Source organism: Trachurus japonicus, chromosome 14 (assembly GCF_045865225.1).
Source record: "Trachurus japonicus isolate A0001 chromosome 14, Traja_1.0".
Classification (NCBI taxonomy): Eukaryota; Metazoa; Chordata; class Actinopteri; order Carangiformes; family Carangidae; genus Trachurus; species Trachurus japonicus.
In genome coordinates, this window is record NC_140920.1 from 15,625,072 (window position 1) to 15,760,865 (window position 135,794).

The following is a 135,794-nucleotide window of genomic DNA, read 5'->3' on the forward strand; positions in this document are numbered from 1 at the left end:
GGGGGAATAACCAGAAGATGAGAATTTACAGAATTTGGCGCAGTGTCACCTCACAGCGAGGGTTCAAACCCTGAGCCTGCATGAGGTCTCTCCATGTGGAGTTTGCATGATCTCCCTACAGTATGCCTCTGTGGTTTCCTCCCACAGTCCAAAGACATGCACACCAGGGGAGTGGTGACTGCCCCACCTTCACCGGTTACTGTTTCTGCTGGGATTGGCTCCAGACCTGAGATGCAACACAAAAAAGTGGTATAAGCCACTGGATGGATGGATGGATGGATGGATGGATGGATGGATGGATGGATGGATGGATGGATGGATGGATGGATGGATGGATGGATGGATCTTAACAAGATACTCGAGAGAAATGGGAGGAACATGAGCTAAATTTCATATTGTATCATATATATAGCAGAGGGTGGGAATGTTTCTGTCATCCTCCATTTAAATTAATGAACACTCATATAAAATACTGTTTAACTTTGTCATTATGGGGCACTGGGTGTCGGCTGATGAGTGGATAGGCTTTATATAACACATAAGAGACAGATTTACAATGATAAATGATAACTGATACTGGCGTCATGGTGGTTAAGTGGTTAGCACTCTTGCAAATAAGTTCTGGGTTCGATTCCTGGGGACTTTCTGGGTGGAGTTTGCATGTTCTCCCCTGGGTACTCTGACTCTGACTTCCTTCCACAGTCAAAACACATGCACATCAGGTTGAATTTGAATTTGAGTGTGTGCACGTCGTTCGTCTCTATACGTGTCGGCCCTCTCACAGACCGGTCCGAGGTGTTCCCACCCTCGTCTTGTGTCAGCTGACTGGCTCCAGCCCCACAGCGACCCTGCATGGATGTATAGATACTGGATGGATAACAAACCCAAACCTGTGGATGTTTCCACTACTCACGACCTCTCTTTATTTATCCCAGGCTGGAAAATGATTGTGTCACAGCAGCAAGCATTAACAAGTAAGATAAGAGGAAAATAGAATATAAACAATGAGTAAATATACAACTTAAGAAAGCTACAAATGAGAAGAAACATGTAGGCCTACAAATGAATAAAAGGTAGTACGTATAATGTACAACATACTTCATGTAATATACAACACACATACAGTGTTTTAGTTTGAAATGTGATAAAACACTGAAACATTCAGACATGTTGCATTAACTCCAAATGAACATACAATACACCAAGTTTTTTTTTGTAGTTTGACTAAACGGTTAACTCTCTAGGCTGAGAGATACCTGAGCCATCAAGGAACAGGGGGATGAAGACGGAGTTTAGTGCTAAGAAAAGGTCACAAGGTCAAACTCTATGATATGATTTTGGCTGTTAACCTCGGCCTGGCAGTCAGCAGCACTTGCATAACACGGGTGGTATTTGGTTTGTGGCAGCAGAAAAATAGTGTTGTTGCTCTGGGAGATCAACACATTGAACCTTTGATGTTTCATCGGAGCAGTTGGGACTTGAGGCGATGTGATTAGGCGTTTGACAGATGAGTAAAATAATAAAACAATTCTCTGTTGGCTCCTGCAGAGCCCGAAAAAAGCCGATAAAGCAGCGATGAAACAAACTTGCGTCAAGCTCCATTTAGCAGCTCGGCTGTTCTTGTGCTTTCAGTCATATTTATCAGCACATGATGTAAAATAATACTCAAGTTTTACCTCCATTATTTCAGCTGTCATAACCTACTACCCCAGTTTATCTCAATCTGCTGATGAAGATCATGTGATGTTATGAAAAGCTCAAGAGCAGTGACTGTAGATGAGACTGTGATGTTGTTTGTTTGTCCTTTTATTAACTGGAGGTTTACACCAAGTTTTAATCGACTGTAAACCCATAAAAGAGACGCTGCAGTTTCCCAGGAGAGCGTTTCACTTCACCACATGGTGTTGCATGATTAGGAATCCAATCTGCAAGGGCATTTGTGTTGTCACTTGTTTTACTATCGCAACTGCTGACGGTTGAATTTGATTCTGTAGTCTGTGCCACAGAAAGCACTGGAGGGCAGCCACAGCTTTGTTTACCACTTTGGGTTCCTGCTCTTTTATTTTTTAAAGCACACGCTCACATGTGTGAAGCTGCATAATGAAACAGCGTTATCAAAAAATCTGAGCTGTCCAACCCCGACGATGTGACAGGCGTCGTTTCTCCTCTGTGCACTGTTATGTTGAGGTTATGTCATTTCTTGGCATGTTGCTCCTGCCCATCCACTCACATGCATTCCCCTTTCATACGGTTGATTGACTGCTACCCTGGCAGGACTAAAAGCTTACCTTGTGGCTGCGGGACTGTGTCTGTTTGTCTGAAGCTTCACGTGTTTGAACCCATCCCAGCTCCAGGGTGCGTGTGTGTGTGTGTGTGTGTGTGTATTGGCTAGTGGGAGGGAAAAGGTAACGTCGTGCTCCCCTATATAAAGGCTTGTTCGACAACAGACCTCCAGATCTTCATCCACGCTCGTCTCCCTCATCCTGACTCTGCTCCTCAGTGACTATGACTCTGCTGCTGACAGTGCTGGGAGCTCTGCTCTGCTCCCTCACTGTCTCTTCTGAAATCATGCCGCAGGCAGACTTCAACTTACAGGCGGTAAGACACACTACCATGTAATTTTATATTAGTTAGAATATAGCTTTCATTTTTATTTTTTAAACCTCACATTTGGGTCAGCTGCAGCCAGATGTGGCAGAAGAGAAGAGATTTTGTTGTTTGCTGTTTCAGGATCTGAAGTAGCATGTAACATATCCAAAATTCTTAATTAATTAATTAATTACGGTCGATGCTCATTTTTAATGATGTCAAGAGCACAAAGAAAAATTAAAAGATATGAAACACTTGAAGGCAAACGTAGAATTTGCTAAAAATAGGTAGATGTAAGATTATTTGACGTTGATTGATATATTTGTTTGGAATTCCATAATATTCTGTCACTTTAAGCAGTTGTCTACTTAAATTTGTTGTATATTTGCATCATTTTTGCATAAAGAAACATGGGATTAATGGTAAAAAAAAAAAAGAAAAAAAGAGTTAAATATCATTTCTTCTCAGGAAATGTTTGTAAAAATCTAAATGTGTTAATAGGATGGATGGCCACACTGGATTAAATAGATAAGAGAGCTTCAGTAGATCTGTCTCCTTTTTTATAACAGAGTGAGAAGCAGCAGGAACAGATTGGTGCAAACACACCACACACTGAGATTGAAGACATAAATTGATTAGATCCTCAGGTCTTCATCCTCTGTTACCTGAAACACCTGTGTGAGAGGAGGTCATAGTGTAACTTATACATGGCTTTATTCTGCCTTGTGTACCCGCAGGTGGCAGGAAAGTGGTACCTGATTGGATTTGCCACTAACGCCCAGTGGTTCACCCAGCGCAGAGCCAGCATGAAGATGGGCACCACCATGTTGAACCCGACTGCTGATGGGGACCTGGACATGTCATACGCCAGCCTCTCGTGAGTGCAAAATGACACACAAGGAGAAAGGAGAGTTTAAAAAAAAATAAAATAAAAAAAGTGATGAAAGATGGAAAAATAATATTTAACTGATGTCTTTGCAGAAATGACGGCTCTTGCTGGAGGATGAACAACCTGGCCAAGAAGAGCGATGTGCCCGGGAAGTTCACATACGCAAGTGAGCGTGAGTCCACCTTTAAAGCGCAGACACCGTGCAACACACTCACAATTAAACCATGTGTGTGTGTTTCTGCTTTGACATGCATCTCTCCTCCTCCTCCTCCTCCCTGTGGACAGGCTGGGGCAACATGAACGACATGCGCATGGTCGACGTGAAGTACGACGAGTACGCTCTGATTCACACCATCAAGACCAAGGGCAGCGACGTCACCGTGGTCAACAAACTTTACGGTAAAGTCGAGACTTGTTGTGATGCGACACAATCTGTTCAGTCCATGTTGAACTTGTGCAGCAGATTAACACAATGTGGTGTGTGTGTGTGTGTGTGTGTGTGTGTGTGACAACAGGTCGTGGAGAGGATCTCAGCGCTGATCTGATGGAGAAGTTCAGGCAGTTCTCCCTGGAGACAGGGATCCTGCCTGAAAATATCGCTGTCCTTCCAAAAAATGGTATTTTTTTCTGATTTAATTTTCTTTTAAATAATTTAAAGGAGAAAAAAAGTGTTATTACGAATATCATCTCTCACTTTAACCCCTCTCTTCTGTCCCATCTCTAGCCGAGTGTCCACCTGCCTAAGTCTCTTTCCTGGTCATCATGTCAGTGATGGCGTCTGAAGAGCTTCAGCATTATTGTGAACCCCCTACATCTATCAACAACTGAGAAAATACCTTATGTTCACTTCTCTCTTTCAACTGTTGCATTAAGAAAATATCTGATGCCATTAAACATGATGTAATAGATGCAATACTTTGCTTTTGTACCTCAGCACCATCTTTAAAGATCCTCTGCAGACGTCTCCTGTTCATATAAAACACTCTGCCTGGAAACACTGTGCCGATGATGATTTTTCTGCAAAACAAAAAAAATCAACTACCTGCTTTTCTTTTCTTGAAAAATCCAGCATCTATGAATATACAATGTTGTTTATTTCATAAAAAGTTAAAGTGTGCGCGCACTGGAGGCATCAAGTATCCACATCACACTGGGGTTACATGTTGAATACTGAACCACAACTGATATCACAAAACCATGCTTGTACATACTCGTCTCCGAGGTTCCCTGTGGCGTTTCTGTCCTGCAGTGTAGAAGCGATGTGGAGTTGTTGTTTTTCTTTTCTCTCCATGTATGGGCTGCCGTTTCATCATCAGGCTCGTGTATGGAGACAAGGACACAAGACGGGTGTGACGTTCAAAGACATTCAGCTACACAGGCAGGAAAAAAGAAGCTCCAACACATGGATGTAAACAGTTCAGGTTTTGAGAATTTATGACTGGAGGAAAAAACCCTGAATATAAAACATTTGTCAGAACTTAAGGACATGAAATGTTGTTATTGTGTATCAAAACTCCACAGGGCACCTTTAAAACTCAGACTGAAGCTGTTCTGAGCTGAATGTGATCAACTAAAAGACAAAGAGCTAAAATACTTTGCTTTTATTACCTTTTTTAACAAATACGTTGAAGTACATCCATAACAACACAGTTCAGATTTCCTTTTTATCAAGTGTTTACATCTACACGCTTTGTACAGATTTGTATACAAAACAATAATTTACGTCCCATAGAAGTCTAGTTACACTTAACTATACAACAACTTGTAAATGAAATAAATATAAAAACAGAAATGATCACCGGTGATAACAAAAATGTAAAAAGCCATAGTACAAGTACACCACCAGCACCTGTCTTCTGAAGTTGCATCTAAAAAGATATACATTTTCCCTTCCTACTGGCAAAAGTACATCTGTGTTGGCCAAAGTAAAGAGTTCAGTCCATAGGTTGGTAACAGGAGCACCAGATATACTGTATGAGTCCTAATCAGGCCAGAGGGTTATAATGAGACACAGATTTTTTTTCTTTTAAAACCGGTCAGTATTGTTTCATACTGATGCTTATGGATTATTCTCAATTCATATGAAATACAGGTTTGTTCATAGATAAAGAAACCATCTGTACGAACAGCTTGTCATCAGTAATAAGGTCGAAAACTAAACATTTTTCTCCTCATCATCGCATAAATCACCGTTTCAAATTCATGGGATTTCACTCTGCAGGTAGCATTAGTAGATTTAAAAAAAATACTGTGAGCCAGTGTTTCACCTCTGCTGCTTCGGGCGGGGGTTAGGTTGGGGGTGGGGTGGGGGAGTATGTTCTGAGCAACTTACAGCAAAAAACACTGAGCAACTCAAAACGGAAACATCAGACACGACGTGTGTGTGTGTGATAATCCAGTGACGGTGTGTGATGACCGCAGTGTGACACAGGTGCATATGTGAACTTTTATTCACTACCATGACACAACCACTACTTTTACTGTGTGTTCTGTGTTAATTCGACGTATGGCAGCCCCCTGCTGACAAAACTAAGAATGACTGTTTTGTTTTTTTGTTTTTTCCCCTCTCCTCTCGGTGCTGTACGCCACCGTCCGTGTGTTTCTGTGTTTTTGTTAACACAACAAAAAGCATTATGTTACAGAGTGGTGGGGTTCAGAGCACCAGGAAGCACAACAGATGCTTTTTTTTGTCACTCTCTCTTTGTCACCATCTCTCTCTCTCTTTCTCTTTCTCTCACACTCACGGTTACCATACATGAATTGAGTACTGCATTTATCATGATTTTTTTTTTTAAACCAAGATGGCAAGTGCTACTGGGAAACAGGTTGCTAATCCTTAACTGCTGCATTTAGTACATTTCAACAAAATGATGCAAACGTTTTGCAAACTACACTTCAGTTTTTGAGACAAATAATTAGGACCATTGTGACTGAGAACTGATTGCTGCCTGCAAAAATCAAAAGAAATGTGTATCTACAAAGAGACATCCGCACAATCTGCCATGCACACTGTCACCAGCAAAGGGACATGCAGTTAAAAGTGCAAGTCTACAGAGGGGGTTCTGTTGCTAACTCTTGACGGAGCATTAATGTTATGTACATGTGTATACATTTCCGAACAAACATTAGGCTATCAAAAAAAAAGAAAAGAAAAAAAAAAGAGCAAAACAACAGAACGGACTAAGTGCAGCACGAACACGCACCACGTTATTTCAGTGTGAGAGGTGCTGTGCTGAGGGGTGCAGTGATTGGGGGGTGTGATGGTTTGCTTCGACATTGTTCTTTGCTGTGGCACAGTATTTGGCTCGGTCAGAGTCACTCCGCCTGCACCACGTCCTTGTGGTGACGCATGATATGCTGGTTCTTCTCCGATGGTCGCCGGAAGCCTTTCGAACAGATCTCGCAGCGGTGCGGATAGTCTTTCGTGTGGATGGAGATCACGTGCCGCTTGAACCCCGAAGCGTCCCCGGTGCTGTAGTCACAGTACTGGCACTGGTAGATTCTCCGTTCTTTCTGTCCTTTGCCGATAACGACAGTCACGCTGCTGGCTAGGCTGGCTGCACTGACTCTAGCGGGGGGACCGGCGGCGGCCGACCCGCTGGGTGCAGACTTTTTAGGCGTCACTACGGGAGTGTGCGTCTCTGTCCTCTTACCCTCGCTCTTTTCGGGAGAAGAAGCCTGTTGCTCCTTTGTGTGGACAGACAAGATATGGCGACTGAGAACAAAAGGGTCTGCAATTTTAAAGTTGCAGTGCCGGCACTGGTGGAGTTTCTTGGTGCGGTGGGAGACCGAGTGCTTCTTGAGTTCAGACGGCCGGTGGAAGCCTTTCCCACAGACAGCACATTTGTGTGGGTAGTCCTTGGTGTGAACAGATATGATATGGCGTTTCAGGTCACTGGAGTTGGAACTTTTGTGATCACAGTGGGCACAATGGTGGGTCTTATTCTCCTCGTGAGTTAGTCCGTGCTGCATCAGCTCCTCCTCCTCCGCGAAGGTCTGGAAGCAGCGCTCGCATTTGTATGGCATCTCTTTGCTATGCTTGGTCTTGATGTGCGTCTTGAGATTGGAGGAATCGGCCGACTTGTAGTCGCAGTACAGGCAGGAGTACGGCTTCTCGCCCGTGTGCGTGCGCATGTGTTTCTTCAGCTCCGAAGGATGCCTGAAGCCTTTCCCGCATTCCACGCAGATGTGGGGGAAGCTTTTACTGTGGACAGCCAACAAGTGCCGATTGAGCAGCCCTTGCTCAGCAGTTTCATAATCGCAGAACTTGCATTTATGCATCTTGGTGGGCGGCGGGGGCGGCTGGTTCTTGGGCTCCCGGTGGTGGTGCTGCAGTCTGTGGGAGAACAGCGCCGACTGCTGGTGGAACTCCTTCCCGCACATTTCGCACTCGAAGGGAGCCTTGCTGCTCAGAGCGTGCATCTCCATGTGGTTGTGGAGGCTGGCTTTCTTGTTGGTGGTGAAGTCACAGTCTGTACATTGGTACTTTTTCCTGGTCAGAACGTCCTGGTGGTGGTTCTTGGTGTGGCGTTTCAGGAAGCCCCGTGACTTGAACTTCTTACCGCAGAGCATGCAGGGGTAAACTGTCAGCGGCTGACCGTACGGACCGATGATGATGGCTGGAGAGGGAGGAGGAGATGACAGCTTCAATCACAGTGTTTAAATCCATCAGGTACCACATATTCAACAACCAAAACAATCCTAATAAAATCAACTGATATTAATGGTGGATTTTATCTAGATATGAATAATTATCACTCCTCACGTAATCAATTCTTGATCCTTGTAGGGAAACAAGGAAACAGTGAGGTTATCATTGTTCTGTAACTGCCATGGCTTCACATGTGGGAATAAAAATATCTTGAATGATATATAGATACCCTGTAGGTTTAGGGAATCTAAAAAAAACTAAAAACAGAAATATTTTAAATGGGCAGTGTGGCACAAAAACAAGTCCTCAATATTAGAAGCTTATGTTGATGTATAACAAACATTAAAGTGGTAATTTATAAACAACTTGCCCACAAGATGCAACTGTCAGGGAGGTACAGACAATAAAGTGCTGATAAGCCTGTGCCAAGGGCGTTACATAAGTTTAACTGAGAGCGTCTGGAGAGGAACATCTGAACATGTTGTGCTGGTACGCAGCCTTGCTGACACACCACTACATGGTCACACTGTGTCAATACAGCCTCCTGTGTAATCAGCACTGCTCGACAAAAGGGGCAAATAACCAACAAATGGCAGCTGTTAATCTTTGACCACTCAGAAGAAAAAACAAGTGAACAAAATTTTCTGTTTTTCTTTCAAATCATTTTGCACTGTGATCACACCTAGTGTTTATTTCCTCTTGATCTTAATGTTTCCTTTCCTCTTGTTCCCCATCCTCTGTGTTGCTCTTACCTGTCTGCACCTGCCGAGGCTCCGACCGTCTCTTGCTCTTGTTGCGTTGTCTGTTGATTTCGTCGACCCCGTCCGACTCGTCGATGTGCAGCAGTGCGCTGGCTGCACCGTTGCGATTTTCACAACTCTCGCTGTCCTCCGCACCTGTGAGAGGAACAACGATGTGTCTTTACCGCAAAAAACACAAAACAAAAACAAACAAACCAAAAGCAGCATCTTGCAAAGCTTAAAGCTGAGACACTCAGAGGCCTGGTTGCTGCACAGGCTTCAAGTGTTGTTTTTAAAAGCAATTTAATAGACAGGGGTGCTGACCATAAGCAGCTGCCCAGGCCACAGGCATGAAGTCCTTGCTTAGAGACACACTGTCATACGAGCGGTCGTGAGTTACTGGCTCTTCGCCTCCTACCACCACCTCCATATAAACCTCATCAGTCACCTTCGACCCACCTGTAGATGAGCCCAACATGTACAAAACCAAAACACTTCTGACGTTTAGTTTCATGACAGTGACCCCCGCTCGTCAGGCGTCGGCGACTCACCGTGGTTTCCTTGATTGTGATGAGAATCCCCGACGGACATGTAGACCATCTTCTCTCTGAGCGTTTGGCCTGAAGACTCCGTTAACGCCACGCTCTCCGTGTCTCCATCGCTGATGTCAACCGATTCTCCTGCAGAATTAAAGAAGAAAAAAAATTCAATCCTAAAACCTTTGATGCAAATGTTAGCCCTCAAACTGCAAACAATGAACTACCACAACTTGTCAACGACCTTTAAAAAGAGACTGTTTTTCTAATCAGAAATTACAATTTACAAAAAAATGTTTTGCAAGATAAAAGAAATGATTATATGCACTTTGTGGTTGATGTAACAGACACGTCTAATAGTGGCAATCGTTCCTACTTGTAATTCAGGGCTGAAGGTTCACTGTGACTCACCCATATCATCTTCTCCTGAATCAGCCTTGAAGATGTACACCTTGATCACCTCCTGCCCATCCTCATCCTTCTCCACTTCCTGGTCCTCCACAGCTCCCTCCACTGTTACCTCCGTTCCGTCCTCAGACACCATTTTACCGGCTTCGTCCACTAGTGAGACACACAAACACCATATTTGATTCAAGGTGTTCGAGCTTGTGACAGTGTCAGTTCTGACATCAGGATGTACAACAGCAGCCTCAAAAAAGTGAGGCCTTGGCTTCAAACAATATATCAATCTGCTTTTTTTAAATATTTGTATATAACTATTTATAACTTCAATTATTCTTTTGATTATATGCTTTTCTTTCTTTTATTATCTGCTTTTGACCATTATCTGTTGTAACACCTGAATGTCCGATTAATAAAGTATTGTTATAACATGCCAACATGAGTGCTTCATGTATATTTATATTCAGTCTGGAATTAATTGTATAATTTCCCATACTACCGGTATATCTACACATATTGAGACCAATCTCAGTTAATACATTTGTCTAAATACTCAGTAAATGTCAAATCAAAAGCCTGTGCACACCGACTCCAGATAATATTACCATGTTATTATATCACTAAATGGTAATGACAGTCGATTTCATTACAGTGAACCGAGTAGCACTAGTGGAGCAGTCGGCACTGCTGCAGTTATTCCAAAAAGAAAGAGACTGACTTATTGTGCTAATTCTGTGTCCACTCATCAGAGATGTTTCACATTAATTTGCTGAAGTAGCTTCACACACAGCAGCGAGGGGACTTGACAGTGTTACAGTGTTACCAATGTGTCAACAACACTTCTTCACTGAAAAATACTGTAACCTCTCAACCTTCCCAGAAACTGAAGATGAGGTTCTGGCTAAATCTGACACCTTGACTTAACATTAATTAAAGATCGCAGCCCTCGATGTAAAAATAAAATACATTCATTAACTACATTAACAAAACTTTAAGTGGAAAGACAAAATTCATCCTCTCTGACACAGTAACCTTATACCTTTATAAATCCAATACAAGCACTTTTTAAAATTGTGCCATGTAAACACAGTTCACACTCAAATCTGTCTATCCGTTCACATGTATTATTTTGAATCCATTTCAAGTTTAAGACACAACATGATCTCAGGTGATAATGCACCTGCGACCACTGCCAAGAACACCAGAGGAGGAACTAACTGCATTTCAGCAGCTTATTTACAACACTAACGGTCAGTGCCAGCTAGTGTGAGTGGGTAGCAATACACAACAAAACACAAACACACGAATGAAGCAGGTCATTTCACAATAATTGCACATTTAACATTAAAATCCAATCCCAGCGCTGCAGAGAAGTAAACTTACAGGATATCATCAGATAATCTCCACAGCCGTCCTGGTCATCCTCCTGCTGCTCTGGGTCCAGCCCATCTTCAGGGATGTCTCCCATGGCAACACCTTCCTCCTCGCCCTCCAGAGCCATCACGCAGGTCTCTACGGCGACATCTTCGTCCTCATCGCAGTGCACGTACTCAGACACCACATCCTCAACAGCATCCTGGATGACGAGCTCGTCCGGGGCAAATCTGTGAACCGCCATGCCTTCCCCCTCGCCTTCTGACACCAACACAGTCTCTTGAAGCTCCACAACAAACTCCTGCCCGCCGGCACCACCCTCATCTGGAAGAAGCAGGACAACCCGGTTAACCTCGAGAGCATCTGTATCTGCACTGTGGCCTGATGTTGTTGCTCACATCTCAAAACCACGCTTATCACATCTCACCTACACCCACAATCATTCTTGATGTAATTAAAAAAAAAAGAAAAAAGAAGCATGATATAAGGATGGCTAATTACCCGATCCGTGTAAGATTATTTTAGGCTCCTCAGAATGTATTGCAAGCCTGGTGACATCCTCATCCATTGTCCTTGCACTGCATTTGTTACTGGACAGCTGAAAGCAGAGGATGAAAGTCTGTGGTGAGCAAAGTTGTTAAATAAAAAAAGAACCATAAAACCCCAGCAATGTCAGACACTCATTGATTAGTTATTGACCATGTTACTGTTACAAATATATCACATCCTCTCACATTATGTCATGTAAATGAAGTGGTTCTTTTCTTTTGTGCTTACACAGTTGACTGGACAAATGCACTGCAGACCGTTTCCTCACACACACGATGTATTAGCAGTGTAGTATATGTGTTGACAATATGTGTCTTGTGATGTGTGCACTAGAGCAATGAACCTCAAGTGAATTAATCCACCCCCACACAAGGAAATAAAAAAAATAAATAAAAAAAATCATGTGTTCAAGGTTATTATTGTGATTTAAAACCATATAATCTTTATGTGAATCACATCACACAAATCAACCTCTACTCAGTCAACCCACAGATAGTTAGGTACATTTATTTGTCAGATGCACCAAAGAAAAGCTACAATGAGCTTGTTTACTTCTGCTTATTAAAGAAACGCATGCAGTGTGTCTCAGTGTGGTCAATTTCATATCATGTGAATTGCATGATGGAGAGAAAACTGGGATGATGTTGCACAACTACTGCTGCCTGAACAATTACTTTCTCCTATATCCTTAATTTCTGTGCGGGAAGAAACACAATGCTGCTTGAATGGACAGACTGCAAACCTCTGGCAACAGCAGGGCTATTAAGACATGTCCGGAATAATTGTCATACAGATCCAAGTGTATGATCAAGATATTCTGTAAAATTTGGCCCCTATTCCTCCTGGATTATAGTGGTACTACACAAACAACCATTGTTGTATTTTGATTACATTTTGATTCACATTATTTGTTACTGGGATGCACTATTTATGATGGATAAGTGCTGAGGTGTAAATAATGTTGTGCAGTACAGACATACAACTTCTGGGAATGTCCTTTTGTTGTTGTTGTGTATATTCTGTTTTCTGTGACATGGCCTCCCGCCTTTTTTTTCTAGATGAAATTGTTGGTTTGTTTGCGTTGAGTCATATATTTGTGCATTTTGGCATGTGTGATGTTGTGCTGCATATGTGTGAAGAAGCAGAACTGTGAATTTGTCTTCCTTAGATGATGTGACAGACCGCTCTGCTTCTGTTGTGCATGGCACAGACTTCCCATCTGATGCCGCCTGGACTATGGTTGTTATATTGTTTGTGTGAAAACTTATAAAAGACACTGATCAATAAATAACACCTAACCATTATAACGTGCTATTCCTGAAGTCCAACGAGCTGCTCCGTCTTACATGAAGCTGCAGAACCAGTTTCTCTGTGGTGGTTTTCACATTACAAACTAAGACAAGTTCACTTGACTGCACTCACTGTGAAGAAGTGACCAAAATGTTGGCGGGTGGGGGTAGATAAAGATCAATAACCAAATTAAATCACTTATTACAGAATCAATTTATGCATTGTTGCCTTGTGTCTGCGGCAAAGGAGGTAAACTGATTAAATGACCAGTGGCACAACTGCCAAGACTGCATCATCACTACTTCAGCTACCTGTATCAAGTAACACATTTCCCCCCCAGACAACACAACACAGCACATCTATCACATGGATGCAGGGGAGACAATGTGCGACAGGAGCCTCGCTGTCATACAACCAGGTGGAGGGGGAGTGGGGGGCACAGAGATGTAAACAGTGGTGTGGACGATGCAGCCGGGGTGCCATTTAATTTCCACTGGGTGTACCATCCCCCACCTCTAGGTGAAAAAAAGAAGAAGCATAAGATGACAACGGTGTGTCTGTGTGTGTGTGTGTGTGTGGGGGGGGGGGGATACGGGGATCATTCACTACACAGTAACACAAGCAGGCTGGAAACACACGTTTAAAAACCTCCGCGACCGAGCATCTCATTCATGCAACAACACTATACACAGCGTCAAAGCCGTGGGGATGATTAACGGCAATGTCTTCAACTGACCACTGAAGAACCGTTAGCGCCGAATAAACCGCAAAGCAAAGCCCGACTGCCCACACATGTAAATACCCAACAGATAAATGCACCGAGAGACGAGCAAGAGAGAGATTAAACGTTGTAAAGGGGGGAAAAAAAGAGGGGGAAGGTTGCGTTAGGTCTGCACTAATGTGGCTAAACCGGAGGAGGGCTACAAGCACACTCCTTCTCTCTACAACCGATTTTCATCACACCAGCATCCGCCATTTTGTTAGCATAGGTTCTGAACGGATGCTAATTCCAACACCAACTCAAAAACACCCCCCGTTGCTGAGAGACGTTACCTGCGCTGCCGCTGGAGCTACACCGAGCTCCCGGCGTTCTAATCCGTTAGAAGCGGCGGCCATCGGCGACGAGCAGCGGACACACAAAGCCCCTTTACCGGGCAGAGCTGGTTAGCTAACCGGATAGGCCCTGAATTGCCAATCACGGCCTCTATCAATAGAGGGCCTGGGCCTGAGAAGAAAAGGCCCAGCCCTTTGCGGCCTCTCTCGGTGAGAATAAAGAAATAAATTCAAACGCTACATTGCATGCAACAACAAAGGGCGGTGGACGAGCACAGATGCAAACATGGCTCTGCAAACGGGCGGAGCAAAAACTAAAAAAAAAAAAAAAAAGTCCCGCGTACCAGATTCGTGCTGCAGGGATGGCCTCCGTCCGCTCCTCGGCTTCCCAGGCCGCCTGTTCCCCCAGACTCGGGCAGGATTCAGTCGGGAATTTTGTGTTATTTGGGCGGGCCGGAGAGGAGCAGAGAAGGAGGGGTTAGGGGTTGTTTCTGGAGCTCCGCTGAAAGCAAAGCAGGACGTCTGGAGCCAGATCTTGTCATGCTACAGCCCCCCGCTCCTCCAGCTCCGAGGCCGCCGTCAGCACGACACGTCACAGCCCGAGAGCGGCAGGAAAATGCGGAAGAGTTGCGGTGGAAATCACACCGGCAGGAACCAACAGGCCATGATCTGAAGACTACTACTGTTCAACAGGGCTTTGTCAAACCGTGCCGCCGCCGCCGCTGCTGCAGTGTTAATTATAATTAGTTCATGCTCCGAGGATGGTGTGACTATAGTAAGAGGCAGAGGACTGCTTCAGTTCCCCCGCACACTGCAGACTCTCACAGGCAGCGGTGACTGAGGTGGTCAATGAAAGGTGATTAAACTATGACCTCCACTCGTAGCATCCAACATTTAAACAAACCGCCCACTAGTTATTAATGGAAGACACCATTACTGTATCACTGTCATTCAACCTCTGGATGCACAGACAGTTGAGCTGCTTTGATTTATATAACTTTATCACAACTTTAACAAGCAAAAATAATTATAAAGTTCTGAGGAAGATTATGAAAACTTTTGATGGGGACAAGGGTAAAAATAAAAAAATAATAAATCCACAGTTTTTTTTTTTACAAGAATATATTTACTCAAGCACATTTGATTTTTCCACATCTCAGAGGAACATATCAATGTTATTTTGTGACTATATTAACTTCACTAATTCATATGTAAGCTATACAAAGTAATAGCTTTGTGATAACACACAATAGTACATATGTTTGATACTTTGATTAAATCAACTACATGTAAACAAGTTTGTTCCTGTTAAAATGTAACTTCAACATTAATGCATCAGCAGTAGCCTAATAATCCAGAATTTTATTACACACAACATTATAACAATTACAGGGACTGTTTTGCTGACAAACTTTAAAAATTAATTGAGGATCATTTTCAACACATGTGTTTTACTTGCGATACAGAGTAGGCTACCTTTACATATGGTCTTGCTACTTAATCAAAACATCTGAAAACTTTAGGGTAATGACTTTCTCTATACTACAATATGATATTTGCAATACTACAATCCAAGAGTCACTCTTTATTTCAGAAGTTATTTAATAATGCATTTGTTGTGATGACAATGCAAAACAAAAACACACCCTCTGCAAACTTTAGTTACAAGATAAAAGTGAGAAAATCATGAAATAATATTTTTTCATTTTTGTAACTTTTCTCAAATCTATGTATAATTTTACATTTACAGGAGTGTAAAAAATCATTCAGATTAAACAATGTTTGCAGTAGTAAAAGCATAGCTATTCTCAAAGTTCAATTTTCATTCACTAATTAGTATACATTTTAATTTTAGATTAACTGAAATTGGCAAACGCAGTTTATTATCAAAGGTAACAGCTGATTGATAAATCTGGTCAAATCACTGGCCAAACAAAACAGGATTCTTTTCCATCACCAGCAGTCAGTACACGTCAATTAGCTGTAAACTCTACTTGGCAGACATTTTCAGCAGATCGTCCTTTTCAATCTCAAAGAGACGCCAGCCCTCTTCAGAGGAGAGGTCAGCTGCTCCTCTTCGCTTGTAGAACTCAATGGACTTTGTGTTGTTTTCTGCTACGATGAAGTGCATGCTGCTGCACCGAGTCTTCACGGCCGTCTAGGGAGAGGAAAAAACAAAATGAATTTTAATTACAGGACGATAACTGAACACAGCTGAAATCTCTCTGCAAAGAAGCTTTAACCGTACCTCACTCAAAACCTTCAGGATTTCTGATCCGATGCCAAGACCTGGTGCAAGATTAAATGTACAGGGTGCAATTAGTTTATATGAAATGACCCTCATTACGAAACCTTAAGCAACTTATTAACCTTTACCACCATCACATAACAGCACATGGCAACAGCCTTACCTCTGAAGTCCTGCATGACATAGAAGTCTTCCAAGTACAGCAGCTTTCCAATCCATGGGTCGTATGTGAAGTAGTACATGGCAAAGCCAATCACAGTGTAGCCTGTTTGGAAACACAAAGAGTTGAGCTTTAAGGAAATTGGGGGGAAAATGTGACTCTCGGATTGTGAAGCGCTTTGTATCAGAGATTCGCTCTTACCATCTGAACTCTGCTCTTTTGGGACTTCCGCGACCAAGCAGTGGTAAAACGGATGATCTCCAAAACCATCTTCAAGTAGTTCTGTAAGTGGGATGTGACTTTTTAAGAATACATTAAAACCAAGATCATTTGTTATAAAGATCCAACCAAATACAAATGTAAAATAAGTGTAGACTAAACTGAACTATGTACCTTTCTCCGTCAGCCTAACCTTCTCCTCCATTTCCTCAAATTTCGCAAGTTCCTTAAACGCAAAAACAAAAGAAAACCAACACATTTTGCTTTAAACTAGAACTACAATTACAGATAGTAGAACAGCAACAATATATTTGCTCAAATACCAGACTTGAACATTTCACCTACCTTTATGAGTCGCAAGATATCGGGCACATCTCTGGGTTCAGCTGTCCGTAATATAAAATTGGCCATTTTCTCTTTTTACCCCTTTTTCCTTTGCTTACAAGTCCTCTGAATGTGAACAAAAGCAAAATTTGTTTCTTCATCCGCTCCTCAGGAGTTCACCCCCCATAAATGAATTGGGAAAACCAGCAGAAAAACATTGGCTGTGTCGCACAGAGTGAAACAACAGCTTCAGTAACTTCTCTTTTATGTATCTCAAGGGGAGGCAAGCTTGCTCATTAATCCATATATGGTCAAAGAGCAACTTTACATCCTCTTTCTTTTCTTCTCAGTTGACTCCTTATCTCCCTGTCATGACTGTACTTCATTTGTATGTTGTTAAAAAGGTAAATATTAACCAGACCTGGAAAAAAACATGACCAGAGCACTTAACTCTCTGTGGACCGGAGTAAAGAAGAGCCCATACGTGAAAGAGGATATTTAACATTTAAATCTTAACAATTTGCTCCTCAGTGATGCCACACAGATATATATACATATGCTTTTGCTCTGTAAACACAGGAGCAACGGTCTGCACTGCTGAGATTTAACAGAAAACCCTTTATTGCTCATTCGACATGGTGCTCATGCTGGATTGTACCTCAAGGAACAGAAAACAAGGAAAGTGAAGTTGGTATTGAGGTTATCAACTGTGCCAGGAACGAGACGGTGATAGATTAACTCCTGAATCGGCAGCTCAGAGTCTCGGCTGTGACTGGAGGACGTTTTAGTGTGACGGACCTTTCGGTTAAATGACATCAAGCTTTGTCTGTGATTAACCTCAATAGTCTGCGATGAGTCACTGACCCTTGACTGTTTGGTGTGCAGCTGCGATGTCAACATATCTTTTAGTGACACAGATCAGAGTTGGTGTTTTCATGATGTTCTCTAAAGAGACTCTGTAACTGCATCTGATTGACCTGTTCAACAACATTTTTCAAGGACAAACCTCACTTGCAAACACTAGCTGCAGCTCTAGTGCAACTCTAGATAGTCTGCCTGCATTTGCAAGGCCCTGTTACATAATATAGTCAATAAATATGTATCATATTATAAAAAGCAGATTGTTGATAACGTCAGTCATGCATTCTTTGCTAACAGTTCAGTGCTCATAATCAGTGTACCTGTGCTCAACCTGCAGAATTGTTTGATGCATTTCCCAGTGTTTATTTTACTGCACAGTCATTTCTCTCTGTCTTTGTCATTTAGGACCAAGTAGGGATGTGATGTTAACTAACTTTTGTGAAGTGATGTTGCAGCATTTTCTCAGAATTTGCAGCTGCTTCTCACACAAACTCCAGTGCAAACTTATTTGATCCTTTCAGTAAATGCTTAAGGAGAGTCATGCGTGACGGGCAGAGCCTGGGGCGAGTTTCCAAGGTAAGACCGGTGAGACGTGTACTCACTCATTTTACCTTCTAGCAAAACTTAAAACAAACACTGTGACCAGTACAACAAATACTGTGACATCGATGATGATACTTATATTTCTTTCCCTCTTTATAATCAGCTGCTGTTCTAACCGTCTGGCAGCTGCTGGGTGAATTCACATCAATGACAGCTGTTCATTCCCAGTGTGATGCCATGTTTGAAACTTGCAGCGCTATAACTGAACCAAAACTGTCAAGGGAGTCAACCAAACAAGCATTTTATGAAAACACATTTTATTTGGGCTTTCAGTAAGTGGTGGACTTCACAGACTGGGTAAACAGAGACGCAGATCAGTTCGATTTATCAAAATACTTCAGCTTGCCTGAAGGATCGGGAATGATCTGTGGGAAAGAGAGAATTGAATTAGTGCACTGGGAGTATTTGATGATAAGTATTTTGATGATAAGAATCACATTAGACAGCAGAAAATATACAACACACCAAAAAACACAATTTGATTAATGTAGAACCCTGACAACAAACGAGACAGATTGTGTGTATCCTGGTTATTGTTTAGTTTTCCATTTCACAATGTTTAAGAAGCAGTATTTGCCACTGCTCATGTATTTTGCCATAATGCCAGAAATAGCTCTTTTCTGCAGCTTGTTCTGAGACCTTTCACCCTAATTCAGGCAACACTCACAGCTCACTTAACTTCTGTCTTATATCTGCATCTGAAGTCTTTATTTTTATTTTATTTTTTACAAACCAGACAGCGTGTTGCTTACACAAGGGCAGAATGTGTTATTATGCTATCTGGACAGAGGCAGACTGGTCTACAGATACATGGCACACTGAGATCTTCCATTATGTGCGGGACAGTAACCAAAGATCTATGTGATACTCACTGTGTCACTGCCTGGTTTCCATCCTGCTGGACACACTGTAAAAAATGACATAAAAACAGCTCAGATGAACAAAAAACCAAAACCCTGCTGCTGCATTACAACATTGTAGCCACAAAAATGAATAGATTTCAGATGTTAAACTATAAATTAACCAATGAGCTTCTTGTACCTTCTCCGTGCTTGTCAGTGTACTGGAAGGCCTGGACAAGTCGCAGAGTCTCATCCACAGATCTTCCTACTGGAAGATCGTTCATGGTGATCTGCCTCAGGATGCCTTTGTTATCGATGATGAACAGTCCCCTGAGATGGACACATTTGGACAGGTCAGATTGAAGCAGGATGTAGAGTGTTAGAGTTATACGTCATTGTGTGTTGTGCACCTCATATAACAAGACTGAATGGATGTAGTGAAAGTGTACCTAAGTGTGTGTCCCTGGTCCTCCAGATAGACTCCGTAGTCCTTCGCAATCTGGTGAGTGAGATCTGACAACAGAGGGATTTTCATTTGTCCAAGTCCACCCTGCTTCCTGGGCGTATTGATCCTGTTAAAAAAGAAGATTTAGAGTGAAGCTCTGAAACACAAAATAATTAAAACACTGGCAAAGAAAAATGTAAAAAAAAATTATCATGTAACACCATCTAAACCCTTCTGTAATTATTAGGTTTTGTCTGAAGCCTGACATCCCGTACGTTAATGGGGACAGCGCTCTTACCAGGCCAGGTGGGTGAACTGTGAATCCACTGAGCAGGCGACCACCTCTGTGTTGATGGCCTGAAACTCATGCACGCGATCGCTGAACGCAATGATCTCAGTGGGGCAGACGAACGTGCTGCAAAAGAAACAGAAAATGTACCAGTGCTCTGTATCCTGTGCAGCAAACCAACAATATAAATGATGAGGTGATTCAGCGGCGTGCGCCTCAGCTGTTACTCACAAATCCAGCGGGTAGAAGAAGAAGACGACATATTTGCCTTTGTAGTCCGACAGCTTCAGCTCCTTGAATTCACCGTTGATAACAGCTGTTCCTTCCCAGTGTGGAGCAGGCTTTGAAACTTGAATAGAAAGACACACAAATGTTTCATTGATAAAACTAGGATAAAAAAAAAACTGTAACTATAATATTATTACAGATCCAGTTGGACATACATTTTGAGACTGTTGTTTGTTTTGATTGTGATAATTTTTATGATCAGTCAATTAAGTGTTTGGTCAATAAAATGTCTGACTCTGAGCACAACACAGTAACTCATGCTCATAGAGTGGTTTTGCTAGGCCAACTATACAAAACCCCCCAGATATTCAATTAGAAAATAAATCATATAAAATAAAGAGGGGCAACAATTACACATTTTGAAAGCTGGAACCTGAGAATACATTTTTTTATTCGATTGTTTTTAATTAACTGTTTCAGCTCTATGTACTGTATTTTTAAAAATAATGATTTCCTGTTTTGTTTTTTATTTTATTTTAATTTTTTTATGTCAAACACTTGTTATTTCCAGCTTCTCAAATATAAATATTTAATGCTTCTCTTTCATGTCACACATGATAGTAAACTAAATATCTGAGGGGTTTGTTTGTCTGAAGACTAGTTCCAGACCTCCGGCTGTGGGAATTTATAACAAGTTGTTTTCACCATCTACTGATGTTTTATGGCAAAAGTGACACATTATGAACGTTGATCGATAAAGACAATAATTTAAATTGTGAATTTAAAGTTGTGATAAATAAAAGACATACATAATTAATATTTTACTTAAAAAAAAAACAAACAAAAAAAACTTAACCCTCTTTCCCACATTTGGGATCATTCATTTTATGGCAATTCTTCTCCTGAGGTGGTCGGCTCAGTTTTTATTAGTAGCACAGTGAAACACTCAGGTACTGAAACATGGGCTTAATTCTCACACCTCATGACGGCACGTGACAACAGACAAACTGTGTGTTGACCTGAGCTACTACAAACTGACTCTGACTCAATTAGGTTTGTTTACAACACTTCATATCACATGACCTCACAGATGATGACTGGGTGAGGTTGGTGTGAGCCTGTGATAGTTTCTCACTTCTCAGTGTTTCTGTTATTTTAGTCCAACCCACTTAAATCTGTATGAACCAGTGTTGGAGCTGAGCCATGCGAGGGACAGGGGGGGGGGGGGAATGACGTGTCCTATTAAGTCTGATTCAGAGTAAAAGGCCTGAAGTGTTGAATATGAAGTTATATGGTTATGGATTAAACTACTGCACATGGGACACGGTAGAGAGCAGAAGCTGCACGCAGACACACAGTCCTGCAGAGTTTGTCCTCCAGGCTGAGCTGAGCTGCATGGGGCTGCAGCAGCTGTCACCGAGAGGAGAGGAGCCACAACAGGAAACCAGTGCACATTTAACATTATAAGCAAACATTAAGCAGCTCTGAGTGAAAACAAGAGGAAGAGGGGGAGAAGGAGGACACTCACTCTTGGCTTTGCTGAGGTGCAGGGAATGGTCAGACACAGGAACACGGAAAGCCTCCCCGGGATAGACGTGTCCTCCCGCGTAGTTGTGACACTGGGAGTTTTTCGCACCTTCCTCTGCAGATGTGACAGAGGTGGCGAGGAGGAGGAGGAGGAGGAGCGGGAGGAGGAGAGAGGTGCACAGAAGAAGCTGCTGCTTCAGACTCGTGTGGGAAAGAAACTCCATTGTGTCGTCCCTCTGCGAGCACGTAGCCACTGGCCGCCGCTGCGTTTCAGCCTCTGGTCAGGAGGAGGATGTCGAGGAGGCTGCCTCTTCCTCCGCTGCTTCTTCTTCAGTCAAGTTGTGCAGCAGCTGGCGTCCTCGTGTTGTTGCATTACCGCCACCTCCCGGAGCTAATTAGCTGCTGATGCTCACTGCTTCACCAACTAATCATAAATAGTCAATAAGTAAATGCATGATTGCCACCTGCCATGAATTCCAGATGTTTGCAGGTTCTCCTCAGTCCCTTCATGTACAGCGGGGTGTCAAACATGCGGCCCGTGGGCCAGAACCGGCCCTGCAGAGGGTCCAATCTGGCCCTCAGGATGAATTTGTTGAATTGAATTGCACATATTTTTTTATCAAGAAATTTCAGGTGGTTCATAATCTATCTATTATATTTATTGAGTGTATGTAAAGTGATGAGCCCTGTCAAAGACAAATTTCTGCTACCCTTTGGGGCAGACAATAAATCTATCTATCTATCTATCTATCTATCTATCTATCTATCTATCTATCTATCTATCTATCTATCTATCTATCTATCTATCTATCTATCTATCTATCTATCTAATGTGTTTTGTAAAAGGATAGTTCAGTAACTGTAAACATCTTATTAATGTACTAAAACAGAGGAAAATCTCAATTTAAAAAAATATTTTTAAAGGTTATTATTATGCTATTATTTTACTGGTCTGGCCCACTTGAGATTAAATTGTGCTGTTTGTGGCCCCTGAACTAAATTGAGTTTAACATCCCCGATGTACAGGATCACTGTGGCTTCTTCTTTTTTTGTTGTTGCAATATTACCATCATCATCCTCTTTTATGTTTGAGTCTCCCTTATTATTTTATGTCACAAAAGTTATTGCAGTCAACTCTATAATCATTTCATGAGAATAAAATTAAGAATAAAGTACACAAGAAATCTGAATCTATTCATTCATCATTCAAAACTACAGGGCTGTAATCATACAAACATCCACGTGGAGTTACTTATGCAAAAATGCACATCACATTGTTTATAAATGCTCAGAAATCACAATTATGATGTCAATGTGCACTCATCCCTCTGTATCTCTGTCGTGTTGCCACTTCTAAAGCAGCAACATGTCTCTGTCTTTGTTAATTATACTGCAGCCTGATCTCAGATGTGCACTTAATTTAGACTCAAACAGACTTCCAAAAACAACTTTAGCAGCGTCCTCATGACCGGTGACTTGGATACTTTATTGAAGTCACTTGACTTGAGCCTTCACACCCTTAATGAGCCAGAACATCCTCAGCTCATCCAGGATCAGAAAACACAAATATTTATTATCCAAAAAAGGCCAAATGTGTCACCAAGATAATGAATATGTATGAAAAAATGAAGAAGCTTTGATCACTATTCATTAAAGCACTTTGTGAGTTTACCAACAGCTTTATACAAACAAAGACGAGTGGACAGACACAGATATCTTACAGTCTTTATTTATTACAGCAGCTTACACATAAATCCAATGTTTCCATGGAGCGTTGCGCTGGGTCGTCTGCCCCCTTCAATGTAACAGTTCACAACAAACACTGTCGCCTTTTGTGTTGACATTTTAAGTTTTAGTCTGTTTTATTATTTAACTTACATTCTGATGTCTTTCAAAAGTACCAACAAGGATTGTTACAAAGCTTATGAATAATAACAAGAGAAAACTAACACGGTAGCTTGCTGCTTACAGTACAGACTGACGTACAGGTTGTTTGTATCCTGCTACCTGAGCTGTCACTGCAGTTCTGTCACATGGATGTGTTCAAGAACTTGATAAGAAAAAAACAAAAAAACAGACTGAAATTCAAAATGTCCATGTATCCCTGCACATTTGAGCCAATAATGTTTCTCTGCTGATGTGTTGAAATACCACACAACACGCATATCGGCACAAAACTCTACAGATACGTCCTGAATAATCCTTAATAACCCAAATTCTCTCCTACATTTGGAAAATTGAAACAGTGAAGCGTCGCTGATGAATGCACTCAGACTTACATTCACCACTGGTTTAGACTGTGGTCTCATCTGGAGTGTTCGTATTTAGGATAATACACCTCCCTCCATATATACATCAGATATTGAATAAGAGCTTTTGTTAAGTAAATGAGCTGTTGATGATTGTGTCATGACCCTCAAAAGGTCACCTGAGTGTCTGCAACAGAACCATATGTATGTGATATAAACACACTCTGCATCTGTCTTCACACATCTTGACATGCAGATGTGCAGAGTCGCCTGCTCAGCTCGTAGAGCAGCGACACAAACATGAGACGACACGTTCATCCTCTAAAACAACACGAGATCTGCCAGGCACGTGTTTAGTTTGGCGAGATTAATTTAAATATTTTAACCCTTTCCCCTTGGTATCTGAACCCTTTCTTACAAACAGTATACAGAGAAGAAAAACATACAGAGACATGTGGTTTATGGCGTCGTTGTAACAAGGGATTAAATAAGAGTAAAAAGACAAAGATGTTTCAAATTGAATTATTTATCACGTACACTTTAGTATAAAGAGTACAAATCCAGATGAGATGAACAGTGACTGATGGACGATTAACACCTCAAATACGACCCGAGATAAACATCAAACAAGCACATTAAGAATCTGCGAAAAGTTTCCACACGAGGCCAAACTTACAAAACCTTCTGAGGTTCAAATGTTGAGTGCTTTATCTAGATAGACCCCTGCTTTGCTTTTCTTTAAATACAGTAGCTTAGATATTTTCTGAAGCTTCCCTCTAAAATTCAATTCGAACTTCCTGCATGTACTTCATACACGAGATGAAGACCTGAACTAACCCACCAACGCCTCTGGTGGTGATTTTAATTACTAGAAATAAAAGACCAGCGATCTGGTAAGTTATGGAAAAAATAAATACATGTGGGACCGAATTTCATGAGACTGGAGGAACTCTGTGATAAAGTAAAATGGCACTTGAGGTTCGATTTACTGCTGCGTCTGTGTGATATACAGTACATGTCCCACTGTAAGGCTTTGTGTTTATGGCCGTTCATGTAATAATTAAAGTAGCGATAAAAACCTTCAAGTCAATAGAAGCTTTTCAAACTGTATAAAAACAAAAAAAAACTAATGGCAAACAATGGCTCCTCTACAGGTAAAATAATGACCTCTGATGTCTTTGACTTTGTCTGCAGATATAAACAGGAGCACTGTGAAGAGCAGGGACTGAAGGTTTTAATCATGTAGTGCTCTCAGAACAAATTTGGGAATATGGCCCCTGCTGTTGAAAGACACGGCTTTGAAATGTAATTACTTGATGATGCTTTAAGCTCTGGGTCTGAGGCATAACTTTATGGAGCATTTAATGATGTGTCATGTTGGTGGGGGGGTTGGGGGCGGTCAATATGTTTAATATGATCGAGAAAGGATGAGAAAAAAAAAACCTTTAGCTAACAGACTTGAGCTTGGACCATGGGTTCGTGCCGCGCACCTCCACCGGCGGATTGTTGGAAAAGATGTGGTTGCACAGTTCTTCCAGAGGGGGTTCGGGATCTGTGGTGGCATACTGAGCTGCATCTTCAATTTCCTTCCTCACCTCGATGTCGATCTCCTACAGACACAACAGCAGACAGAGAATTACAGTAATCTGCAGGAAACGTGCACAAAGGAAGAGATCGCTTGAAACTAGAAAAAGAGCAGTAGGGAATAGGGATGTCATGATTATACATTTTCTTGGTGCGATTATTGAAGAAATATTATTGAGAAATAATCATGGTGTTACTATTATCACGATTACGGTATTATGCATTAATTCATTTTACAACACTATGAATGTGTAAAATCAAATATAGTCAAAATATAATTATATTACTCATTGTTTACACAAATATTTCAAGTATCTGTTATTATATGACCAATTATTTATCCCCCAGGGGAAATGTTTGAAATAAATTGTCATCTATACCAAATGTTTACATTTATTTTAATCATTTTTTGTTTGTTTTTTAAAATACAAATGACAGGCTAACATTTAATTTCCTACCAATTCAATGTTACGTTAGTTAAAGCAGAAGTAAGTGGTCCGGTCGTTTTCGCTAATGCTGCGTTCCAGGCAGGCTTTTGAAATCGTAAATTACAGCTTCAAGTCACAACTTACGACTTTGTAGCGTTTCAGGCAACCCACTCGTGTTTTTCCGACCTGTTTTACCGGTGAAAGTCACTATAACGGCCACTCGTAACTTCCGACCGGTGAACTCGTACCAGATCGAACTGGTACCACTTCACGGTCGGAAAAATACGAGTTTCCTTGAACGCACCATAACAGTCCTCGTCGCTACGTCACCACATTCACGGCGTTCCTTGGCTGCACACACAGCCCTGCATGCCGTTCTCTCTCCTCATTGGATAAAAACTGTAGGATACGATAAATGTTTTCTCCTCGGCTCAGAGCAGAGCAGAGGGACTGAGAGACCCGTGTTTCAGTCCAAACACTCTATGTAAGTGATTGCTGTCGGAAGATATAACTATTTAAGACTTATATTAACACAAATATATCACTTACTTCTGCTTTAAATGGACCAGTATCTGAGCATTTACCTTTATTTCGGTGCACATCTGCCGATATGGTTCCGACATAATCTTTTTTTCCGGAAGTAACGGTATTTAGGAAACTTTACAATTAATTAATTGTGGCTTTTAATACCAGGGTTAATTGTGAAAACAAGTAATTGTGACATCCCTAGTAGGGAACATTTTCACACACTGCACCGTGCACAAGTAGATTTTAGATAAATGTGTTCTGCAAAAGATTGATCTAAAAATGAATACCCACTTCTCTGTGTTTGCCTTTGGTCAACTTGCCCTCTACATTATTAGTGCAGTGCTGAGTTCAGCTGAGGCTGAATCCAGTGAGACCGGCTCTCTCCTGTGTTTAAACTATGCACTGCAGGTTTGCAGCTCACTGCAGCAGAAACCACCTCAGCTCCATGTTAACAAGTTTTTTTAAATGCAAAACTGTCACAAACTGGTTATATTTACTAACCAGTAGTAATCCAAATCTCATATAACATTTTAATTGGAAACAAATTGCCATTTCTCCCTATATGTTTTTCTCATTTTATTCGCAATCCTTAAAATTACAATACCTAAATTGTGCATCTCACTTCCTCACATAAAAACTGTTTCAAAATCTGACTATAACACAGAATATACTAGTCATAATTTTCTAGTTGGATATACAAATGTTTTAAACCTACGTGTCACTAATGTGGTTATCTGGATCCATTTACAATCTTTTATTATCTATATGCGTTTCCTACCTTGAGCTCCTCCACGCTGGCCATGTTGTTGCTGAGCATGCGGTCCTTCAGCATGGAGATGGGGTCACTCTTGCTGCGGACCTCCTGGATCTCCTCACGTGTGCGGTAGCTGAGATGGGGAGAGATTGGTGCAGGGACGTTGTAGGGATTTGCACTAATAGTCATTGTTTCTAGAGCTGACACCAAATTCAAGTGTTGCAGTCTAAGTGTTGGAAAAATCTTGATTGTCAGCATTACATCACTTCTACTGGCCCCTGTTAATGTAATGACGATTGATTTGGTTGCGCAGAATTATAATCCCCACTACACTCGATTGACTTTGCTGTGATTCGTGGTGTGTTATAATAAAATATATTTCTTATCACAACATTGAGGAGTTAGTGTCAGTTTGAACTCGTCTGTAGGAGCCAGTACCAGTATTAGTGTCTGTCTTCAGGACATTGCAAGGCCACTACAGCGGGGAGGAGAGTACATGAAGACTACTGTGGGACAGCGGCAGAAGCGAGGAGCAGCAGCACAGTGAGGATATTAACATACGTAGGTCAGACACATGTTGCTCATCTGTAAAGTACAGTACAGCACTATACATCCTTAACTATTTAAAAGAAAAAGTGCCTTTAAAAATGATCCAGAAAGAGTAAAACTGTAACAAATTCAAATGAACAAAAGCTGACAGGAACTGTGATTATTTACCTGACACCGGGGTCACTCATACTGTGTCCATGGTAACGGTACGTCTGAAGCTCCATGAGAATGGGACCCTGGTGAAAAGTGGATGAAGAAAATTTTAGCTTTAGAAAAACGAAGAGCAAATTCTCAGCTGATCATGAGTCAGTGCTTTAAACTTGCCTTTCCGGACCGGCAGTGATCAGCTGCAAACCTGGTCGCTTCCCGAACACACAGCAGATCCATCCCATCCACCTGAACACAAGAACGATGGAAACACATTACAGTCAGTAATGCACTAAACTGACAGGAAAAGAACAGCACTATTCACTATCAACTTGCTCATCACATGTCGATTTAATTAGGTATATGAACGAATAACATGATAAATTGATAAACCCTCAAATTCACTTTAAATGAAATTTTCTTGAGTGAAGTATCCATTAAATTACTTGTGCAGGATGATCTTATCATCATGAATGTCTTGGTTAGACTGACAGATTAAGACTGAGCTGTGCCACCATACTGTGCGTGATTAAAATGAATTATTCTGTGCAGTGAGTTTTATCAGTGGAGAAAAAAGTTCAGAGAACATGAGTAAGAGCCGTACCCTCAGACCAGGAATGAATTCTCCTCTCTTGAAGTAGTCGGTGCTGGCTGCAGCGCGCTCCACTGAGGTGCCCATGCCATACCTGTTGTTCTCACAGATGAAGATGAGGGGCAACTTCCAGAGGGCCGCCATGTTGTATGTTTCAAAGATCTGACCCTGAGAAGCACAAAAAAGATCTTGGTTAAAGATGGTTTTTTAGTCTATTTCAAGTCTATTTATATGGACGGGATTAGAAAGTGTTTAATTCTGTCTGTCTAGTTTAGTTTTCTGCACATTTGAACCATTTTCTCTCCTTAAAACAAACTTTATTTTTCTTTATTTTCTGCATTGAATTTGAAAGGGTGAAATGAGCAGCTGAGGTTGGCTCAGGTACAGGACGTCTATACGATCAGTAACAGCTCTGATTCAGGAGTGAAACAGACTAAACTTAGAATATTAAACATTAAATATAAAATACCACCCCCAAACCAATCTGCTATTGTTTTGTATTCATAATGTTCAATGTATCCATTTGTAAAGTTGCTAATACAATGTCTATTACAGGGACACACAACACTTCCAAAAAACTTTTTAAAACATGTAATTGTTAAATCCACTCTTAGTGTGGTTCAACTACCTGCAACGGTGAAGGAGCCGAGCAGGTTGGAACACGATCATTACATATCAACCACTAACGGTCGTATTAATCCTTCATCTTTATTGAGAGACGATCCCCAACTTTTAAATGAAGCTGGATTTGATCCAAACCAGTAACTGAACAGAGCTGCACCGATTCCTGCACCGTACCTGGTTGGCAGCACCGTCGCCATAGAGACAGACACACAGCTGGTTGTTCTCTTGAAATTTGCAGGCCAGAGCCACACCTGCACCGAGAGGAACCTGAGGAGGATCAACATTATGTCTGGTTATATACACGTTATAATGAGCTTTAACCAGAGGTCCTATACATTTGAAATATCAAAATTCCATACTTTTTCCAGACCCTAATTTCCTTCTTCTCAGTTAAAAAATTCAATTTGTGACATTTTGAGTAATAAATTATGCAATTAATTATTTGTTTTCATTATTCTGAATTTGTATGCCATTATGTCACACAATAATTTCCAGAAGATTGTAGCTAATAGTGCATACAAAATATTTAACCCAAATAAATTCACATAAGGCCAAACCCAGATAAGTATTAAGATAAATATATTTCCATACAATAGTTTCCATTTTCCATACTTTTCCAGACCTGGAAATGTATCAAATCAAATTCCATACTTTTCCATACTTGTTCGCTATAGTTAAACTATAAAATACGAGGAGCAGCTTCATGCAGCACTGTTAAACTTTGTATGATACAAACATGGTGCAACTTCAGTGGGCTCATCGGTCCAAAGGTTTTAACATTACAACATAAACTCACAAAAAAGTGACATTTGCATCACAGCAGAATCATATGAAATCACTTGGCTCACGTGTTTTGTACAAAGTCATTCTTCTATTTTAAGCCACTTGCCTAGTCACTGGAGGGTTGTGCATGAACTTGTTGAATGAGTGCAGTTGATTGAACTTTCTGTTTGCAGCTAATGAATGTGGCATCCATGGGACTAATGAGGCCAGATAAACTTGTTTATGACCAGTGTCTCATTCAGTTACGCTGGATTTCCACAATATCAGTAAAAAAGATATCAAACCCTGTTCTATTCTGGGTCAGATCTGGATAATTTATTGTAAATCAAGATTTTTTTTTGGTCTGTATGTTGGTTGACATTGGCCCCGATAGACATTTGTGTCTTTTTAGTTGTCTTTGTTCACAGTCCCATCAAACTAACAACATACTGGTAGCACATGTCGACCCATATTTACACTAACTTCCCATCTGAGTCAGTAGTTTTCAAACGAATTATCACTCCTTTCTAAAACAGCGCAACACAGTGGAGGAATAATTGGTTTTAGAGACCAAAGGGGACAAGGAACATAATGAAGGAACAGAACAAAAACTGGACTTTGGTGATTTACCTGAGCTCCGACAATCCCATTTCCTCCATAGAAGTTTTTACAGTACATGTGCATGGAGCCTCCTTTTCCCTTTGCAATTCCTCCTCTTCTGCCTGTTTATTGGAAACAAAAACACACAGAGTAGAAGATGGTAAGAAAGCTGAGGTGTAATTAAAAAAATAAAAATAAATAAATGTTCAACTCGACATGACTGGAGCTTAAATGTTGGTCTCACCGGTGAGCTCAGCCATGATCTCCTTCACGGTGCCTCCTCTGGTTAAAGTGTAGCCGTGGGCGCGGTACGCAGTGATCAGGTGGTCTGACAAATTAATTGATGCTTCAATACCAACTGCACAGGCTTCCTATAAAGAGAAAACAAACAGCTTGAAATGTTTTTTATGGACCTATCTATGTATGTGGAGATGTGTGAGATGAGATCTAAGTATTGTTACTACTTGTATGCATCTTTTCAACACAGACTTTGCTTTTAAATAATCTTGCTGTTCACATTATTACTCTGGCAGGGGTAAGAAACACTCCATCTATTTTTATTCGGTAGAGAAAACTTTAGTTCACTCAACCTGGCCGTCGTACAAGTGGCAAAACCCTCTGATGATCTTCTGCTTGTACAGCTGATCTGCCTTCAGCTCCATGCGCCTCATCGTCTGCATGGTGCGGTAATACTGCAGACCCTCGTCACGGGTCATGACCACCTGAGTGGCCGGGGCCTCGTCCAGCTTGAAGACGTCGCATTTCTAGAGGGAAGAGAAAACAAAACCCGAGGGCTCACAACACAAACCACCATGAGGCGACTCATCAGTTTTGTACAAGTTTTGTTTGAAGCTCACCTTTACTTCGAAGGTGGCCTGGGTTGTGAAGTCAGCGTATGAGCGCGCTGACATGACCGCCGCAGCCCCCTGACACGGGAGAGAGGATTATTTTAAAACGACAGATTAAGACAAGATCTCTAAGCAGCTATGTAAGTTAGTACACAAATGGTAAATATCAGTGAAACAAAAGCAGATGTAATCTTATTTTCTTTCCAATAAATTGTCTTAAATTGAAAAAAAAAGTATATACTTTTGGGAACAAATAGGTCAGACAATGTGTACAAAATCATAAAGGTGATCAAAAATGTGTTGGTAGCCAATTTTGTGTTGATATTGAGATTTGATACCCAGAACTAATTATAAGATGATTCTGGCAGAATAAACTCAAATATATATTTTTAGAGTCTCATGACATATAATTTATATGTTTATTCAAGACAGTCCATGTTAATCAATGTACAAGTATCTAAAAAACACAATGTCACTGTAAACTAAACAAATTGCACTCAAGTTTAATTTTTTTTAAGTGCAGCACAACAGAAAAACATCAGACCATTATTCCTGCTCGTGCAAATGATCATTATAAATAAAAACAATAGAGTTAATTCAAGCTTAAATCAGTGCTATTCAGAGTAGAGGACCAGCCATGTAAATTTCCTTAAAAAAATAAACCAAATTTTTATTTCTTTAAATTAATTTTTCCAGCACTTCACAGATTGGTCTGCCTGGTTTCACATACATGACTAAAGCTGCCCGTTTTCTATCCCAACTGCATGAAGAGAAACAAAGGTTTCAACCAGGGGAAATGAAGGGACATGTAAAACTACTGAGGTCTTCACTGACTGGAGCTGTCAGGGTGGTTTTAGTGCAGTTTCCCCTGTGTTTTCTGTGTGTTTTGTGTGTGTTTTCTGTGTGTTAGCCCGCAGAGCTACTCTCGGCCTCACAAGGTCAGAGCCGCTCACTCTGCTGCTCTGCTGGTTTGTTTCAGACGCGGACTCGAACCTGCTCTCTGGGTTTCCACATCCACTCATTAAACTCTGTGTGGGCTACTTACATTTCTCTGGGCGCAGGCTCTGAGCACATTGGAGACGTTGGACAGCATCTTGTGTGAAGCAGCTTGTTAGCGCGGCTCGGCTCGGCTCGGCTCCGTCCTTCTGTCAACTCTGTCCTTCCGGCCGCTGCTCGGCTTCCTCGCTGCTGCTGCAACAACGGCAGAAAAACCCGCTGTTGCCCCCTCTGGTCTAAATGCGGCGTGACCACTGTGTAGGAAAGAAAAACTTTTTTTTACGCTTTTTAGTTATCTTTTTTTAATAATAATATATATATATTTTTATCATTAAAAAAACAATTATTTTTTTTACTTTTTTATTTTATTGTTACGAATTCTTCTCCCCATCTTCATTTTCTCCCAGTGTATCGGACTTTACATGATTAATTGATATGGATGAATATCAATTAATGAAGCCCGAAGAGGTCTTTTTTTTTAAAAGCCTGCTGATATCATCGGCATCTGTGTAAGAATCTACCCATTCAATTTGCATTGTAGTGGAGGAGACCAGAGATGGAATATGGAGTCAGAAATAGATTTGTCAAACATTATTTGTTCCACCATTTCAATCACTTATTTTTAGATGTGAATCTAAATGTAAACATAGGCTACATTTGTTCAATTTTTAATAATTTAGGGTATTTTTATGGAGGGGGGGGGGGTAATTCATGTTTTTCAGAAATTAGGGGGGACATGTCCCCCCGTCCCCCACGGGATCTGCACCCATGACATAGCCAATCCTATTTTTCTACAGCTTTTCAGTGTGTCCTAAACCAAAAATATTTTTGCTATTCTACTTTTTATGACCTGAAAATGTCAAAGTAAGCTACTGAGTGGTTCCACCAATTCTGACTCAGTAGGGTAGGCCTTCACTAGGGATTTGTTTCAATGTTCATCCATTTTAAGATTTATGTTAGGCTACCTGTGCTGCATATAGAACTTTGGTTAGAGAACAACTTTTAAAATCTGGGTTTAAAATCAGGCTGCATGCTTTTTATTTTATTCTTAGTATTAGCTACTATAATTGTTGTTGTAGTAATCAGGCTATGTGGCAACACACAACACAACAATAAATAAAACTGAATTCATTGAAAAAAATGTAGCTAAAAAGTCTGTGTCTTTGTTCTGTCTGCATTCTGCATTGCATTACTGTTGTTGGTCTACTGTTTTGTTCTGCCCCCTCTTCTTCTCCAGTCTTACCACATAGGACCTTTAATGTTTTTATTTATTACTAGCCATGCTATCATTATATCAGTAGTGGTATACTGATAGGCTATAACAACAACAGGCCTACATTTGAAGTGGTCCTTGTGGTGCTATGGCTTATAGTGTAATAAACAAAGAAGGCTAAATTTATTGCACAGATTCATTATGGCAGATAATAATGTAGTTTGAAATTGATCCAAATTGTCATTGCATCCAAGTCGTGGGTTAAATTGCAGAGAGGAAACCTGCATCACCGGTGTGTTAATGGCCTGTGGATCTGGGCGGGCTTACGCTGCGACGCACGGTGTGGTCGATCGGTTGTAAACTCGATTATGTGCGCACCATCATCTCCGCTTCAGTCCCATCAGCAGCAGCATCTTCGTCCTCCTCCATCCTCACACACACACACACACGCACACACACACTCCAACCCTCTGCCGTCCTCTCCTCCATCTCCACTCCTCTTGAACGACCTCGGGACCGGAGCTGAGTGGTTATGTTGTCGTGTCTGTGCTCCGTGGCTGCATGCCGCTCAGACCGCTGCTGAGGAGAGAGGAGAGAGGAGCGGATACCTGCGCTGCAGCAGCATCGGCTTCACTGCAGAGTGTTTTGGGGGGTGACAACAGCCCGTCCGTTCATTGATTTGGGCTCATTCTGCTTGTGACAGACAGACACCATGGCGAAAACAGTCACATCATCCGCCGCAGTAGCAGGTAAGAAGTCTGTCAGTCCGCCCTGGCACCGTCATCATGCTCCCGGGCTCTGTTGTTGTGTTTGCGCCGCGGTTTAAAGCAGACTCATGAATGACGCAACTGACATTTGCAGCGCTTTATGTGCTTGATGCTGGCTGCGCAGTGGAGATCCGGCTTCACTCCTCTGTCTGTCCGCTCATTAACAGTGCAGCTTGTTTTAAATGGACGCTTGTTTGCATGCTACAAGGTGTATAGGTAAATATAGGATTTGTATTTCTTATAAAGTAAAGCCAAACACATGGCCTAATGTTGTTGTTTTTTATTATCACCGAGCAAAACAGATGGTTTCCTCTTTGTGTGGCTCTGCCTCCTGCCATTGTGTGATCTATACGTTTTCTCATATAGATACTGACATTAAAGGTGTAATTTAAGGGTTTCATTTGAAAGCGAAATCAAAGTGTGTGTGTTGCCATTTTCTGCGATGACGCCGCGACTCAATCGGATAAAAGGGTTCAAATGGGTGGAGGGAGGAGGATGGATTGATGCCTGTGCCACAGGACAGACCCATGGATTACACTGTATGGTTTGGGGAAAAAAACATCAGACCATTGTTTGATGACTTTGTTGGGGTGAAGACTGTTGCAGAGCAGGTTGAAGGTGATGATTTCACTTCACTGGTTTGGACCCTCCACGCCCTGAAAGAGGAGAAAGCAAGAGGAGTGACTGTACACTTGACCCTGTCACTAGTTCACTGCTTCATTGATAATATACTGGAAAAGGATGTTAGAAGTACTCACTGATAGAAATCTTAGACCAAATCAAGTCAAGGGGAAATAATGAACTGAAAAATTCTGCATTTTACTTTGAATTTTGTTGCAGAAACGTGTGTTTTTATAGGCCGGACATAGAAATAAGATATGTAGTGTGAGCAGAGTTCCCCTCACAGCTGTGAAAGCTACTGTAAATAGAGACCTGGATCATTAGAGGTGGACACTGTGGCTACTGAAAAATCAATAGGATGTGTTATCATGGAAAATTACAGATGCGACAAGTTGAACATGATGAATGAGTACAGTAATATGGTTAGTGAAGTCAAGTTGAGCATAAAAGTTGAGGTGAACGTGAACAAAGTGAAATACAGCAGCAGCAGCAGCAGCAGCAGCAGCAGTTCTCCTGACTGCCAAACCATATTTAAGTGGGAGTCAGGGTTGTCTGCCAGCCAGGTTTCAGTGCACAATAAAAGCCCTGACTGAAAAGAGAGTGATTCACTTGATCAAGTAAAGCGAGTGACTTTGTGTTGGCAGTCTAGCCTGACAGTGCACATACTGATTCAGTGAATTTTTTTGGAATTAAACTGTGAATTAAACTCTGTAGTTCACAGAGGTAGAAAGAGACAGAGTCAACATAGTTACTGGGCAACAATTGTCATCTCTCAGTATCTTTATTACATAATATTAATAATATAGCACTCACTTATTTAAAATTTAGTCTGCACTTTATTATTTTGTTGTTCTGAGAGTGACAGATGACAGATTTATTACAGTTCATGAGTAAACGTGTGATGTGCCTGTCTCATCTCTGATTTCACACACACATTCTATGGCTGTAACGTCTTATAGTCCATTCACACTGCTCACAACCGTTTTATGATATTAAAGTGATATTAATGTGACAATAGAGGATTACAGCTTCTTCTTTTATTTGTTTTGTGTGCCAGGAGAAAAGATGGCACCCCCATCCATTACTCTACTTCCCGACAAGAGATCTCCGACAAACAGTCACAGCTCTCCGGCCCGAACTGGAAAAACTAGTGAGTATTCCCCCCTCCCACCTCCCACCCTCCTGGGTCTCTGTCACATAATTCACACTTTCCCTCCAGGTCGTTTCGTCTGGTTGAAAATCAGTTATTGCACAATCATTTTGGATTATTTCACAACTGCTAGAGAATCATTACAGTCTGCACAGTGCGAGTCTGTAGGCGTCAACGCTTTGCAACAATAAGCAAAAGCTACATTCAGCATATGTGGAGTGAGTATCACATCAAGGACACTTTCCTCTCCTCTCCTGCATACTGCTGCAGTTTGCCCTTGGCATGAGGGGGGTGGGGGGGTACTTGGCATTTTGCAACACAATGCACTTAACACAGGGCAGAGGAGACGTTTCCCCCTGGTGGTCACAAAGCAGCGCTGCAGCTCAGAGCTGTGGTGCTGATGTCATGCCTCTTTTGGACAAAGCTGAGTGTGCTTCCTTCCTTTCCTTCTGTCGCCGTGTTTCCAGCTCCATCCAACACAGAGAGGAAGCCACAAATAAATGGGCACGCGTCCCCTTCACACTTAACAGCCAACAGCGGTAACAACCACGCAGGTAAACAAAGTAAGTCTCCCTGCTTGTTGGCATCTTTTTTTACACTGTCCCTTAGTTTGGGTTCATCATTGCCACCACAGGCATTGTTTTTCCTCTGTGACATTTTCATTCATCTTCCAGTTGTGGAGGGTTACATGAAGACGGATGACAGGATGCGATTAGCCAAAGAGAGACGTGAGGAGAGGGAGAGAAGTCTGGGTAGGTGATGTCCTGGTTTTATTTGGCACGAGTGCAAGTAAAGACGCTGATCTCATGAAGGGAGAAGCTCTGATATGCCTGTAGGTCTCAGTTTCCCCCTGCAAAGTTTCTTTTTTGCCTCTACAGTTTAATTGGCTGCGGAGAGAGCTTTGCGAACCAATCGAGGATTCATTTTGAGTTCACTGAGCTGCTGATATGATGAGCGTTGTCACATCAGAGAGTGTGGCAGCAACATAGAATAGTCTGCAAAAGTAGGTCTCACACTCAGAGTTAATCCTCTGGCTGCTGCGTTTGACTCATGGTGACAAGGATTTCTCTCTTCATGATCTGGTCTTGAGGTTTCGACTGAGATGAACTCAAATTCACTGCAGAAAAAAACTGGGAAATACATGCACCGTTTTTAAAAAAGTAAAATATTGATCAGATTAATGTTGCAAAATTAAAAAACAACAACTTTTATGTCTACTTTTTTTATATATCCTGAGAACCCGTGTCAGAAATATGTGTGTGTGATCTGTGTCAGCGGCCAGGGAGCAGCTGATCAGGGAGAAGGAGCGCAGAGCTCGGCTTCAGTACGAACGCACGGTGGAGGAGCGCTGGAGGCGGCTGGAGGAGCAGAGGCAGAAAGAGGAGCTCCGCAGGGCTGCAGTGGAGGAGAAGAGGAGGCAGCAGCTGGAGGAGGAGAGGGTCAGTTCATTCAAAATGGTCGGTTTCAGGGTTGTGACCATTCATGGAAGACATTTTATGAAATGTATCTGTTGCTATATAAAAACGATCAGAGTCAGACTCTTCTATTGAAGCCTCCGAATATAAAAAAGTACCTGTGGCATCAGTGTCGTACAGAGACACAACAAAGCCAGTGGTGAAGGGACAGCATGTAAATCAAAGTGGTTTCTGCTGTGTTGCCTTCAGGAGCGGTTGGAGGCCCTGATGAAACGATCTCTTGAGCGAAGCCTTCAGCTGGAGCAGAGGAACAAACGCTGGAGCCGGGGCTGCCCAACAGGAGCAGGTAAGGACCAAGCTTTGTGTTGGATCACATGGAAGGCAGAGGAGTTATACGTACATGTGAATGACCTCAAACACCATCTGTTTTTTTTTTTCTCCAGAGGGACTGCATTGTGCTGTATTTTTGTGTGAGTGAGTGAATGCGTATGTGCATGTGTCCTGCAGGTATGGTGACCTAAATCTGTCCACAAAGTCACATTATCGGGACTTGAATTCCTCGTGGGGACACAAAGTCCCCGTAATGTACGGAACCAAATTTTAAGGTGGGAGAAGATGTTTTTCGGGCCATGGTGAGGTTAGACTGTGAGGAGACGGTAATGTTAGGTTGGGGTTAAGGTTAGACAATGCAATGTCATGGAGAGACAACTATGACTCTGTGTGTGTGTGTGTGTGAAGGAGAGCCTCTCTTCTGGCCTGATTACTGCTGACAGCCTGGCTGCTGAAGTACGCATGAGCAGAGACGAGTTCCTGGTTTCCCACAGAGTCAGGATGGAGTTACATACAGCGTCTGTGCCGGTGTCTCGACCACACAAACTAAACTACATGTTATTAACTATTGTGGATCTGTCACTCTGTCTTTCTTGACGCCACCACACCTTGAAGTTGTCTGAACCTTTAGCTCTGACAACAAGTCTAAATCTCAGTGCATCCTGACACGGCTGCTGTTACTGTATGTGAACTCCCATCCAGGTCTCTACAGCCGGACGAGGAACTGCTCAGATCAACTGTTCATAATGCTCTGTCTGCTCTGCTCTGCTCTGCTCCGCTTGCTGCCTATAGGTGACAGTGAGAATGCCCCACTCCCTTTCTCTGCTGCCTCCGCCTTTTCCCATGGCATTGCCTCCCCCCTTCCTGCTGTCAGCGAATCTGGTAAAGTTAAGCCCCTGGTCCCCCCTTGCCCTTCCCAACTGTATCTCCCTTCCTTGTTCATCCAACAGTTTGACCGTGTTTGTGTTGGTTTGCCTTCGGGCAGGCTGAGACGTCAATTTAAGACCACAGGCAACATGTGTTGTCTCTCTGTGATGCATGTGTGTTGGACTTTAAATGCTTCTCTTTTTTTTAATATTCTATGCTTGTGAGAAATCTTTATGTACTTAAGGCTTTTTCATGTTTGCTGTGTTTGTGCTCTACTGCATTGTTGTTGTTTTTGAAAAAAAAAACTGTGTCCATAATAATTGTAGCCTACTAACATTTGTCCTGAATGATCTTAACCTATTTTTAACGCAAAACCAAGCCAAAACATCCCGATGTTGTTGCAGGACTTTTCATTACCTCCTCTCTTGTGGGGACGAACTCTGCAGTACGACTTCATTTGCAGCACCATGCAGAAAAGGACAGTTAAAACGCAGCAGCACGAGCTGTTTCATAGACCTCAGAGTCTTGCAGGCAGATTAAATCCTCGATGAAACACATCAACACATCAAGCCTCTGGATTAGTTGCCCCAGTAATTACAAAGAGGCCAAAGGGCACTGGATAAAATGACTTGAGAAACATAATGATCTCCGACACAGGGAGGTATTATAGTCACGCAGTGTGTCGACGTGCGGAGGAGTATCGGTGAGAGGCTCGATGTGTAAAAAGCAGCTAAGTGGTGCTGACTCCAGGTCTCAGGAGCCGACAGACAGTTTTGGAGATTAATCGCAAATGACCTAGAATCAAAATATGTTCACCAAAATAGACCCTGTCATCCCGATGAGATGGCTGCACTCTTCAGAGATTAGTCTTTACAGATGGTGACAGAGGGATGAGAAGTTACAAGAGGTGGAAAGAAAAGATGCAATCTGTGTTTAGGGCCTTCGCTTTTGTGATTGTGAGTTTGCACAGCATATCTGTGTGTGTGTGTGTGTGTGTACAGTATGTGGGTGTCTTCATTTGCTGTCGTCGTTGTGGGTGTGGCACAGTGACAGTTGTTGTTGGGATTCACAGCCGTGGCATGTGCGTGCCTGCATCACACCGCACAGTCGTCTACAAAGTCAGGGATTCACTTTTAGTAATGATTTTTTTAAAAAGACTGTGGCATGAACACACTGCACCATGTCTGACTGTTCAGCTGAATCAGGGACAAACATGTGCTAAATAGCCTGCACTGCCCAGTCAGGGCAAGTCTAATCAAGGGAAATCAATGATGTTGTTTCCTGGCAGAAACACAACAGAAAATCTTTCCCTTCATATCTGTTTGTCAGTGTCAGAAAGTCCAGCAGGGCAGAGCTGATCTGCGCAAAGCTCATTGTTGTATTTTTTTTTTTTATCCATTGCTGCAAAAAATAAACACAAAAAAGTCCCAGTGTTGAAAGATTTTCTACATTTGAGCTCTAGGTTTGCAGCGAAACAAGGGCTAAGAAACCCAACTAGAGCCACAGAGGAGGAACTATAATCACACAATTAAACAGTGATACTGATATCGCTAACGTAATTATACTGGAAATCTAATAATGTGGCTCAGAGAGCAGCCGGCTCTCATATTAATCTGTACTGCAGTATCATCTCTGCCAGCCTCAACAGTGAGTTTGTAAGCTTCAGCTGAATGCAACACACACTGTCTGGTCAAGCCCCCCCCCCCACCGCCACCACCACCACCACCCCCTGGCTACTGTATTTATATCCCTCTGTCACTGGTTATATATCAGTATTTGGTTTGATGAGCATCATGTTTGTCATCATGCAGCGCCCTGCAGCCCTCACAGGTCACCTTTCTGCAGCTCGCTCAACCCCGCAGATCACAACAGAGCCGGACTTCAGGGAGGCTCTCAGTCCACTCCCAACACCCCCAAGGTCAGTCCTCACACCTCACACACTGACACACCAACAACATCACACCTCCAGGAATCAAATATTAATGGAACGGAAACCTGATCTTATTGCCTGAAACGACTCACAACGACACTTGCTTTTACAGAAACAGCGGCTGCGCAGAGACAGAAGAACTGCATCACCAGGTTGTGGATCACCTGTGAGAAGATCTGAATCCCCTGCTAGTCTCACCAAGAACCTGGCTTCTCCTATTTCCTCTAAGTAAGACTACGGGTTTATAGTTATATAGTTATATATTATAGTTTATTTCAGACATGTTAAAAGAAATAAAACATAATACAGTAATGGACAGACATAACAAATAAAAACTTTGCAAAGACAACACATGAACAAAAATAAGATAAAATAATTGAAAATAAAGATTTTTTATTTTTGTTTTGTTTGTTTTTTTGTTTTTTCATATCCGAAAAGGAGTGGGAAGAAGTGAAACTTATTTACTCCCACCCCTTATTCATAAATTATCTATCACGCTTTCTTGTCATTATAATCTATACAATAAATTAATTTATGAGTTTATCTAGCTGGATTTATTCTAATATATTATCACTAATCTTTATCTCTCTGATATACATATATAGATTGATTCTAACATATTATCACTAATCTTTATCTCTCTATATAGTCATATACATATAAAGACATATACAAACATGATGTTGATGTTTCAAAGGAAGCTGTCAGCTGGGAACAATACCTTGTTTGCACAGCACTATTTTCTGTCCTGTCATGAAAACTTAACATCTGTGTTATCTATGTGCAGGCTGGCAACTAAGATACGTGCCCAGTCTCCTAACAATGCACATCAGTACCATTACTCCCCTACAAGACATCGCCAGAATATATCCACTGATGACAGGAAAGCAGAAGAAAAGAAGGTGGAGAAACCCAGCGAACAATCCAAAGCTGAGACTGCAGGGAAGAAGAACGCCGACGTCAACAGCACAAATCCATCTCCACAAGCCGACGGGAATGTGGTCAACGCTGAAAACACTAAAATAAGATCTCCAAAGGGGGAAACTTCTGATAAGCGCCTCAAAGGCGACACGTCTGAAAAGAATCAGTCGCCTGACAGAAAGGATCACATGTCTCCTAAAGTGGATCCATCAGAGAAGAAGATTCAGAGCAGCGTTGAGAATGGAGACGTGAAAAAAGGTGATGATAGTGGAAGGTTTGTTTCCTTAATCTGCGTTTAGTTTTTTTGAATAATTCTTACATGCCGTCTTTCTGTCTGTGACAGAATCAGCAACATGCACATCTACAGCGAAGGTGGCAGCTGGCACAACAAATGCAGAGGAGGCGACCAGGTTGTTGGCCGAGCGTAGGCGTCAGGCTCGAGCTCAGAAAGAACTGGAAGAGAAAAAACGTGAACATGAGGAAGAAGAAAGGTGGTTCATCGAATACATTGTCACTTAAATACTGTGTTTATAGAACGGCTATGTGTTTCAATGTATGTAATGAGTGTATGTGCCTGTCAATCAGACTAAAGGAAGAGCAGCTTAAGAAGAAACTGGCCCAGGAGCAGCAGCAGCAGAAGGAGGCGAAGGCTCAACAAGCAGAGCAAAAAGAAAAAGAGAAGAAGGAGGAAGATCCTCAAAGCGTGAAGAAGGAGGAGCAGGAGAAGGAGCTACAGACGGACAAAGAGGTCAGAGTGGTTTGTAGGTGAAGTTCTGTCGGTTCTGTTCTGTCTTCAGTTCTGGTTTTAAAACAGATTTCATCTCGAACTCGACAGAAAGACAAAGCCAAAGTCCAGGCTCAGGAAGACGCAGCTCGTCAACGACAAGACAGAGAACTGCTGACGCAGCAGGAGGAGGAGGAAAGACAGCTGAGGAAAAAGGTAAGTTCAAACAGAAAGGATGTCTCAAACACAAACTGCAACCTGACTGCCATGTTTTACCCTCCTGAATCCTTTGTTTTTTTTGCAGAGAATCGAAGAGATCATGAAGAGAACAAGAAAGGGTGAAGCTGACTTGAAGGTACTGTAAGAGACACCTTCTGCTCTCATACAGTTGACCTGCTGCCTTTACACACCTGCTAATTATGGGATTATTTTTCAATGTTAATAATATTCAATCTTTGGCTTTCTGTTACTACCTTTATTAAATTCTTCCGTTGGTGATACTTTGGTTTTGTGTTTTGATTACCACAAACGTTGACTCGATCGTCTCTGTTCTGCATTGGCTCAGACGGAGGAGCAGGTGGAGACGAAGTCCGTCTCGCCCCCAGGTTAGTAAGTTATTCAGTCACGCTGCAGATACCTCAGTTTGCTTGCTGCTCGCGCTCACTCCGCCCCTCGCTCTTTGCCTGGCAGCTGTTGAAATGCAAATAGTAGGACACATGCAGTTTTTTTTTTTATCTGAGCAATTTTGTATCTTATTTTGAGCATGCACAGCAGAGAGCTACGTTTTTATGAGTTGGCTTTTGTGAAATCTCAATAGGCGGCTGATGCCAATACATTCCCAGCTTTTTTATTATTGTCTTGTTATGTAATACTTCTGCTGCTTGAGGGTTATACAGCATTTTCTGGAATATGGAGCGGCAGCCAAGGACTATTGCTCTTGGTGCTGATAGAGATCCTTTTGCTTTAGAGCAGCATCATGGGAGATGGCTATAAAATTAGCTGCTCTTGAAAATGCCCTTGGAAGAATTATTCAGTCCCTCTCTCTCCAGGGGATTTGCTCTGTAGAGTGTGAGTGAACACTTTGTTTGAACTGTCCTGTGCTAGTACTCTCCTCATTTGGCTTCGTCCACAGTCAGCAGGAATATACTTAGAGCTGAGTCTTCATTTCAGACAAATTAATTGTTTCTTCCACCGTGAAATTTCATCAATGTTAACACAGGACAGTCCAAATAAAGTGGAGCCCACTCTGATGTTGTTTTTATTCTCCACAGGGGATGTAAAGACGGTTCAAAGTAATGCTCAGGTGAACGAGCGAGCATCCAAAAATGTTGAGTTTCAGGTTAAAGAGCAGGTCACAGCCCAGGTCAACACGAAGGAGGGTGCAACAGTAAAGAAAGAATCAGCAGCAGCAGCAGCAGCAGCAGCAGCAGCACAGGTCAACAGTCAGAAGAGTGTACAAGTTAAAAACAACACTCATCAGGTGATGCCGACACACAACGTCCCCGACAAGATGCTGGACGTCAAGCAAAGCAGTGACGAGCACGGCAGCCAGAATAACAAAGAAACCAAAGCCTGTGTTCTTAAACAACAGGGGAAGGAGGTGGAGATGAATGTAAACAAGCAGCACAGAACAACTACTGTTAAAGCCACAGACCAAATAAAAACAGAGCCAACCAAGGTGAAAGCCGACGCCAAAGCGAGCCAAAAGGAGGGCGCTGTGATGAACGGAGAGGTGAAGAATAAAGGAAGTGCCTTGATGAAAAACCACGTGACCGATGAGGGAAGCAAACAACCAAACCTGCACGCGTCAGCAGCCGAGGAAAAGGTGAAAGGAGGGTCTCAGGTCGAGGTCATCAGAGCCTCGGTGACGCCGGCGCCGGTGGGACACCTCTCGCCGCCGGTCATCAAGCTGGAGCCGCTGGATGTGAAGGGCACAGGGTCAAGTGATGAAGTGCAGTCCATGGAGGTCAGGTGAGTCATCACACCAGGTAGCTCTGGACTGAGACGAGTTAACCCTCCTGCTGTCCTCAAGGAAGAAAGGTAGGAAGGAAGGAAGGCAGGAAGGACGAAGGGAAAGAAGGAAGGAAGGACAAAGTAAAAGATAGGAGGAAAGAAGGAAGGGGAAAAGGAAGGAAAGATAGATGGAGGGAGAGAACAGATTCATTCAAGGAAGGAAGAAGAAGGGAAAGAAAGAAGGAAGGAAGGAAAGAAAGATGAAGGGAGAGAACAGATTCATTCAAGGAAGGAAGAAGAAGGGAAAGAAAGAAGGAAGGAAGGAAAGAAAGATGAAGGGAGAGAACAGATTCATTCAAGGAAGGAAGAAGGGAACGGAGGAAGGGAAAAGGAAGGAAAGAAAGATGAAGGGAGAGAACAGATTCATTCAAGGAAGGAAGAAGAAGGAAGGAAGAAGGGAAAGAAGGAAGGGAAAAGGAAGGAAAGAAAGATGGAGGGAGGGAACTGATTAGGTCAATTGGATCAAAAGAGGAAGGAAGAAGTAAGGACGAAGGGAGGGAAGGAAGGAAGGATGGAGGAAGGGAACAGAAGGACAACAGGAAGGTTAAATGTGGTTATTGCTGTGCTTAATCACCAGCAACCAGTGATTTTCAGTGACAAATTCAGTGAAATAGCCTGGATGTTATTAAAAGTCGCTGAGGTTTTTTATTGTTATATTTCAGCCCAGCTTCAAAGGAAGAACTGATCTCAATCCCAGAGTTTTCACCGGTCAACGAAACCCAGCACAGCGGCATGAGCAACACTCGCGCCCTGGAGGACCTGCTGGACCTGACGGGCAGCGTCACCTGCCCCAAACTGTCCACAGAGGGCAACATGGGCGACTGCAACAAGAACCTCATCGGGGGAGTTGTCAGTCCAATGACAGACTCAAAGCTCATTGGGGTGCCGTCCTCAACCTCAAATAAACTTAGCATCAAGTAGTTCGCTAACTCTGTCTTTCTCTTGCCCTCTCACTCCCACTCTCTCTCTCTCACACACACACACACACACACACACACGGGGGTGTCGCTTTAGTATTATGCCCCCAGTGTTGCTACGTTTATGGGAATAGAGCCATAGAGATTGACTTACAAAAAAAACAAAAAACCTGTAAACTATGACTTGCAATATAAACAAAACATGTCCTATATTATAGTCACATAGAAACTGACCATTGAAATGATTGATTATTGATATTTTTTGCTGAAGTGTGTGCAAGATGAGCACATTTGAGGGAGAAAGGTGTGTGTGGATATGTGAAATAATGACATAATGGACAAATATAATTTCATTATAGATATCTAGAAAACACACTATTGATAACATCCAGTAGCTTGGTAGGAATCTTAAATCTTCCCTGCACAGACTCCTTACTGGGTCCCAGTTCAGCCCCATTACTTACGTGATACTACTCAGAGCACCCATGTTTCTACTGCTGCCTGTCCAGCTGAAGCCCTTCAGGCTAAGTCAGCGTGTTGCTGGGAAGGCATGACCGTTTCATTTTCACAACAGCCTAATTTATAATACTTCAAAAATGCTCTTCATGCATGAACTGATGACTGATTTGTGTGAAAGTCAGTGGATTTCAAGCGAGGTCTGATGGTAGGATTGTTAATGCACATTTTCTCCTCGAAGCGGTGACTCCCTTTTTTCCTTTTTATCTCTAACTGGGACTTTATAACTGCACGTGAGTGAGAAAGACGAGTGTAAAACTTGTGACTTGAATGTTATTGCACTTTTCTTTTCTTTTTTTTTTAAGTGACATTAACACAAATTACATTACTAAACCTTTATTGCAGACTAGAGTGAATCGCTGACTTGAACTTTAGTGCAAAAATATAGTAACTGCATTCACAGAAATGTGTTTTACAGGCAAGAGGCCTTTTTTCAGTGATTCTGAATGGAGCTCTGATGACAAAAAGCTCATTTATGAAACGACTGGGACACGTTGGTCCCTGATGAGTTTCATGATGTTTTGCACTGTGTTTGAGTTGGTGTTTTTTGGTCATGTCGTGTCGCACAGCCAGAAAGAGTTTGGCTGGGAACATGTGAGAAGGGATTTACAGGTAAATCTTCCTCCTGTTATTTGAGTGAGGAAGCTCTTCAGCCATAAAAGGACCTTGTGTCTGTGTGCTTTTTCTCTCACGCTCTTGTGTTTCTGCATGAAAACATAAACGGTCTTTATGTTTCTCTAGCCTGCACATGGTGAGTTGTGGGCCTGCATTGGCATCACCCTCCTGTAGTTTTAAAGCACCATGAGCGTAGGAGAAGTGAGCGAATGAGAAACATGGACCAGATGGTTGGAACCAAAGGAAATGTGGTTGGCAGCAACAATAGTGGAGCCGTTAATGCGTTGGAGGTGCAGCGGCTGTCTGAGCTCTAATGGTGGTCACCTAGGCACAGCTAATGGATGCATTAATCTATCAGACATAGAGTAACATACAATAGATTCCCATCAATAGATATCTGGTTATTGACTTGTAAGAGTGAAGTGCACTCACGGGAATGTCTGCTAAACAATCAACTTTGAAATATGCCCTGTAGCTATAAAGATGCTGTACTCTCTTAAGTCTGTTTTGTTGTACCCTGTGGTCCTGTAATAGGAATCAGCCCCTTTAACTTGTTGAGCAATTCATTCAATTGATGACAACTGCAATTTTCATCATGTGTCATATTTAAATGTCATTTCAGTAGATGCCTTATAAGGGGCTGGTTAGTTTCTTCATTTTTGTGGTAAAACACCTGACGGTCTTCTGGCTGTGTGTGTTTATCCTCTCTGTTTGGACACTGGAGTTGTTGTGTGTGACCTGTAATACTTGAACCTTGATTTGAACGCATCATGTTGCAAACAGTTGTTCATGTTACCTTTACGTCACTTTATGAGGTGACGTTAAGAGTTATGTTTTTGAGTCAGTGCATAGCCTGGACAGGCTTTCTGGATTGTTTCAAGTGAAGAAGCCATGTTGTAACACACAATACTGAAATTTAGGATTTGCTGTATATTTTGCAACATTCAAAGTCCACTTGTACTCCAACTGCAAACACTCTCTCACAGCCAGACTAACTCTTTAAGTAATGTAATTTCTGTAGACATTGTGCATGGTAAGCATGGTCATGATAATGTTATCTGAAACAATAAAAATAAAAATGAAAAACAACCTCATAATTCTGTGTTTTTGTGTGTTAATCCATGTTTTTGGTGTTACACAGATAACCTGGATAATATGCATCATATATTTTAATCACAAGCATGACACTGCATAAAAGACAAAACAAATCACTCTAGATTTAAACTCAAATTCCAGTAAATGCAGTCTGATAAGATAGCCCTGCTGTCTTGGAGAGTTGCTGGCTCTCTGAAGACTTGGAGGATAATGGGTCGAGCTTGTGCTATAGGTGGATATATAGGTGTAAATCTATAAGCAAAGAGGTTTCAGGAACCACATACACACACATTACACATTACCACATTTACATCCTCTCCACTCCTCCAGGAAGAAAGACTGTGCCTTGTGAGCATGCGATCACCTCTGGTTGTTTACTTCTCCCCATCCTAACACCCATTTCATCACTATGAGTATATGGTCTCATTGGTCTGTGATCTTGACTGCTGTGCCAGTCAGCATCCTGCAAGCTGTCCCAGACACATCATATAAACAAGGGGCACGTTCCTCACCTATAAGTCAACGAATTAAACTATTTTAAGTAAAGTAAAACATCTGGGCTTCTTCAGGCACACACAAAATGAACACCTGAAATGTTTTTTCTCTGTCTTTTTGATTGTTGTAAGAGTTGCACAGTTATGTTCAAAGGAAGCTACTTCAGTCTGTGTGAAAACCTCTACATTTATTCTGTAGACTTGAAATCTGATCATTCATATAGGTAAACTCATTACACCACAGTGTAATAGATTAAACGACACAGTAGTATAAAAAATAGAATTAGCCTTACCTTAACCAGGAGGCCTTGGGCCCATGGATGTGTTATGTTAGAGGGGGACTTTGCAAGTCCTAACCCTCCTCCTGGCCATCATGTGCAGTAGCCTATTGTTTACAACAAAACAGGTGAGAAATCAATCCATGAAGCGGTGGATAACGTTATTTATCATGATATTACGATGTATGTATTTGTGTAGTCGTAGCCTACCTGTCATAAACAAAAGGTTACGGGTTGCGGGGCGCGTTTGTGTGGCGGTGCTGCAGAAACCGGGTTGGCGGCTCTGATCTTACCAGGTTGGTTTTCAGCCAAGAGACACTAGGTGGAAGACAGAGAGCCTCATTCTACTTCTAACAAGTTACAAGTCATTTATTTAACCATCACAATTATTCTTTTAAGATGTTTAAAGATTCTATTAAGATATTTTAACTCGGCCTCCAGACAGACGTGTAGTTCACACTCCGGGCCGCAGGTGGCGCAGGCTGCAGCCTCCTGTACATGAAGCTGCTGAGGACGAGCGACTAGCAACAGCTTTTTTGGGGGGGTTTGTTTGTGTTGTTATTATGTATTATAATTATTATTTATTATCATTATTATTATTGTTGTTATTATTATGGGAATAGGTGACTGTGGCTCTCACTCCAGCGCAATAGGGGGCGGTAATGCGCCTTAACGCTGGTGCCGCCCGCCATAAATGACACAGAGGAAGAAGAAGCCAAGGAGCAGCAGCTGAGTGTCGCAGTCGCCCGAAGCTGTGACGGACTCGACGCTTGGTTTTCGGTAAGTTGTTGGAAAATCTTAATAATTACACGTAAGGGTCGATTAAGTTGACTCGTCTGTATTTATTTTGTCCAACCTGCCGCTAAGATGGTCCCAATGACTCTGGATGCCATTTTCTGAGAGCAGCGTTATTATTAGCAAAGGAAAACCCCAGGCTGGCTAGTTTAGCTTAGCTTAGCTTAGCTTAGCTTAACTTAGATAAGACTGCTCGACCCAGTGGTGCTAAATATAAACCAAGCCAGAAAATGTAATCTCGAATCACTTTAAAACTGCTTACTACACACTTGCAGGGTTGTGTGCGCACAGAGAGGACAAAAATAATGTCTGCATCGTGTTGTTTGTCCAACTCGCTGCTGGTCGCTCGGACTAAAGATGGAGGCCGGTGAAGGATCAGAGCTGAAACACAATCAGCGGCCTCCATTGAAAACACCCAAGTTAGATATGCTCTTCTCTCATTTGCATTTTTTTCGTTGCCTCATAGACTGGTGGTGTTGCCTATGTTATATTAAACATAACGAGACTGTACACGTCCCTGTATGGTAATGTGGTTGATAACCACCGAGATAAAAAGGAAGAAAGCTGATGAGTTACGCCACCATGTGCAGATAATGTTTTGTAAGTAACATTGAGTTTTTTCTGTCTTGGATTTCAGGCCGGCTGTGGTCTGCAAAAGGTAGCTATTAAAGTAGAGAAGAAAAATTAAGATATTTGGACGTAATGAGCAGATTTCCGGGTTTGCACAGTTCATTTTTTGTTCCTGGAAATTGTTGTTTGCTCAAGACAGACTTGAAGACTTGACTCGGCAATCATTTAAACAATTGAAAGTAGCAGCTGTAATGTAGTGTCAGCTGTTCTCCGAGACACAATTGATTTGATTAGACAGGTGGGCTATTATCTATGAGTAGTATATGCCTTGGGCTTGCTTTTTAGACCTTAACTGTTAAGGACATGCTGTTGTTTAACCTGACCTACTCTTAATGCTGCTTTTCAAAACATTTATTAAACGTTTTGGTGATGCAAGGCAATTTATTGTTACATTTCTACTACAACATTAAAACAATGGTGTGTTTTTTTTAATGTAAATTTGAATGATGAGGATTTTGTGTATTGTTTTCTGAGATGTATTTCTGTAGTTAGGAAAAAAAAGGTATTTTTTGCCTTAATATAGATAAGACAAGACAAGACAGGAAAGTAAGGGAGAAAGAGGGGGTGCCACAGCAAATGGCTACAGGTTTGAACTAAACCCATGGCTGCTGCAACAAGGACTATGCAGTACACACTTTGACCAGCATTTACATTAAAAAAAAAAAGATTAAGCAAATTAATTAATTAACAGGCAGTATGGTAGAAGACTAAAATAAACTTAATTGAAGGTGATGAGTTTGGTTCTTATTTTGAAATGGTTGTTCAAAAGACTCAAGTACGCAACCAACACCTGGCAAAGTGACTTAGCCTCAGACCATAAATTCCTGGTGTCAGCTGTGGAGTCAGGGCAAGTCGAAGTTTGTTGTCTGCTTCGAATCTACCGTTATATCTGCGTACGGCTGTAAAACTCTGGTGTCTTTTTTTGTTGTTGTTCATAGATAATTCACCCACTTCCAAAGATGGTCCGACCACAGTTTGGACCACCGCGCATGAAGCCAAGGTAATATATCTATTGATCATGTCAAATTGACATAATTGCTACATCTTTATGTGTATTTATAGTTGTATGAGACTGATATTACTTATTATTATTATTATTATTATTATTACTATCATCTTTATAATTATTGTTGTACTATGCAGCTTTTCATATTATTTGGAAGTTTAGTCTTATTTCGTGTGTGTGTGATTATTTTATGTGGCTTTTAATGGACCCCAGGAAGAGTAGCTGCTACCAGGTGTAGCAGCTAATGGGGATCTTTATAAAATCAAATCAAATATTGAAGCTTGCTTTTTTTTTAAATGATGGCGGCATGTGTTGTAATCCTGTCTGTTTTTTCTTGTATCCCATCAGACCATATGGAGATGGTCATGGCGGCATTGGGCGGAGTGAAGGGAATTACAACCCAAACTCCAGAGGCCGAAGAGATACCCAAGGCTACCCAGTGAAGGGGCCTTTTAACTGGAGAGAATCCAGAGGCAGAGGACGACCCCCGGTTGTCAAGAGAGTCCCCCTGATGGGAGAGCAAAGGGAGCCACATTTCAATCACTGGAATTCCCCAAAACAGGATTCATTTCCACCGTACCATCCCAAAATGGAACCACACCACAGCCAGAGGAGGCCGTCTCCATCGAGGCCAAACCGCTCCCCCCATGGTCACCATCAGTCATCCTCGCGCAGTCCTGCGCACGGATCCCCAGGTCAAAGAGGGCCGCCGTTCCACGGCCACCCCTCAGGTCACAGGTCCCCCTCCCCGAGACATTTTCGCGACCACCCAGTTGATAGGAGGCCAGGCGGCGGCGCTACACAGGCCTACCAGGGGTCTTTTAGAGGCCCCAAAAGGCAGACAGGTTCTCCCCATCAGGAGCAGCGGAATCGGGATCCTCGTGGGAATTACAGCCCCAGAGAAAGGCCCTTTGAGCACTCAGGTCATGGCATGAAGCGCTGGAACGAGGCTGGAGCCTTCTCTCATCCACACAATGGAGAGCACAGACCCTCTGGGTCACAGAGGAGCCCCAGAGAGATGCATGGGAGAGGCTCGTGTCCAGAGAGGTACAGGAGTGAAGCAACAATCCCAGCTGGGTAAAATTATTAAAGAGGAGGCCCGAAGCTGGCCCAGTCCTACCAGTCACAGGGGGTCGTAATGGTTACCTCTACTCTGCCCCAGTCCATAGTTATTAGAGGGGATTAACGGGGGTCTGATATAATTGTGGTTTCACCTGCCATTGACAGGAGTGTTACATCTGTAAATGCTCTTTGAAAATTTACTTCTCCTACCTGTTTCATTCTGACATGGCATTATGAAGGGGCAGCATTAAGATAAAAGTTAAAAGTTCCGCCTCCCACTTAACATGGCAATGGATCTCTCATTGTAATGATTTCTCTATTGTTTGATGGATGTGCAGGTGGTCATCTGAGCAAGACTCCAGACGGCAGCGCGGTCCGGTTGAGAGGCAGGGCAGCAGATCCCACAGTAGGGAGAGGGCACAAGATGTCCCTCACCCGCCCCCTTTCAGATCCCCCTCATGGAAAGGAGGCCCGCCACAGTCATCGTCCTACCACAGGGGTCCTCCGGAGAGGCAAGTGGCAGGACCCCGGAAGAGGAGGATGTCAGACATCAGCATGCCCTCCCCAGACCCTGATCTGGAGCATGGCAGTCCCAAACACCTTCGGAGAGAGAGACCTCAACTGCTCAATATCCCCAGGCCCTTTGGTGGTAAACCTTTGTCTCTTAGGGATAAAAGTTACATGGTTAAGAACAGACAAATCAGAGCAGAGTCTCTCATGAGGCTCAGAATACCTCCGTCTGTGAGACCCAGGCCTCGCTTCGGCGACTCCAACTCACGAGGAAATGTCAGCTCTGTTCTTGCTATCAGGAAGAAACGTTTCCAGTCAAATCCTGTTCCCCTGAAAAAGCTGGAGCCAACAAGGAGGGAAAGATCATCACAATCCCCCTCCAGAGAAGACGATGGCAATGGCAGCAAGTCTTCCCGAGATTCTGACACAGAGAAAGAACAGGTGGAGTCTCGCCGGTCCTTGAACGCACACAGGTACGGTATTTTCCTTGTAGCACTGTTCGCAGGGGCTTGATGATGATTAGGAGGTCAAGAAAGAATGTCTCAATGTGAAGGGGGTGCCAGCTGTGGAAAATGGAGATGTCGTGTCGGGCTAAATGTGCTACACTGATTCAGTTGATGAAAAGCTGCAAAAGCTCTGAAAAGCCTCCCTGTCTGCGCGCTGCCTGTGATTCAGATATCTTCCCATCACGTTGGCTGAAGAGAAGGTGCTAAGTTACACAGCATATCAATAAAACCAGCCTGTTATAGAACCTGACAAAATGTTAAAAGCCCTTGATGAGGGGAGTGGAGTGGTTGATCAGTTGATCTCGGCAGTTTAAAGGATTCAACAAGTTGTCAGCACTGAGTGTCTTAAAGAAAGAAATTGTCTACGTCACGTTGTGAAGACGCCTTCATCCACAGTAGAAAACAAAATCTGAAGTTACAGCATTTCACGTAAAACGGTATACCTGTGTACACAAAACAAGGACACGAGGAAGACAGCATTTAACATGACCTAAACAGAAATCACCACACTGGGCCTTGTTAAAATCTTGACAACCTGTCAGCCATACATGGACCATGGGAAAAGAGTTGCATCAAATGGATATCCATCACTGAATGATGATTGTACAAGGCACTAAGTAAAAACACGGGACAACAGTCAAGTCAAAGTCAAGCGGCATGTTTGATCAAGGAGTTTCCAAAAACAAAGTTAGTTTAAAGTGTCATGTGTTGCACTAATCACGGCATGATCAAGATGGATGATGGTGATTAGTTCGGACAGAGATAATGAAAGCCATAAAACAATGAAGAGGAATTTCTCTTGCTGGATGTTACTAGTCACCATCAGCATTACAGAGCAACATGCATGTGCATTAATTCTCACTGAAACTAATACAGAACTCATGCAGAGGTTGACATTTCTGACTTCATTATTTATGCACATTAAATGACCAATAATTCAATTAATTTTCATAAAGTTCCACTGTCTTTATAATAGAAGTTAAATAACAAAAACAGTTAAAACCCAAGACAAAGATTTTTAAAATTATAAATTTTTTTTGGACTAATGAAGCACGCCAGTCACCATATACAGGAGTTTTTTGGTCATCACATTCACCATAGATCCTGATTAATCCGTGAGTCACTCTACCTGTGAGCAAAACCAATTAACGTATACCAGAAGGATTGGCTCCTCTGAATGAAATGCACTCCTCTGCACCAACTGAAACGTGACGTCTTGTGGATAGTGCTTCCTCAACGAACGAAGAGGAGCCTGCTGCTATGCAGCACTTCATACAGTGCATCTTAAGTACTGGAGTTGTCTTCTGCACTGCAGTCAGAAGAAGTCTGCAGATGTTTCTTACTGCTCCAACACATCAGTGTGTGACAGACAGGAAACTATCTTGAAGCAGATTGATGAAAATCCCTGAGGGTGGTTTGCTCAACTTCTCAGTCAAACCAGAGAACATGTCGCTGCTAGATGTCCAGCTCTGTTTCAGCATTGATGTGAAAGTCTAAAAAGGGGCCAAACACAAGTGGAGGAACAAAACAGAACCAAAGGAAAGGATTTTAAATAGATAACGAGATGAGAGGAGATATTGAAAGTGGACTTCATACTGTGTGGGGACAGAAGAAAGATCAGCCTGCTCTTTGAAGCCTTACTATACCACCTTGTTATATGCTTATCAGCATGAAATCATGACAGGCCAACATGTATGGTGGTCAGTACCTGTGTCTACTGGTGTGTGACCTAATTTTAATAACCAGAAGTGTGCATCCTCTGCCTGGGGGAAATCAAAATATACCATAGCTACTTTACACAGCCAATACAAACCTGTATGTCACCCTGAGAAGATGATGTGATGGACAAATCTTGGCATTTTATCCGACTGTAACTTAAAGCTACTATACGAAGAGGAGAAGAGCACTGCACAGGCTCCTCGACCCTGTCTTTATCACAAGTACCAATGAGACAGTCCTCAGTGTGATTTCCTTTTTCTAAAGCATGCCCAACGCCTAACATTTTAAAGAGCAGAAGATCTGAAGGAGTAGAGGTCTCCCTTGAAGGCTCTGCAAAGCCTTTTAAAATTGGCCTTGAAACCTGGACACGTCTGTGGGCAGACACCGGATCATCTCTTAAAACCACCGAGCAGCTTTCAAGAAGAAGCTGACGTAATCGCCTGCCTTCATGTGTTCACTTCAAAACTGCAGACATCTACCAAGGCCCAAATCTCCTCTTTCTCTCTGAGGTGCATGTTGTGAAACCCTGTGGATGATGAGCCCGATAAAAGACAACTAAAGGAACAACTAAGAATAACGTGACGATAAGAACCTCTGAATGTCAGGCTGACAGTGAAAACGAGAGTATTGTCCTCCTGCGCTCCTGTGAGAGGGATGATAGAAGATTTGGTGATGTGATCTAGACCGATATCTTAAAAGTCCTCCAAGATTTGCCCACTCTAACAATCACTGAGTAAATGAAGACAGCTCAGATTGATTCAGGGTACAAAAATAGGAGTAAAGGAGCATGGACAGTCCATGGTTTTTGTAAGTACCCATGTGATGCGTGACTTTATGATCATTTATCTGCCTGCCAAACAATGCTGATCATTACTGGTTTAGATTGCATTTCGTCTAAAAGCTGACAGGTCGATTTGACGTAAAAACATTTTTGTACATTGTTTTATTTTTTACTTGCCTGTTCCTCTAAATACTGCGATGCCTTGAATGATTGATTATTGAATGAATTATTAATGTATCCAGAATGCATTAAAGATGTTTGTATACTGCTGATAACCTGATGTGATGCTAGGACAGGAATGCCGATGTCCTTAACACTTCCTTTGTGACACTCCACAGATCTTCTCCCATAGAGAAGCGTGACCTTGTCGTTTTGTCCCACTGGCCGCCCAGGCCGAGCTCGTCTAAGGACGGCTCACCTCCAAAAGAGCACAGCCCAAAGTCAAAGGCTGGTAAGTCAATCACTTTTGTAATCTTTTGTGTAATTGTTTTTGTAATCAATTTGTTTTCCTTTCTTGCTCTTAATGTGTAGGTTTTAATGTTTTAACTTGATGCTATGGGGATTATTTCCTAATTTTTTCTTAGACCGCAGCTCAGATGAAGAGGGTGCATCGAACAGTCGTCTCTCAAAGACAGATGATACCAGATCATCATTTGAAGACAGAAAACGGGGACAACTGGACAGGAGGATATTCAGGTTCATGTCTTTGCACTTTCTTTCAAACTATGGAATGGTTCAATGACTATCATTGTTAAATGCAGGCTTGTTTTTCTTTTTTTGCAGGCCATTTAATAATGTGATGCAGGAGAGCTACAGATCTGGGAGGCCCTTCAGGCGACCGGGACCTGGAGGACCCATGCAGGTGAGAGAAACATCATGTCTCAGTATGTGATGCATCAGTGGGTAGTGTGCAGCAAAGAAATTTGCCATGTTGCATTTTTGAAATGCTTCAAGGGTTTTGTAAATACAATGCATAAAGATGCAAGGACGCAAACCATCAATAGAGGTTTGCAGCTAAAACATCAAGAACATTTTCTTAATTCAGTCTGTGGGCCACAAAGATCAACACTCAATCATTGTAAACGTATTTTTCGGGCTCCTCGACAGCATTGATTTAATTTAATCAGGAACAAATAAGAATACTAGCTTATTGTTTTGTTTTACAGAGACTTAGAGGTGGCCCAAGGAGGCCAGGTCCTGAACTGACGCCAAATGTGAGAAGACCACTCATGGTATGTATGAGTAACTCTTAAGAGTTTATTACTTGTTATGGAAAATATTAAATTTTTTTTTTTTTTCTTGATGATTAATTTGTGAATTTTGTATGTGTGTTTATTTTTTGTAAAGGAGAGCTTAGTGCCCCGGCCCTTCCCAAATCAGAGACCAGTGTTCAGAAAAAGTCACAGCATCATGTCCAAATACCGCAACATGAGAGTGCTGCGTCAGCGAGTGCCGTACAACCGAGGACCGAACCAACAACGCTGGTGATAATCTCTGGTGAGAAAACACACAGTGTATGTCAGTGTTATAACTGTGCTATAACAAAGCGTCAGCCTTTGTCAAGCTCTTCAAGAAATGTTGTACTGACAGTTTTGTCCTGATCTTGACACAGGTTCCTTCATCCTGCAGATGCAACACTGGAACACGCCGGGTGGCCTGCACAGCCCTGTCTCACTACAATCCCTACGTACCTGTAGATTATTGAAGTGAAGTGTTGTTGCTTACATTTGTTAAATTGCATCTTTGAAGTACTGCAGTCATTTGTTTTAGACTATTTGTAACATATGCCATTGTATTATATTCTACTACCAGCTTTTTTTCTGGTGTATTTTGGGAATTGCTGGTCGCAATCTTGGCAATCTTCGTTTTACTTGCGTAGTCTTAGCATTATTTGTTTACCAGCACCGATCAATTTCAGGTTTGTTAAGTCCAAGAAATTTTTACTTTAACATCTCTCTTTTATTGTTTGCGATGACGTATCACAAGGTGTCATACTTGACTAGTCCTTGTTGTTCTATTTAGAAACATGTCTACTGACACCGACACTACTTGTAAAACTTGTATAATCACATGTTGAGTTTATTGTTTGAGACCTGAAGTAAAGTTGGATTTAACAAGCTCTATTTGAGAAGAGTCTGTGTTTGATTGTAGAGTTGGACAGAATCAGTCCTGAGTAGTATTTGTTTTTCTTTGTTTTGTTTAAGACATGGACTCAGAATCTGGTTTATTAAAATAATTTTGTCTGCCAGTAGAGTTATAGATATGCAAATTATGATTTAAAAAAAAAATCCTCGCTACAAACAATGACTCTTGACAGAAAGGGGTGTAACCTGTGAGAGTAATTCTGCTTACATACCAAGATTTGAATATTTCTGTATTATGAGCTTTATAGCCTGAAGAGAATCTAACATCACACACAAATCTTATTTGATTTACTCGATTTACCATCCTTCAATACAAATGAAAGAACTGATTTCCCTCTACTTAAGCAGTTTGGTATTTTATGCCCACTGGGTTTGGCTACACTGACACAAAATGCTAAACCATGGTTAAAATTAAAGCTGCTAAGCCCCTCATATCCCAATTAAAACAGCCCCTGAGCTTCCAGAAGAATCATCACCCTTTACTTTCTTTCTCGTGTCTAGTTCAAACATCACTTCTTGTGTAACTGCACCCGAGTTGTCCCTTTAAACACCTCTCTCGCCCTTCGCTCTGCCCCTGTGATATTTGTGAGCAGAGCTGCTCTCCGCTCTGTCCCGAGCTAAACTTAGCCCTGACAGTACCACTCGTCATCACAACATACTCCACAGACCACGCTGGGCTACAATGGATGGTGTCCAGTTACCGCAGATGCTGCTGTATCTCACCGGTGACACTGACAAAACAAGGTGAGTGCATGCACCAGATCCTTCACTGTAACTGACAATAATCTGGTAATTGGTTTAGTATGTTTACTAATGACCTTTCTGTGCATCGGTTCCAGCATGTGTTGCATATTTGTTCACGGCTGTGGCCTGAGAGAAAACAGCTACCTCTAACGTAACACCCGAATTTAGTCTGATAAAGGAGTATCGCACTTTACAGACTCAAGTTGCTGAATCATTAATCACAGGAAATAGTTAAAGAATCGCCTCTATTCTTCAGTGGTTGAATCTGTAGATAGAAGGTGTGGCATGAGGTTTGTAGTGAGATGACTGTTGATTTCTGCTCCACTGACTTGCTCCAATCTGTCATTTGTAGATGTAGACTTAAAGACTCTGCAGGTTTTTCTCTCTTTCACTCTCTACACTACACTGTATTCCTCTCTTGTCACGATGGGCAGCTATAGCTCAGTCCTCATTCCTGGTAAGCCTTAAGCAACTGTTGCTGTTTGATGTGTCATTTGAAATACTACCACGCTTGAATTTTTCATACAGTACATGTTATAAAAACAAAACAGAATGAAAGTTAATGCAGGCTCTGGAACTGAAAAAATATATTTTAACATTCATTCTCCGTTTCTCTCAAAGACACTGAAGAGTTTGACTCAATTGTGTCAGTGGCGGAGAAGCTGAATGAGCAGGCAGCTCGTGGCTCAGATGAGAGGTTACAGTCAGAGCTTCAGACTCTGGGAAGTATACAGTACATTTTTAATGAATAACAGTCATCTGACAGTCAAACCATTCTACCACTACTTCATCCAGTGAAATACTACTATACTACTACAATACTACTATAGCTTGGCTCGCATATAAAGACTGTGTGGTGTGGTCTATTTGTGTCCCATCTGTCCTTGGGATAAATTTAACTGCCTCATACACAAACAGCCACGTGCAGCAGCTGGAGATATCGACTTTGACTTGAGTGTCAGAAGGTACTCGCCCTGCATCAATATGAGCTTTAACTTAAATATTTTACTTTCAAGGGCCATCACTACAATCATTTGTTACTAACCTAACACCCATGTGAATTTTTTCATTGTGGGCTCCAAAAGCTGATTTTATTTTCACGCATTCGTAGGGCGAGGTACTGGTAGATCAGCTGTCTCAAACTAGACTGAATTTACAGGTAACACTGATGATGGAGGAAGAAAGAAAAGAAAACCAGAGTGAACTGGAAACTTCAACACCTCAGGAAAACTCTCAGGAGACGAGTCAAAATGAGTCGGTCCTGCCTGTAAGAAAAACTTCTTTGCACTAAAAACATTTCTATTGATATTTCAAGTTTTGCTCTGCCTTTAATGTTGGGTTATTCTCCACAGGCAGCGGTACCCAAAAGTGAGACCTACTCCGCTCTGCTACCAAAGGCTCTGTCTGCAGTGCTACATTCAAACCCAGGCCTCAAATTGGACCCTCAGCCTAGCGGAAACCCAGCCAAACGTGCTTCATCCAACCTGGAACAGCTGCAGACAGAGCTGAGGGACCTGAGGGATCAGTTTGAACAGATGAAGAGTCAACACAAGTAAAAACTTTGTCTCTCTCATCCATGTTCAAATTGGATAAAATGTGATTGCCCAACCTCACATCTCTGCCTCTGCTGTGGTTTCCCACCATGGAGTTTGCTTACTGTGCTAATTTGACCATATTTTGTGTTTCAGCAAAGAGATTAAACTGCTGATGAACGAGCTCGATGAGGAGAAGAGGATTCGCTTGACTTTACAGGTGTGAGACGCAGGATCTAAATACAATAGCATTATTAACCCATATAAACTGGACAGAGCCACTGTGAGCTGAGGACAATACACTGATGATGAGTTTTGTTTTGTCACAGATGGAGATTCAGCGTATGAAGAAGCACATGTCTAAATGAGCGGTGTCCTGATTTGACAAAGAGGTCCCCTTGTTTCTGAGTCATCCACGCTCCTTTTCGATGTAAACGTCGCATTTTTTTTTAAAAGCCTCTTTGCAATTCGTCCACTTTTTTGTCGGAGAGCTGAAAGGCCAAGAGGACTGAGTGTTTTCACTGAGTCGTTGCTGACAATGTAAAGATGAGGCACAGCAGGAGCAGACCTGAAATGAGAAAAAAAAACTGCCTCATGATCCTGTCAGACCAAAATTATTGGCTGACGAATGTTACTTACACATTCAACGGTCTTGAGGTTTTCCATTAAGAGGAAAAACTGTTTTCTCTTTCCTGGGAGAACCCAGGTTTTGAATCACAGCTGATGTGGGAGTGAACATGCCAATTATTTGGTTTTCAGTCATTTTTTCCTTCATCCAGCTTTATAGGAAACACATGACAGTGACTCAGGCAGAGGCGTTTGGGAGTTAGTCCGCAAAGCCGAGGGCTGAGCTGTTATTTTCTAATGATGATGTGATGTAGTGGCACAAACATGAAACTTCTTTCATATTTAATGTGCACATAAGATGTATATATTTAAGAAAAACATTGTACTAGTTTGACTGAGGTGTCAGTTGATTTATTGGCTGGTGATGTGTGAGATTATGATGTCATTAAAAATGCTGGATTTTGCCATTTGTAGACTTGTTTGTTTTATTATCAATTATTCATGATGGATTCTAAATAAATATAAAGATACTAATTACATTGTATTTTAAAGAAAAACCATGTGCCTGAGGTGACCTGTCATTTGAAAACATCTGGGATCCTTTTTCTAAATGTGTCAGCATTGTAATTTTTTGAAACATGAATTAACAACCAATACAATCTGTTAGGCTATGTGATGTACAGCATGCCCTGTTTTAAATTATACTATCAACATAGAGACAGAACAAAACAAAACTTGAAACAGAAAGACCATAAAACAGAAAGAAAATACAACAGAAAAAACTACAGTAGGCCTAACGTTGTTTGTGTAAAGTGACCCTGCGATTCTTATTATTGTAATGAATTTTGTAAAGTGTATCGAGACCATGTTGCACCATGGTGGTTTTACACTTTAAATAAACTAAACAAACAAACAAACAAACAAACAAACAAACAAACGAAAAGACATAGTGAAAACTCCTCCAGCTCCCTCACCCCCGGCCCAGAGTCATGCTGCCTGTGCAATTTATTAGCCTATTTAGTGCACCTTTAATTCTTCATCTCTTTCCAAACAGGAAATCACTTGCCCCAATTGAGTAAAAGGCAAGTAGCTAGATATGTTTTCTGAAAAACAAATACATTATACAACACATGTTGCAGTCCAGAAAGACAAATGTTCACATTGTGTCAAATGTCTTCATTATTTTCCTGTAGCTTAATTCCTGGAGGGTTAGACAGGTCAGCTGAACCTCTGCCAGAACAAATCAGGACATTTGGGGAAGCGGGGTCGGATTTTGCCTCAGAAGTTGGATTCTTCACAGGGAATGGGCCTGAAGGTGATCTCGGTGTTCTCCTCAAGAATAATATCATATCGACAGAGAGGCCTGTGGGGGACAAACTCCTTATTAATGTGACTCTACAGCTGGGACAGTGAATGATTATTTAGAAAGTGAGAATGGCTGCTCACCTCTCCTTGCGATCCAGGTGTGTGAGCTGGATTCGGAGAACACGGAGCTTATGTTTGGACAGGCATATTTTTCCACAGGTGAATGTGAGCGACACCTTGTCCACTGATTGGACGTCTTTGTCGAACTGGGCGAACAACGTGGTCTCTTTGTACTGCTGGAACTCTCTGGATTTACTAGTATGGGAAAAAAAAAACATACACATCTCTGAGAAAGAGCAGCAACTATGGGACAAAGAGAGTTCACAGTGAAATACTAAGACTTACTGGTCAATGGTAGCCACTGCTTCTGTACCGTCATGATGAAGTTTAACAGTAATGTAACCCCAGTGAGCATCCTTGTTCCAAACCATCATGTCCACCCTGTAGCAGGACCCTATAGCAAAAAACATGAACATTATTTGACATTTAACGTTACTTCCTCTGAGGACCAATACTCTCATGAAGGTAACCCAGCTGGAAATAGGTTCATGAGGGTTAAAATTTAAATAATAATGTTATAAATAGATGGGTATACAATTAAATTAATGTTTATTTCCCCCTGTTGTCATACTTGTGACTGAGTGTGACAGTTAATTAAAATCTCTGAGACCAGATTGCATAAAAAGCTGTGTAGCCAATCACAGGAGGGGACGCAGAAAGAGAAGAGGGATCCCGAGTCAGACCGAGTCGTGTCAAGTAGCCATGCAGAGTTGGACACAGAGCATTTCCACAAAGTAAAATGAGTGAAAACTTAGTTGTTGTAACAATTATAAAGTTGTGCAGCTGTTAGAGAAACAGCGAAGTGGTGAACCATGTGAGACGCAGCACATCCTGGCTGACTGAGCCACAGTCCTCGTGTCTTGGTAAGAGAGCTTTCCCGTGCTAGTCGGCTAGTTGCTGTGGGGTCATCCCTATGTTCCCACAGCCCTATGTTCCCTCAGCCCTATGTTCCCTCATTTCTAACTTTTGTCGTCACTGAAAATTAGGCCCTATGTTCCCTCAGCCCTATGTTCCCTCATTTCTAACTTTTGTTGTCACTGAAAATTAGGCCCTATTCCCACAGCCCTTTGGTCCCACCATTGGTTGGGTTTAGGCAATGAAGAAAGGAGTTGGTTAAGTTTAGTAAAAAGACCAGGTAGAGGCTAGACAGGCCAGATAGACAGAGTCCAGATAGGTAGAGAGAGTCCAGAGGGAACATAGGGCTGAGGGAACATAGGGCTGAGGGAACATAGGGCTGTGGGAACATAGGCACGCTATATGGTTAGCATTGAAATGATCCCATGAGAGTTCAATATAACAACTCAGTAAACATCACATGTTTATTTGTGGTCTCGTATTTGATGTTTACACTTAATGTTCTGTGTATAATGAATAATTTTACTGCAGAAAAGCCAAGTTGTGGCTGGATATTAAAGTGTAATAATTTCATTAGCCTATATTTTGCTACAAAGCGCACTTTTATTTTAAAGGGCTCTGACTGGTTATGATCTGTTACTTACTGCAGAATGGAGACTTTGGATTTGTGGTGAAGTAAGTTTGTGTTTGGCCCAGTTTTACCAGGATATCTTTCCACTTTATGACATCATAGCCTGAATTTCAGAAGAAAAAAAAACAAACAGCTATGTCACATTTTATAGTAACAAATTAACCTCTGGAGAAATAGTAGATTCAATTTCTATATGTTTTTTTCCTTTTTGATAGATAATAAGGTTACCAACCAAAGACAGGACATCCAGCAGGACCGAACTGGTCACAGTTCATGCACTTCCCATCCAGAAAGTCACTGTAGGACGAGCAGGGGAAGACTCTGCTGGTACACGTTTGCTTTGCAGACTCAAGGTAAAGGCACATTGCTCTTTGGTGGTCACATTTGAAATAAGATCCGCCTGAACAGGGGAAAAATGGAAGGGGGAACATCTCCATGTTGTTCAAAACCTTACAACACAACACCAAGATTTTAAAGACCTTACCAGAAAAGATGGTCTTCGGGCAGCCAGGCTGGTCTGTTCCCCCATTTGCATAAAAGTCAATGTGACCTAGAGGTTCTCTGAAACCCAGGGCTTTGACATGAAGAATATGATAATATACAGTAAATCATCTGCATACTGTGTACCTTATCTAACATATTCAAAATGTATAATACAGAATTTCAGCCAAACTAACAGTCTGTATCTGTATGCACGACGTCCACAAATTGGGCGTCTGAGGAGTCCAGTCGGTTCTCTGGATGAGCATTTATGAACTGAGGCCCAGCAGGATCCAGAGCTGCAAACATCACATCAACAGATGTCAATGAATCTTTCACTTTATTCTCAAACCCAAAATAAGCTGATAGGTGCTGGAAATAGCAGGCTTGGGCAGAGAAAAAAGTAACCCTGCTGTAAAAGATTTAGTTATCAATTGTTGTGTTTCCACAAAGTTGGACTTTGTCACAGGTATTAAAGCTCATGCAGGTGTCACAGTCATAATAAAACATCCTTTACAAGTACAGCTCCAAGCTAAAACTGTAGAACACAAGTGTGCAAAGGTTTTTGTAAGTAATTCAATTGTATTTTAGAAATATGTATAAAAAAAAATAAAAATAAAATATTTTTGAAGGCAATCCATTTTCAAGATTTTTTTCCAAAAGAAAAAATGATCCAGACCTGTAATTCTTCCAATTGACCCATTCAGGTTTGCACCTACAAAACCTGATATATGAGCTCCCAGACTTTCTCCAATTAAGTGGACGGAGCTCAGAGAGGCACCATGTTCCTGAAAAGATCAGTCAGTTGTTAGTCCTGATACAGTAGTTCAACAATCTCCAGTGTTTCAATGACAGTAAAGGTCAGATCTCATACCTGCATCACTTTAATGAAAGCAGTGAGATTGGCTGCTACCTTGTGTGCGTTCTTCACTGCCTTTAAATAGTTCACAGTGGTAGCTCCGTAGTTCCAGTCCACAATTATGAGATTAAGGTCTTTTCTGGCCAACAGCAGCTCTGTGACATCACCTTTCCACACTGGTGGAGACCCCATGAGCTGAAACCCATGAATGACAAAGGTAGTTTGTCTGGACATATTGAATTGGGGATGGACACCAAGGTCGGTGTGGGACAGGAGCGTGCCACAGGTGATATTTTCTCTGGTGTACAGCAGCAGCCTAGTTCTGATGCTGGTGCCAATGATTGCATGACCTAAATTTAGATCCGTAAATTCGTCACAACTCTTAGCTGGTGAGAAAAAAAACAGGTAGAAAGAGATGTTAAGAAAAGTATCAGTAACACACATCTGATTAGATCTTGTTTTGCATAACCTCCAGAGTTTCTGCCCTTATCCTGCCCGTATCCAATTCAATTCTGGGGTGAAACTAGTTTCAGTCTCGACCTCGCCCACTACAAAGAAACATGTCATAATATACTCTTTCTGGGAAAGCTAAAAGTTAGGAAATACTGGGTATATCTGACTTGTAACAGCACCATCATGGTTGGTTGCCCAGTGGCCACAGACAAAGTGCAGACATTTTATAATATGTAAACCACTGACACATTTGAGCCTTACAGAAAAAGAGGATGCGGGGTGTGCACCCACGCCATGTTACACCCAGTTACGACTGTTTGTGTCTGGAGGTTTAGTAATGTCATGGCAGTAATGACTAAATACAGTCCACAAAACCCTCCCAAAATAGTTCATTCAGTCTCAATAAACAACTTGATAATTCAGTTACCAGCAAACTACATGATAATGTAGAAAAACAACCCACAACAATTAAGTTATTCAAACACCTGCGGCTACTTGTTTGAATAGCAATCATATTTAGAGCCTCACCTTTGCATATTTGAACAGCTATCAGCAAGAGTGGTGGCAGATAGTGCTTCAGGAACATGCTTCACACCAGCAGTGGACAAATAATCTGCAGACAGCGTTATCTCAGTGAGACCATTACATGAAAATACAGATTCAGACAATATATGGCCCATAATGTAATTAACAACAAACCATATGTCCACAAACACAATAAAAGATGCAGGAGAACAGTAATCTGACCCTTCAGATGTGTCTCTGATACTTATAGTTTACTGTAATATTCACTGACCCGTTTAAGTGGTTAGTTACTTATTCACCCTTCCAGTGTAATAAAACTAAGGTCATAAATATGTTCAGAAAAACACTTTCCAATCCACTGAACGGCTCATTTTCTCTGGTTTCTTTAACTATTATCAATCTCAGGTAAACACACTGTGATTACAAGTGCAACTGAAGTCTTTGACCTGCTCAGACTCGTTCTTCTCACTGTCCCTTTCTTTAGCTACAGAAGACGCTGCCTCATGTTTACTAAATGGACAGCGTCTCCTCAGATTTAATCTGCACTAACCGGACAAGAATGAGAGAGAGGAAGTTTTTACCTTTGCTGAAGGATGATGATTTCTGGCTGCTCCGTTAAAGGTCCAGAATAATTGAGTGTTTTTCCCTCGACACATTTGGGCAGCGAGATCATAAAATGAAAGGAAGAGTAAAGCAATTCTCCGAGATTATTGTGTTCATAGGTGAAACATTCCTGTGGAGTCACTCCTGCTTTATGTGTCCTCAAACCGGTTAGGCAGCTGTTTCCTTTCATTTGACTTGCATCTGTAAAATAAGATAAACTCTGTTTATTGAGAGCGTTGTTGTACATGGGGCAGAAATAAAAGTGAAAGTAAAATATGTTGGGGGCTTTTCATTCTTACATCATAACAATAACAAGCAGAAATGGGACACAACAGCAGCACAACAGCCAACAAGTAAGGAAAGTAGTGATACTCACGGAGTATGGGCTCACTGGGCTCTCTCTGATGCCGGAGATGGGAGATGCCACATGGCCACAGGCAGATGAGAAACAAGAAGTTGACAGGCGATACTCAGCGAAGACAATACAGATAAAGTTCTGGACAGAGAAACAGGAAGCTTCCTTCTAAGTGGCTAAGAGGAACTGGAACTCACAACAGACTGAAACGGGAAAAGGCTTGTGGCAAAGCTGGTCCGGGTGTTACGGGCGTACTTGACCTACAGCAGTTGCTCAGACCACAAGGACACCAAAGTAAGCTCCACAGTACAAGTTCATTGCTATTTTTAAGGTCCAAAATAAGTAACAAAGAACAATATTTGGTCAAACTAAAATAGCCTAGCTACCTCCGCTCCCTAACCCTGACACGGTGACACGGACGATCGTCTCTCACACTAAAACTACTGTATTTGCCAGAAGCGCCATCATTTCATACCGTACATGTCCCTGCAATATTGAGGCACTTTTGTTATCGCGACATTGCGGTACCGTTACATCCCTACAAGGAGTGAAGGACGGTTTTCATCTCCTGGTTCATTATCTTGGTCTGGCCATTGGATTGAGGGTGTAAACCAGATGACAGGCTGGATGTGGCACCCAGCTGGTTGCAGAACTTCTTCCAAAAGGCAGTAGAGAGCTGGGGACCCCGGTCAGAGACGTCATCAGTGGGGATGCCATAGACGAAAAACATGCTGGAGAACCAGAAAGGCAGTGTCTGTGGTGACTGGGAACTTGGAAAGTGGGATGAACCAGCAGCTGAGAGGATGACCTTGTGACCATTGGACGGAGGAAGGCCGGTGACAAAGTCCATGGAGATGTGTGGGTCCATGATAAACTTTGTCAGGTGGTAAAGTGGGACTTGAGGGACTCGAAGGCTTTGTTGGCGGTGTCGGAGCACTGGAAGGGAACCTTTGAGGATGTCAGGGAAGCAGCAATGGTGCCGAAGTTCCTCTGATGAACTCTTTCATGCTTTATGTGCATATATTTTTCAACCAGTGTAATAGTTTGACTATTGTGTTGTCAGTTAATTTATTGGCTGCTGATATGTGGGATTATGATATCATTAAAAATTCTGGAGCCATTGTTGAAATGATTCTTTTTTTATTATCAATAATTCATGATGACTTCTGAATAAATACTATATAGATACTAAAGATGTTGTTAAAACAGAAACAACAACAAAAAAACATAACTGTGGTGACCTGTCACTTAATCATATCTGAGATCCTTTTTTCCAAAAGTGTGAGCATTATAATTTTCCTTCTTACTCTCAAATATCTTAATTGTGAAGCATGAATTAACAACCTGCTACAGTCTATTATGGGATGTATGCCATGCCTCATTTTACATTCCAGTATCAACATAACAACAAACACAACAAAAAACACTTGAAACAGAAAGACTGTACAAAGGACAGAAAGAAAACTTCACACACACACACGCACGCACGCATGCACGCACACACACACCACCTAGATTCATGCTGCCAAAATCTTCTAAAAAATTTCCAGTCCGTCCTTCAATTCAGTTGAGTGCCAAGATATTTTCTCTGAAAAGCAAATATATTATGCATCATACTGTATGTAGCATTGTATCACATTTTATTTCCAGAAACACAAATGTTCACATTGTGTCAGTAAATATTTGCTGTCTATTCAGTCTTTATTGGATTGGTTGGACGAGTCAGCTGAATCTCTACCAGAACAAATCAGGAAGCAGGGTCGGATTTTGCCTCAGAAGTTGGATTCTTCACAGGGGATGGGTCTGAAGGTGACCTCGGTGTTCTCCACAAGAACAATATCATATCGACAGAGAGGCCTGTGGGGGACAAACTCCTTATTAATGTGACTCTACAGCTGGGACAGTGAGGGATTATTTAGAAAGTGAGAATTGCTGCTCACCTCTCCTTGCGTTCCAGGTGTGTGAGCTGGATTCGGAGAACACGGAGCTTATGTTTGGATAGACTTATTTTTCCACTGGTGAATGTGAGCGACACCTTGTCCACTGTTTGGATGTCTTTGTCGAACTGGGCGAGCAACGTGGTCTCTTTGTACTGCTGGAACTCTCTGGATTTACTAGTATGAAAAAAAGACATACATCTTTGAGAAAGAGCAGCAACAGTGGGACAAAGAGAGTTCACAGTGAAATACTAAGACTTACTGGTCAATGGTAGCCACTGCTTCTGTACCGTTGTGATGAAGTTTAACAGTAATGTAACCCCAGTGAACATCCTTGTTCCAAACCATCATTTCCACCCTGTAGCATGACACTAGCAAAAAACATAAACATTTTTATTTGACATTAAACGATACTTCCTCTGAGGGCTGATACTCTCATCATGAAAGTACAGAAATACTGAATCTGTCTACTTATGATCTGTTACTTACTGCAGAATGGAGACTCTCGATTTGTTTTGAAGTAAGTTTTTGTTTGGCCCAGTTTCACCAGGATGTCTTTCCACTTAATGACGTCATAGCCTAAATTTTAGGAAAAAATCAAACAAACAAAAACTGCTGCATCAATACTAACAAACTAACCTCTACAGAAAGAATAGATCAAATTTTTACATGTTCTTTATTTCTGGTAGATAATCAGGTTACCAACCAAAGACAGGACATCCAGCAGCACCGAACTGGTCACAGTTAATGCACTTCCCATCCAGAAAGTCACTGTAGGACGAGCAGGGGAAGACTCTGCTGGTACACGTCTGCTTCATAGACTCAAGGTAAAGGTACACTGATCTCTGGTGGTCACATTTGAAATAAGATCCGCCTGAACAGAGAAAAGATAGAAGGAGTCACATCACTATGGTGTTCATATCCTTAAAATACAACAGGAACACAAGTGCCAAGATTTTAAAGACCTTACCAGACAAGATGGTCTTTGGACAACCAGGCTGGTCTGTCCCTGCATTTGGATAGAAGTCAATGTGACCCAGAGGTTCTCTGAAGCCCAGGGCTGTGACATGAACAATACGAAAATACATAAGTAAATCATCTGCATACTGTGTAAGAAAACCAGACCTCACATTTATAACAAGTCGAAATGTATAATACAGAATTTTAGCCAATCTAACCGTCTATATCTGTGTGGAGGACGTCCACAAATTGGGCGTCTGAGGAGTCCAGTCGATCCTCTGGAGGAGTGCCGGTGTACTGAGGCCCAGCAGGATCCAGAGCTACAAACATCACATCAACAGAAGTCAGTGGAGGCAAGGCAAGGCAATTTTATTTGTATAGCCCGTTTTTACAGCGGAGCTTTCCCTTTATTCTCAAATCCAAAATTAGATGACAGCTGCTGGAAATAGCAGGTTTGGGCAGAGAAAAAAAGACCTCACTGTAAAAGATTTAGTTATCACTGCAAGACCCTGCAGTCTTTCTATCCCATTTCCTCTTCCTTCAATCACCGCTGCCCTGCACACAAACACTTGACCCATCTGACAAACCAGTGATGTTATTTTCCAAATATCTTTTCTTTGTTTCACACAGAAAAGTCCTGATACCAGCATGTTCATTTCCTTTCCTTTCTTTTCATTTCCTTTACTTTGCTGCCAAAAAATTGAGCTGTAATATGCTCCTGCAATTCCACAGCTCAATTCATTTTGATACATGTGACATAATCAGACTTTATTAGTTGCAATATCTTTGGAAATTTCAAAGCCAGAACTATAAAACACAAATGTCCAGAGCTTTTGTGAGTTATTAAATTGTATGAAAGAAGCAGTATTTCTTTAACTCATATATTGTCAAACCCACAGAAACCAAAAAAGGTTAGTGAAAAAATATTTTTGGCATACGATAATTCTGCAATTTAAAAAAAAGAAAGAGAGAAATTATTCTAAAAAATAATTTGTCCTGTAGGGCTTGTGTTCAATTACAACACCTACAGTAACTCCACTAAAACAGATCTTATAATTCTGACTCGGTTAGACAAAGTGAACACGTGCCACTCTTACCTGTTATTCTTCCAATTTTACTCTTCAGGTTTGCGCCTACAAAACCTGATATATGAGCTCCCAGACTGACTCCAACCAAGTGGATGGAGCTCAGAGAGGCACCATGTTCCTGAAAAGGTAAGTCAGTCATTAGTCAATACAACTGTCTATGGTGTTTCAATGACACTGATGGCCAAAGATTAAGGTCAGATACATTTCATACCTGCATCACTTTAATGAAAGCAGTGAGATTGGCTGCTGCCTTGTGTGTGTTCTCTACGGCCTTAAAATAGTTCACATTGGTTGCTCCATAGTTCCAATCCACCACTATAAGATTACAGTCTTTCCTTGCCAACAGCAGCTCTGTGATGTTGCTTAACCACACTGGTGGAGAACCTGTGGGCCTATACCCATGAATGACGAAGGTGGTTGGTCTGGACATATTGAATTGGGAGTGGACAGAAAGATTGGTGTGGGACAGGAGCGTGCCACAGGTGACATTTTCTCTGGTGTACAGCAGCAGCCGAGTCCTGATGCTGGTGCCAAGGAATGCATGTCCCAAATTTAGATCCGTAAATTCATCACAACTCTTAGCTGGTGAAAAAGAAGAGAAAGAGATGTTAAGAAAACTGTAGCTACTTTACACATTGTGTTTTGATCTTGTTTTGCATAAGTTTCTGCCCTTATCCTAATTAAATTCTGGGGTGAAACTAGTTTCAGTCTGGACTTTGCCCACTAGAAAGAAACATGTAATGAAATACTCTTCCTGGGAAAGCTGACAATTAGGAAATACTGGGTATATCTGACTTGTAACAGCACCATCATGGTTGGTTTTCCAGTGTCCACAGACACATATATGGTCAGAAACAGAGGATGTGGTGTGTGCACCCACACCATGTTACACCCAACTACTGTTTGTGTCTGTTGTGTGACATTGGATTTAGCAGTGACACAGCAGTAATGACTAAATACAGTCCATAAACAAAGCCAACCAAAAATAGTTTAAGTTGCATTAACCAATGTGATAATTCAGTTACTACCCAACTACATTATAATATCACCAAACAATCAATAATAAGGTTATTCAAACACCTACAGATACTCGTCTGCAGAGTTTACAGTTTACAGTTACAGAAGTCTGCAACAAGATAATTTTAAGGAGGATCCTCACAAAAACAACTCACAGATGAACTGGTTCATGTAAAAGAAAAGCCATCAGCTGCTCCGTGACTATTACACAGTAAATCACATTGCATGTAGCGTGGTGCATATGTATACGCGTATGTCTGTCAGCTGAGGTATCTCTGTCTGAACCAGTGATTTTTGCAAACCACAGACAAGATCAATGGGCCACGCACTATTCCCTCAAAAAATGTCAGTTCCTCAAATATTACTTAACTGTTTCTAAGGAGCAAAGCTGTTACTTACAGGCAAAAATGACTGTGTGTGTGTGTGTGTGCGCACATGTTTGTATACATACATTTACATCTTACAGTCATATTTAGAGCCTCACCTTTGCATATTTGAACAGCTATCAGCAGGAGCAGTGGCAGAAAGTGCTTCAGGAACATGCTTCACACCAGCAGTGGACAAATAATCTGCAGACAGAGTTATCTCAGTGTGACCATTACAGTACATGAAAATACATAATTCAGACAATATATGGCCCATAATGTAATTAACAACAAACCATATGTCCACAAACACAATAAAAGATGCAGGAGAACAGTAATCTGACCCTTAGGCTGTGTCTGTCACACTTCACTTCAGCGACCTCACTAGACTGGATTAACAACAAGAGGTTAGTTACTTGCCCACCAATCTTCAAATGTTAGAAAACTAAGGTCATAAATATGTTGAGAAAAACACTCTCCATTCGACTGAACAGCTGCTTTTCTCTGGTTTCTCTTACTATTGTCATGTCAATTAAGGCACTGTGGTTTCAAGTGAAACTGAAATCTGCAGAATAGTAGCATAGTCTTTGACCTGCTTAGACTCGTTCTTCGCACTGTGACCTTCTTTGGCTACAGTAGACGCTGCCACATGTTTACTAAGTGGTCAGTATCTCCTCAGATTTAATCTGCACTAACTGGACAAGAATGAGAGAGATAAAGTTGGCAGTCTTACCTTTGTTGTCCGATGATATTTCCTAACTTCACTGTCCAAGATCCAGAATATTTTAGTGCTGTCACTGTGCTTGTCACTGTGTTTGTCACTCCACATATTTGGGCAGTGTGTAGAGATCAGGAAGTGAGAGGAAAAACAGTAAAGCAATACTCCCACCCTGCATGCTCTCACATGGATAGCCACACCCCTTGCTCCAGGTCATTGTGCTCACAGGTGAAAAAATTCCTGTGAAGTCACTCCTCCTTCCTGCGTCCTCAAACCGGTTAGGCAGCTGTTTCCTATACGTCTCCACTGAACTTGACTCACATCTGTAAAATAACTTGATCTCTGTTCATTCAGAGCATTCTTATACATGGGCAGAAATAAGAATGAAAGTGAGTTCTCTTACAAAAATAGACACCCATGCCTCTTGAATTCCCCGAAAATTCAGCCTGGAGCTACTCATTCAAGACGACTCAGACATTTCCAAGAAGTTCAACAAACTTAATCTCAGTATTTCAAAATCTCATTACTTAATGTTTATTTTCTGTTAAATTTTGCGGTCTTAAATTCTGTACGCTCTTACTTCCTGACCTCTCCTGCACAAGTTATTGTCTAAATTTAGTAATGTACATTCAAATACATATACAGCAAGTCTGTATATATGTAAATGTCTTATATGTATTATAACTGTGCTCTTAAATTTAAATCAAATAGAAATAAATTTAGTGTGTACTAAGGGTAAGGTGTTGTCTGAATAACTTCCAGCTCTCCAACTTTTAAGAGATTTGACTGATGTTTAAAGTGAGTGTAAATAAGATAAAAGAGAACACAGATGAGGATAAGATAAAACTGACAAACTTGAAACGTTGCCGGTAGTATATCTGCAAATGTCTTAGGAGGTTCTGTTAATGATCACACATCTGATTTCTGTAAGAAAATGAATTACTCGTGGCCTTAATGTTTGACCGTTATAAATATATCTATGACCATGTATCTGGTTAATGTTCAGTGTATATGAAACAAGAACTAACACAACTTGCGGAGTTGTATTGAGGCTTAATGCTGAGTTCAGCAGCCCACATTACAGTATTAGTCAGGGAGGGTTTGTCAGAAAAGGTGGGAGCATAGTCTGGCTTTTGGGAAGAACAGGGGGAGGCCCCCCCCCTCAGATTCAGTCCTATATTTCATTTCAGTCTTACTTACTCAGTGTGAATAATTTTTTATGGTTTTATTTTTTTCTTTAATGAAAAATCAGCTGCTGGTTCCTGTTTTCCTCATTTAGCTGCTGCACTTCTACCTCAATAGCTTGCCTTGTACACTACATCACATAGTTTTGTGGTGTTGAGGGAGCTTAATACAAATATCAGTATCACAGCAAAATTATTAAACCACCATCTCCACCCCATTAATGTTTTTACATAATTAGCATGCTAACATGCTGATTTGCTCAGAGTTTTAGCATGCTAACATAGTAGTTAGGGCCACGGGCAATCGCACCGGGCACTGATCCCTACAGCTTCGCCCGAGCACTACTGTTATTGTGTGGATTTTTTCTTCTTCTTCTTCTTCTTTTTCCACTTCAGGCCGACTTTCGATTCGTTAAATTATATATCAAAACGTGCGGCTTGATTGGGATCGGTGGGCTATTACTGTTCTCAACAGTGTACGAATTTTTCGCGACGTAAGTCGCGAAAAACTGCGCAAAATTTTGCATTGAAGTCAATGGGACGGGCGAAAAAAAAGAGCGAAAAAGACCAATCATTGGAGTTTAACAAACGTCTATTGCTCAGGCATACTTTCACCTAGAGACTCCATTTAAACTTTAAACAGTAGACACAAGTCTTGTGTATTGTCGTATTACTCCACGTTTTGATAGGTCATATAGTTTTTGATCAATCCCTGATCAATGACCATGATCATTTTTGGAGAAATTATGAGATTATAATGGGTGTGTATTGCATGGAATGTTCGTGTCAGAGCGCGTGACATCATCGGTTAGAGTGGGAGAGATGCCAGAAAAACTCCAGATTTTTTCTCTTTCCACACTCGGCCCGGCCACAATTTACACTCTACACACATAATTTTTTCAGAATTTGTAAGACAAACTTGTTATCTCTCATATCATGTGCTCAAAATATCAGAGAGACTTACAGAATTTACAGAATAAGCCTCTGAGTGCGGCCACGTCTGTCTCTGCTCCTCATTGACTCCAATACAAATATTTTCTGAGAGAAGCAGAACGGCCCGATGTTTTAAAACTGCCAGCCTCTCCAAAATATTTACTGTAGAAACACCAAATCGTACCAAATTTTTCAGGAAGTCCTTAGAGCAATGTGATCTGTGTTTTGTTCTGATAGGAGTTACCGTTTTTTGTCACAGTAAGCCTAAATGTGAGACCAGTGCAGAGGCAGAAAATGGCTCTTTTTCTCCACGTTTCTGTCTGTCTCAGCCTGGGGGGGCCCCTATCGCCGTGGTAACCTCTGTGATCCTCAGGCCAGAGCTCGTTAACTTCATAAACAATCCACCTGGCGCTCGTTTAAATGTTTATAAACACAGACACAGCTAAATCAGACTGACACAGGATGCAGCTCATAGTCACACACACACACAGAGACTCTAGAACCAGCTTCATGTGATTACAGTTACAGACACACACTGGTAACATACAAATGCTCCTCTCCCACACTCTAACACACACAGGTAACTTCATGTGATTACACACACACACACACACACACACACACACACACACACACACACACACACACACACACACACACACACACACACACACACACACACACACACACACACACACACACACAGTTAACCTAATGTGGTTACAGCTCCTCCATATCAGTGCTTATAGAAAGATGATCATGTGTCTGTCTGATCAGCTCTGTCTTGACCTTAAGATCGTGGGTTTGATTCCCATGTTGACAGAGATGGCAAAACCGGCAGTAGCCCCGTGGGCCTTTCAAAATTTCCCGAGAGGAAAATTTCTAGTTTTAGCTGCTAGTGGCTAAAATGTTCATATGCATTTACTGTGTTTAAAATTGACTGTAATATAATTTTCTGAGACTGTTTTAGACCGTACGTGTGTAGCCTACAACAGGATCAAACTTCAGGTGGTGCTACAGTGTAAACAATCCATAAAGCAGCAGCTGGTGTCCAAGACTAAATGTAACAAGTAGGCAGGGCAGCACACTATTGATTTTAAGACAGAAATTACATAATGTGTAGCATAGCACTGTGGGTAACTTGCTGGGACATATTGTCCTTCGGTGTTTGGTTCCAAAGGCTGACAGTGTAACAGCTGTGAGCACTTACCTTTAAAGTTACTGATGTATCACAGTCTGAGAGGAAATGTGAGAAATGCTTCGAAACATGAATTTTTTTTTTCACTTTTCACTTCAAGCTGGTGTCAGTGATACCAGATCACGAAAAGGGAAACTATTCACAAGCTCAATATTGATGACAAGCACAATCTACTCCCCTGGGAGCCGTCGGCAGAGTAGCTTGAACTTTGCCCGCTGCATTTTCACGTCATCAGGATCAGGCAGGCCGATGGGATGTATACTTAAAATCACAGACAGGCTCAGAAATCGTCCCTGTGCAGCGGTCAAGCCAGCCGAGAGGAGAGGCAGGTGGGTACAGCTGGACTGTTAGAGGACAAGGCAGCAGAATAATCCAGGATGGCCGGAAAGAGACGGGGCAGAGGCAACAACGGTCACCAACAACAGACTCCACAGAGCCAGAGGGGAGGCCCTCGCAGGGTGAGTCCTGTTCTGTCAATACCAAACCACCAGCTTCCTTATCATTACACTTCAAATGGCAACCACAGGCACATTAAGAGATTCTGAGTGTGCTGAGTTTTTCTTTTTTGTACATTATTTAAAGACTGTAAACAGGAACATATTAGTCAGGCTTTTATTTTCTTTTATTGAATATAACAGAGGGGAATGTCTCCTCTTTGTTATTTGACTTGTGCCTGGGAGTGGAGCCGGTGACTAGCTGGGTGGAGTGATATAGAGATGACATTGATTATTATTCTTAACTGATATTTAGCATTTGTTTGGTATGAAGTGGTAGAAAATGATGGTTAAAGACGGTTTCTATTGTTTTTCATTTTCATTTTCTTTGATTGTGGAAACACAACATTTAAGATCTGCATGTTAACTGATTTTTGGAGGGTGTCAAGTGGGGAATTAGTGGAAAGTGATAAGAACCAGGAGAAGAATATAAAACAAGCATTGAGGCATGCTAGTTAGTTGTTTTCATTGAGGATTTCTAAATACATTTTAAACAATCTTATACTTTAACACAAATGACATCACCCGTTTGCATAGAATCAAAGTTCAAAGTATGTTACAACACATCAGATAAAGCTGCGTATACTGTATGTATCTACACAAAGTCCATGACACATCAGGATGCTCATTAGAGTTCAGTGCTGAGACTGATCAGCATTGTCCTAAAGATATCAAAGCTTATCTTGTTTTGAATAATTTTCTTTATAAAATGTCAAATCTAGAGGGACGTCCCAACCTGCGAATTTTCTAATACTTTTCTATCAAAATAAACGTGTATAACAACTCTGTTTACATAACATTAGTGTAGTTCTAACTCTGCTGCTGTATATTGTTTTCCTGCACTATTTTGTTCTTGAATGCAGTGACACCCTTTTCCTCCCACATTACTGTACAAATACATGCCAGTCAGGTTTAGTGGAAATGTCGCAACTGCCCTGAATACAAGTATGGATATGTTTGATGGTATACTGACAGACTACTCAGTCTGTGCCGTTAGTCTGCACACAATGTGGCTGAAACTCTGAACACAATGGAACATATTAACTAACCATGTTTTTATTTTTATTTTTTTATTTATATGTTGATTAATTGATTGATTAACTGGTTGATTGATTGATTTACCTCCTCTGTGTTCTCTGTTCAGTCTGTTCAAGCTCTCCGGGAGCCGGCTGCTTTTGCCAAGTCTACAGGTTGTGAATCAGAGACCCCCCATGAAAAGCTGACCATTGCCCAAGCCCGGAGAGGCACACCAGGTCACACCTCTTCATGGTTTCTGTTTGCATAGCTGATAAATTGTTGATAGGGTGTATGGGTCTTTCAGCTAATGCAACAATATTGTTTTATGGCTGGTTATCTAACTGATAGTTAGGTTGTTATTATTATGATCCTCCCCCAGGAATGTGTCACGCCATATGTATGACACATTAGCAATGAAATGAAAGTACAGTATGAACATCTTTATTGGCTTATCAGTTATCAGTATCTGTTTAAAAATGACATATCAGCAAATCCCTTTAAATAACAGTGGGAGTTAAAACTCGGTTTCACATGTCTCATCTTGCAGCTAATCGTCCGGTGCGAGTCTACGCTGATGGGATCTTTGATCTTTTCCACTCGGGGCACGCTCGAGCTCTGATGCAGGCCAAAAACGTGTTCCCCAACACTTACCTGATAGTAGGAGGTAAGATATGAATGTCGCTGCCCCTCTCCAAACCTCACAGTAAAATAACATAAACAGTTTCTCCCTGTGTTTACATGATATGATCCACAGAGCTGAGTATTAATCCTAATCTTAGACTAATGACTGTTATAATAGGGTTAAAATCCTACATTTGTTTTAATCCCAGTTTAAAGGATCATATCACATTTCTGTTTTCCCAGTCTGCAGTGATGAACTCACCCATAAGTTTAAAGGCTACACAGTCATGACTGAGGATGAACGCTATGACGCCCTGAGGCACTGCCGCTACGTGGATGAGGTGGTGCGAGACGCTCCCTGGACCCTAACCGAAGAGTTCCTCAAACAACACAAGGTCAAAGGTCACGCAGTCGGTCGGACACACAGCTTCTAACAGTGACAACAACAATGTGTCTGAAACGCTGTCATGTTGCACTCACAGATTGACTTCGTGGCCCACGATGATATCCCCTACACCTCTGCTGGATCAGAGGACGTTTACAAACACATAAAGGAAGCAGGTGAAGACACATTGTGATGAGTTCCACCTCTGTCATTTCCCATATGACTGAATGGATTTCATGTGCTTTAATTGTCTGTGTTCTCATGTCAGGGATGTTTGTGGCCACTGAGAGGACAGAAGGCATCTCCACATCTGATCTGATCACCCGCATCGTCCGAGACTATGACATCTATGTTCGACGCAACCTGCAGAGAGGATACACAGCCCGAGAGCTAAATGTTGGATTCATTAATGTAAGAGACATCATTTTTAACCAAAGTAAATCTTGTCTGTACTTGCCTGCACAGGTGGTCATGACCTGTTGTGTGTTTATTCTGACAGGATAAAAAGTACCGGCTCCAGAACCAGGTGGACAAGATGAAAGAGACGGTGCGAACGGTGGAGGAGAAATCCAAGCACTTTGTCTACAGAGTGGAGGAGAAGAGCCAGGACCTCATCCACAAGTGGGAAGAGAAGTCACGAGAATTCATCTGCAACTTCCTGGAGCTTTTTGGACCTGATGGAGCCTGGGTAAGTTCACTTTTACATTCATCCACACAACAAAAACACTCTAACAGATAAAGAATCATTTCTAGGTTTATTATCTAGTTTATTTTTTTAATGGTGTATCATGATGAATCTTGATAAGAATAATGATGATGATTGCTAAATCAGCATTTATTGAGCTTTAGAGGGTCTGGTTACTGTATTTTGTTCACGTAGGACTAAGCTGAGCCAAGCTAATCTAACCAGTGGCTCATTTCAGTATTAGGTACTGAAACAAAGCAGAAAGAAACCAAAAAAGCACATTTTTAAATAACATGAAAGCAGTCCTTCAAACCCTTTACAATAAAAAAACAGATGCTTCACTCCAAACTAAAGTCATAGATCATGTATGACGTGTGTAACATGTGTTTTCTGTTCATTCATGGTTTCATAGGAACCGGGAGGTTTGTCAAAAGCACCAAAAGCTCGTGCATGGAAAACTGTAATAACATTTTGAGTCATTGTCTCTGTATGCAGTGACAAAACCTGTGGTTGATGTGGGAAATGGTGAAACAATATGTGGTTGGGTTACTAAGAAATTACAATTAAACAGGTGACAGAACGTTTAATATATGTATTAAAGGGATAGTTCACCCAAAATTCAAATTTCACTCATTATCTACTCACCCTCATGTCGACTAAGAGCTGTGAGAATTTTCAGAGTCCTCCGTGCCTTCTCTGAGTTACGGCGGGGTCCGTGCAGCAGTATTTGTCCATATAATGGTTGTCGATGGATACCAACTTTCTTCGTTCAAAAAGACTGGGGCTTCAATACAAGAGGGACATTACAGACGAGCAGTATGGAGGTATTTGGATGTTTTTTGGTGTGTCTTTTTGGATGAAGAAAGTTGGTATCCATTCACAACCATTATATGGACAAATACTGCTGCACGGACCCCCCCGTAACTCAGAGAAGGCACGGAGGACTCTGAAAATTCTCCCAGCCCTTAGTCGACATGAGGGTGAGTAGATAATGAGTGAAATTTGAATTTTGGGTGAACTATCCCTTTAATAAAACAACATGGTGAACCTCTCTTCTGTCTCTGTCTTTATCCAGCATGCGATTCAGGAGCGGAGTGGCCGTATGCTCCAGGCCCTGTCGCCCTACTCCTCACCCCGAGGCTCCCCCAGCAGCAGTCCCACCAGACGACGACGCTCGGTCTCTCCTGACTCCTCCCCGGCCTCTGCCTCCTCCTCTCCTTCCTCTCTCTCCCCTCCTTCCTCTCCATCCTCCCCCCGCAAACCTAAAAAGGGGACACGCTCCTCCCTCAAAAATGCCTCCTCACACAAGTAAAATGAGCTCCTCATGCATGGATCCTCTTGCCTGTGGCCATTAATCTGGTATGTCTAAGGAGGATATTAATAAAATTAGCAAATGAAAAGTAACTAATTTATTACTGGTTTATTCAAGTACAGGTGCAATATATTATGTACATAATGCTGAAAAGAAAATTTAAAGTTTTGCTTTGATGTATTTTGTTTCCTGTCATTTGTTACTCCTCCATATATATATATCCTCATCCTTAAAGAGATTTTATATATTAGGACTCAGCAACTTTATGGAAATAAGAGAAAAGAGGGGCTTACACAAGTATGAGGCCTTTATTTTTCTATTTCTACAGTTCCTCAGAGCAAGAGTGAGTTCTTGAGATGCACTATCATTTTTTAAATAAATTGATAATCGTATAATTATTATTATGTAATGTGAAAAGATAATTTGTTTTTACAATATGTTGCGCATAAAAAGAGATGATAAAAATGAATTTGCTTGTGCAAAGGTTGTGTCTAGTGTTGGCTTGTACCCAGTTCCCAATAAAACTCAGGGTGGAGCTCTTGTAATCTAATCCTGACCAGTGGGAGATGATCATGAACTCACACCACATCCTTTTTTTCTGTTGTCAAAGTGAAACAACCCATAAACAGGATGACTAGACGATTGTGTCGTAACATGTGGTCTGATCTGTAAATGGAACAGGAGGGTACATTGAGAAAGCATTTTGGATTTCCTGGAAATTACTTACATATTGCCATTGCTCCAGAGGGAAGGAGAAACAGGTTTACTAGGAATTAAAAGACATAATGGATAAATGATACACTGACCTAATTAGAGTTTTAAGAGGTAACAGAAAAACAAAAACAATTTACCAAATAAATGATTGTTTCCACTGTACATGTAATTATAGGCTACAATAGTGAAATGTCACTTTTTATAACTCCTGCACAAAAGTGTGATTTTATCTGTAGGCTACAACCTACGACAACACAACTAGAGAATGCATTTCCTGAAGGAAATGCGGGTGAATGCTGAAAGCTGAATGAGCTGATAAACTGTTGAAACAATGCTGAATTAAATTAAGAAACTGCTGAAGAAATCTTGACAAGATGAAATTATCTTAAGTAAAAAATAATAAAAGTAGAACCTACAAAGGAGGCTGTATGAAATTACTTGAATTGTTGAAGATTAGTATGAATTGAAACAATATCTGATCAGACGTCTGAACTGCTCTGTGGTCATTGATGTATAGGTTACCATGGCTACCATAAACACACTACAGGTCCAGGAGCAGCTGCGGCTGCGCCGGACCGCCGGTGTCTGGGTGTTGTAGTCCTATGTGTCCCTGGTTGTAGTCCTATCCTTGGCTCTGTCCCTTAAAACCGTGGATGTGACGTCGCCGTCAGCTAATATCCTGCACGGATTAAAGATGGCGCCCTCTCATGCGCTGAAGTGCTGTAAACGGGCTCTGAACTGGGTACCTGTCCTGTTTATTAACCTGGTCGTCGGCTGGTCATATTACGCTTATGTCGTGGAGCTGTGTGTGTGTAAGTACCGTCACTTTTTTTAATTTAATTTTTTGGACGTGTTTTCTTTCCTCCGGCGGGGTGCGACACCTGCCTCTGTTGACAGTTTCAGCGGTTGCCAAGTTTGATGAGCTTGTTGGAGTGAGATTTAAAACCATCCCCGAGGCTGCATGGATGAGCGGACAAACCTCAGTTTCTGACTGTGTGAAAGGTTCACATCCCCGCAGTCAGTCTCTTGTGTCACTCTCACAGTTCAACTTATTTTTCGATCAGATTTGCAGAGTCCGTGGGGTTTCCTCCGCCGCAAATTAATGATTAATAACTACATCGTGATACTTGTTATGCACCAGGTGACTTGACATAATGGTCTGAAGTTTAAAGAAGACTGTCTGTAAAACTGCCTGTGTTGCTGTGTTTTTGTCGGAGCTCTCAGATGTTTAAGTTGTAGTTGTTAAAGATGCTTGCTGTTCAGCCTAATAACTGGTACTCTTGCACTGTAATAAAGTAATGCAAAAGGCTTATACCATGTAACAACGGCTTTCTGTACCTAAATTGCTTAATTTAAATGAATTAATTATTGGCAGTGAGTATTAGCAGACATTGAAATCACTTAAATGCAAGAACATCGAGTCAAATGATTGATTTATATTGATTTTTCAGTGAAATAATTAGTTATACATTCAACACATTCATAAGTCAGTAGTCAGTGAAATAATAAGAAGAATGCATTTGTTTCATATTTAAATTAGTGAATATTTAAATGCATATTCATTTAAGATGACCCTGACTCAGCTCAGCTGGTCTTAAAGAGCTTCAGTGGGCTCATGCATTGCATACATTTTTTAGTAGATAGGCTAGATATTGATCAGGCACCATCCCCTCCCCTCACCCACAGTGGGTTTTCAGGCTGGTACTGACGTTGCTATTATAAGTGTGTAGACGTACAGCAGTTATGTCTGAAATTCAATGGCTGTGGTCAGGACAGGGACATCCCTGCTGCTAAGACAAAGCTCTCTGTTATGGGTGGGTCACTGCTGGCCGTGCCAGGCTGCTGCCACATGGTCCGAGAAAGGGCTGGTGTGTGTGTATGTGTGTGTGTGTAGTGGGGGATGTGTAGCCATTCATTCTTCTGACATCCATTACTGCTCACTAATATATTTTTCCTCTGTTTTATGCAGATACAATCCCAAATAATGCAGAACGAAGTAAGTGATAATGCATAATGCACACTTTTGCACACACAACTAAGATTTTTCCACAGATACAAGTGTCACAAATCAGATGTGTCCTTTCTCTCAACAGTCAGCTACTTGGTCATCTTTCACATTTTCCTCTCCATGTTCATATGGTCTTACTGGAAGACTATATGGTCCAAACCAGAAGGCCCCTCAAAAGCGGTAAGGCAAGCGAGAAATGAAAGGAAGTGTAAACTTCTAAGTGTTATGCATTAGGTTTTCTCTCACTGTCTTTTCCTCTTTTGTCAGTTCTGTTTGCCCAGAGCAGAGAAGGAACTGTATGAGCGAGAGGAGCGAGCTGAGACGCAACAAGAGATCCTGAAGAAAGTGGCAAAGAATTTACCCGTATATACACGAACAGCAGGCGGAGGTGAGGCCTGCACCACAGCAGCAAAAATATTATAATTTTCAGTAGTTTCTCAAAAGAGACCCACCGTGGGAAAACAATGTTAAGGAACGGTTTTACTGTTGTCACTGTTTGCTTTGGTAAAGTAGGAAGGATGGAGAGACACTGTCTTTGTTTGGCTCATGTTTGTAACTTGTTTTTGTAGAGGTGTTGCTACACCATGTTTTCCCCTTTTGGTTGAATGTGCAACTTCCTCAACAACTTCCTCCATGTTTCTAGAAGATTTGGTTTCTCTGCTCATGCATATCAGCCTGGTCTGTCTTTGTTTACAGAACTTCAGTTATGAGGAAGTGTAATTATTATTATCGCACCTGGCTTATCCATTCATCAACCTACTTAGCTTCACTGGCTCAATTGTAAAGATGGTATATAGACATTGGCAACATTTATTCAACTTACTAAAATATGAAAAGGGCAGTGTTAAAAATGCTGAATATACCTGAAATATTACTTATACAAAAAACATTATTCATAAGTAATAATGTTAGTATGCATTGTATTTTAATAATTCTGCTTGTATTTTCTCTGAACAGCCATCCGATACTGTCACAGCTGCCAGGTAATCAAGCCTGACCGCTGCCATCACTGCTCAACCTGTGAAATGTGAGTGTTTTTCTAATTGTAGACAAAGTACAATTAAAGCTTGTGTCTGTCATGTAAATACTGTATCTGCTATATTCTACTAATAGGATGTACGTTGTCTTTATTCTCACCCTTTTAGGTGTGTGCTAAAAATGGACCATCACTGCCCCTGGTAGGATTTCCTCATACAACTCTGTATTTAAACTGTTCTTCAGTTCATCATTATCCAAGTTGTCTGTTTGTTCTGTCCTACAGCTTATTTATCACAGCTTTGTAGTTATATTAGTCAGCTTTTTTGTCATTTTGTTTACCGTACTTATATTTATTTATTTTACAATCAAGAAACTATGGAGAGATATCAATGTCTCATGTTTCTGTCATGTTTTCTTCCAGGGTTAATAACTGTGTTGGATTCTCAAATTACAAGTACTTTGTCCTGTTCTTGGCATACGCCTCGCTCTACTGTGTCGTAATTTGTGCTACAGTCGTCCAGTATTTCATCAAATTCTGGACTGTAAGTACCAAAACTTCCTCTTATAATTATTTTGTTAAACTGACACGTGAATACTTTCTGTGGTCTGATGCCTGGACTTGCATCCTCTGAAAGGCATAAATGAATTATGAAACATGATCAATTATTGAATACAATTTAAAAGTGAAGTGGGCTGTGGCGAGGCATGTGATCAGCCACAACTGACTGTATTGTGAGATACAGTATTGACCACTTGGTTTACAAATGTCTCACTGTAGTGCACAAGTGTGTCATGTGATGGCTCATCAGTGGACTCTCTTCAGCATACAGCTTCTCATGAGACAATGGATCCTGTCACGTAGTCCAACAGTGGAGAGATATATTGTGTTAATGCAAAAAGAAAAAAAATTTAATCAGACAGGAAACAGCTTGACATGGCCGGTGGTTGAGTAAAGAAGGGTTAACATTAAATATTCATTATCACATGCAGAGTGACCAGACAAACATTTTGTTCTCTTTTTCTGTCTCTGTAGAAACAGCTGCCCGACACGCACGCCAAATTCCACATCTTGTTTCTGTTTTTCGTGGCGGCCCTGTTCTTTATCAGCATCCTGTCGCTCCTCAGCTACCATCTGTGGCTTGTGGGAAAGAACAGGACCACTATCGGTATCTATAAATAAATATCCTATTGAATTCACCTGCTGATTGTATCTTTTAAAGTCACCACTAACTGTTTTGCTTTTCTGTTCGTTCTCAGAGGCCTTTAGAGCTCCTGTCTTTGCAAATGGACCGGACAAAAATGGGTTCTCACTTGGCTTTAGTAGAAATGTAGCTGAGGTGTTTGGAGACCAAGCAAAGTACTGGATTTGTCCTGTTTTCTCAAGGTAAGTTCTACTCAGACCTGAGGTAGCAGCAACATTAGCTCCAGATCTGACATGTTCACTAATGCTGACACTATCTGATCTATCAGTCAGGGGGATGGACATTCCTTCGTCACCAGGCTGGTGCACATAGACCCGGAACAAGCAAACAGTATCCTCCAGCAAAATGGAAAAAGGCTGGTGTTTTTATTTATTTATTTATTTTTTAGATTTAATCTGCTTCCTGTCAGTTTTGGTCACAAGGTTATAATCTCTGGTGTGATTTTAATTACAGCCTTGCTGATGGGCAGCCCAACTCCAGTGTTACCTCTGGTAACAACATACAACACACAGTGGACAACAGCAAAGAGAAAATTGGTGTGTTACTTGCTTGTGGTTTTTTCACACTATTTGTCATATTTGCTTGTGTTTGTGGTTTTTACTTGTCTGCTCATCATACAACCTGCAACAGTCCCTGAAACATCTTTTGTGACCCCACTGGTTTCTTTTCAGATGGAGGTCAGATCGTTTCTGTGACAATGGAGAGTGAGCCATAGCCGGTATGTGTTACTAACATGAATACTGTTATGTAAAGTTAGTTTGTGTTCGTCCTGTGTTTTTATTTCTTTTTATTCTTTTATTTCTCTTCTGACCGGCACAGGTCATCAGTAAAGAGCTCATCAACTAAGATGCCTTAAATCAGGAGCATCAGCACCTCCACAGGAGCCGTCCTCCACCCTCATTCTGAGTTTGAACGTGCAGCCACAAGCCACATGTTTTTTTAAATGTCCATTTTAATCATCTACTGTGCTTTACACATAACTGCTACCATACCAACTGAGGGTGTTTTCACACAAACTGGTGCTGACCACGGGTGATGCATTATTTCATTTTTTAGTTACTACGGTTCATGTTCATACATGTTTGTTTTCACTCTGGTCCAAATGCTGCACCACTGGCAGAGCATCATGTTTCCATGATGACTCACCGAAAAAAGATGCGTGGTACGTCATGTTTACATGAGTCCAGATTGTAAAAATAAAACTCAGAAGTAACGCTAGCGAGAAGTAACGCTAAACTTTAACAGTGAAGACACACATAAAGCAGTACACGAGTACACAGGTTATTTGTAGTGCTGGTCATTTCCTTTCATATTGTTTGTTTTTACCACTCTATATAATAGATTTTGAGAATGAAGCAGCTTTTTTTAGTTAGAAACTTGTGTCGTATACCAGGCAGGTTCACATAACAAACCGCACCAAAGTTGAACTGAACTGGGTCAACGTAAACACTGCCTGTGTGAAAGCACCCTGAGACTGTACCGAGACTCCTGAACCCTCCAGATTCATCACAGGTTTTGTCTTTGTTTTGAGCCAAAGACATCTTAAAGATGTTTTGTTCCTTTTCTCCCTTGAGCCAATGTCTGATATTTATCCACATGGATTAATCATGTCATACATTTCAATAAAATAATCATCCTTCATCAGTATTAATCCAGCATTAATAACTAAGCCTCAAATCTGGTTATGTTAGATGTAGAGCAGTGGGAACCACTAAAGTGAGCTCTGTGGAACTCAACATACAAAACAGTGACACATATCAGTTCTGTGTGCAATATAATATGTCAGTTTTTCACTCCAAGCACAGTGCAATTATTACGACTGCTAGTCAGTAATCAAAGGATTCAATTTAGTTTACAGTTTATGTGATTGAAAAGATTTGTTTACACTTTTATGTTATTTTTCATTTTCAAGTTTTATACGATGGGTAAATATGCAAGTGATCTAAGCTTGAAATGTGAGGACCAAATCTAGTTTCACTGCATTTCATTCCAAATAATTAATGATACCTAACAGGCCATTGTCAATGACATTGCCATTTTCATTGCACTGTAAATATTTGTAATTTCTTTTGCTATTACTTTTTTGTAAATTCATTGCATTGTTTTTCCTTGTATGTTGATTTTATTTATTTGTATTTATTTTCTTTAAAAAAAAAATTCCAGATGACAGATGTTCATGGTTGTTCTCTTACCTCTGTAAAACAGTTTTCTGCTTTTGATCAATCCTTTGCTTTACCATAGTGTAATATGATTAGATCAAGGGTCAAGGCTTAAATCTGTGTTCTCTCCATTTGTTTTTCCACAACGATGATGATGATAAGATTTATTTGAAAGTTTGGAAAGCAAAGAGCACAAAATGAAAACACAATAAAAAGTAATGTTTATACAGGGAAAATCTGCTGCACTGTGTCCATGAGCCTGAACCAGGAGAGCTGAGATGGACTTTATTTACCAGGGTCGTTGTGCTTGTTCCTCTCTGTGCTCCGGCAGCTGTTTCATTACATTCCATTCACGTCAGTGGAAATGGTGCACAGTGTGGGATTCGCCTCCTGAGCGATCAGTTTTATAACAGTGATGTGTAGAGACTGAGTGGTAGCCCATTTGAATGTACTTACCGTAGTTTAATAACTAATCTCACTGACTGAACTTACTATCTTAGTACACCTTCAGGAAGCTACAGCTGCTATTTAGGCCTGTAAAGAACCGCTTTTTTATTGAGAGAAATATTACATGCAGGGTGATCTTCATTGTTCTATAACAACAAATGTAATGTATGAAAATACAGTATAAAGTGTGATTCTTCATCTTAAACACTGGTTCCCTGTGATTCTTAACACATGAGCAGAATGTAAAACAATATATATTTTTTCCAGATTCCAGTCAAACTGACATTCATTTTGTTTGATGTGACTTATTTCAGCAATTCATAAGATATCAAAAGTGCTTCCTCTACAGGTTGGATTCAACTTGTGTTTTTGTGCCTTGGTTTACCAGCAGCTGCCCCAGCTGTACTTTATTTTTAGCACTGATTATCAAAATCATGCAGAAACATGCATGAAGCAGAAACCACTGGTTTACTTAAACATGATCTCACAGACCCATTAATTTAACTGTAAAGTCGTTGGTTTCCTATATTTATTGTGGTCGTCAAAACAAAACCACTGCCACTGATATTTGCTGAGATATTAAATTAAATACAGTGGTGGATCATCCATCCTTAAAGAATTGTAAGAGATGACACAAGATGAAACAATACCCTCTTAGTTTTCTGTTTTTTTTTTTCTTCATGCTACATTATATCCATCATGAATGGCACTAGTGTCTAATCCTCAGAGTTCAAGTACAGTGCAATAAGACCACTGGTGGTGCACAGAGAGTTCACCGTGACATTCGAGATCATTTAAAGCTTGGACTAAGTGTTCCGAGCTGATTTCTTCACTGGCACATAAACACAACCTGCCAGGAGCTACTACTCGTCTCGGTGGTGAAAGGTGAACGACCACAGTGTCATTCAACTCGTCATATCTGTGCAACAGGTTAAGTTGTAAGAGCCTCAACAATAAGGAAACCCACTGAACCTTTAGAGTTCATACTGTACCCTCCTTGAATGGAGTTATCCGTGATTATCAAATTCTTAAATCTCTTAAATCCTCTTTGACGTAATCCAGATATTATTTATTAATATCGGATGGCCACCCAAAAATCTCAATATTTAGAACAAATGCATTTTCTTTTGCTTTTCTGACAAATGCACTGACATTTGAGGATCATTTCAGTATGAGAAAGAGATCAATATTTCCGAAAAAAACATTTGTTTGGAATTGTCATTTTGTCCAATAAAAGTCCTCTTTGTCCAATCTCCAACCTCTGATGCTGACAACACTATTTGCAGTAAAGAGTTCTTTATAATTAGTAATAACATAAGGATTTACTGAGAACTGTGAGGAACACTACGACAAAAATTATAACATGAACAAAATAATGTTATATAATTTAACTAAGAAACACTGCATGTCCGCCTACTGACACGTGTATCTCTTTATGTATCTTTATATTTACTGTAAAAGGAAACAACACACCCTGTCAAAGTTCAGCCTTTTAACTAAAACCCTGAACGTGGTGTCATCTTAATTACTGTGACTTCAGTCTGTGAATGAATGAATGAGCGACAGTTACTTATATGGAGAGGTTCTCATAAAGATTTAACCTCTGAACCTGTCATCTCACCTTCACTCCTTAAAAGTCAGCTGCAGGGTAAAGTACACGCTGTTGAATCTGCTACAAGAATCCAACGCTGGACACTGACATGTGGAGGGAAAGCAGATCATCTGAGTAAACCTTGTTGTACAGTCACCTACTGATCGACTTGTACTGAAGGAGATCCATTTATTTTTGTAAACTTTGGTTCATTAGTGAATTTCTCAAGAGGTGTACCAGCCATGGAGGAAGAACTGAACAGCACCATTGACCCGGCTTGTTTACAGGAGCCTCCGCTGGCCACGGACGTGATAAAGCGTAAGTGACCCACATTACTGCATCCTGCTGGCTGATAATATTTCCTTATCAGCCGCAGTCTGTGCTAATGACGTGAACACACACTCAGCACTTAGTGTCCTGTTTGCATCTCTATGCCTGAGAGTCTTGAATGGATATTTCCTCTGTGATCCACACAATCTGATCTGATAGTACCTAAAATGCTACATGGTCATGGATACAAGTAGTCACGTGTCAGTAGTCATGAAATAAATTAATTTGCACCTGATTTCTATGTTGTTTTTTTTAAATCAGAGCTGGATACATTTGGAATTTGCCTGTACTCCATGCTCACCGCCATGTCCTGCATGTCCCTGCTGCTCTACCTGGAGCAGTGTGTCTATATTTATAAAAAACTGTCCTACCCCAAGAAGACAACCATCATGTGGATAAACGGTGCAGCACCAGTAAGCATTCACACTTAATTTGATGGTACAAAACACAGATAATTTTAAAAACCAGTAGAAGTCCAGTAAGATACAACATTATAACAAAAATCAAACCATGCTTTAACAAAATATTTCTCCATGTCAGGTCATTGCCACTATGGCGTGTTTTGGGATGTGGATCCCGAGGGCGGTCATGTTCACAGACATGACATCTAACTGGTAGGTTTTCTCTAAAATACACCTACATTAGTGAACAGGGCCAATTATTCTCATACAGCTGAGGGTTTCTGTCACTGGCTGTGATATGAAATTGAGATTTCTGTCCATAGTCTAGGATAAATGATGATGAGATGAATTGTAACACTTATTAAATTCAACTTTTGTCAAGGTAAAAGTGGATTCATGGACAAAAGATTAAATGCAAACAATCCCCCCTGCACTCACTATGTGATCTCTACTACTATAGTTTTTAGAGTAAGTTTAACCACCAAGGATGAATCATTACATGTACAGATCAAAGATCGTGCCACACCTCCAGCCACCATGTGCTTATTAAAACCAGCTCTCACATGCAAAGACAAGGTGTGTCAGGTGATAAATGAATGGGGGGGCACAGATTTCAGACTGTGAAGTGTGAAAATGAAGTCAATGCTCCATGAGGGTGATAATAACTAAGAATTATTGCACTGAATCTGAATCTTCTCTGTGTAGTTATTTTGCAGTGGTGGTGTATAAAGTCCTGGTTTTGATGATCGAGGAGTTGGGGGGCAAACATACTTTTCTGAAGCGGTTTTCTGGTCAAACCTTTAAGATCACCACAGGACCCTGCTGCTGCTGCTGCCTCTGTTTACCCCGCGTCCCCATGTCACGGTATAAAACACTAATACACTTATTTATATCCTTTGTATGTCTTTTTATGGACCAGACATTGTCCCTTTTCCAGTAAAGATATCTAAAGTTGGTCTTTTTTTGGTTGGGATCATTCAGGAGAATGTTATTCTTACTCAAAGTGGGCGCTCTTCAGTATGCCATCCTCAAGACTGTGCTCTCTGTCCTCTCCGTAATATTGTGGACAAATGGCTACTTTGATCTTTCTGATGTAAGTATTTCAAACACTTTGCTACATATCTGATTGTACAAAAGCCAAGACAGAACAGACAGGACTGAAATATGACAAAATATTAATATTTCTCTGTTTCTTCTCCAGTTAGAAATCACTGGTACAGCTATTTGGATTAACCCGTTCATTGGTGTTCTCACAATCACCTCCCTCTGGCCTGTAGCCATCATCTTCATGAACACCAATGGCCATCTACGCAACATCAATATTATTTGCAAGTACGCCATGTACCAAGTGAGTGACGAACAAACAGTGCTCAATCACAACCTCAATGATGAAAATCTCTAAATAATTTTACAAGAGATTAAAATAGATACTTTGTGTTAAAGTGGTTAAGAGGAAATGTCTTTACTCTCATGAAATGAATTGCTTGATTGCTTTATGATTCATGAAAAGAGTGGTGCTCTCATTTAGCCAACCTTTGTATCAACATTAGTATTTAGCATTTAGCACAAAGCACAGTCTCACAAAGCCACTATAGCAGCCCTCGCTGAGTCTTACTGTTTGTATACACATTTCCTAGCAGTGTCTTATAATGAGTGGGTGAAATAATAAAAAGGTTTATGGGGCAGTATCAATTTAAAGAAACATAAACCCACTCATCATGTCGACCAGTCTGCTTGGCTGTGTCTTCATACGCCTGCTCTAATACTGATTCTCAGAGATGCTACAGAGTGCATGTTTAACCTTTAACTGTCTGCATGCAACTGATGAGGAAATGTTTCCTCCTCAGCTAATACTTGTGTTAAGTCAGCTGCAGACATCAATCATTAACATCCTGGCCTTGGATGGGACCATTGCCTGTGCACCTCCCTTCTCTTCTCAAGCTCGAGGATCCAGTAAGAAAAATCTACAAGTATCTTCGTGCATCTCCACCTGATCCTGTGACCTGACCTGACCTGTCTCTCTCCTTCTTCCCCGCAGTGCTGAGTCAGCAAATGATGATCATGGAGATGTTCATCATCACTCTGATCACCCGCTTTTTGTACCGTCGCACATATGACACACTTCCCCCTGAGGCGCATGACAACGACTACAACGCTAAAGTTCTCGTGGAGCATGACGTCTGAAAAGAGTGTGAGAGCGTGGACGCCAACACTGCTTTTTTTAATGATCTATCAGGTTATTGAAGTTAAGAGACCATCATCAGTCTGACAAACCTTTTCAGCAGATATAACATTTTACCTCATTCTGTCTCTCTAGTTTAAGGGGAGGAAGCTTTTTGTTTTATAATCAAAGGACTACTTAGGTGCCTTTTAACCCTGTTGTACATCTGCTGACATTTGTTTGTATCCTATAGATGACAAAAAAAACATTAATTCACCCAAATTACACAGATTCTAGAAACATATGATGGTGTTAAAGTGTTTAGCCTACATGTTTTCCCCGTTTTAGCACCAGGAATTTCTTTCTCTTATCTCTGGAGTGGAGGCAGAAATGTTAGAGACTGACATTTCTAAACTTGAGGAAGTGAACCATTGTTGTCTGATAGATAACGGATAGAGAGATATTCTTTGTTTTTGTGGAAGACAAAGAATACTCTCAGCAAGAACCACAGTTGAGAAGACAGATATGGTACAACAGTGTTGTCACTCCTTTGATCTTAAGTCTCTGCACAGCAAATGTGTCTCTCTAACAAAATGATACATTATTTCTTTAATCTTTAAAAGGTTTGGAAACTGAAAAATTATTAGAGTTTTGTATGACAGTGTTTTTAATAGGTTGTCTGTCAGAGAGGACCAGTGCTGTAACTGGGACAAATGCAGAGTGGCCAAAAGGCCGAAAACTCACAAACTGGTCCTTTGGACTGAGATTGTGGAGGTTTTTGAATATGTGTGCATGGGAGAACAACATTTTTTACATTTTCCTAGAAATAGTAAATAAAAGCACCTATTTATTTGTGTTAACTGCATCTCTCTCTGTGTGTGTGTGTATGCATAAAAACATCATCTGTGTATCCCTCTGATCATTTTATTTATTAATATTTCAGCTCTAGTGTGCATCTCATGTCGACACATCTCTGTTGCAAATATCTCTGCACCCTGGTGATGTGCAAATGTGCCAAAGCCCTAGAAAGCAATTTAATCTGTACTTTATAGTCCGTTATGCGTACCAGTGTGACTCTATCTTTAAATCTCCCACTGTGTCTTAAGACAGTCTGGAGAAACAGCCAGATTTGTTCACAGATTGCTGACCCACTTACTCAGACTTTTTAGGGCCAGGGGATGCATGTGGATGAGACAGCAGCTTTATTCTCAGACTCCAAACACTTTAAATCTGTCTGCAGCCGAACTGTGACAAGCAACCACAAGAGGACGCACTTGTTCCACCTCAAATCCTCATCCACTAACCTGATAATAAAGAACGACCCCTCGCCTCTTTATGACTCACATGACCAATTTGTAAAAAACACACAGTAATTTAATTTGGGGGGAAACACGCAGACATTACACAAAATAAGTTCTGACAAGTATGGGCCCTGACAAAAAGTAAATTCACTCTTTATTAGGTCTTAAGTTGGACTTATTTCAAAATAGGTAATTTAAGTCATTTACCAATACCTGTGCAAGACAAGCAGAAAATCCATTAAACTAAAGGCACTTGATGAGCATTAACATCTACTAACAAGATTCTCACAGCTACTCATGATTTAATTACATTCAGAGCAGCTTCTCATTTAGTCTGTATACCAAAAACCTGAAAATGTGAAATGAATGAAAGTGAATGAAAATAAATGAAAGCTAGAGCACTGTGTTGATTAGATGAGTGCATTTGACATTATAGACATTAAAAAAAACAACATACAAACACACATTTCACAGTGACTGGATGCCTAAATCATAAAAATGCTCAAATTGATATTTACACAAAAGAAATATTGACTGAAAAATCATATCTATACTACCATACTCATCTTTCTTCCTTATCTTTAAAATAAATCAATTCATTCATTTATAATTATGCAATCAGCCTCAATGGCTTCATTGTCCTCAGGACTGTTGTTGACTCTGTGAAGATGTTCAAAAGGTCACGCCCTCCCACAAGACTTTGATAGAAATCATTTACACTTTGCAGGACGCCTTACATTTGTTTTATTTTTCATATTTTCTATAACAAATTTTAAAATTATGTTTTTTTTTAACATATGATGATGTAGGTCAATATGCTAATGATCTCCCAAACATGAACGCAATAAATTATGAGAATGCGGCAATAATTATTCATGAAATTTTGATTTTATGTTGTGTCAAGTTCGGATAGTTTGCCGGGACTAAATAGACTTGGGAAAAAAATGTATAAATGAGATGTTTATGTAAAAAAAAGGATCATTCAGAATTGAAAATCTTCTCCTGTTAATGGACTATTTGTCTTTGGTGTTTATGTAAACAGAGTCATCAGACAGAGAAGGAAGAGAGAGAGGAAGAGAAAGCTGCGTTCAGGGTGGGTTGATGACAGCCCCTGGCTCTGCATTGCTGACGAAAGCTGCTTAGCTCCTCAGTTGCTATGGCAACCGTGGAGAGCAGCCAGACAAAAAAAAAAAAAGAGGCAAAGGGGAGGGGCTTTCAAGGGAGAAATAGAGGAGAAAGGGCTGGATGGGAAAGATAGGCTGAGGGAGGGATACAGACAAACGATAAAGAAACGCACTGAGAGACACTGAGGTAAAGCAAGGAGACAGACGGAGATAAAGAGGAGGTCTGGATGTAAATGCTCTCTCTCCACTGGCTGGAGAATAACAACAACTGCAGCAAGTGACTGGAGGATACAGAGAAAAGGGGGAAACAGAGAGAAGATGGATGTACAAACGGATAACATGGACCCCCCGCCTGGGGAATCACAGCCGAGTGGGAAAATCAGAAAAGGATTCAAGCTGTTCGGGAAACGCAAGCCAGGTAACATCTTTTCTATTAGAAGCAAAGGGGATGGGAACAACAAGTCACCTGTTAAGAGCAAAACCCTTGATGGATTATCAGAGAGCGCTGCACCAGATCTGGAGCAGGAGTCGGAGAAGGAGAAGGGACAGGAGGTGAGTCAGGCGGAGAGGGAGCAGGCAGAGGAGGAGCCGCTGGGTGAAGATGGCGTTATGGTTGCAGCTCCTGCTCGCACCTCCATTTCTTCAGCCAGCTCAGCCAAGTCCCTCAGCTTCCTGTCGTTACTGAGGGGCGGCCGGAGAGGAGTCGGGGACCGCAGAGTCCACACCGTGAGCCAGCCGGTGGGTCGGCAGCGTCGTGGGTTGAAGGGTCTCTTTGGCAATGTTAAGTTCCGCTCAAAGGATAAAGAGGACAAGGAGGACGCCCCTCCGAGCCCGCTCCTCATGTCGTCCCGTGCCAACAGCGTGGAAATCATCAAAGAGGATCTCACCCTCACCCCCAAATCCCAGCCTCGATCTCCAGACAGCCTTGAGAGCCAGAGCTGTAGGTCTTTCAAGAGCCTGTTCACCCCACAGAACAGCGCTCCCACGTCCCCGGCAAAGGCCATCACCCCCCAGGCGACAGCAGACAATGTGAGTAGAACTAATGAGTATTTGCCCCCTTTGCCCACCTCCGAGCCGCCGATGATTGGTGATAAGAGCCTGAGCTCCTTGCTGGCAGACATCTCCTCTCTCCTGACCTTTGACTCGATCTCAGGGGGGGGAGACATCATGGCTGACGTGGAGGCAGAGTGGGGTAAAGCCAGCAGCGCCATCAGCACTGGGCTGAGTGATATCTCTCCATCCTCCACATCTTTCTTCTCCAAACCCAGCATCTCCTCTCCGCTGACTTCTACCTTTGTCAGCACTGCAACTACAGCAAAAACCTCTTCTGTAGCCGCCCCCACGACTGCCTCAACTCAATCCTTTACTTCTTTCGCGAAGACAACAACAACTGCAGCCTCCTCTACTTTCGCCAAGCCGAGCACCATCATCACAACGCTGACCAAATCTTCCACTCTGACAACTCAGTCGGTCAAATTGAGCTCAGACTCTACAGCAGCTTCTGCCAGCAGTAAATTTAAATCGACCCCTACGTCCACCGCGACGAAGCTTTCAACTACCCCTGTAACTTTAGCAAGCCTCTCCGCTCCGATAACGTCTTCCTCTACGATAACGATTAAGTCCACCTCTGCTGCCGCCACAGCTCCTCCAAACACCCCAGCCACTGTAGTCAAGGCCCCCTCCTCCATTAGTTCAACTCTTACCTCTACCGCCAGCAAATTGGCATCAGAGATTACAGCACCTCCTCCAGTTACTGCTTCAGTAAGTAAGCCCAGCCCTGTCGCTACTCCTGCTCCGCCTCCTCCTGTGTCAGCTAAACCTCCTCCTCCTCCTGTGTCAGCTAAACCTCCACCTGTAAAACATAGCCCTCCCACCCCTGTCGCTTTTACCCACCCTCCATCATCGACTAAACTGGATTCAGCCACAAGTTTGAACCTGCAAACGTCCACTACCTACAAACCTTTCCTAAGTTCGGCTGCAGCAGAAGCTAAAGCCCCAGTGACGGTATCACCAGCCCCTACTGTTACAGCCAAACCCCCATCCCCTGCACCGGTCGTCTCCGCCAAGATGACGGTTCCTGTGTCATTTACAACCTCTGGCTCGGTATCTGCGGCCCTCTCCAAGCCTGTGGTCACCTCTAGTCCACTGGACCTTAACAAGACGCCCTCCTCCTTTGTTAGTAGTTCATTTTCTACCCCATCTGCAGCTAAAACCCAACCCAGCCCTGCATCTGCCCCTTCTCCGTCATCAGCTTCATTAGATAAGACTGCTCCTCCCACAACTAAACCCACTCCTGCACTCGTCTCTTCAGATAAGACGCCCCCTGCTCCCACACCAACTCCAGCCCCTACCTCTCATGCTGTTGTTTCTACAGCATCTCCTCTACCTCCTGCTCTGGGGCAGATCCCAGTCTTTCAATCTAAAGCTCCCCCTGCCCCTGCTCAAATCCCAATTTCTGTGTCTAAGGATCCCCCTGCTCCTGTTAAGATCCCAGTTTCTGTACCTAAAGTTCCTCTGGAGCCTGTTAAGATCCCAGTTTCTGTTCCTAAAGTTCCTGCAGAGCCTGCTCAGATCCCAATTTCAGTATCTAAAGATCCCCCCGCTCCTGTTAAGATCCCAGATTCTTTATCTAAAGTTCCTCCAGAACTTGCTCAGATCCCAGTTTCTGTAGGCCTACCTAAAGTTCCTCTGGAGCCTGTTAAGATCCCAGTTTCTGTACCTAAAGCCTCTCCAGAACCTGCTCAGATCCCAGTTTCTGTACCTAAAGCTTCTCCAGAACCTGTTAAGATCCCAGTTTCTGTACCTAAAGCTTCTCCAGAACCTGCTCAGATCCCAGTTTCTGTACCTAAAGCTTCTCCAGAACCTGTTAAGATCCCAGTTTCAGTACCTAAAGAACCTCTGGCAGCCACTGAGATTGCAGTTTCTGTATCTAAAGGCCCTCCAGCAGCTGCTCAGATCCCAGTTTCTGTGTCTAAATTGCCTTCCTCTCAGATCCCAGCATCTGTACCTAAAGATCCACCAGCCACTGTTCAAATTCCAGTTTCTGTATCTAAAGCCCCTCCCGCACCCACCCCTGCCCCTGCCCCTGCTCCTGCTCCTTGCCCTGTCACTTCTCTTCCTTCGGCCCCTGCACCGAGTGAAGCCCAGGCCTCTGTTAAGATGAGAGGGAGCGGAGAAGCATCAATGGATTGGCAACTGACTAGTCCAAGTTGCACAGCTGCCCCGGGGGCCCAGACTGGGCCGTCCAAAACAGAAGAACTTCACAGTGAGTCACTAACGAGCCTCCAGGGCTCCTCGAAAGACAGGAGGACACCAACAGTAAAGGCATCGGGGCTTAGCAAAATACCTGTAGTTGGAGGGGGCAGAGTGGCCAAGCTACCTGTCCGGGAGAGCCAACATGTTGATGAGGAGGTGAGCAGAACCCCGACTACTCCTGTGCTAGAAGAAGAGAGGCCCCATTTCAACTCACATGATGCAGGGAGCAGAGATAAGATCAGTGATGTTGAGGGCAATGCACCCACCTTAAAACACACCCAGGAGGAGAGTCATCAGCCTCCCCAGCAGAAAGTCCTCACCAGTATACCGCGTGACTCAAAGATCCCTGTGAAACACGGCGCACAGTCTCACACTGCCTCCCAAATCCCTCAAGCTAAAGAACCCCCTCGCACCAAGATACCTGTATCCAAGGTTCCTGTGCGCAGGGTTGGAAATAAACCGGCAGCTGCAGGAGGCAGCAGCCAGATGAGAAAATAAAAGAATGGACTGAATCTGAATCAATCAAGGATTACAGATCACGGCTCTGACTGCAACTTTTTTTCCCCCACTATAACTACATGACCACACGTTTTTAATTAATGTTTCTATACTGTAACTCTTGGCTCGTCTCTCTGTCATCTCTTGGCTTCACTACACCATAAGCAACAGTAACAGAGTCAAGAAGGCCGACAGCACGCAAGCACAAAACATCTCCACAGGGAGCTGGAGCAACAAGCCTGGCTCCTTGGTGCTGAGCCAACTGGACACGCACTCAGGAAAGGTTCAGGGTCACACCTGGACACACAGCAGCATCGGTGACTATAAGGATAAGCAAAATATAAAAAAGGTCTTCTGGGAACACAGTCACACACAACATGGGCGAGTGCCTTTCTAAGGGTGCTTTTGCTACGGACTTTCAGAATTTATTCAGTCTTTTCTACAGTACTTTTAACTTTTGTTACTCCCACTTTTTGTAGGAAACCGTCAAATCTTTTTTGTCTTTTCTTTCCAGAAAGTCTCTTTGATAACAACCAGACCCTTTACCTTTGTTTTTTTTTTGTGTCAGGAGAAGAACAGCAGGAGCTCTATAAATAAATGCAACAACCAAATTTACATTCCACACCTATCTCTGGATGTATGTATGTAGCAGAAAACGTGCCATTAATTTTTGCACAAGATGTTGAACTGTACAGCGCCTGTGTCCGCCTGCTCATATGTAACTCAATCAGATCTCACTGTGAACTATGGGAGAGACTGTGGTTTGAAGGAAGAGGAGGGGGTTGTTGGTGGTGGTGGTGGTGGGGGGCAACTCCTTCCAGTGAAATGGACAGGCAGCAGCAGCCATTATGAATGGCACTGTGGACGTTTGAGCGAGACAAGGAGGATGCTGAGATGAGATCTCCAGCTCGTACACTGGCACATCCTTATCCCACTTATACTGTAAGATGAGAACAATATTTCTGTGTATAGTCTCTCATCTATGTTGTTCTGTTTCCTATTTAATCAATAAAACAATATGAGTACTTAGTGAGATGAGATCTGTTGAAGTTGTGAATTATATCCCGTGTTCCTTCCTGTGGCAGTTTGCAGGCAGATAAGACTTAAAAGGATTTACTCACTCCACATTTAGTAAGAATACATAATCTCTTAAGTTAATTTTATGCGGAAGGCAATTGCATAACCCTGTCATCTCTAGAAACAAATTCAAGGATCAGAGGGAAGAGAAATGTCAAACATTTTATATTTTCACTGACAAATCCACACAGAGGATCAACATCTTCCTGCAGCCTGGGCTCAGAGAGTCCTCGCAGGAACATCACTCCAGCATCATCCACCCTCCAAGCTCAGTGACCTGAATAGTGAGCACATGAATGTCAGCCGAGCCCGGCCAATCAGCTGCAAGGGAAACGCTTAACATGCATACCTTATTATCAGGAAAAAGGGTTCGGGAATGTGTGTCACTGCTATTCTTAGTGTCAAACGCACCCAATAGATCTGCTGAATAATTCCCCCCTCGGACTGAGTGGATCGTTTGATCTGGACATTTAATATCGGCTCAGTAGCTCTGCAGAAATGAATAAAATCCAGATTATTATTGGAATAAAAAAGCCGGAGTGAAAAGGAACTCCAATAGCTACTAGTGTTGAGAGTGAAACCTCAGGTTAAGGATAGGAAGCTGATTTCAGTCATGGGGTAACGTTAAGAGAAGACTGGTGTTAGAAATAATGAGTATAAGGACAAAGGGTAATTTTTTTTCCAGCTTTTTCAAAAAAGCCATTGCGGAGGTGACACAAAAAGACCTCTGTTTAGTTTAGGAAGCCAGAGGCTGCGAGCTGAGAAGAGAAGACCATAATATGCCCGAGAAGAGCACGAGGATTTCACCACATCAGGTGCTGATACAGGCTACACAGGGTGAAACCATCTCCCTGAGAAAAGAACAGTTTCCCCCCCAAGGTCCGACACAACACATGGTTTGCCTCTCGGTAACACCTGCGCTTTGGAATTAGAAAGGTTTAAGAATTGGCTCAAACAGCTCGTCGCTTGATAACCATGTCTGTGAGGGCTGAGATTATGAGTGGCTCACATTGTGCCACGGTGTGGTGAATTACATTACGCTCTCCATTACAGGAAACTGCTGATGTGAATATGATTCCTGCAGTTTTAAAGCGGAAAGTGAAACAGACATACTCAGTGAATGCTGCCTTTTGTCAACACCCATTCACATGATTTCCCAGCTTTGTGGCTGTCATGCTTGTAAGTGATAGTGACAACAGCCTTGAGTGAAGTACAAGCAGGGAGCATGTCGGAATAAACTTTTGAATCATACTGCATTGGTATTCTCAGCGTACCTCTGTTTATAGATTGTTTGCGTGTTTCCCTGCAAACACAGTCGCACTGTCTCTGAGCCAGCCCCCTGCCCCAAGTGTGTTACACAAATTACAGCACCCATAATGCAACCAGGCCACCCTGGCTTTCTATGATCTGTTCGTGTTTATGTCTGCTGCTGCCACTGGAGAGACGACGTGCCTCTTTTAGAAACCTAATTTAGCATGCTTCATTCTGCGTTTCCATGCCAACCTCACTAGGTCAACCAACGAAAGGCTGCGATTGTCCGGAGGAGGAGCTTAGAAACATGAGTGCCTTAATGAGCACATGCACAGCATACATGCTAATAAGACATCATGCAGAGTTTTAATCTGAGAAATGTTTTTTTAACATTGTTAAATTTATGTGTGTCATAATAATAATAATAATAACTCTTTGCTGTTATTCTGAGGAAAACTTCACAATATTAGCCTACTATCATCAGTTTGTTGAGGAAACTTGACTCGAGCTGAACCAAAAATAACCAGTGGAGCAACATAATTAGTTTATTTGCTCAAATGCTAAGTATGTTTACTCAAGTGTCTCATTTAAATACTGTTTTGAGGGACTTGTATTTTACAAGTGTATTTTCATTTTTCCACTACTCATACTAATAGAAAAGCTAACAGCAAACAAAAAACAGAAGACAACTTTCTAATACAATTACAAACTCAATGACTAAAAGAGGGGCTTTTTATGTAGATTTTTAAATATACCCTAGAAACACTGCAATGAAGTGTTTACACCTCTTGTCTCTTCTGGGTGAGGCTGAAGCAACTTTTGAGAGTGTCACAGAAAATAGAGAAAAAGCTGGTGAATTGGTGATTTAACACAATTTAACACAATCTGACAAATAATGATAATACTGATGAATACCACTGCTACTACTAATAATAAAAAGGCTGATGAAAATGTGTGGCAGTGGCATTGTGCAGCTGTATATAATAAGGTCATTGATTCCCGTGGCGATACATAACAGTGGTCTGGAAATAATTCCTTCATGCTGGGTTTTCACAGGAAGTTGGACTATTTTGCCATGTTGGGATTTATTAAGCTTCTTTTTTAAGTGGCACAGATGAGACCTCACTTCTCTGCCTTCTGTTTAACACCAGCAGGTTGTTTTTACTGCCCTTTGAAATGAAATGTTCATGTTCAACACACAAAATAAGTAGCCATAACATTTCAGAGATATGATTCATAATCCAAATTATTTATTCATGACATGTGTTGAGTATAAAATGCTGTAGCATAGGGTCTACTTAAACCATTATTGTTCACATATGTTTAAATATTTATATAAAAATGTGGTAATTTCTTTGGTTGTGTCTCATTCAGACAGTTTGGAGTTCACCTGATACATACGTCTGTTTACTGAGAAAAATCCAGCAAAGACAACAACTCATCTGCAACACAGTCAGCTCTGCACTCTGAGTAAACCAACACTGATCCAGCACAGGGAAAACACTGAGCCCTGTCAACCAGCCACTGCTCCCTCCACCACTGCGTAACTAGTCAGTGACATATAACACATTCAAGACAAATTAAGCAAAATAATTTTGTGTTTCAGATCCCAGGCGATGATAATTTGCCTTTTAAAAGCAACTCTCACAAATGTTCATATCTGATATATGAGCATGAGAGGATATGGATCGCTGAGGCTCCACTTTCACTAACTGCTCATTTATCTAAGTGAGTGTGGAGCAGCCAGTCAGTCTGAGCATTATGTCATACCAGTGCAACCACTCTGCACTGAGGACCTCTGCTGGTGAAAGAGCATAAAGAAACACTTGAGTGTGAGGAACATGCGGGTGATGCAGCACGAACAGCATCACTGCTGCACAACATGACCTCATTTTATCAGCAGCCTATGCTATAGGCTACATAGAGGGAGCTCCATTAGCTGCACAGTGGTAGGTATCAAACACAGCACCGTTGTGATTTGGGAAAATTGTCTACTTTAATGAGTAGAGTATTTGGCAACAAGTACAAATAATTAATCATAATAAAATGTAAAAAAAATAATAATAATAATAATAAAAAAGTGCCTGTAATAAACTCTCCTTCACAAATTATATTTGTATGTGTGAAGAAAAGCACAATTCAAGGCACGCTGGAATGAAAGTGAACAGAAGAAAACTAATAGTGGACATTCAGACCTGCTTTAAATAAGAAGACAAGAGCAGCTTATGCTGGTAGTCTGGCAGCAGCAATCAATATGCTTGAGTTTAACATGTGAAATAATACTCAAACTAATTACACAGGAATATGAATGACAATATAGCAATTATAGATCTGAGTTAACATACCGTACAAATGTGCATTCTTGAAACCACAAATACAGAAGTGGTGATCTAATCTGGGAAAAAGATCACCAGGAAGTTGTGACCCACCGATAAACTGATGTCGGACTAAGATACGGAAACTCACACAGGAAATAGAGAGAAGAGAAGAAAAGGAAGGTAAAGAAACAGGCCGACCAACATCATAATCTTTGGTTTGAAAATTAGGGGAAAGGAAATGATATCAGACAGTTTACAGAAGGCCGTCTGTACAGATAAGAATCTGTTATAGAGAGGCAGCATCCGTGAGCACAGCACTGTGTAGCAGACGTTCAGTTTCCGATCATTTGACAGCTTCCCTGATTCAGTTTTGCTGAATAAAACCTAAACATGACGTGCGAGAGTGTGAGTCGAGCAGAGATTGGAAAACGTAACAGCTAAAATGTTACAACATTTAATACTGATTCAGTCACTCATGCTATATAAACCAATAAAAAAATAACATACATAGCTTAAATATGAAACCTGTATATAAATCCTTTTCATTTGTTATACACGATTATAATATAAAATGTGCTTCTGAGCATGAATTGTCATCGCAGGCTACAAATACTACAAGTGTAAACAGAAGTTCAATTTTTTATGGACCTGATGATGAACGTCCATCTCAGATCAATGCAACGTGTTCGCTAAACACAAAGTTTAGCCAAGAAAAAAAGTCGTGTGGACTGGACCCTGATCTGATGCGATAAAAGTTACACCATGAAATGCATATGTCCTTCAGCACCTGTGACAATAACGTCCATCCAGATTCGCATGGCCTCGGGGGACGGAGCCACCATGTAGTAAACCCGATCGTGGGTCTTCACGCTGAACGTCAGCGAGGGGTTGGGACTCTTGGGAAGTGGAAGTGAGTTTGAATTAGAGAGAAAAAAAAGTGAAATAGTAGCGGATAAAGTGGGGTGAGGGGGAGTGAGGTGACGCATGTGTGGGAGGGAGGAAGACAAATGGAGGGAGAGAAGGAGAAGACAAACAGATGTCATCATATTCCGAGGAAAATTGTGCTTAGTGTGGATGAGGCCACATGGTAACAATCATACATACAGACACACACACACATAAATAGACTTACTTTGTGTGCATTCTTCAAATGGTCGTAGTAAACCTCTTCTATGGCTTGGAAGTAAATGACTCCTTTCATCTTGGTCTCATGTTTGTCTGCAGCGGAGAACGTAAACACAAATGTGATCAAAGCCCTTTTTCTCTCTGCATCCTTAAGTGTCCCGGCATAGTTTAAATCTGACATCACGGTTGGAGGAACTTTCCTCTCGCATTTTTAAAACTGCACATTTTTCAGACGTGCTCACCTGCAAAGTAGGTGAGCGTCCTGCGATTCTGGTCGAAGACAAACCAGCGTTTCTTCCAGGTCTTTATTTTGCCGCCCATTTTGACCAGGAAGCCTCGACAGGTTTTGTCAGTGATGGCCAGATGGAAGCAGGCGTCTGGGTTGTGTCCTGCGGCCTCGATGTGGCCGTGGAGATCAAAGTCGTCCTTTCTCACAGGGAGGTAGCGTGTCAACAGCCGCGACTATGGAAACAAGCAATGAAATGAGATTACAGATGTAAAAAAACACCGTGCACTGCTTTGAACCCGACGGTGAAAATCAATCAGCTTGAAAAGTCTTCGTGTTAGTTATTGTGAAGTACCTGCGATCTTTGTTTTTCCCTGAGCTTCACTTCTCTCTCCACAAGTTTCTGCCTCCTGTTCGTCTCCTCCTGCAGTCGTTTCTCCAGCTCCTCCCTCCTCCTTCGCTCCTCCAACAGCGCCTGCTTGCGCATCTCCATCTCACGCTCCTGCACATCACACAGAGTGAATTGCATCCATCAGTAAACACTCATGTCTGCTTACAGTAGGTGTCAGTGAAGTTTGACACGTTACCCGATGCTCGAGGAGTCTCTGCTTCTCGGCCTGGGCCTCTCGCAGCAAACGCTCCATCTCTTCAATCTTCACCATATTGGAGGTACTGGCACTGATGGGAAATAGAAAACACAAATCTCTCATGTTCAAATAGCGCAGAACTCGGCAATCTATCACAACTATCTGACAAAATCTGTCTATTGCTCTCAAGTGCAGCTAATTATTTGTTTATTGTCTTTAATCTCTACACAAGACAGAGCTTTATTTACTTGCTGTTGTATAAAATAAAGATGTCAGCATGTTGGATACAGATGTAAGATGAAAACAGCTGGTACAATATGCACCATTAACAAATGATTAATTATGAGAACAACAGTATTTTCTTTCACCAGATGTGGATCTTGTGGTTTCGGATTATCTTCTCAATCTGCACCTTATTAAACAAACTCATACCACGAATATGTCTACGTTTTTCACTTTTTTCATCTAAACACTTTTTTCCTGATAAAGTGATAAAATGTCAAAAACAAATCCTGGATCTGGATCTTTCAACAGATCTACAGCCCTCCACAAAGTTTGCACTAAATCATCTCAGAACTTTTTGCGTAATCCAAATTACTAATAAATAAACAATCAATCAAACCAAGAAACAGGCACTGCCCAAAACATAACCTCATGGTGGAGGCATGAATACAGAGATTTTAGTTTCAGGTTTGCAGCCCAAAAAAAAAGAGACTTTAACATCAGCATTAGGTGAGACTTCCCAAACATACATCAGAAAACATTGCATTATTTAATGTGCATGTGTCCTCTGAATGTCTTTCACCTGACAATGAATTACAGTACAGCCTCTTTAAAAGCCAAAAACATTTACTCTTTCTGCTCGCTCTTCTCTCTTAAAGGTCCAGTGTGTACAATGAGGGGAAAACAGTGACATCTAGCATCCAGATTCTATTATTTATCTATTAAAATAGTTCTATTGTTTATTTATGAACGTGAAACTCTTGAAACGTGCTCTCTGGTTGGCTGGATTTTCCATTCCGTACAAACATGGCGCCGCAAAATGGCGACACGCTGTAAGCAAGACCCTTGCTATATGTATATATAAAAGAATAATTATAAGGCTATGAAAACCAAACAGATTTTATTTTATAGCGATTATACACTTGTACAAATATATTAATTGGTAGTATATTCAGATTTGACCAATACACCTTGACAAATATTACACACTGTCCCTTTAAATACCCTCCTCAGCCTTTTTTTTCTCTATCCGTCAGTTATTTTCTAAACACAACTCCTCTTCATCTTCATGACACATATTTTACTCCGTCTAAACTCTTTCCTCTGCACATGGGGTTCATCTCTGACCTGGAGATGTTGTCTGGCGAGCAGGCGGAGAAGCTGGTCTCCAGGCTGTCGGAGCTGTCCACGCTGACGGTGTCTGAGGTCTGGCTGGTGTCCGGGTAAGAGAAGGAGTCCAGGAACACGTTTGGCTCCGACACCATCCTGCTGCAGAAATCGCTCCTTCTCTGTCTGTCTTCGTTCATGTGTGCATGGCTGTTGCCTGCTGACAGAAGAAACATATTACAGCAACCAAGTGGGAATACCCCCCCCACATCAATAATCTAATATAACGCAAGCACCAAATCACAACAACAAATCTGCAATTCATTAACTATGTAGTCGGCCAAGCATCTTGTAATCATAATTTTATATAATCTGTTTGCAATAAATGAGCCAAGTAACATCAATCCATCAAACTGGAGAGAGACGGAGGTTTTTAATGAGAACCAAGACAATGTCAACATGATTAGTCATTATACGCAAAACACGTCCAAAAATGGTATTATTAAAATTGTATTCCATTCAATAGAGATTTCTTTTCATGGGTTACTTGTTTGCTGGGAAACGTCTATTTTTATCTAAAATGATATAAATTGCAGCACTTCTGTTGAGACAAACAGTCAGACTTGGACTATCTGCTGACAATTATTGCACCACCACTTTAATCAAATCTTTGTAATTCATATTCAGTACATTTTCCATCAGAAGATCCCATAAAAAACTTTTATTTGACATCTCGCCCCAGTCTTTTTTTTTTTTTTTAAATGACATTTTATGAGTTGCAACAAACATAATCTGTCCTGATCCATGTTTATAGCCTGATGTTTAAAGCTGGTCGATACTGTAAAGATAAGATGCAGGCAGCAGTCTCTGCTTTGACTCACTCTTTGGCAGGCGGCGGGTGTTCAGGTCCCGGGTGGAGAGGCTGAAGCCTTGTGGGATGACGCTGCCACAGCTGGAGCTTTGGGACAGAGGCAGGTGAGCCTGAGGGAGCAGCAGCACACCTGGTGGTCAGGACCAGACTCTACAACCTTCACACAACTGCAAACTTAGCTCACTCAAGATGCTGCTGCCTCATCATGAGCTGGATGGGTGTTGCAAGACTAAAACTTGGGCGGACCGTCCTCCGGGGACAAAAATTTCAAATGTTTCTGGATGGAAATAATGAGGGCAACAAAATCCACTGCTGCTCTGCAGGCGAGGATCAGAACAAGCAGCGATTACAATGTGAGAGTAAACAGGGATAAACTATTAGAAATACATTATCTCTATTTAAGATATGTTCAGATCTTCATCCAGGTAACCAGCAGTTCACATATCAGTGAGTTAGTCGACGTAACATTTACACTATTTCTAGTTATTTCTCTGTGTAGAAACACTTGAAAGTCATTTTTAAAGTTCAGAAGTTTTTCTTTTCTTCTCAGAAACAGACATCGAGTCAAGCCTTGTTGTATTTAATGTGGTGATTTTACTTGGCACAACCATCATGCTCCTTTCTTCCTCATGTTTCAAGAATTATTGTTTCGAAACTTGTGTTTACTGGAAAAACTGACTTGTTTTGTTGCACTTGTACTTTCACTCCCTCGGTTCTTTGATTGTCATGTGTCAATGGGTGTTTTACACAAAAGAGGACATAAAAATCAGTCCAATCAGTAAAACAAGACACAAACTGCCTATAAATGGAGATGATTTAGGTACAACTCTCTGTGGGCATCCAAGACAACTCCAAAGAAACCATGTAAAAGGATAATTGAGAGAAACAGTAAAAGTCTGAGAGGAATCATTAGAGCTGATTAACGTCTTTGATAAAAGTATTAACCTTGGGAGGAAGCGTCCGTCCTAGCGATCTGCCGTAAGAGGCGGGGAGCTGCTGGCTCCTCTTATGAGGTAGGCTGTCAGTCGGGCTTTCTTTGCTGCTTCTTCTCCTTTCCTTCACAGAGTTCAAGTGCTGCAGTGGGCACAGAGATCAGAGGAATCACCCAGGGTAAAAACTCATCAAAGACATTCAGACTCAGCGGTGCACTCTGCTGGTGGAAATATGAACCAGCGCTGTGGCTGTAACTGGCTCCTACCTCTTTGAGGGCTACAGGGATGTTAGTGAACGTCTGCCCCTCAGACAACTCTGCGTACTTTCCTTCCAACGACACCAGTTTTTCTCTCTCCTGTTAAACATCAGCATATCATCAGTTAAATCAAATCAGATATCTAGAACGTCAGCATTGCAGACGGTCCCCTCACCTTCTGCAGCATGACGAGCAAATTGTTCTTCTCTCTCTGGAAATTCTCTCGTTCCTGCTGAGCCTGTAAGGTGATCTGTGACGACTGTTTCTTCAGAGTCATGAGTCTTTCCTGCACGAACAGAGGAACACAGGCTCACTGCACAATATCTGGCAGTGCTGAGAAAAGTATTAAGTATGAAGAAAAGAGTTTGGTATTTTGTGACTTTAGCAGATACTGCAGAGGTGTTTTATTTTGAAGGGAAAGCAAAATGAGCAAACAACAAATTCTCATTCTGAATATGAAAGTTTTGTGAGATTTTTGTTTGTTAAAGTAACATCCTCACTGTTTTTTGTTTTCTCTCTCTCTCTCTCAGTGGTTTTGACCTCAACTGGAAAGTCAATAAATTCTTCAGGCCTCTGGTATTGCATGCTTACCCTTGCTCGTATTGTTTTTGCTTTGTGCTGCAAATCTCACAATTTCACATCTTAATTTCATTCACAACCTGCAGTCAGATTAATGACAACAAACCAAGATGTCATGACTCATGACTGAAAAAAAGGCCAGAAAAATAAGAAATTTTAAAAGAAATCACCAAAAAGAAAAACCTTTTAAATGTTTTGCAGTGTGTAGATTACATAGATTAGATTGTCGTGTGTTCATAATCATACTGCAGTCCTATTGCTCTAACATTTTCATGTATTTGTTATGATATAAAATTTTATTTTATGAAATATAACTTGTAGCAAACATCTACTCACATTTAAATTTTTTTTTTTAAAAAGTGCTAATTTTGGTGAAGACAAACAATCAAACAGCAGTAACCGCTCTACAAGCCAAATGCTCATTCATAAAAGCTGACTGGTCGTACCTTGCGTGTGACAGTGAGGCGTTGACACTCTGCTATCTCTCGCAGCAGCTCTTGGCTCTGATTCTCCTTTTCCTCGTCCTGATTGATTTCTCTCTCCAGCTTCTGAAACTCCAAATCCTCCAAACTTTTTGTCTGCTCCTTAGCTTCCTGAGAAACACCACACACACACACAGTACATGAAAACACAGAATACAGTTAGCCTTAAGTTAACCTTAGGTACAAGGAATGAACTCTCTTAATCTAAAATGATTTGTGATTTTCAATTTGAATTAACTTTAAGTATCCAATTGACCAGTGTTACAAAGTTGAAACTATTTGTGTCACACTTTGTGTCTCTCCAAGTGATGTGAGGTTTCAGGTGATTTTAGTTTTCCCAAATTGGAGTCAGATGCACTGACTTTTTTTTTTCTTTTACACATGGCAACTATTTGGGTCATTTCCAAGATGTGGGTGTAAAGGATCACAGGGCTGTAACAGAAGTTGTGAATGACAAGAATGTCACGTTCTGGGACAATACAAACAGGAATGGATCCGGGTTTACAGAAGAAAAAGGTCAAGTAGGATCTAAAGGTGCGTAAAAAAACTTCTGTGAGTGCTGAAAACGTAAAATTACTAAATACAGAAACACATTATTTAAATCACTTCATCCAGATATTTGGTTTCGGTTGGGACGTTTTGGACACTCTTGGACAGTTATGGTGAGGGTCTTTTAAAAGGCCTCTGCAGAGCTCATTTGCAATGAACTCTCTCAGTCTGGGGTTATGAGGATTTCCCTCAGGAAACATAACTTGTTTGTTTTGTTTTAAAGGATAAGCAACTGGAGCCATTTTAGAGGAAGCTGAACTGAGAGTTTGAACTGTGGCCTGAGGAGCCGTGTCTAAATGCCCCTCAATCACCTCTGACCAATATGAGTATGTCCCTAGAGTTTATTATTTTGTAGTTTGACCATTTCACAATTGTTTCTCTTACCTGTGACTTCTCAGTGTGATTCGTCTTCTCAATGCTGTGAATCTTTTCCTTCAGCTGCTCCAGAAGCTCCTTGTCCCTCTGCAGCTGGCCCATCTCCGACTCCTGCTCCCCCTCCAGCAGAGCACACTCCACCTCCATCTGCAGCAGACAGAGGCACAGAGTAGAAAACCTGCCGCTGGATCCATTTCATTCAGAACAGTTAATGCATTTCTCATTTCTCGTGGCTGCATTTTTTAGGCAGCTTCATTTCATTTCAGTAGTTTGAGGAACACGGCGCTGCACACCACCCACAAGCCATCAACAAGTCCTTAGTTAGCAGGTTGTTCAGTTGTGTTTATGCACTGCCGTGTGTCGTCTACCTCGCGGACAGACTCCTCCATCTGGTTGTCCAGGTCTTTGATCTTCTGCTCCAGCTCCTCTATGTTGTTTAGGACTTGAATCCTCTCTTCTTCTATGTGCGTTACTTCCTGTTTCAGCTGCGCACTCTTCAAAGCCTGCAGTCACATCAGGAATTCATGTTAGTGCTTTGATCCACAGGAGATATATGTTTAATTAAAAGCTACAGAGACATTTTTTTAAACACAAAGAGCTGTTCGTTCCCTTGTATTAACCACTGCCTGTGTTTATAATAATTCACCAGTCAGAGCAGCGTTGAATACGACGACAGCAGCTGCTGTTCTAACTCATCCAAAGTTGGATCGCTGACAACCGGATTCTTTTCTACTTGGCGTAATGGAAATCTCTATCGCTGCACTCGAGTCGTTGCCAGTCGTGCCAAAGCATTCCCTTGTTTTGCACCATCCAGCTCACATCCATTCATACTCTGAGTAGATCCTGTATTCTCAAGTATAGGAGTTTTTGTTTAATAGTTCATGTGGCAGCAGGTTTTGGATTTATAACTTTGCAGACTGGTCGAGAGCTTGCGGTCTTCCTGCTCTTAGGAATGTAAGAGATGGGATGGAGGGTATCTGGAGGCTGTAAACTTTTCTCACAACGGACACAGAGCAGAAAAGTGGTTCTCTACTAGGGAATACGTTTAGCTGTGTTTGAGAGTTGTATTGTTCATATAACGGAGATGGGTCAGAGACCTGTGCTGATGTGTTAACTACATTTTTTGTTTTCACAGACCTCTTCCATACATTTCGGCTCAGTATCAAGTTGAAAACATCTGGAAAAACGCACCTTCTTAACCAGCCATATACACCAACATTCTTACGCACACACACACACACACACACACACACACACACACACACACACACACACAGACACTAATTCTCCGTGGGATAAAGTCATTTCCTGTTCTCCCCTCCTTGAAGAGTTTCAATGGTTGAGCGCTGAAAGAAAACTGGGCCTTCTTCATTAAAACCAGACACACCATCAGCTTGTTACTGCTCTAGAAAGGAAAAAAGATTTTTTACAGAGACAGTAACCCAGTGGCACTCGGACTGAGGAGGAGGAGGAGGAGGAGGAGAAGGAGGAGGAGGAGGAGGAGGAGGAGGAGGAGGAGGAGGAGGAGGCGGCTGGGATCAGTATTTATTACATTTTATATCTGCTAATGAAACATGTTCATTGATTTCTCAGTGTGTGAAGTTAGGACTTCCTCCTGATATGTACAGATGTTATGAGCAGATGAGATCAAGTTGTGGTGACATCAAGGCTGTAAGGAGTTCTTAGGAAAGTCTGATTTCCCGTTTATGTGTCTGAACAACCCACATAAACAGGAAATGTACTAATTATCAGCTACACACGATTAACAGGACTTCAAAAAAGCCCATTCATTTGGGGGAATCTACCTCAGTCGAGTGTTTATGTGTTGAATGATGGAAAAAAAAGGGAAAACACACACGCTGTACGCAAGCTTCGCGTTATGGATGAGAGCTTCATGCAACACATGGTTTCACTTTTCATGTGGATGACTTTTGTTTGAGCCAAGTATAAGACAAAATCCATCATGGTGCGTAGGATAATACATTAACCCCTTCAAGCCTGATGGTCGAGCTTTAAAAAATGTAGCTGAGTTCACAAACTGACTCATTTACAATCTCTGCCTCAGTATTCAAAATTAAGTTTCGTGAAAATGTGGAGAGGGAAATGAAAATAACTTAGAAATGGAATTCAAGAACTCATCTTGATATTACAACAGGTAAACAAACAGAGATAAACAAGCGATCAGCAGTCGGATAAACCACATTCCACAGCTGGGGCGGGACCCATTAGTCCTTCACCACAGCTGGGTCCTCTCCTCTCCTCACTCACTTCAACACTCTGCTCTGGAGCAGGAAGTAGCCGACACAAGTCAAGGACACGGGGCAGATCATCGAAAAGTTCAGCACAGGTTGTGTAATGGATGACACAATAGTCATGATGACACATTGAGTCTCAATATTTAAAAATGCAGTAGTAGAGGTGTTTTTACAGGTCTTCTTCACATATCACAGGGGTTAGTAATGTATAATGGTCGAACTCCATCTAGCTGCTTCATTGTGAGGGTCTCTGAGGCCAAAACCCATTCACCCACTCACTCACAGTCATTATTCCCTGAACAACAGACACTGTAGTTTCCTCTAAACTGAGCAGTGAAGCGTTATTTTCATATCTACAGTAGAAAATGCAGCACATACTGTATGAAGAAAGTACAGTTCAAGCCATCAATATCAATTCAAAGGAGTGGATATATTTCAGAGCACATGACAAACAGGATGTGATCTTGGATGCAGCCACTGTCAAGTCTCACTGGGACACCTGAATGGAGGATGACCATCACTGATGTTATTCATACCTGTGTGTTATTATACACCCTGATAAACAGAAGTAAAATGAGAAGCACAGTGAATATAAGTAGAAAAAAACAAATGAAAGCTGATGCTGCTCCCTGTCTGTTTGTTAACGCACTTATAAATATGTCAGCACTGTGTGTTTGTCATGTTGGCTTGGTTTATGCCTCTATAGCCCACTACTCTGTCATAGGATGTGTAAGTTGACCTACAATATGGACTGTAGTTTGTATTATCAGACATTTTTGTATGAAATGAATCCTTGGTACTATTTTTTGGTCACCTCTGTCTGATTTTTTACCATAAAACTGAAATATTACAGTACCAGCTACTGTATAAATGCATTTTCTGTGATTAAGATGCTACATGTCGGTTTATTTAACTAAATATTCTCGTTTCTTCTAGTTTCTTTCATTTAATGTTTCTGTTTTATTCTGTGTGTTTAATTCTGTGTGATTAAAATTAAGTGATTCATGATTTGCTCTTCAAACGACCCATTTCTAACAAAATCCTCCCAGGAACAGTTTTTTCTTTCATTTAATTCCCTGCTCTTTGCAGTTTCACCCTTCAGCCTCAATGTTTATGAAGATCTGCACGACTCTGGTGAGACTTACTTTGGCTCTGTGTTGGGTGGAGGGGGAGGGGGCGCTGCTGTTCATGCTGATGGCTGGTGAGTGGGACCTGGCCTCTCTGTCTCTGTAGCCGCTCTGCTGACACTGGCCGACCTGCTGCTCGTCTGAGAGTTGGAAATCTCTGGCTTTGGGCCCAAAGCAGCCGTCTGGAGCGGTGCTGCCGGGGGAGTCCGAGAACACCGACTCGTCGTCCGACACCTGCAGCTTCTCCAGCTCCTTGTTGATCTTCTGCAGGTCGGAGACAGCTGAACCTGCTGGTTCTCTCTCCACATGACCCATCTCAGTGCACAGGTTCAAGATGGTCTCCAGACGCTGGCATTCCTGAAAACCAGGATTCATAATTACCACTTAAACTATATATTACTTCACTGTGAAATTAGTTTTTCTTTCTTTCTTTCTTTCTTTCTTTCTTTCTTTCTTTCTTTCTTTCTTTCTTTCTTTCTTTCTTTCTTTCTTTCTTTCTTTCTTTCTTTCTATTCCAACCAAGTCAATTTCACAATTTGACAATATCATGGCAAATCACAACATTCTTTGATTGGTTGGAAGGGAGCAGGGAGAAGATTTAAAAAGTTATCAAATTAAAAGGGGGCAAACCAAAGTAACGGATAAACTCACCAGCCTCTGCACTTTCTGCTCCCTGAGTCGCTCATCTCTCTGGTGCAGGTGGTAGTCTCTCAGCTCCTCTTTACCATTCAAAGAGCTGATGCTGCCGACCCTCTGTCCTGGACTCAACCCGCCCTTCCCGAAGGACAATCTCCTCTCTCCGAAGCCCAGATCCAGGCCCGTCCCGTCCAGCTCTATGCCCAGAGAGCTCAGCGAGGCCAGACTGGCCCTCCTGGGAGTGCTGGGCATGCTGGCTGGTACCGTCACATCTGGCGGCTGCTCCAGGGAAGAGAGGCTGCGCCGCGCCCCCGCTGACCCCACTCCTCTGTGGGAACCCATTGAGTGGCGTGACGGGAGCGAGAGGGCGGGGGGATCCGCTGCGTTGTGAAGCCTCGGCAGAGAGCGGCTGTGCATCCCGAGGCTGCTGAGGGAGCCGGTGGAGTACTTCCTCTGTCGGGAGTCGCCTCCAGCTTTGCCCTGAGAGTAGATCCTGCGGCCCATGCGCGGGCTGGACGGCACGCTGGCGGCTCCGCTTTTCATCCTGGGAGAACGAGGTAGCGGCTCGCCGTAGGAGGAGAGCAGGGAGCTCCCGTCGGCCGCGTTAGAGAGGAGCAGACTGTCCTGCGACTGGTGGCGAGAGTGGGGGTGGCGGAGCAGGCCGTTAGAGCTCAGCTGGCGCTCACCCTGGCGAGGCGACGGAGGCACGCTGCTGCTGGTCATGTAGAAGTTCCTGGAGGCGGACGGAGGCCGGTCGGCGCCGCTGAGGATGGACAGCGTCCTGGTGGACTGGGGGCCGACAGGTGAGGGCACGCTGAGGTACTTGCGGCTGCACTCGGCGGCCCTCAGGCTGGCCTCCAGGGCGCTCTTCCTGCGCTGCAGCGTCTCCATCAGATCCTGTAACTCTGCTTTGGAGCGGGAGCCTCTGAGCAGCGTCCCACCCACTGAGCCACCGCCGCTGTGCTCGATCTTCACACAGTCTGACGAAGAGAAATAGAGAGAGAGAGAGAGAGAGAGGAGACAGAGCATGACATCCCATCCCTCTTTGGTCCTTATCACACACTCAGGTTTAATGTAACCTCTTTAATAAGCACCGGCTCAGCAAAGAGAAGCGGTGTCACACATGTGCTGAGTAAGTGGGGGTGGGGGACCGGGGAAGAATGTACGCTCGTACAGTTCTCAGCCCAATACAAACACTGGCTCAATCGGCGGTCAGGCTTCTTCTAAAAATGGAAGAATGCTGGTGGACCAGGACAAACCAGAATGCATCATAGTCTCGACTGCAAAAAAAAGAAGCCAGAGGGCATCCAAATATCTTGGCAAACTTTGTGTAGACAGGGCCTTGAGTCATGGGTGACTGGTCAGTGAATAAATACATGATTACAGAGTTCATGTGATATTACAGGATGCCCCCCCACCCACCCCCCCTCTTGGCATAAAAGTCTCCATAACGTATTTGTGTTTTATAAATTAATTCAAATCGCAAAATTTGACTTTCTAACTGCGATCTGGACTCTAGTCGTCTGTCATCACTGTAACAATAATGGAGTCAGACCTCTATTCTCCACTGTCTAGACACAAATAGTTGTAGCGTGACTCTGCTCTTAGCATTTTGGGAACTTTTTTTCCACTGATCATTATTGAAAACATCGGTCAGAGATCCTGTTCCAGGAGGCAAATTTACTGAATTACAGTATCTGTATAACTTTGATGACTAAAAACCTGGAAGCAATGAAAAGTCAACCATCGGACTGCATTGAATTGCAAATTGTGCCACCAGAAAAAAAAACAGAAGAGCGGTGTTGGTTTCTAGATTAAGGAAAATAACGCAACAGAGCAGCAATTTAATATAAATACAATATCAGCAAAAATAAAGTGTTGAATGTTGTCTTACCTGAGCCGTAGCCCAGTGTGGTGACCGCACTCCTCTGAGGAAGCATGCTGTTCATCACACTGACCTCCTCTCTGGTTCAGTCTCAGGATGCAGGATTCAGCTCTGGTCCTGCGTGCTTCGTTCCCTGAGAAGAAAAAATACATTATAATAGCTTCTATGAAACAGATGCATCCTATTTTTATCTAGTGGAAAATAAATGCATAGTTCAACTTTCACTCCTAACCCCCTGCACTGGTATTCCTGCAAAATCCCACTAACATCTGGATCGGACACAAGCAATGCAGACTTCACAGGAAGTTGAATCTATGCCTCGTGGTCCCTCGACTTATCCTTTGGTACTCGTAACAACAATGCCTCAATTCAAGCAGATATTTCAGATGTGCATATTTAAATGGAAAGAAAAAAAACTTTCCTAAAGACCTAAGTAGGAAAACAGATCCAGAGGAAAGTTTTTTTTTTTAAATGCCTGGCTCAGTGTTACCAATAAAAACCCAGTCTTAAAACTCAACCATAATCAATCTCTTAGCCCCAAACTCATGCGTAGTCCCTGAAAGTATTCCCTCAGAGCCTCAGACTCATTGAAGCAGCAGCCAAAGTGCGAGGTTCGGGCTGGATAAGTGCTACAGGAGCTGACATGTCCTGCAGCTCATGCTGAAATTATAAGTCCACTGACAGGAGATTGATCCCTGGTTTAGGTAATAACACTAAACAATACAGGGTAAATAGCAAAATACCAAATATTTGCAGGTCAGAGCTTCAATTGTTGCTTCATTTTGAAATCACTATTCAAATGTTTGCTTGAATCACTGAATTAAATACTTAAATACTACTTTTTCACTGAGTAATTTAAAAAAAGAATTTCTTTCTTTCTTTTCTCTCTTTTTTTTTTTTTTTACAAAGAATTGCATAGTTGATTGATCTGGACTGATTATAAAAACAGAAGCCTTCAACCACCAGTTTTTCCAGTGAAGATGTTGAATGGAAAGAACAGAAAAAGAAAGTCGTACTCTCTCCTCTGAGAAGCTACAAGAAATACATACATGAAATTAATCTACAAAAATGCATCTTCACGTTCCAGCACCGAAGGTCATAACACAGAAAAATCACACTGGGTGAAGAATATTAAAGGTTCAAGATTTAAAATAGAGCAATTTTAAAAGTCAAACATTACAGTTTCCTGAATTCACAGACAGCACACACACATGCACCACAAAGACAGAGACGACCGATCCAAGATTTTCTGCTGCTGCTGTCTGGAGAGAGGGCCTAACAGGAAGTAGGGTATCCTTTTACACAGTCACACAATCAATCAGCATGAGTTCATTCTGCAGCTCTCCTGAGAGAAGCGAGGGGGGATGAAACCCCAGGATCACGTCAGGAGCAGGAGTTTTTACTGCATCACCCAGACTGCAGGCCGACCGGCCGGCAGAGATCATAAACACACAGCGAGATGTAAACAGTGTGAGGGAACAGACACTGATATGTTGGCATCCATCTAATGTGTTACCACACTCTGCAGATAAATACTTTCACAGTGCATGAGGCTCAAGCTGTTGTTGCCTTACAAGTCGCTCATTGTCCAGACGGACACATAATTCATTCCCATGAAAAGACGAAAATCTGATAAGAAACCTCAGAGGTTAGAGAAGGAAAATCCATTAGGGTCGCAGCTAATGATCACTCACATTCTGGATCAAACTGTTCTGATTAATCTTTCGGTCGATGAGAGACAAGACAGTGAAAAGAGCTGTCCTAGTGTCCCACAGCCTGCCCTGCAGCGATGTCCTCAGTTTGTCTAAATAATAGTCCACAACCAAATATTAAGTAAAGAGTGATATAAAAACAAAGAAAGGACGCAAACCTCCACTTGAGGGGAGTTGTTTCTTTTACTTAAAAATGGTTTGGAAGTTTAATCGACCATTAATTTCAGCTTTAAAATCACTGTGCTGCCTCATTAACATCAACAACTCAGTCCCTGCACACACACACACACACACACACACACACACACACACACACACACACACACACACACACACACACACACACACACACACACACACACACACACACACACACACACACACACACACACGTAATCAACAGTTGATAACCAAACTTGGCTGTCACCCACTTTTTTTTTTACTGGTTGTGTTTCCAGTCATGTTCAGTGAGTTGAGTTCAGCCTCTTAACAAAAACCACTCTGACAGCTCTGTATCACTACACACACTTTTTCTTCTTTTTTTTTTTTTTTTTTTTGCTTATCTCGTCTGCAGCAGCTCGACACATCAACTTAAACTGATTTCTTTCTGGTACTTGTGTTAACTGTGTGCTCCACATGCTGCACACTTCTCAACATGAAGATAATTCATTGAGGACTTACCTCAGGTCAGCTGCTGCTCCGCTCTGACACAGCGGTGCGAGTTTAACAAAAAGAGGAAAAAAAAGAAGAAGCGGTGGAAACTGATGGAGCTGATCTGAGAGCGACTAACCTTTTGTTTTCTTTTTGGGTTTTTTTAGTGCTGTCCCAGTCACATAGTTGCAGCGAAGGTTTCAGCCATGTGTTTGTGTGTGTGTAAAGCTGCTGAGGCTCAAGTCCGAGTAAAAACTGCAGAGCGAAGTCTTCCCATGACAAAGGAGCAGGCAGGAGAGTAGGAGACCCCCTCCCTCCGTCCCTCCCTCCCCACCCACCTCGGCTCCCAGCTCAGACTGTCCTCCCCTCCATGAGAGAGAGGGAGGGAGGGAGGAGGGAGGAGAGCGAGGCAAGAGCGTGTGTTTACTTTTCAGCATCAGGAGCAGCTGCTGCCCCTCTCTGGTTGGGTCGAGAATTACTGTTATGTAAAGAGGCAACAAAAAAAAGGCGCAAATGAAGGAAGCATCATCATCATCATCATCACCACCTCATTAGCTCTAATTATAAGTGTTTGCTGATGTGTTTAATCGCCTCTGGCTCCAGATGTTTGATTTTCCTGTAGTGTGTGACTCTGACCTCTGACCTCTGACCTGCAGCGATCAATAAGCCACAGTAGAATGAGAATATCTGCAAGTCACATGACAGCGTCTCATCTCCTGTTTCTAATTGGCTGATTAAACCAAATCTGGTGGACTTGACTTCCTGAGTCTGTTCAATTTGTCCACAGAAAGACGAGACTGTTCTCACACAGGGAGGATGTGTGTGTACCGTGTGTGTGTGGTGCTCACAGTTGTAAAAAAAATGTTTTCTCTTAGCTTGCTGTTGTAGCAGTAGGCGAAGAGGAGGCGGGTGGAGGCCCCATCCATCGCTGTGTCTGAAACAGAGCCAAACTCACTCCCCCTCTTCACTGTGAGGCCAGAGAGTAAAAAACCCCTCACGCTCCGAGACATTCACCGCAACACGGAGCACATCTAATGGTCCGATCAGTGTTTGATCTGACATCTTTGGTGAAAAGTGGAAATCTGTAGATAGCCTATATCATGAGTAGATAACATGTGAAAAATGAAGTGAGTTCAGACACAAGAATGAATGAAAAAGTTTCTTTGGAAAAATCCCCTGATTTCCCAGTGAAAAATCCTGGACCATCATGCAAAAAGACTCCAATTACGTCATAGGGAGGGGGCTGTGGACGGGTTGATTGCTTCCAGACACAGAGCCGGGGTCTTTGTCATAAAAACACACACTAACACACACACATACATAGGAAAAGTGTACCTATAAATCTCAGGAGAGTCTCATTTGAAAACTGGGACTTTAAATTTATTGCCAGCACAAACTTTAATTGTCATAAAGCGTTGGAATGTGACTCCGCTTCCTGTCTAAAAAAGAAACAAGGTAAGGGTTTTGAGTAACCACACCAGCGTCCACTGCAAACTGTTGCATGTGTATGCAGTTTTTTGAAAGTGTAGACAGAAACCATGTGTAGAGTGGCTCAGACTGTGGAAAAAGGAGGGAAGAAATGGGGGGAGCGATGGTGTCAGATTGTGGGAGTGGGTGTGTGATCAGCTCTGCTAATCGTTGGGAGGTCTGAGTCACAGCGTGAAAACTCTCAAGTGTCTCCTCCAATCACAAGACGCCGAAGTCGATTGGCAGGGTTTGGAGTTAGATGTGGTTCTCTAATGTTTGTTCTCCTCAGACTGCACTCCGGCCTCGTCTTTTTCTTCACTGTGTTATTGTAATATTATGTTTTCGCTGTTTCTCACCCTGGACTTGGATACTTGTGCTCTCTCCTGCGGCTCAGTGGCACAGAGTTCACACCTTCTCTCACCTGAACTGGTTCGACTGAAAGATGAGACGGTCGTCATATAGCTGCACCTGCGACCACTAATGACAGAATAAGCCGGACTTAAACCCACAGAGTCTGTAGGTCGCCCCACAGTTCATCACCATAAAGAAGAAACATGATGTCGGCCTCATGGATTTTCTCTTTTTACAAATGTTTAAGCATGATTTGAGAACAAAGGTCTTTTTTTTCCAAACACAATTCACAAAACTAAACACACAAAGTACAAAACTGTTGAAATAATCTGCACTGCAGTCAAAACAAACTTATCAAAATCAAACTATTTTTGCACCAAAGGACAAACCCTTCATTCATAAAACATCAATCAATGATAATCAATGATAAACCAACTACACACTGTTGCATCTTTGCTGTCTTGTCATCGTTGTTCTGAATAAAAAGAGTTCTGCTGAGAGAAATAGTTCAACTCCACAAAGATATGCAGAAACACAAAAACTTTTATTTTTCTACGTAACAAATCAAATCATTTATTCAATCAATTAATGTGTCAGATGAACAGTACATCCTACATTATGGTTGTAGGTACAAAAGGGCTTCCCAAATACATTGTACAGAAAATAAATCTAGAAGGACAGCAGAAAAGATTACAGAAAGAAAGGGGATATAAATTATTCAATCGTCCATAACTGAACCATATCCAGCTCTGGACTCTTGATGGTCACATACTCACAAAACTCAGCTGAACTGAGAGATGAAGGGTTGAGGTGGAGAGCACTGAGAAACAGTGGGTGGTCAACAAACATGTGAAAATTGGCTCAAAGTTCACAAAAAAAAACAACACAAAACATGATGTTTGGTTCTTTGTCACGTCACTGAGCCTGTATTTATTGTCCGGTGGTGTGACGTGGCCAGATGTCAAGTTTCTGGCCTTCAGTCCATCATCCATACAGATGTTTTTTGGTTTTCTTATGGGTTATCAAATCTCAGCAACAGACCAGATCCATCATGGCTCACTGTAAAACCACAGATACCTCCAGGTGCATGCCGGTTCTATGAAAACTAATCTATATAAAACCTCAGGGGCCTGTAGCTGTGGACGCTACCATGAGATTCGTCCTTAATTCAGACAGGATGAATGAATACTCTAGTTGGGTTTCTCTGCAGGAGGTAGCTGATAAGTTTCCGTGCATTACCGTCCTCTGCTTATTGCTCATTTATAAACAGTTCAATTATCTGTTGCAGAAGTTCATGGTATATGAAGGCCGGGGTCTATGCATCCAAATCCCTCCATCTCCAGACCACTGGACTGCAGCTCATCATCATCATCATCTCCCTCCATGGTTCCTTCTCCTGGTTTCTCTTCTTCTTCTGGTTTAGCATCTTGTTGTGAAGTCACAGGAATGTTTTCTGCTGTTTCTGCTGAGCCACCTGCCTCTTCATCCTGCGCTTCAAACTGCAGGTGCAGTCTGTGGCATTCAGCTCCATGTTGCATGATTATGTATGAAGCTTTGTGAAGTGCACTCTCATTAAGTCCTGCTCCATTGCATCTGTGTGAAGCAGCTCTGCTCTCCATTGCTGTACCAGTGAGAAAAAAGTGACAGTTTATTCAACAGCCAAGAGATATTGCACACAACATTTCCTTAACTGTTATTTTACATTTGTTGATACAGCTGGATCTGTATTTTATTTGCCGTAACTATTTTAGTCCCTCACTTAGTTGGATAGCTCAACATTGCTTTAATTTTCTGTGGATTTATCAAGAAACTAGTAAAATCCTGACTGTTTCAGCTGAGGACAGTGCCACCCTGTGGTCTTTTAACAAAGCAGTTAACTGTCCCACTTGTAACTCTTCCTTGGTTTCTAACTTAACAGAAGTTTTACCATTAAATTTTATGACTATGAACTCCTGCCCATCTGCATTTAATTTTCCATTTCCGGAATGACTAAAATTAAAAGTTGTCCTCCAAAATCTTACTTGTGTTTCACTTTCACTAATAAAAGCTGCGGCAGAAACATAATCAGTTCAAATGGTCTGAGTGAGTCTGACCCACTTCAAATACAACACAGTTCACACTGAGGAGCACAAAGTCCTATCTTCCATAAATCAGGGTAATTAAGTATATTTTGATGCACATGCTGGATTCAGATGGAGATCCAGATGTTGTTTCATGCACTCTTAAACCCTAAACCCATTTTCTAGCGTTAAAAATACAAACTGATTATAGCGAAGCTTCGGCAGTGAGGGGGATTTGTGCTTCCCAAATGCTCTCTAATTCATAACATAAAATAAGAGCAGACTGTGCTACTAAAGTCAGAGAATTATTTTACAACGTGGACACGGAGGTTTTATTTTTAAAAAAAAAATGAAAAGAAAGAAAAAAAGAAAAGTTTTAATCCCTCAGGGACTAAATATGTCACGTACCTCTTTGCCTCACGCAATGAGGGAGGGCAACAATGATGGTGAACAAAACAAAGGCTGCAGAAGCTGCAGTGCACCACCATGACCTCTGCACACTCTGCTCATCCACACCTGCAGACCAAACATGGCACAGTTTTTTTCCCCAGTTGTTTCTTTTATCCCTATTACTTTGATTTACAGAGATCACAGAACAATACTCACTTATTGATGCGACAGTGATGTTTACGTTGGTTTGAGCGACGTGTCTGCTCTGCAGGCCAGAGATGGTGCAGGTGTACGTCCCGGAGTGCTCCTCACTGTCTGGTCTGTGGAGCAGAAGTGATCCGTCTCCCCGCAGCAGCAGGTCCTGGTCCAGCTCAGCTTGGCCCTCCCACAGGTTGAAGGTGTGTCTGGTTCTGCTGTCATATCTCAAGATAACCGTGGGCTCACTGGCTGAGGTGAAGGTCCAGGTGAGGGAGAAATTCTGGAGACTGTTTGGTGCTATGCACGGGATGGATAGTGTGTGACCTTCCTCCTGTGTTATATCATCTGAGAGAGAGTTCACAGACATTTTAATTGTCAGAAATCGTCCTCTTTACTAAAACTATATCGTTGTACAACCAAAGTTTACCTTGGTTTTTCCGAGAGGCAGTCCACACCTGGGTCTTGTCGGCCGACATGAAAGAGCAGAAGTAGGTACGGTTGGAGATGTTACCCAGAATCCTCAGTGAGCTCTCCACTGTGAGAAGACCCTTGTGGTCTGTGGTTTTGACAGTAAAGTTTTCTGCAGCTCCCTGGGCAGAGGTGGGGTCCGTGGCCCATGTTACCTGAGGGACGGGGTAGATGTTGTGAGAGGAGCAGGTGACCATGTCGTCAAACATCTCCATTATTACAGACTGGATGAGAGCTAGAAGAAACAAAGGGAAAGAAGAAAGAAGGAGAAATAATCGACTCTGACTCTGATTCTCATGTGTTTTGGAATGAAAGGGATGCGGACAAAAAAAAAAAAAACTCAGGCAATGTGGGATTTGTGAAGCTCGTCACAGTCAAATCTCCTGCAGATGGAGCTTTTCTGCTGTACTTTAATGCCCCGGTGCACCGGCTACACTGTAGGTTAGTAGGGCAGACAGCTAACATGAGCTAAGCTAGTGAGGCTTATTATTATCACAAAATTAATAGAATAGCTTTTATTTTGAAAATTGGACTGTGTCTTTACATCTAAGACACTCCTGGGAGACAGGGACTTGATGTGCTCACAAATTCATGCTTTTCCAATGTGGATGTTTTTGGCATCAGTCTCCTCTGAGGATTTGTTAGAAATTCTGCCAAAATACAACAATCCTATAAATCTGTTATTTAATGCATCAACTCTCTTTCCGAAGAGAGTCCAGCTCACTTCCTGATGCCATAACATTTTTTGTAATAAACAAAATGTCCTTCCTGTTTTTAAAAAATACACTCAGTTGCAACCCAGAAACTACAACCTGCTATTTATTCTTTGTGAGTTTGTATCAGTTTTTTTTTCTGTTGTGTTATTCTGGTTATGTGCACCTACAGTAATGAATCGGGAATGAGTAATAAATTCATTCATTTATATATGACCTGATAATTAACCATTAAGAGTGTATGTGCTGTTCGCTCTCCAAATGCTTTGCCTCTGCTTACTGGGCAGTGGTGGAAAAAAAAGGAGTGCCAAATGTTCCACCCTGTTGTCACGACCTTGAAAGTAATTTATGAACAGAGACACTTCCGCTACATCAGTTGCAGCCCGTAGGGGGAAACAACCTCAGACATGTAAGGTTAGTAAATTCTGAAATATAGCTGCATAATCACACTGACCTTTGACTTCCAGGTTGATAAAGATCTCTTGGTTGACCTTTCGCGTGCTGGTGTAACATTTGTACCTGCCCTTGTCTTGAACCTTGACCCTCCTGAGGAGCAGGGAGGCATTGCCATGAGGGATGTGCGAGTTGAACAAGCAGGTCCTTCCACTGAAGTGTTTGTTCTGGAGTCCAAACTGGTCCTTGTTGTAGTAGTAGCTGTGAACAGGGATCTGCTGCTTGTACCAGTGGATGACCACAGTGCTGGTGGGTCTGAAGCTGCAGGGCAGGATGCAGTCGTCGTGGATGATACAGGTGACGTTGGTGTCTGGTAATATGACTTTGAGATGGTGAAATGACTGTTAAGATTCAAAGTCACTGTATATTTTGCATATTTCTGATTAAACATCACCAGCATGAAAAAGATCCAACATGTGTATTCTCTCTGATTTAGGTTTAATAATTAGTATTTTAAATTTGATCATTTCTGGAAAAGTTAGCATCAGTTTGATTTAATTTATGATTTAAACAAGTCAAGAGCCTTCAGACTGACAAAACAAGTTTCATACAGTAAATGTCCAACTCTGAAATGATTACAGTAATTACAAAACCTCCATCAGTAAGAGCCATAACAGTGGCCCAGAGGGCTCAACACACTGCAACTTAAGAAAACACACGACACATGATCCAAATTCCAACAACAAAAACAGAAATGTTTCCAATGATTAACTTGTTGTTCAATGGCCAATTGTGACTTTTGTTTAAAGTACTGAATAAGAAGTTGTTTACAAAGATGTTTTCTGAATTTGCAGCACATTTGTGTATGTGTTGTCTTTAAGTTGCAGTGTGTTGCGCTCCCAGTGTCACCATGATATCCATTGACTTTAACACTATTCTATTAATGCAGATATCTCAGATACAGTATGTGACCACAGTTCGATGCTGTTTTGAAGAGAAATTCAAAACTCTGATCTGATCAATCTGATTTCCCTGTCTAATAAAGATCTGAGACTTTTGTTTTACCGGAATTGTTTTCTTTTTCACACCTCACCCCTGGTGCATGCTCTATGTTTTACCCAGATGTGCAGCTGTCACAGCTGGGTAACACTTGCAGGGCAGTGAGGACACAGTGCAGCTGTGCTCCTCAGGAGGTAAAAATGAAGGCAAACAACTTTTGTTTGTGTCATTTTTTAAGGCTCCAGCTCATACAACAGCTTAAATACGTCCATATACAAAGTGACAGTATTAGAGGTGCTGAGCTGTAACATCATGTCAGAAATAAGGTGCATTTCTTCTTTTGCAAAACACTGGATGAGTTCCAAAGTGGAGGAGACAACAAGCTAATTCACTGCAGGCAAACACATAAGTCATCAGTCACACTGGAGTGACGTGTTTTCTAGGTTATTCATCATGTCAGTTTGGTTTAACACATCAGTATCTCACATGAATGATGAATCTCATCCATTAAAGTCCCTTTGGTTAGAACAAACTGTCCATGTGTGAATGTGAGCAGCAGAGGATGGTTGTTACGATACCTTTTGAGTTTGTCAGCAACAATCTCTCCAGGAGGATTAGAAGCACAATCACGGGTCCGTGTGTGTCGGCCATGTCAGACGGCCCGCGCTGAGGTGTTGGTCCTCCAACACTATTTGGCATGCATATGTGTGAAAGCACGCTGGTGTGCAGTGAGCTGAGTCTGTGCGATTCCACTTTACATCCTTCCTAACACTAATGAAACACTGACTAATTAACCAGGCAGGTAAAACTTTAACCATGCTGCTTGTGAATTCTCCACCACACAGCAACTGCACTGCAATAGTTCACAAAAGCACATGAAACGTGTAATGTTGATTTAAATTCACAAAATGAGGGCATGCCATCAGCACTGTTTAAAATATGCTACATAATTGAGCGCAGAAGAAAACATGAGTAATTGGAAAAAGTTAATCTAAACAGGAGGCCTGTCTGTCTCTCTCACACTGAAGTTACACTCACCATACATGTGCTTATTTTTATCAGGAGAGCTTCAATCTCTGCCCTCAAAGCTTTACTTTTTTTCTTTTCTTCTCTCTTTTTTCTCTCTTTTCTTTTGTCCTTTTCTTGTTTTGTATGATTGTTAGTTTTTTTTTTTTTTCGGGTTTTGTTGTTTGTATGTTCAATAATGATTTGTATCATGGACTGTTTGGTAATTTTTAAACCAAATCAAATGAAATGATTAAAAAAAGTTGATTAAAAAAAAGGTATATATATATGTATATATATTGCACATCGAAAACAAGTGCAGCTTTCATTCACTTCTGTTGAAGAATGTCTGTGGTTAATAACATCAAATGTCACAAACAGCTGTAAATCACTGTCTTTTCCAGATGTTTCCGTTCCTTTGTGTTTAACACACAGCTGGATGAGACATCGGTCCCATGTGACCCCGCACAGACATTACAGTGCAGAAAACAGGTGGACGTGATGGTATTAGTGGTTTAGAGCGCACAAACAAGTTCAGTAATGCTGGAAAAACCACACTAAATTAGTCAGAAATGTATCCATCCTGCTGTTATTATGTCAACAGAAGGTATAGCTGGTATTAAAATGCACTGTACATACTGTGGTCGACATATTTAAAGGACGGTGACCTCTAGAGGGCAACAGAGGAAGCAACACTTCACTCTGCCAATGGCCGCCTGCCGCAGCTGTGAGGTCACATGTCCAAGTGAACCAAGGTCCACGTGCACGACTCTTTAAGATGGCATTGCTCATGTCTGCCCTCAATCAACTTAAATCCCAGATTAAAGGGACAGTGCCACTAGAGTGGAGTCATGCTGTCAATGTTGTGATTTTACTATTGATTCACTGCATGTTTCTGTGTCCGTGCTTCATTCACTATGCATCCAGTACATCATATGGACACGCAAGGACCATTAGCACATTGGATATTCATCATGTTGAATTTATATTCTACTGTGGATTGCTGCATCTCTGTAACATCACAGCAGTTAGTTGTGAGTTTGCCTCAGCGGTGACAAGCAGTTCAACTTCTAACTTATGTCAAGAGCAGCTTGAACTTTGTAGAAGTTGCTCATGAGGAGAGCCACACTGGTTTTAGTCTGGCTGAGGAGGATGAAACCATAACGACAAAGATGGACGAAATAAGAGGAGACCTTATCATTAAAGTTCCTTTTGAGATACTTTTCAGAGTTGATCCAGCTGTGGTTTAGATCACGGTGTACTCTGCTGTTGGTCTGGTTTCCATTTTATGACAAAGCTTTTATTTTGTCCACAATGCAGAGGGCCCTGTGGTTTCTGGACTAGATCTAAACCACATGCTGAAAAAAAAAAAAAAAAAAAAAAGGAATCTGAACAAACAAAGGATGGTGCAGTTTTATGGCTCCATATCGTCCTGGGCATCATACCAGATACATCACTACAAACTAACACAAACACTGGCCTTGTTCTTCTTTCTATTATTTGATAAGGCTAAAAGTTCAAAGCTGCAGTTGAGAAGTCATATCCTCTTACAGCTGCTCAGGAGCCATAAGTGCTGTGCTTGCAGATGTGGCCCAGACATATGCTTGCATTTGTTTCTTCTCGATGGGATCATTTGCATCCTCCCACCACCGCGCACACTGCGCAACTCGAGGGAAAATCCTGCAGTGTGTAAAAGTAGGCTACAGGCTTTTTATTTTTATCTGGTCAGAATGATGATGAAACTGCTGGTTGTATTATCCCCCCCTCACCCCGCCCCTCCCTCTCTCCCTCTCTCCCTCCCTCCCCGCCCACTGCTGCCTCCAGTTTGTAGGTTACTGAAAGATTTCACCAACCACAGATAAGAAGATTAGAGAGGAATTAATGGTATTCCTTTGTCATTATAGGAATAAATTGATATTTGGTTTTAAATCAGAGGGTGGGGACAGTGGGGAGTCGGAGGAACATGTTGTGTCAGGAGATGTAAGCAGAGGGATGGCACAGTGACAAGCAAACTCAAGCCAGGGGGGATGCCTGTGCACTGGAGCTAAGCACTGGATATCTCAGCTGATGTTCACCATGTTACAGGAGATGAGAGAGCAGGATAACGCACAAGTAGCTGGGTGCGGGCGTGGCGGCGCAGAATGAGTGCTGCTGGGACATGGACGTAGAGGACGGGGACAGCTGTGGCATTCCCTGGGTAAGACACTGAGGCAGTGGGAGGAACGTTTGGGTTCCTCTCGTCTTTCCAGCCCCAGTTTAACCATGAGAGTGGCCCCTCTGGCCCTCAGACTGATGTGCTTGGCCTGGTTGTGGCCTCTCACCCAGCTCAACAGCAGCCACTTCCCGAACAAGAGGAGACACAAGGAAATGTATGTCGGCGGGAACACCAAGCAAAAGCAAGGAGGGTGAGCCAAAGTGGGATTTTTTTTTTCTTGTGTGACTTGTTGCTGTATGGTGAAATGATGCAGCCGCCTCTGACCTGTTCATACCTGGCGTCTGTCTGTGTTATTGTGGCTTTGTGGGAGGATTTTGAACCATATGCTGCTTTACAATGTCACCGCAAGTATGGTTGCGTAATTAATCATGATGCTTTCCATTAATGTCACAGTGGATCAAGGTAAGAGCAGGTCACAGGATCATGTGAGGTGAGAGGTAAGGCAGATATTACGCAGTGATTTGCTGTTGACTGTTGCTGAATGAAAAAAACAACAAAAAAACTCATGAATTCATCAATTTTTGGTTCACATCTGTCACTTTCATGTCAGATTTTTAGGAGGACAGTAGAAGTAGACAGATGGGTCAGGGGGGAAAAAAACAGGTGCGGTTTATGAGACAAATGCTAAACAGGCCACACAGTATCTGCAACTGCAACTGTGTCAGATCAGCGTCAACACGACGGAAGTCAAAGAACTCTGATTAGACTGAGGCCTGCGGTTTTAATCTGAGTGCTAAAAGTCCAATTAACATCGCTAACTCCCTCGACCAGATGTCAGCTCTGTTTCATGTCTGTGTCTGTGTCAGAAAGAGACAAAGTCTTTACACAAGCTGTCATGTTTTCTCTTTGGTTGTCAGACGAGTGGATCTTAAGATGAAAAAAATGGACAGCACCAAGTCTCTGCTAATTAAATCTGAGCAGCTGCTTCGGATTGAAGACCATGACTTTGCAATGCGACCAGGGTTTGGAGGTAAACAAAACAAACACACACACACACACACACACACACACACACACACACACACACACACACACACACACACACACACACACACACACACAAAAACAAAAACACACCTCATCTATCTAAAATAAATCAGTTTAATTTTACCTCTTCATATTTCTCTTGGTCTTTAATTTTTCCATCACATTTTTAATTACCATGTGGATTTTCAGCAATTCAGTAAGGAAAATGTAGGTTACTGTGCTGTTTTTTGGAATTACACCTCCCCCCTCAAAAAAATAAAAAATAAAAAACCCTCAGTGACCCAGATTGTCTGCGGTGTGAGACAATGACAGCAGACAGTAGTACAGATAAAATAATCTGAACTGCAAACCTAATTCTGTGGAGGGTGAAAAAAAACTGTGTTAGAGGATATTCACTGCTATTTGCTATTTTAAATGTAGAATATTTAATAAATCTGGATAGTTTTATAATCATTACTGTATGTAATATATTCTATTCCAGTTTTTCAGAAAACCAGCAAATCTTTTTGCTTTTTTTGTATATATTCTTGTACAAAAACCATAAAAATAAAACACATTGTTATGTGAGGGTGTCGGCCTGTGGCCCGTTTACAGACTTTATGTAATGGTGTTACAATGTTAAACAGTTTGCAAACAATAAGCAAAGTGCACGTAAACGGGTGCGTGTCTGGTCTTCCTTTTGCACATGTTTAAGCTCTTCTGTTTCCAGATTCAGGTGCACAAAAATAACAGTCAATGAAGCCACAGAGCTGATGCTGTAGATGTTTGACCTTTTCTGGTTTCTATTTACCAGCTGTTATTAAGATATGAGTGTAGATGTGGCTTAGCAGAAGAAGATGGGCAGACTGTTTTGGACTGCCTTCCTCTTTGTTGTTGTTGTTGGTGGTGGTGGTACATGTTCAGCCTTTGACATTTTGGTCAAAATTCTGTGTCAGATTATTTTTCACTTCACCTGCTCTTTGTTGCTAATGGTGAGTTTCATGCCTGAGCTGCAAGAAATTCAATAATGAAACACAGGACTTTGGCTGCGGGACCCCAGCTGCCTGATATAATCCCTCCCACCTCACTACTCTATTGTTATCATTGACTGATGGTCCTGAGTGCTCACCTTCATTAGATAATGGCACAGAGAGAACAGGATGTTTATAGTACGTTTACAGTATTCAGCCACTGGACGATGACATAAGCACTGACACAGCATTGGTTATTTATACATTAGTGCAATATGAGGGTATTTAACCCAGTTTATCTGTTATTTAAACATTTGGGTTTATCCATCCAACAAGAAAGGCCCTGTCCCGTTTCCTGGCTGTTTTCCTCTTGCTCATGAACTGATAAACCTACCCACATAATTGTTAACATCAATGATTGTTTGTTTTGGTGTTTTGCTTCAAACTCTTGCTGATTCAAGCAGTTAAAAAACCTAATAACAGAATATATTTGTTTAATTCGTCTACATAACACACAGGATATTAGATCTATGCAGGTTGTTGCTGCAGTGAGCCAGTTATTCCCAAAGGTCAGATTTCACAAATCAGCTTTGGATCTCTTGCCTGTATGCAAAAGTCTTATTTTGAAAGGATTTGTTTGTGTTTTGCCAAAGCTAAACTCGGATGTTTGCAGTAACACAAACACTGGTAAAATTACACGAATGGATCATTATAAATGGTTTCATAAGGTGATTCGGTTGCTGCGAAATTAGTTATCTTCTCAAAATGTTTATGTAGTTTCCCTGAAATAGTGTTTCATAATAGTGTTACGATTCTTATGGCTCATCCAGAAAATGAAAAGCTGATTACAGGTTTGAAATGACAAACATCTCTAAACGCTTTGAGTGTTTTGTAGCATCTCATGTGTGTTTCCGTTTCCCGAGCGAGAAGCAGACTTGACGAGATGAGCATGCGGATTAGTGCTTCACTCAAGGTGTTGAGTATTAACTGTTATCTGTCTTCAAGTGATGCTGTAGCTGTTTAGTATTTATTTTTTTTTTAACTCAGAGATGAAATGAAGAACAGCTCAAAGATGAGTCATTTTGATGAACCAGCATGAATCAGAGGGCTTCACTTCCATGCATTGTTATCTATAAGATGTGGCTTGTATTTTATGGCTCAGCAGTAGGATTTACACATATACGTAATCTCTGGCAGATGTGCAGACAGATGCTTCATGGATGATGTGATCCAACTGTTGCTTCAAGCTGATCCATCACAAGGTTTTACCTTTTGCAGGTTCAGCCATTCCTGTGGGCATTGACGTCCAGGTGGAGAGCATTGACAGCATATCTGAAGTGAACATGGTCGGTATTGACAGTATTTACAGTGTCTTTATACACAGTGTATGTCTTCTTCTCTCTGTTGGGGCTTGAGCAACAATGTCTCTGTTCTCAGGACTTCACAATGACTTTGTACCTGAGACATTACTGGCAGGACGATCGTCTGGCCTTCCCCTCCAGCAACAACAAGAGTCGCACATTCGATGCACGTCTTGTGAAGAAAATTTGGGTTCCTGACGTGTTCTTCGTCCACTCTAAACGCTCATTCATCCATGATACGACCATGGAGAACATCATGCTGAGGGTTTATCCTGACGGCAACATCCTCTACAGCGTCAGGTAAGTTACTCATGAGGAGATCATCAAACTTATTTATTAAAGTGAGGCCAAACAGTCAGAAAGCATGTCGCCATATATTCAAATTTTCAATTTTTGTTATCAATATATATTTAAATAAAGATGATTGACAATTCACTGCAGTGGAAAAACTGATGTTTTGAACAGTGTCAAACAGTAGATGGTAGTGTATAGAAACATTTTACTTAATTTTACTTGATTACAAACTACAAATTACAAACTTGAACTTAATCTGAATTCTTCTTTAGTCAGATAAGATATTGTGTAGCAAAGTAAACAAATTAAAGCCAGTACAATAGTAAAGTTAACACATGGCCACCACAAGCTACTGGTCGTTAAAGACCTAGTACAATTAAAGCAACAAAATCCTTGTGTAATGAAAGGTTGATTTTGTTTTTACACATGAATTCGGCTTTAAGATCCTACTTTCCAAGGTTACATAGTCTCACTGTAGCCTTATATGTGGATGTAAATCTAATTCATTGCATCATGATTTAAACATTAGAAATTAAAATGCTTTGAAAATGACACCAGTGAAGATATGAAACGTCCCAGTGGATGCTCGCTCCAGGGTTTAGAGAGAGAAACATGAGAGAGCTTATAGATGCTCCTATGAGACTATGACATATAAGCTTTCAAGCATCCATCAGATCACTTTCAGCCACAGATGTCGACAATATGACGTCATTCCCTAACAGCTTGTTGTGGCCACAGACACTGTAGAGTTTGAGTAATTCACCATTAACTGTTAGAAATCAGTCAAGGTTTGTTTTCTATACTCAGATATAACAAATAGACCATTTTCTGTTAAACACATTTGCTGATGCTGATGATTCCTGTTGTGAGTTTCTTTAACTGTGAGCTGTGTTTTAGGATCACTGTGACTGCACTTTGCTCAATGGACTTCAGTAGTTTCCCTCTGGACACACAGAACTGCTCTCTGGAGCTGGAGAGCTGTGAGTATCAAAAACTACAGTTGTGACTTTGCTGCTTAAAAATATCCGACATGATATCGTCTGTAGGGAAATATGATTAATTTATGTGTTAAATATGCACAGTAATCTACTTTAAATCATTTGCTTGCTTGATATGTTTTTCCAGTAAACATGTTACACAACCTTTAATACACTGTTTTGTAATTTAAAGGCGTTGGCTAAAGATAGCCTTTAGCCTATTTAATATCTAAGCAGCATTATGTTGCTGGTTATATGTGAGCATTACACTGATGGCACAGACACACACACAAACACTCTATAATACAGTCGCTATTACCATTTTCTTGCATAGCGTAAATAAGACATAATCCTCAATCGGGTCACTGTCTGCCCATTATAAGTGCCTGTTTTTCTGATGTAGGATTTACAAAGGATTATTGTTTCACTTGTTTTTCGCTCTGCTCTGATCTTGAAGTTGGTCGTAACTGGGGACACATTTAGTTTTAGTTTCAATGTCAATTTTTGGTATTTTTTCTTCTTTTTTTTTATCTCACTATAGGCCTATTTCACGACTTCCGGGTTTAGGTACTTCCGGTTTCCGTTACAGGGTAAAACTACTTCCGGTCGCGGAAGCGCAATGGCTGAATCCAACAATAAAAGCTTCTGCTGCGTAATATAATACATCCATGTGCGTACCTCAGTGTACAAATTCTAGACAAAAACAACCGTACTTGCATTTCCACGATTTTCCGAAAGAAAGACCTGAGAAAGAAGTGGGTTTTGGCTACTGCTAAAAAAACAAAAACAGCAAAGACCAGCATCATTTCCATGCTGGTTTTTCTAGCAGGGTAGGCTATACGAAGAGATGATGGAAAAGACTTTGTTTAGCTTGCTTTTGAACGGCAAAATATTAAAACTAAACCGTAGGCTACACTGGTTTACAACCGTTACTGAATTACTGTATATCAATGTCAGTTCTCCAACAAAATCTTCTTGCTTCAAGGTTTTATTTGTCACTGTCCAAATGGAAGATTAACAGCTAATCATTAGCCTACTGTAATAATGCCATACATAAAACATATTAAGCGGCAATATGTATTTAATCATCAAAGATGTTCACTCAAACCCACATTATTTGAAACAACCTTCAAACCAGCCAGTACCACTACTAAGCATAAAGTCCGCTAGCTTAATGCTAACTAAGCATAAAGTCCGCTAGCTTAATGCTAACTAAGCATAAAGTCCGCTAGCTTAATGCTAACTAAGCATAACGTCCGCTAGCTTAATGCTAACGACGGGCTGGTTCCAGGGTGCCATTCCGAAGGGCCGCCACTCCGAACGTTTACTTTAATTTGTCGGAATGCCGACCCTTAATTATTTATGGGAAAAGGGTGCCATTACGAACCTGAAAGAAAGGGTGCCATTCCGAACCTGAAAAAATCTTGAATGGTTTAAGGCACGGAGTAAACAAGTCCAGATGCGGTGGTAGCGTAGTGGTCAGAGCATCTGCTTTTGACGCGGTGGATCAGGGTTCGACTCCCGGGGGAGATATATATTAACTGCGATTTTATTGGCCTCTACCTAACCTTTTTACTAAACTTAACCAACTCCTTTCTACATTGCCTAAACCTAACCAAAGCACAGAGCAAGGACATTTATTTTCAGCAGGAGTGCCGCGGCTGCATCAGATGGATGTAATGCATCAGACTCGCACCTGGGTGAAACTTTGGAGGGGGAGGGGGAGGGGCCGGTCGGGCGCTGTCCCCGCGGCGCGTCGTGTCAAGCCGGGCAGGAAGTCAAACCACGAGAGAATCCGGTCAATTTTCAAAATAAAACACATTCGGAACGGCGGCCCCTCGGGAAGTTCGAAATGACGGACCTTCGGGAATTTTCGGACTGGCAGACCGTCGGAATGGCGGTCCTTCGGAATGGCGGTCGCCCCCCCGACGGGCTAACAAATTAGCATCGCTATCGCCGTTCAGCAGCAACTGACAGTGATAGCAGTAAAGCTGCTAAAAGTCTTAATATACTTTGATGTGAGAAAGTCGCCGTTAAATCCCCAGCCTGTTCTCAGTTTATCCAGATATTGCCTGTTAGGAAATGTGCTTGTTTTGGGAGAAATGCAGAGGGAGCAGCGACCGGGGGCTAG

General features: G+C 41.8%; 16 protein-coding genes across 35 annotated transcripts in view; 9 read left to right on the forward strand and 7 right to left on the reverse strand.

The window, feature by feature from the left end:
• The first annotated feature begins 2,373 nt into the window (after nt 1-2,373).
• LOC146974523 (lipocalin) lies at nt 2,374-4,473 on the forward strand. Of its 2 annotated transcripts, none has more exons than XM_085797978.1 (6): nt 2,374-2,598; nt 3,327-3,466; nt 3,571-3,650; nt 3,764-3,877; nt 3,994-4,095; nt 4,203-4,473. In XM_085797978.1, the coding sequence occupies exons 1-6, from the start codon at nt 2,506-2,508 to the stop codon at nt 4,220-4,222; spliced, it is 549 nt and encodes a 182-aa protein (XP_085654104.1). In that variant the 5' UTR covers nt 2,374-2,505; the 3' UTR covers nt 4,223-4,473. The 2 variants fall into 2 exon arrangements, with proteins under 2 accessions (XP_085654104.1, XP_085654105.1); XM_085797979.1 differs by having other exon boundaries at nt 3,571-3,644.
• A 591-nt stretch (nt 4,474-5,064) lies between these two features.
• Nucleotides 5,065-14,683, reverse strand: LOC146974524 (zinc finger Y-chromosomal protein 1). 2 transcript variants are annotated; one of them, XM_085797988.1, is made up of 8 exons: nt 14,418-14,683; nt 11,683-11,779; nt 11,191-11,505; nt 9,817-9,966; nt 9,421-9,549; nt 9,194-9,328; nt 8,882-9,025; nt 5,065-8,097 (listed from the first exon to the last, which is right to left on the reverse strand). In XM_085797988.1, the coding sequence occupies exons 2-8, from the start codon at nt 11,747-11,749 to the stop codon at nt 6,794-6,796; spliced, it is 2,244 nt and encodes a 747-aa protein (XP_085654114.1). In that variant the 5' UTR covers nt 11,750-11,779; nt 14,418-14,683; the 3' UTR covers nt 5,065-6,793. The 2 variants fall into 2 exon arrangements, with proteins under 2 accessions (XP_085654114.1, XP_085654115.1); XM_085797989.1 differs by lacking the exon at nt 9,194-9,328.
• Nucleotides 14,684-15,415: 732 nt separating this feature from the next.
• Nucleotides 15,416-17,261, reverse strand: LOC146974525 (diamine acetyltransferase 1-like). The gene is made up of 6 exons (XM_085797990.1): nt 17,046-17,261; nt 16,875-16,926; nt 16,683-16,763; nt 16,485-16,586; nt 16,322-16,362; nt 15,416-16,231 (listed from the first exon to the last, which is right to left on the reverse strand). The coding sequence occupies exons 1-6, from the start codon at nt 17,109-17,111 to the stop codon at nt 16,064-16,066; spliced, it is 510 nt and encodes a 169-aa protein (XP_085654116.1). The 5' UTR covers nt 17,112-17,261; the 3' UTR covers nt 15,416-16,063.
• Nucleotides 17,262-18,728: 1,467 nt separating this feature from the next.
• prdx4 (peroxiredoxin 4) lies at nt 18,729-22,148 on the reverse strand. The gene is made up of 7 exons (XM_085797991.1): nt 21,821-22,148; nt 20,296-20,413; nt 20,074-20,190; nt 19,780-19,902; nt 19,530-19,660; nt 19,361-19,395; nt 18,729-18,853 (listed from the first exon to the last, which is right to left on the reverse strand). The coding sequence occupies exons 1-7, from the start codon at nt 22,041-22,043 to the stop codon at nt 18,803-18,805; spliced, it is 798 nt and encodes a 265-aa protein (XP_085654117.1). The 5' UTR covers nt 22,044-22,148; the 3' UTR covers nt 18,729-18,802.
• Nucleotides 22,149-24,488: 2,340 nt separating this feature from the next.
• Nucleotides 24,489-32,651, reverse strand: pdha1a (pyruvate dehydrogenase E1 subunit alpha 1a). The gene is made up of 11 exons (XM_085797987.1): nt 32,530-32,651; nt 31,494-31,562; nt 31,227-31,400; nt 30,881-31,007; nt 30,667-30,758; nt 29,449-29,541; nt 28,663-28,818; nt 28,236-28,307; nt 28,080-28,147; nt 27,387-27,495; nt 24,489-25,678 (listed from the first exon to the last, which is right to left on the reverse strand). Exons 1-11 carry the CDS (start codon nt 32,575-32,577, stop codon nt 25,514-25,516), a joined length of 1,173 nt encoding a protein of 390 aa, XP_085654113.1. The 5' UTR covers nt 32,578-32,651; the 3' UTR covers nt 24,489-25,513.
• Nucleotides 32,652-34,097: 1,446 nt separating this feature from the next.
• On the forward strand, nt 34,098-45,438 carry map7d2a (MAP7 domain containing 2a). Of its 6 annotated transcripts, XM_085797983.1 has the most exons (18): nt 34,154-34,442; nt 36,139-36,231; nt 36,699-36,794; nt 36,906-36,983; nt 37,507-37,670; nt 37,896-37,992; nt 38,769-38,858; nt 40,655-40,761; nt 40,886-41,001; nt 41,561-41,952; nt 42,038-42,185; nt 42,280-42,448; nt 42,530-42,634; nt 42,723-42,773; nt 42,984-43,023; nt 43,690-44,166; nt 44,233-44,389; nt 45,094-45,438. In XM_085797983.1, exons 1-18 carry the CDS (start codon nt 34,406-34,408, stop codon nt 45,350-45,352), a joined length of 2,676 nt encoding a protein of 891 aa, XP_085654109.1. In that variant the 5' UTR covers nt 34,154-34,405; the 3' UTR covers nt 45,353-45,438. The 6 variants fall into 6 exon arrangements, with proteins under 6 accessions (XP_085654111.1, XP_085654109.1, XP_085654108.1 ...); XM_085797982.1 differs by lacking the exon at nt 38,769-38,858 and adding an exon at nt 38,090-38,116 and having other exon boundaries at nt 43,690-44,389; XM_085797980.1 differs by having other exon boundaries at nt 43,690-44,389.
• Nucleotides 45,439-49,069: 3,631 nt separating this feature from the next.
• LOC146974529 (uncharacterized) lies at nt 49,070-57,478 on the forward strand. 2 transcript variants are annotated; one of them, XM_085797992.1, is made up of 10 exons: nt 49,070-49,126; nt 50,710-50,771; nt 51,126-51,854; nt 52,178-52,822; nt 55,694-55,806; nt 55,940-56,051; nt 56,139-56,217; nt 56,522-56,587; nt 56,703-56,852; nt 56,968-57,478. In XM_085797992.1, exons 2-9 carry the CDS (start codon nt 50,731-50,733, stop codon nt 56,841-56,843), a joined length of 1,926 nt encoding a protein of 641 aa, XP_085654118.1. In that variant the 5' UTR covers nt 49,070-49,126; nt 50,710-50,730; the 3' UTR covers nt 56,844-56,852; nt 56,968-57,478. The 2 variants fall into 2 exon arrangements, with proteins under 2 accessions (XP_085654118.1, XP_085654120.1); XM_085797994.1 differs by having other exon boundaries at nt 51,126-51,824.
• Nucleotides 57,479-57,970: 492 nt separating this feature from the next.
• Nucleotides 57,971-60,795, forward strand: LOC146974530 (SH3 domain-containing kinase-binding protein 1). Of its 4 annotated transcripts, XM_085796827.1 has the most exons (7): nt 57,971-58,243; nt 58,596-58,700; nt 58,865-58,964; nt 59,402-59,510; nt 59,596-59,795; nt 59,932-59,995; nt 60,105-60,795. In XM_085796827.1, the coding sequence occupies exons 1-7, from the start codon at nt 58,186-58,188 to the stop codon at nt 60,141-60,143; spliced, it is 675 nt and encodes a 224-aa protein (XP_085652953.1). In that variant the 5' UTR covers nt 57,971-58,185; the 3' UTR covers nt 60,144-60,795. The 4 variants fall into 4 exon arrangements, with proteins under 4 accessions (XP_085652953.1, XP_085652957.1, XP_085652956.1 ...); XM_085796831.1 differs by lacking the exon at nt 58,865-58,964 and having other exon boundaries at nt 57,981-58,243; nt 59,403-59,510; XM_085796828.1 differs by lacking the exon at nt 57,971-58,243 and having other exon boundaries at nt 58,313-58,700.
• A 521-nt stretch (nt 60,796-61,316) lies between these two features.
• On the reverse strand, nt 61,317-66,720 carry LOC146974531 (lipase member H-like). 2 transcript variants are annotated; one of them, XM_085797996.1, is made up of 12 exons: nt 66,550-66,720; nt 66,152-66,374; nt 65,574-65,658; nt 64,608-64,978; nt 64,413-64,521; nt 63,931-64,032; nt 63,738-63,827; nt 63,486-63,653; nt 63,267-63,356; nt 62,053-62,161; nt 61,789-61,962; nt 61,317-61,705 (listed from the first exon to the last, which is right to left on the reverse strand). In XM_085797996.1, the coding sequence occupies exons 3-12, from the start codon at nt 65,629-65,631 to the stop codon at nt 61,621-61,623; spliced, it is 1,356 nt and encodes a 451-aa protein (XP_085654122.1). In that variant the 5' UTR covers nt 65,632-65,658; nt 66,152-66,374; nt 66,550-66,720; the 3' UTR covers nt 61,317-61,620. The 2 variants fall into 2 exon arrangements, with proteins under 2 accessions (XP_085654122.1, XP_085654123.1); XM_085797997.1 differs by lacking the exons at nt 66,152-66,374; nt 66,550-66,720 and having other exon boundaries at nt 65,574-65,770.
• Nucleotides 66,721-67,692: 972 nt separating this feature from the next.
• Nucleotides 67,693-73,768, reverse strand: LOC146974532 (lipase member H-like). Its single transcript, XM_085797995.1, has 11 exons — nt 72,629-73,768; nt 72,015-72,099; nt 70,725-71,095; nt 70,523-70,631; nt 69,644-69,745; nt 69,436-69,525; nt 69,172-69,339; nt 68,955-69,044; nt 68,728-68,836; nt 68,469-68,642; nt 67,693-68,385 (listed from the first exon to the last, which is right to left on the reverse strand). The coding sequence occupies exons 2-11, from the start codon at nt 72,070-72,072 to the stop codon at nt 68,301-68,303; spliced, it is 1,356 nt and encodes a 451-aa protein (XP_085654121.1). The 5' UTR covers nt 72,073-72,099; nt 72,629-73,768; the 3' UTR covers nt 67,693-68,300.
• Nucleotides 73,769-76,170: 2,402 nt separating this feature from the next.
• LOC146974533 (choline-phosphate cytidylyltransferase B-like) lies at nt 76,171-80,622 on the forward strand. The gene is made up of 8 exons (XM_085797998.1): nt 76,171-76,386; nt 77,567-77,675; nt 77,987-78,103; nt 78,304-78,455; nt 78,543-78,621; nt 78,714-78,856; nt 78,945-79,133; nt 80,206-80,622. Exons 1-8 carry the CDS (start codon nt 76,306-76,308, stop codon nt 80,440-80,442), a joined length of 1,107 nt encoding a protein of 368 aa, XP_085654124.1. The 5' UTR covers nt 76,171-76,305; the 3' UTR covers nt 80,443-80,622.
• Nucleotides 80,623-81,807: 1,185 nt separating this feature from the next.
• On the forward strand, nt 81,808-86,304 carry LOC146974534 (palmitoyltransferase ZDHHC20-A-like). Of its 2 annotated transcripts, none has more exons than XM_085798000.1 (13): nt 81,808-81,968; nt 83,126-83,152; nt 83,250-83,344; nt 83,432-83,552; nt 84,122-84,191; nt 84,310-84,342; nt 84,564-84,684; nt 85,176-85,308; nt 85,400-85,526; nt 85,613-85,699; nt 85,798-85,880; nt 86,016-86,068; nt 86,164-86,304. In XM_085798000.1, exons 1-12 carry the CDS (start codon nt 81,851-81,853, stop codon nt 86,057-86,059), a joined length of 1,059 nt encoding a protein of 352 aa, XP_085654126.1. In that variant the 5' UTR covers nt 81,808-81,850; the 3' UTR covers nt 86,060-86,068; nt 86,164-86,304. The 2 variants fall into 2 exon arrangements, with proteins under 2 accessions (XP_085654126.1, XP_085654125.1); XM_085797999.1 differs by having other exon boundaries at nt 81,809-81,968; nt 86,016-86,062; nt 86,164-86,301.
• A 3,307-nt stretch (nt 86,305-89,611) lies between these two features.
• Nucleotides 89,612-94,072, forward strand: LOC146974535 (organic solute transporter subunit alpha-like). The gene is made up of 8 exons (XM_085796832.1): nt 89,612-89,859; nt 90,133-90,284; nt 90,412-90,485; nt 90,978-91,136; nt 91,254-91,365; nt 91,474-91,620; nt 92,120-92,225; nt 92,311-94,072. The coding sequence occupies exons 1-8, from the start codon at nt 89,784-89,786 to the stop codon at nt 92,454-92,456; spliced, it is 972 nt and encodes a 323-aa protein (XP_085652958.1). The 5' UTR covers nt 89,612-89,783; the 3' UTR covers nt 92,457-94,072.
• Nucleotides 94,073-94,961: 889 nt separating this feature from the next.
• Nucleotides 94,962-99,641, forward strand: LOC146974536 (uncharacterized). Of its 3 annotated transcripts, none has more exons than XM_085798004.1 (2): nt 94,962-97,379; nt 97,596-99,641. In XM_085798004.1, the coding sequence occupies exons 1-2, from the start codon at nt 95,177-95,179 to the stop codon at nt 98,609-98,611; spliced, it is 3,219 nt and encodes a 1,072-aa protein (XP_085654130.1). In that variant the 5' UTR covers nt 94,962-95,176; the 3' UTR covers nt 98,612-99,641. The 3 variants fall into 3 exon arrangements, with proteins under 3 accessions (XP_085654130.1, XP_085654129.1, XP_085654128.1); XM_085798003.1 differs by having other exon boundaries at nt 94,962-96,641; nt 96,678-99,641; XM_085798002.1 differs by having other exon boundaries at nt 94,962-99,641.
• A 3,464-nt stretch (nt 99,642-103,105) lies between these two features.
• On the reverse strand, nt 103,106-118,886 carry phldb2a (pleckstrin homology-like domain, family B, member 2a). 4 transcript variants are annotated; one of them, XM_085798006.1, is made up of 17 exons: nt 118,866-118,885; nt 116,482-116,605; nt 114,603-115,567; nt 113,970-114,308; nt 110,938-111,072; nt 110,579-110,716; nt 109,610-109,756; nt 108,760-108,870; nt 108,594-108,683; nt 108,341-108,469; nt 107,406-107,505; nt 106,546-106,741; nt 105,196-105,286; nt 104,964-105,110; nt 104,625-104,844; nt 104,390-104,475; nt 103,106-104,153 (listed from the first exon to the last, which is right to left on the reverse strand). In XM_085798006.1, exons 2-17 carry the CDS (start codon nt 116,534-116,536, stop codon nt 104,013-104,015), a joined length of 3,090 nt encoding a protein of 1,029 aa, XP_085654132.1. In that variant the 5' UTR covers nt 116,537-116,605; nt 118,866-118,885; the 3' UTR covers nt 103,106-104,012. The 4 variants fall into 4 exon arrangements, with proteins under 4 accessions (XP_085654132.1, XP_085654133.1, XP_085654134.1 ...); XM_085798008.1 differs by having other exon boundaries at nt 103,773-104,153; nt 106,546-106,744; nt 113,970-114,299; nt 118,866-118,886; XM_085798005.1 differs by having other exon boundaries at nt 103,773-104,153; nt 106,546-106,744.
• Nucleotides 118,887-128,873: 9,987 nt separating this feature from the next.
• Nucleotides 128,874-135,794, forward strand: part of gabrr3a (gamma-aminobutyric acid type A receptor subunit rho3a) — an 11,011-nt gene continuing 4,090 nt past the window's right edge. The window contains exons 1-5 of one of the 2 annotated variants that reach the window (XM_085798009.1): nt 128,874-129,284; nt 129,952-130,064; nt 132,310-132,377; nt 132,469-132,692; nt 133,584-133,666. In XM_085798009.1, the coding sequence (XP_085654135.1) occupies nt 129,142-129,284; nt 129,952-130,064; nt 132,310-132,377; nt 132,469-132,692; nt 133,584-133,666 (631 nt within the window). In that variant the 5' untranslated portion in view covers nt 128,874-129,141. The remainder of the gene's footprint in view (nt 129,285-129,951; nt 130,065-132,309; nt 132,378-132,468; nt 132,693-133,583; nt 133,667-135,794) is intronic. The other variant, XM_085798010.1, reaches the window with a different exon arrangement.

Excerpts from the sequence above, each read along its gene's own strand:
- LOC146974523 (XM_085797978.1), top strand. The coding sequence starts at position 2,506 with ATGACTCTGCTGCTGACAGTGCTGGGAGCTCTGCTCTGCTCCCTCACT. Across the intron at positions 3,651-3,763 it reads GTTCACATACGCAAGTGAGC|GCTGGGGCAACATGAACGAC; the intron begins GTGAGTCCACCT and ends CCCTGTGGACAG. Across the intron at positions 3,878-3,993 it reads CGTGGTCAACAAACTTTACG|GTCGTGGAGAGGATCTCAGC; the intron begins GTAAAGTCGAGA and ends GTGTGACAACAG.
- LOC146974524 (XM_085797988.1), bottom strand. The coding sequence starts at position 11,749 with ATGGATGAGGATGTCACCAGGCTTGCAATACATTCTGAGGAGCCTAAA. Across the intron at positions 9,026-9,193 it reads GGCCTGGGCAGCTGCTTATG|GTGCGGAGGACAGCGAGAGT; the intron begins GTCAGCACCCCT and ends TTCCTCTCACAG. Across the intron at positions 8,098-8,881 it reads GCCTCGGCAGGTGCAGACAG|CCATCATCATCGGTCCGTAC; the intron begins GTAAGAGCAACA and ends CTCCCTCTCCAG.
- LOC146974525 (XM_085797990.1), bottom strand. The coding sequence starts at position 17,111 with ATGGCCAATTTTATATTACGGACAGCTGAACCCAGAGATGTGCCCGAT. Across the intron at positions 16,764-16,874 it reads GGTTAGGCTGACGGAGAAAG|AACTACTTGAAGATGGTTTT; the intron begins GTACATAGTTCA and ends TCCCACTTACAG. Across the intron at positions 16,232-16,321 it reads TCCTGAAGGTTTTGAGTGAG|ACGGCCGTGAAGACTCGGTG; the intron begins GTACGGTTAAAG and ends TCCTCTCCCTAG.
- prdx4 (XM_085797991.1), bottom strand. The coding sequence starts at position 22,043 with ATGGAGTTTCTTTCCCACACGAGTCTGAAGCAGCAGCTTCTTCTGTGC. Across the intron at positions 20,414-21,820 it reads GCACCTCAGCAAAGCCAAGA|TTTCAAAGCCTGCTCCACAC; the intron begins GTGAGTGTCCTC and ends TTTCTATTCAAG. Across the intron at positions 18,854-19,360 it reads GGAAACCAGGCAGTGACACA|ATCATTCCCGATCCTTCAGG; the intron begins GTGAGTATCACA and ends TCTTTCCCACAG.
- pdha1a (XM_085797987.1), bottom strand. The coding sequence starts at position 32,577 with ATGCTGTCCAACGTCTCCAATGTGCTCAGAGCCTGCGCCCAGAGAAAT. Across the intron at positions 30,759-30,880 it reads GATCATGGCTGAGCTCACCG|GCAGAAGAGGAGGAATTGCA; the intron begins GTGAGACCAACA and ends TCCAATAAACAG. Across the intron at positions 28,148-28,235 it reads ATCACTGCCGGTCCGGAAAG|GGTCCCATTCTCATGGAGCT; the intron begins GCAAGTTTAAAG and ends ACTTTTCACCAG.
- map7d2a (XM_085797980.1), top strand. The coding sequence starts at position 34,406 with ATGGCGAAAACAGTCACATCATCCGCCGCAGTAGCAG. Across the intron at positions 34,443-36,138 it reads ATCATCCGCCGCAGTAGCAG|GAGAAAAGATGGCACCCCCA; the intron begins GTAAGAAGTCTG and ends TTTGTGTGCCAG. Across the intron at positions 36,984-37,506 it reads GGAGAGGGAGAGAAGTCTGG|CGGCCAGGGAGCAGCTGATC; the intron begins GTAGGTGATGTC and ends GATCTGTGTCAG.
- LOC146974529 (XM_085797992.1), top strand. The coding sequence starts at position 50,731 with ATGGTCCGACCACAGTTTGGACCACCGCGCATGAAGCCAAG. Across the intron at positions 52,823-55,693 it reads CGGTCCTTGAACGCACACAG|ATCTTCTCCCATAGAGAAGC; the intron begins GTACGGTATTTT and ends GACACTCCACAG. Across the intron at positions 56,588-56,702 it reads ATGTGAGAAGACCACTCATG|GAGAGCTTAGTGCCCCGGCC; the intron begins GTATGTATGAGT and ends TTTTTTGTAAAG.
- LOC146974530 (XM_085796827.1), top strand. The coding sequence starts at position 58,186 with ATGGTGTCCAGTTACCGCAGATGCTGCTGTATCTCACCGGTGACACTG. Across the intron at positions 58,244-58,595 it reads GGTGACACTGACAAAACAAG|ATGTAGACTTAAAGACTCTG; the intron begins GTGAGTGCATGC and ends TGTCATTTGTAG. Across the intron at positions 58,701-58,864 it reads TAGCTCAGTCCTCATTCCTG|ACACTGAAGAGTTTGACTCA; the intron begins GTAAGCCTTAAG and ends TTTCTCTCAAAG.
- LOC146974531 (XM_085797996.1), bottom strand. The coding sequence starts at position 65,631 with ATGTTCCTGAAGCACTATCTGCCACCACTCTTGCTGATAGCTGTTCAA. Across the intron at positions 64,033-64,412 it reads GTCAATTGGAAGAATTACAG|CTCTGGATCCTGCTGGGCCT; the intron begins GTCTGGATCATT and ends TGATGTTTGCAG. Across the intron at positions 62,162-63,266 it reads TCCAAAGTCTCCATTCTGCA|GGTCCTGCTACAGGGTGGAC; the intron begins GTAAGTAACAGA and ends TTTTTGCTATAG.
- LOC146974532 (XM_085797995.1), bottom strand. The coding sequence starts at position 72,072 with ATGTTCCTGAAGCACTTTCTGCCACTGCTCCTGCTGATAGCTGTTCAA. Across the intron at positions 71,096-72,014 it reads AGCTGTTCAAATATGCAAAG|CTAAGAGTTGTGATGAATTT; the intron begins GTGAGGCTCTAA and ends CTTTTTCACCAG. Across the intron at positions 69,526-69,643 it reads CCTCCACACAGATATAGACG|CCCTGGGCTTCAGAGAACCT; the intron begins GTTAGATTGGCT and ends TTCATGTCACAG.
- LOC146974533 (XM_085797998.1), top strand. The coding sequence starts at position 76,306 with ATGGCCGGAAAGAGACGGGGCAGAGGCAACAACGGTCACCAACAACAG. Across the intron at positions 76,387-77,566 it reads AGAGGGGAGGCCCTCGCAGG|TCTGTTCAAGCTCTCCGGGA; the intron begins GTGAGTCCTGTT and ends TTCTCTGTTCAG. Across the intron at positions 78,456-78,542 it reads AGTTCCTCAAACAACACAAG|ATTGACTTCGTGGCCCACGA; the intron begins GTCAAAGGTCAC and ends TTGCACTCACAG.
- LOC146974534 (XM_085798000.1), top strand. The coding sequence starts at position 81,851 with ATGGCGCCCTCTCATGCGCTGAAGTGCTGTAAACGGGCTCTGAACTGG. Across the intron at positions 83,553-84,121 it reads TACACGAACAGCAGGCGGAG|CCATCCGATACTGTCACAGC; the intron begins GTGAGGCCTGCA and ends TTCTCTGAACAG. Across the intron at positions 85,881-86,015 it reads CAACAGCAAAGAGAAAATTG|ATGGAGGTCAGATCGTTTCT; the intron begins GTGTGTTACTTG and ends GTTTCTTTTCAG.
- LOC146974535 (XM_085796832.1), top strand. The coding sequence starts at position 89,784 with ATGGAGGAAGAACTGAACAGCACCATTGACCCGGCTTGTTTACAGGAG. Across the intron at positions 90,285-90,411 it reads GGATAAACGGTGCAGCACCA|GTCATTGCCACTATGGCGTG; the intron begins GTAAGCATTCAC and ends TCTCCATGTCAG. Across the intron at positions 91,137-91,253 it reads CCCCGCGTCCCCATGTCACG|GAGAATGTTATTCTTACTCA; the intron begins GTATAAAACACT and ends GGGATCATTCAG.
- LOC146974536 (XM_085798002.1), top strand. The coding sequence starts at position 95,177 with ATGGATGTACAAACGGATAACATGGACCCCCCGCCTGGGGAATCACAG.
- phldb2a (XM_085798007.1), bottom strand. The coding sequence starts at position 116,536 with ATGAACAGCATGCTTCCTCAGAGGAGTGCGGTCACCACACTGGGCTAC. Across the intron at positions 107,506-108,340 it reads GACGGACGCTTCCTCCCAAG|GCTCACCTGCCTCTGTCCCA; the intron begins GTTAATACTTTT and ends CTGCTCCCTCAG. Across the intron at positions 104,845-104,963 it reads GGGAAAAACAAAGATCGCAG|TCGCGGCTGTTGACACGCTA; the intron begins GTACTTCACAAT and ends TTGTTTCCATAG.